Raw genomic sequence first — 144,179 nt, forward strand, 5'->3', positions numbered from 1 at the left:
TTTAAATGTGTTTATTGTAGGTCGAAACCTACCTTATTTCAATCGGCTGCGCTGCTTTCCATTTTCTGTTGTTGTATGTTGATGGTGGTAGTATTGTACTCTTAACTGTGTGTATTTTAATGTAAGTTTAAATGTGGTGTCACTGATGCATTTCTGTTCGGAGAAGTCGAAGACAAATTTCCACTAAGGTGGACAATAAAGGCTAATAAATGAATGAATAAATAGAAGGTTGTTGGTTTCAGTTAAGAGGGCAGAATCCAGGACTTAGTAATAATGTTACAACTCTACTTGGGATTGAATCAAAGATAATAGCATAATATTTTGGCTTCACAGGGACCTTAAATTTATTTAGGAATTCTGATTATGATAAAAGTAGTCCTTAATCATTAAGCAACTGATTAACAGTAAGTATTCCATACCAAGTCTGATTAAAGATAGACTTTTTTTTGCACAAGGTATCTCTATTATTTAATATAAAGTACCGTGCAGTGAAAAGTTATGTTTATAGATTTATTGCCAAGCCAGCAGTGCCTTCCTTATGGAAGTTTGCCAGTTTAATTGGGATTTTTTCAATAGCAAAATTACATTTTAAAAGAAAATTGATGCAACCCAAAGAGTTCGTCATCAGCAAACAATGATCGCCCAATGTCTCCTAGGACCTAAGAAAATACATTTTTTTATAATTTCATATTATTCCCAAGTTGTAGCCAATATCAGTCCATCCAGTTTTTCATATATAATTTCATAATAATCAAGTTTGGTCATTAATGTGATTTTGAGTGACACATTTTTGTGAAGTTAAATTTCTTTCCAATAAAAAAAAAAATTAGTTGACTTCAAAAAGCCAACATACTGAATCTGATATTCAATTTAAACTTTATTCTGCTTCTTTGTGTGTCTGTCTGAATCTGTGTGGCTACAGAAGGTGACTCCAATCCGTTGACACTGGAAATGGTGCTGCAGTTTGCTTCTGGAGCCTCGTCTGTGCCTCCTCTAGGATTCCAAAAATCTAATTTTTACTTACATTTGGTCAAGACACCAGAATATTTCCAGAGGCCAACACATGCCTTATTGTTCTCAGACTTCCAATTCACAGTACCTACGAATCGTTTAGAACGCCAACTTTTGGCACCATGTAGTACCTTGTTCATGTAAGGGTGATAAAAGAAATACTTTAAATAGTTCTCTTAACACTTATCCACCCTTATGCCATCTCAAACACACATTTTACTGTTACTGCGTTTACTGTTATTGTTGTACTGTTCTTACCTTTAATGTTTGATTTCGATTTAACTTCATTTACTTTTACTACATTTTGTATCAACATCAGTTTTAATTCCTCTAAATTTAAAAAGTACATCACAGCAAGTTGTGATTCAAAACAGTGATCCATCTGACATCTAAATGTTTCACTGCATAAATGGAACAATAAAACCTGAATAAATTTTCATTGCATTTGTCTGAATCCTTTTTTCACATTGTAAAGTAATCCTGCTAAAAACATTTTGTCAGAGCATGAAACAGACAGTGTGGTATTTACCTGAAGGCATTTAATTGATTTTTTTTTGAGGGGGGTCCCTTTGAGATGGTCAAGCATCCAGAATACATCAACATTTTTATCATTCTGATGGCGCGTTTCAAGAAAAAACACGCTGTATCATAAATTGTATCTCAGCCATCTTGTAATGTGTTTGCAATTTCTCTGCAGCATGTCTGATACTTAGCAGTAATATCTGAGATGGTCTCAATTGCCTGCATAATGTTTTGCTGCGGATGGCTCAGATTGATTCAGGATTGCTCCACAACTACAGCTGGAAAATGATCTTCGCCATCATCAGTCACAGGGAAGTTGTCTATGCCATGTTGTGCCAAATGCTCTTGTAGAGTTTGTGTGCTGTAAGGATCTTCATCAAAAACATTGCTGATGGCTCTGCAGTTTGTCTCCATGTTGGCAAGCATTCCTGCAGTCCATATTTGGACAGGTGTTTTATTGTTCTCCATTCTGATTTTGTGGTCATCCATTCCTAAATAGACCCAGTCTCTTTTGTATCTCTGGCAGGAAGACAATTTGCAGGGACATCTTGTGGACATCATCATCTGGATCAAGGACCTCAGAATCCTCAAGAGTGTAGAACAAGTTGTAGAAGTACTGGAGCACATGCAGGAAAACATCTCTCCGAAGCCGCTCTATGCGCTGATTGTGAACAGATTCTCCTGTTATGTGACTCCTCCGTTCCACCCCTTGAACAAGATTCATGAAGAGGGCGATTTGTGAATTTTCCCCTCTATGATCAGATCGCACTCGCGAAGGAAGGCCATAAAGACATGTGGCCTTCACAAACTGGGTCAGCACAGTTGAGGCACGGTTATTTGTGTTGCAGCTCAGGTAGGTTATAAGGTGAGATTTCCCATCGATGGCTCCATGTACAACAAAACCCCACCTTGTAAAAAAAAGGCTTGAGGTTTGGCTCGAGGTCATGGTGCAAAGGACCCTAGGTTGATTTAACTCCGAACCATCCCTTTAACAGACTGGCAACTCTTAATACATTTCTGAGACATGCCTCTATGGCACGTAGATGTCACTGACCACAAAAGCCATAGTGGTATGTCCTTTCAATGGCATAACATTGCCTTCCAATTTGCCTCAAAACCTCCTCTGCCATTGCCAGTTTGTTCACAGTTCATCGCAGTTCTTGAGCATGTAAAACATCACGCAAAAACATCATGCTCTTATTTGAATATTTATAAGCAGTCGTCATTACTATGCACATATCCAAAAACTAATTCTTGATGTCTGCAATAACAAATTTTACTAGTGAAAATTAAATTTTAACATGTAAGAATTAAATTACAGATATCAAGAATTAAATTACAGACATCAAGAAGTATGTTTCTTACAAGTTCTTTAGTTGTAATTTCATTTGTAATATCATAAATGTATTTCTGCGAGTGATGACGTCATTTTTGATAACAACAATCAGAGTTTCTGATATCAAGAATTGAATTGTTGATATCAAAAATTGAATTGTTGATATAAAACAATTCATATCCTACATGTTTAAATGTTAAAAGGGCGACAAAACTATTAGATATCAAAAATTGATTTCTTACTAGTTAAAATTCTGAATACACATATCAGCTTTGTATTTCTTAGTAGTAGAAAAATCATTTTTAATATAAATAATCAATAAAAAAGTGAATTCCTGATATCAAGAATTACGTGGTTAAAATGTATATTCTAGATATCAACAATTAAATTACTATAGTAAAAATGTAAATTTTTTATATAATATCTAAAATGGCTTTCTTACTAGTAACAATCACATTCATGATATCAGAAATTAACATTGTCACTAGTGAAAATGGAATTATTGATATAAAAAATGTACATTGTTACTAGTAGTAATTCAATTGTTGATATCAAGAATAGACATTTCAGCTAGTGACAATTGAATTATTGATATCAAAAATAAAGGTTTTTACTAGTAAGAATTGTATTTATGATATGTGAAATTGGAATTTCAACTTGTAAAGAAATCAATTCTTGATATCAACAATTGATTTTGAATGGCAGCCTATGGTGACAATTTTCACTAGTGAAAATACAATTACAGATATCAAGAATTATCATTTTAACTAGTGAAAATTTAATTGTGGATATCAAGAATTAGCATTGTTACTAGTGGAAATGTAATTTCTGATATCAAAAATTGCCATTGTAGTAGAAATCTAATTATTCCTGATATCAATAACTATCATTTTAACTTGTGAAAACTGAATTGTTGATATCAAGGATTCATATCCTGGAAATTAATAAAAGTTAAAACGGCTTTCCATTCAATCCAGTATTTCAACTATATTAATCATCGTTGACGTTGTCCGTTATATTTTAAATTATGACTCAAACTGTCCGATGCGCGGCGCTGCGGTCCAAATTATAACCCCTAACAAACAGCTGAGTGGAATTTATTATTATTACTTGAGATTAATACGTGACTTTTTATTGTTTTATGTGTATTAAAACCTTAAAGGCTACATGCCTTTACATGGCTTGGATGGCTTCCTTTCTATGGCGCATGCTCTGCTGCGACAACACGTCTGTCATGTCAGCTCACGTTACTTCTCTGGCTTTGTCTAGTTTTTCGTCATTTATTTGAGTTATTTGTTATTAAGTCTTTGTCAAGTGTGTATGGTTAAGTCAAGCAACGACATAATGCTGAAAGTGTTGTGGATTACCCTTGCGATTTTGTGGATTATCAAGAATGGCACCGCGCTCACGCCACTACAGCCAGATGTTACCGGAGGCGCACTACTCACCTACAGCCGGGATGAGCTTCTGCGACTCCGGTCATCTATTCTATGCAACGAAAAACCGGCTGACATCCCTCCAGAGATCCGACCGAGGAAAAGGGGCAGCCGTGGCGGTGTCCGTGCCCGGTTAAGAAGGCGTCCTTTTAGACCTCCATTACCTTCTATCATATTGGCCAATGTACGTTCCCTCCGGAAAAAGATGGATCAACTTCATGCCAAGTGTCAGGGGGAGAGACTTTTCAGGGACGCGTGTATCATCGCATTAACTGAATCCTGGCTCGATGAATCCATCTTGGATTCTGAGATCAACTTGGACAACTTCTTGACCGTCCGGGCAGACAGGACCCGTCAGTCAGGTAAGGAGAGGGGTGGAGGACTATGTGTCTTTATAAACAAGCGCTGGTGCACCAACATAAAAATACACAGTATCATATGCACACCGGACGTAGAGATATTAACACTATCGCTACGCCCTTTCTATCTTCCAAGAGAATTCCCCACGGTGGTTTTTGGGTGTGTTTACTGTCCACCTGATGCGAACATACAAGCAGCAGCAGAGCTAATAGCGGAGAATGCTAACTTAATGTTAAGTAAATACCCCCGAGCCCCGGTGTTTTATATGGGCGATTACAACAACTGCAGTCTTGACGGCGTACTGCCTTCCTTCCATCAGTATGTGCATTGTCCCACAAGGAAGGGAAATGTCTTGGATCTGTGTTACGGAAATGTTTTGGATGCATTTACTGTTCGGGCTCATCCTCCTCTGGGCTCCTCGGACCATAATGTTTTGGTCTTTCTTCCTGGTTACAGACAGGAACTGAAGCGCATCAAACCACAAGTCCACAGCGCTCCACAGTGGTCGGCGGATGCAATTGCATGTCTGCAAGGTTCTCTTGCATGCACTGACTGGACCGTTTTTAACGGTACTTTGGATGAGAGACTGTCCGTTATAACAGACTACATAAAGTTTTGTATAAGTAACTGTATATCAACAAAAACATACAAAACTTTCCCTAACTCCAGGCCTTGGATTACTCCACAGATTAAACAAAAACTGGCTGAGAAACAGAAAATATTTCAATGCAAGGATTGGCTTTCACTTAAAATACTGGACAGACAGATAAAAAATGACATTATTAAAGAAAAACTTAAATACAAAGAGAAAATAGAACATGAGTTTTCTACGATGAACACAAAACAAGCCTTCAAGAAAATAAAAATATTGACGGGACAGAATGTGAAACAAGATCATAGCACTATTTCTAACCCCACAACATTTGCAAATAGCCTTAATACCTTCTACTCCAGATTTGACATCACTGATTATTCAGCTGTCTGCAATGAGCTACTTAACGCTCTCCCTTCAGATCTACCTACAACTCCTCCGTTTACAGAGGTGGATGTTCGACAGGAGCTGAGTAGGTGTAAAATCGGCAAGGCCATGGGGCCGGACGGCATCCCTGCTAGGGTGCTCAAGCTTTGTGCAATGGAACTCTCCCCGGTTCTGTATTCTATAATGCATGAGTCATACAGTACAGCACGGTGGCCCACCCTATGGAAAAAGTCCACCATCATTCCTCTACCAAAGAAACCCCGTCCATCAGAGCTCAACCATTACAGACCGGTTGCTCTCACACCCATAGCAAGCAAATGTTATGAAAAACTGATTCTGCGCACCATCTTGTCAACTGTCAATCCACAGCTGGACAAACATCAGTTTGCCTATAAAGCCAGGCGAGGGACGGAGGATGCTGTTGTATGTCTCCTTCATTCCCTCCTTCAACACCTGGAAGTATCTGGTAACTCTGCTGCAGTTCTTTTTGTGGACTTAAGCTCAGCTTTTAATACAATTCAACGTCATCAGATGATTAAAAAACTACGTAAACTCAGCGTTGCACCTCATTACATCCATCTGATTCACAGTTTCTTGAGCAACAGGCCACAGGCTGTGAGGATAGGGTCTGTCACATCGGGCACCACCATAATCAACACTGGAGCTCCTCAAGGCTGTGTCCTCTCTCCCTTTCTTTACACACTCTACACTAATGACTGTATTAGTCCTTCATCCATCACAACATACTACAAATACTCAGACGATACTGCAATCCTGGCTCTCCTCAACGATCACACCAGCATTGCTGCTTACCATGACACGATATCACACTTTACACACTGGTGCACAGACAATTTTCTCCATCTTAATGTTGAGAAAACAAAAGAACTGGTCTTTAATGCACCCAGTCTCAGTCGGATCTCCATTCATGGCAACATAATAGAACAGGTTGAGAAATTCAAATATCTTGGACTCACCCTGGATAACAAGCTCACTTTTGACTATCACATAAAGGACATCCATAAACGCTCCCAACAGCGTCTGCATATTCTACGAAAACTAAGTTCCCTTTACATTGCCCCTCATTTTCTGTCACTACTGTACACAAGTATTATCCAGCCTATTCTGTTATACTGCTCCACCAGTTTTTACACCATGCTGTCAGTCACCAACAAAAACAAACTGAATAAAATCACACACATAGCTTCAAAAATAATACACTCCCCTACACCCAACATCTCAGAACTCAATGACAGAGCAATAGCTCGCCTTGCCCGGACAATAATAACAGACCCAGAGCACCCCCTCAACTTCCACTTCACTCTCTTGCCCTCCGGGCGAAGATACAGGACCCTAACATGGAGAAGGGCTCGTTTCAAAAAGAGCTTTGTACCATCTGCAATTTCAATCCTTAATAGGCTACAAAGTTGAACATTCACCTTTTTGTGTTTTTGTTGTTGCTGTTATATGTGTTTTGTTGTTGCTGTTACATGCCAGTTGCGTGTGCTGTATGATAATCTGTGAGAACAAATTTCCCGTTAAGGGACAATAAATTATCTATCTATCTATCTATCTACATGTTTTATAATAGAAGCAGCGCTTGCGCGAGCCGGTCAGAGCCTCCGCCTCATCTGACAGGATAGTTGGATGAACAGTCGTACTATGGCAACCGCTTGGCTGGTGAAATATTAATTAGGTAACTTCATCCTCGATCAATAGGCCTTTCTGATTGGCTGAAAGGCAGGCGTTGGTAGGCGGGCGCTGGACAGCTGACGAATAAACGAAGCTTAATACTACCTTATGAATATTAATTAGATAACGTGCCTGAAGCTCAAATGAACGTACTTGAGAAACGTCAGCGCGACCTAATTAACATTCATGAAGAGACCGTCGCAATAGTAGGAATCGTATATTCCACACAGAACAGCAGCACAATCATGAAGCGGGATGGTGGCAGCCGGTGGCTCTGTTGTGTCTTTGTCTGGCCCTGGTTACTGTCTTTAACCGAGGACTAGTTTATCACGAGAAAGACATGCGTTATGAGAGGAAAAGCGCGAACTGTGTGATCGTGCAAGCGTTCATGTATTAATATTAATTATATTCGTGTATTTTCTTGAAGGAGGAGCGGGATACATGACAGACACACAATTCCTTCAGGACATGTGAGTGTACTTACATTAGACAGCCATCTTGCGCTTTTAACATCCATTCTTGCTTTTATTTATTGCATCAACGCCAAATCCAAAGTATTATGTCATTGTGTTAATAAGGCTTTGATGCATTATTCATAAGGAGTTTATATCTATGACATGGTGTTGAGGATCACACTTGCAGTGCTTGAATTACAATGTCTTACTCCTCAGGGTTTGTTGAAAGCATAAATATAATAACTTGACCTCTCCATGCACGCGCACTTAAAGATAGCAGGTGTGTGTAACGTTGCATATAATAATATTGAGTTGTTTCTGCATCTAGCACTGCTGGTCCATCTCACTCTGAAAGCTTAATATAACCTTAATGACAGTGTGTATGCAGCATACTTGCTTTTATACCGTAGTGTATTAGCAGTGTCTGCTGAGGAGCTCCTGAGGGAATTAGATCAGCCCCTCACCTCGTCCTGTCTTAAAACAATAAGCCCTATGTAGTAAACAGTATGTGGGGGTTGAATGGCTTCAGGTCAGGCGGATAACGTTACCTGATCCATGTGCTGGTGACAGTGGAGTCATTGTGCATCTACTATAACCAGTGTTATTAGTGTCATCTCACATAGAAGACTTAACTAATGTACAGTTGAAGACAAAATTATTAGCCCCCTATGAAATATTATATTTTTATTCAAATGATTCCCAAATGCTGATTGACGGAGCAAAGTTTTTTTTTAACACAGCATTTCTAAACATAATAGTTCTTTTAGGAAACTTGGAGTGTTTATAATACAAATAGAAACAAAATTATAACCAAGAATAAAAAAGTCTACAAGTCAAAATGATTAGCCCTCTTATGTGACCCTGACAGCACCATAGAGTTGGCCCAGATCCGGTACACGTGGATTCCATGTGGGCCGGATCTGGGCCGAAACTATGTTGCTGTCTGGGTAATAGTCAATAGTGTATCCCTTTTGCTTGATAACTGCCTTTAGTCGTTTGTGTCAGTCCTGAGGACTCGCAGCCCATTTCTCCTTGGCAAATCTCTCAAGCTCCTCCAGATTTATTGGTCTCCTGGCATAGGCTCTGGTCTTCAGTGTGTCCCACAGATTTTCTACTGGATTCAAGTCTGGGCTTTGTGCAGGCCAGTCAAGGACGTTCACTTTGCTCGTTTGGAGGTAGTTCTTCACCAGAAGTGAGGTATGCTTTGGGTAGTGTTGTCAAAAGTACTGACTTCGGTACAAAGTCAATACTGAAATTCAAATAAATGTGGGCACTTACACAGATACACGCGTGAGCATTTGAAAGCAGGCGTCTATCAGCGGATCCGTCTATTAGTGGATATATAAGGGATCAACTGATAGACGTCTGCTTTCAAACATTCCGTGTGTATCTGTGCAAGCGCTCCGTGAAGACATGTTTTTGAAGCTTTTATCATTGTAGCCAATCACAGATATGTTGAGTGCGTGAACGCAATGGCCAATCAGAGGTGTTTAAGAATCCGTTCAACAGTCAAAATGCTAGAAGGAAATGCTGGTATCGTCACATTGTACCAAAGTCAGTACTTTTGACAACACTAGCTTTGGGTCGTTATCATGCTGGAAGACAAAGTTAAACAAAGATTGCCTTAGGTTGTCTTTCAAAATCTTCTAGTAGTCTTCCTTTTCCATGATTCCTTCGACCCAGACGATATTCCCAGTTCCAAACACATTGAAATCCCCACAGCATGCCATTATACTCCCACTGCCATGTTTTACTGTGGGAACGGTGTTCTTTGGGTGTCCTTCTTTCTCCAAACATATCTATGGCCAACGAGCTCTAATTTTGTCTCATCTGACCAAATTACATGTTTCCATTATGCATAATTTTTCTCCAGGTTGTCCTTGGCAAACTTCAGTCTAGCTTGGAGGTGTCTCTTCCTCAGACACAAGTTTTTCTTGGTCAGCAACCTCACAGTCCATTCCTGTGCAGGGCTCTAGTGATGGACTTCGTTGAGACATCAATCCCAGACTTGGCTAAATCATTCACTAGAGTTTTGGCAGTTGTTCTCGGGTCTTTAGAAAGTTTTCTTTCCAAAGTATTTGAAATCCTTCGGAGCAGCAAAATGTGCCGCATGGGCAACGCTGAAACTGATGCTTCACTTCTTAGAGATAAAATTGACCAGCGCTGACGCCATTCACGGTGAATTATTATTATTTTTTTTTTATGAATATATGGCTTGACCTGAAGGACAGACCAGGAAATCGCACACGCCAAGTCGATGTCTCACTGTCTGTTTAGTCTTGTTAAGTGCAAATCCCGAGCCTCTGTACAAATCACCATGATAAACACAGTCTTGTTATCATTATTAACTTATTAACATTTAAAGCACTGCTGCTACAGACACACATTTAGATGGTATTAGGTCATTGTGTCATGCTGTTTTTAAAAGAAGTCCAACTTTAATTAATGTGTCCATTCCGTTCTGTTGATTCTTGTTTTTATATAAATGTGAGGATGTGCCTCTTTGGCCGATGATCACATTCTATGACTAGTGATTTTGAGTCACTAAAATAGTAAATCAATGCAAACTGATCTCACCAACCAATCACAAATTGATGACATCAGACTTTAGTGCCATGAAATGAGCTGATGACGTGTGATGCAGAGGTATGAAAATACATACGTTGACAGGCAGGTAGGACATCGTATTGTAGCATTTGGACCTAATATTTATATACATTTAGACCACTTAACTTAGTGATTGTTATCAGGATGTGAAGGGACTTTCAACCAGCATAGCAAAAAAAAACCCAAAAATCTATTAATGAAAAATAATAAATAATTAAACTACAAGCAATGGCACAAAGAAATAAATACAACAGAACAAAGATACAAATGAAATAATCAGTGCTTTTAAGGTTTTTCAGGTAGGTCTAACAGTAGTTTTATCATCGCGATATCGATGCTAAAACCATATATCATGCAGCCCTACGTGAAATTACAGTTCTTGTCCTGGTCCCTCCTTAGCTCTGTGGGATTTTTTTCCACGTTTTATTGTCCAGTAGGAAACAATTGTCCATCTGACCTCTTAGTGAAGGATCTCCTCAAGACGAACCACAATGACCAATATTGAGCTACATAAACAGTATTGAGCTACACACTGGCAGACACACAGTCAACAGTAGTTTAGTCTCTGTCTGTGTGTCTGTCTCCTGGAGGGATACTCTCCTCTATTGTGCAGTTGGATGTAGGTGATTGTGTTCATATGACTCTGGTTACTCAAGAAGATGAACTAATACCGCCCCGTGACAATACATACAGTCTGTACTCTGCATCTTATGTTGCCATCTCACACCAAAACAGCTGAGTATGTTTCACACACACAGGGCCCTATCATATACCAAGCGCCAGGCGCAACACAAGTGTTTTTTGCTAGTTTTAGCACGACGCAGTTATCATTTTCAGGTGCATTGTTGGCGCGTTACTATTTTGAGGCAACTGAAATAGACAGTTGACCAACTGAAACCTGGTCTAAAGTCAATGGCGCAGTATTTATTTTTTGTTATTTAAAGGGCGCGTTAGTAATATGCGCCTATAGGCCGGTGCACACCGCACGTACACTCTGCTTATTACACACACAGGGACGCATAGCAGCACGCAAACATGCCAAATATTAAAAATAAAAATATTACAATGTAAAAGATTAATATTGTGTACAAGATATGGTGGAATCCGGTATGTCCTGTAGATAGTCTGCTTGCGCCTAACCTCACGCACAAGCTGATCTGTTTCCTCTCTGGAGAAGTGTTCAGTTTTTCCGCTTGCAAATTCCGGCATGTAAATAGCGAATCCGCCATGGTGTGAGCGCAACTGGCTTATAAAGGGAATGGGAGATGAGACTCTGATTGGTATTTTGCAATTTATGCCAAAAACACACCCATTACTCATTCAGAGAATAGGGAAAACCCTTTTAGACCGTGCGCCAACCATTTTTTCCGTCGTTAAACTAGCAAAAGTGGTTTCGGACACACGTGTAAGTGCACTTGCTCTGTGCGCTTTAGACCATGTGCTTAGATTGTTAAAATAGGGCCCTCAGTTGTCAATGTTAACATTACAGATTAGAATGAAAATCAAATCACGAAAGATGGATGTGAAACAGACACTGTTTGCATGATTTGTGCATGTTTCACGTTTGCTACATGTGACGGCACCAGAAGGATTGAGGGAAATCAAAGGAGGGATGCTACTAACTGACATTTATCTGATAACTTTGACCACACTTTGCTTTCCAGCGGCTGGATTCATGGAAATCTTACAAAATTTAAATTTCAAGAATTTCTAAAGGCCAATTCTTAAGGCCATTTCACACTGCTCCGACAGACACGACCAATGCTGACAGTGACCAGATTATAGTATGTCATTTCTCAAACATTCCAAGACCTGACAAATGCCAATTTAACATATTCAGTTGGCAAAAACGAGAGCCGACCAATGCCGACAGACAATGAAGGGTAACACACTGATCCGACAAAACCCATTGAAGTGTCGGTGTAATGTGTATTAGCCTTAAAGCTCTCAAATACTTTCTTAAGAAGAAAATGACATGCTTTGGTGTTGTCTGATTGTGTGGTGGTTATTGCCAAGGACTCGTTGGTTGATAAATTCAATGAAAAGCACTTTAAATGCTGTCTTTTTGGTCTGTCTGCAGATTACCGTAGTAATAATCATAAGCACACACACTATTTTCTTGACGGTTCAGAATACATAATTCACAAAAGCATGGTTGTCTTTTGTCCTGAGATCAGCTGACTGCTGACTGAACTGCTGACAGTGGTTTGGTTGCATTTATAACCTGTGGCTGGTTGCATAAACTGCTTAGACTAGTCTTAAAAGAACGATCGTAATTTTTTCTTCATGACTGGTCCTAACATTTTACGGTCCGTTACATAAAAGGTTGGAGAAAGACTAACTAAACCTGGAGAAAGACTGAAGACTAACTGAGGGGCTGTTTTCACGACACCGTTTTCAACAAAAAACGTAAAACTTTTTTATGCATGCCTGAAAACGCGGAAGTCTCCGTGTAAACAATAAAAACGTAAATCTCTGAAGAAGATGACGTCATGCACATGGGTATTACATGTTCAGTCTGTAGTGTTTCATCGCCATCCAATGGCCTGACAGCAGAATACAGCGTTTTTAGCCGTTTTCGCAGATCCGTGTGAATGGGGATCTTTTGACAATTGTCGGTGTCGTCTGCACGCGGAAAACTCAAAGGAAAAACTTCTCCGTTTTAATCATATCGTTGTCGTGTAAACGTACCCTAAACTAGTCACTGTCAAAACGCACCATAGATCTGACAATTTTGTTTACTGTTGTTGAGTAATGTTTTGGGTCAGAAGCGCACATAGTTGTGTAGAACTGACAGAATGATGAATTTCATGTGGACGGAAAAGAGGTCACATTTACAATAGATGTGACGAGCGTAATTCCTCTGTGGACTGAAGCACTCGCTTAGAAATCTAAACAACGAGCGCATTCATGTTGATCTTTTCTTGGCATAAATGAAATAAAGAAATTATGTTTTTATTGAAGAGCAGCAATAATGTTTTCTTTTTCATGACATAATAATGTCATTATTATTATAAATGTGACAGTTAGACATGATGCCTGTACTGGATCAAACGAACCCAGGTTACTCACCTTTATAGCTTCCCTGATTGATTGACATTCAGATTAATACACAACAGACTAATCAGAACACGTTTTTTATTTTCTGAATCGATTTGTTTTCTCTTTAATAAAATAAGTGGTCATAGTTTGTGTTGCTCTTATCAATCTAAAGTCATCCCAGAATGATAATGTGTGCTGATGTTGTCCAGGGTGTTTCCTGGATGTTTTAAGGGCACCATACTGGGAAACATGTTTCGGTCAAAGTTCGAATGCAATAGAGTGGTACAGGTATGATGTCAGAACCCAGAAGTCTAATTCAGCGCTGGTTCCTTCCTGATTTTCCTATGGGGTTTTATAATGAGTAATTTATGAGTAAAATAAAGCCTGTGGTAAACATAACTTGATGATACTTTGATGTTTTGCACGTACTCACACCCCAAGCTGTCTTATCTAGTTACTTATTAAAAACGTATTTTTACGTATAGTCAAGTTATGTTTACCACAGGCTTTATTTTACTCATAAATCGAAAACCGCCATTATAAAACTGCATAGGAAAATCTGGAAGGAACTCGAGTCTTCCGGGTTCTGACGTCATAACTGCACCACTCTACTGCAAATTAATTTAGTATTTGCATTGCATCCTCATTCCCAGAAGCGATCACTGTCTGATTATTAGCCAGTCCATGCAGGTATGATAGTATGAATGCAAATGTAAGCAGTGCACTGCCCTCATTGTTTGCAGTAGCTTGTGTTTAACTGTACTTCTGCTGTATTGGACTGACCGTTTGGAGCACCAGGACTTCGACGCCTGCCAGGTTTACATACAAGTGTTTTAAAACGGGAAGAAAAGTTCCAATATGAGCAATTTTTGAGAAAAGCCACAGCAAATTAAGTCATTTTGGTCTGCAAAATCAGAAAAAAGTCCCACTACTAAATCCTTATTGGACTAATCGGTGTATTACCATAGAGCGTAGCTTCTTGTGTTTGTGCAGAGCATGTGAGGCTGTTTTAGTTTCAAGAACTTTTATCATCCCATTCTAACCAATCAGGGCCCAATGTACCATACAAAAATGCCACTGTAACCAATCACAATATTAAAAACGAAGCCCTAATTTGGCACTTTTGCGGTACATTGGCACAGTTGATTGTTGTGAAGCATTTTGAAATGGTAAAAAGTCACATAATGTTTGTGTTTGTATGATCGGTTGCTGCTGTCATGTATAAGTGCTCATGGCCATACTTGTACATGGAGCGAAAAATTATCCCCTTGTAAGGTTATAAACACTCGTGCTCCAGATAGCTAGTGAATTTGTTTTTTTTTTGTTTTTTTTTCACTGGTGAAAGTAAGAGCTAGTGTAGATAAGCTGGAGCGCTTCCAGCAGCAGCAGGACTCAATATTTAATGATGAGCAGCTCTAGCCTATCAGATATCTGTTCGGTTTATTACAGCGTTCACGAGCAACACACACACACACACACTCTAATGCCTAGATGTATGCCTTCTCCACAGAATGTTTATTCATTCATGTTATATTTAGCAACAAACTTTTTGACACACTGGACTGAATTGATGTTTCTCATGATCTTACACAACTTCCCAGCTTTACTGATCTTTTCATCATGAAGTGTTCATCATTAAGTACGGTTTAAAATCGTCCCAGGATGAACCTCATGAAGTTGGCTGATGAAAGTCCAGAATCTAAAAGAAGCTCAGATATAAGAGTGTTTTCTTTACTACATCAGTAGCATTCTTCAATGTGTGTCATGGTTGTGTAGCTTATAATGTGACTTTGACTTTGACTTTATAAATAAACTTTTTTTTGTACAAACCAACCACATCATCATGTTCTCTGACACGATCAAACATTAAACTAGAAACACACCTCTGTGTTCAGTCTGGAGTCCTTTCTGCTTATAGTTGTATTATGTTATGAAAAGGATAGGTCATTTAGTAGATCATTTACTCAACCTCATGTCATTCCAAACCAGTAAGACTTTCGCTCAACTTCGAAACACACATGATGATATTTTAATGAAATATGAGAGATTTCTATCCCTCCATTGAAAGCCGATTGCAGTAATCTATATTGAGCGGTTTAATCCTAGTCTTCTAAAGAGACGCTTTATGAGAATTGATTTAATTTAGGCTTTAATTATTTTATATAAACAAACATTGACGACACACATACACAGAGCACATCAAATATGAGAAATGGAATTTCAAATGTGTTTGTTTTACTCAAGCATGTTTACTTGCATTTACTATATGTGATGTGATGTGCTTTGTGTATGTGTGTTGATCAGTGTATATATAAATGAATAAAATCCTAAATTAAATTCATATAAAGCGATCGTGTCTCTTCAGAAGACTTTGATTAAAGTGCTTAATTCATATGGATTACGATTGCAACGTCTTTATGAACTTTTTGGTGGAATGGACTTTCAGTGAAGGGACAGAAATCTAGTTTCATTAACAATATCTTCGTTTGAGTTTCGAAATATGTTCGAAAGTCTTATGGGTTTGGATCGATGTGAGGGTGAGTAAATGATTTTTTGGGTGAACTGACACTTTAATTGTGAATGTTTATTGTAATTTATAAATAATGCTCACAATTCTTCTTTTATTTCAGGGATTGACTGACCGTTCATTAATCTGTAGCTTGTGTTCTTGTTTTGTGTGTCTGTAGGTGAAATTAAATCAGGAATCAGCCGAGGTTTATGAGGAGAAAACTTTGTTCTGCTCTTCCTGCTGACTTATACTCTAAAGCTTTAAACATCATTTCATCACAATGGTACGTTCACATTTCCCTACTATCAAAATATTGTGTCCTTACAGTTTATTATCTCTTAATTTATACAACAGTTTGTTCTGGTTCTCGATTCTGATTGGCTGAGAGCCTTTTCCAGCCATGCGGTATTCTACATGTATCACCACGGGAACCGTTTCACTGTTTGTATCACTCCGCTTGCAGCATTTCTCTCACAAAGAGTGTCATGGCGGACAAGCAAAATGATTTTGTATAAATATCATAATATCAGCTAGATGCAGGTAATGCACTCGCTTAATTGATCTCTCTCATAATACTCTTCTCAACATAATACAATAAGCAATAAGGTACTCAAGGCTGTGCTGTACTGTGAATAAGTTGTTACGTTGCAAACCCTTCAGCCATAACTTATTCTAGTCTCGAGTACCTTATTGCTTTTATAAAACTGTTACCACACAGTACAAATATTAAAGCCAGAAAATAGGTTTCAATGCAACTTTCTTGAAGTAAAATCACTAAATGCCTTCCTTCTGCTGGAAAAAAATAGTCCCTGACCGTGAACAGCAACAACGTTCCTAGGTGTAATAATAAACGTTCCTAGGCGTCATCTCATGGAGTATAAAATGAATAAAAACAGACTAGGAACCGTTTTGCAAAAACACATTTATGTGACCAGGTGTAAATGGAATTGTTTTGATAAATCAGATAGCTATCCGATCTGAGAAAACGCATGAAGTGGCCAGGTGGCCTGATGTTTATACTTGTGCGCTGGTGTGTGCGTCGAGCCGGCAAGTGTGTGTGTGGGTGCTGGGGGGACTGTGTGGTAGAGCGAGGGAGAAGTGAGAGAGTGATGGCGATTAGCTTTGGAGTGAGTAGCGACTCTAGAGTCATATTGAGAGAAACAAAGTGTCTGCCCTGTTCTTTCTGACCACTGTGGGAAATCTGTAGCATGAAAAGTTCACCCTCTCCAAGCAGCGTGTATTTTTCGAGAGGTGCATGTCGGACGGGACGCATCATAAACAAAATATTGCATAATTATCGCGAGACTTTTGATATAATATCGGGCAACGTGATATCGCGATAACGATATTGAGTCGATATATCATGCACCCCTAGTTAAAATGCGGAATGAGTCTGGAATGAGTTCTCGGTTCACCTCTTTTCAGTGTAACTGCACGTCAAACCAGACTTTGTTTTCGAGTCCTTCAGGTGTGTTTGGATTAAGCGCATCGGACAGTTTTATAGTGCTGTAATCTTTAGCAGAAATCGGTGTGTGATGCTCCGTTTTATCACAAACCCTCTCTTCTCATTGTCTTTACGACTCCAGCGAAAACATTATTTGATGAGGTGAATTCGCTGTCTCTCATTAGACACCAGGACAAAGTTGGATCATTCAGAAATCTGTTCAGACCCGCACGTAACGCTACATAACTGCTGATGCCATATTTTTCACCTTTGGAGCTTCTGACAGTTCCGGAGAAGTCACTGGAGCATGACGGTTCATATTTTTAGAAGTATCTCCAAATTGTTCCTCATACCACTCATCCACTGTCATGCCACCTAGTAAATCAAAATTTACTTCAAACATTTTAGCCTTTTAATTCTTAGGTTTTTCCTCAAATAAGAAAAAAAACATGTGTTTATGTTGCTATGGGTGGTTGCTAAGGGTGTTGCGCAGTGATACCTAGAACCGTTGGGTGAAGCGGTCCAAGATAAAACACAGCTATTGACCAATCAGAATCAAGGACTGGAACTAACTGTCATAAGCTTATGAAGTGACTCAACATTTATTTGTTGCTAGTTCTATCTAAACAAAGGCTTGGGCCCAACTGTCAAACTGTCAACTTGAGATTTGAATCCGTGGCGGAAGGAAGTAGTTCTGCACAAAAGAGGGTTTTTAAAGACACTCCTTTGTTGTTTCTTATTTATTTACACTCTTGTGCTGTCAAACTGTTGTATAAACGCAATATCACACGAGTAGCCGTGCGATATGGCTGTATATCAGCACACTACTCGTATGATATTGCTTATGTAAATTATGCTAATGTTCATGTTATACTGTAATGCTTTGGCCAGCGTATATTGAACACCATTTTATTGGTAACACTGTACAATAAGGTATTTTGTTAACATTAGTTAATGCATTAACTAACATTAGCTTACAGCATTCATTAACCTTTGTTTACATTCATATTAGTTCACAGATGCAGATGCATCTTTTGACCTTAAAAATGTTTTCAGGGCTAGTTGGCTACTAGCACAGACTAGCCCGTTTTAAAAAATATGCAATTTTGCGAATCCTAATGAGATGGTTTTGGTTATTGACATTGGATTTTGCTTTGGATTATGTGGTCTAGGAATTGAACTACCTGTCCTCTTCTGATGTTTTGACAGAGTATTGTATGAAGATATTTGTGGCTATGGCCAGTGAACCGCTCGAAGGTTTCCATGAGGTGAACCTGGCGTCACCCACCACCCCAGATCTTCATGGCGTTATCGCCCCGAGTCCACCAAAGCACAACGCTCCTCCTAGCACACTGTACCGCACACACTCGCTGTCCTCCGGTCAGAACGCACCCAACGCTCTCCGAGCCGACCAGCTGCCCACCCAGCCCGTGTATTCGGCCCCGCGACACCTGGGCACAGAGGACGCCCTCAATGGCAGGTAAGACTTGAACATGGGACAGCAGGTGCAGAACCGAACACAAGAGTCTACAGCAGAAGCTCCAGTCAGTTTATTTCCTCTGCAAATTAATTTGTATATACGTTTTTTATATACAGTATGTTTGCCTAGCCTTGCATTTATTTGTACAAACATTTTTGGCTATGCTGTTAAATTTAAGAGCATTAAACATATTTAAATAATCTCAGTTAATGAGACAGTTCACACCCAAAAATTACAAATCTGTCATCATTTTGTTGTTCAAAACCTGTATGAATTCCTTTCTTCTGTGGAACATAAAAGAAGATATTTTGAGAAATGTATTTTTTCATATAATGGAAGTCAGTGGTCACCAAAATGGTTTGGTTACCAACATTCTTTAAAATATCTTCTTTTATGTTTCACAAAAGAAAGAACGTTAGGTTTGTAACGGCATGAGGGGGAGTAAATGATGACAGTAATTTTATTTTGGGGACAGTAATTATTTTTCTATATACAGATAAACTGAAATTACATGGTAACTACAGAACAAAAAAAGAATAAAAAGCTTAAAATGGCAATAATAACTAAATTAAAAATGACAAATTATAAAAACCCTTGATATTGGTGCTTGTATCCGCAGACCAAGTTATCGTCATTTTGAAATACAGTAATGCAGATTTGAATCCTGCCACCACTGTGTCCCAGTTCTTTTTCCTGTCCCTCTATATTTATCAAAAGCCAAAAATAGTACAAAAAAATAAGTATAATATTTTGTATTACTTTGAGGAGATGCCATCAAAAGCGTATAATCACAAGCTGAAGTATGCGAATATGTTGTTTGTACCTGAATGTTTTATGCATGCATGCACAACCGAAATTGAGAATTCTTTTTTTTTTAATGGAATATTGCAATATTTATTATAAATGATTTATCTGTGCACATCCTTTTTTTTAAATTCATGTGCCCTTGTAATCTTTAATTAAAATAACCTCCCTCTTGCAGTGACATCTCTGATGATGTGTTTACTGAGGTGAGGGCGGGACAACCTGTCGCTTTCATGACATCACAGCAATAACAAACCACAAACCATCCAATGAATCCCCCCATGGACAAAATCAAGTCCTGGCCCACATTTTTTCTTGTTTGAGAAGCTGTTTCACTATACATCACAATAGGGAAGAAAACAATATCACAACTTCCATTTCATGCCGACTAGGGATGTCCCGATCAGGTTTTTTTGCCCTCGAGTCAGAGTCATTTGATTTTGAGTATCTACCGATACCGAGTCCCGATCCGATACTTCTATAATACATAAAAAAAGAATAAAGAAGAGCAAAAAACAGATCCAGGATGTTCCTTATTTTTTATTTAATTCACCTTATTTTAACATTCAACAACTCTGTTAACAAACAGAGCACTTCTGTGAGGTAGCTTGAACAATCAAGTAATAAATAACATAAATTCTTCACTTTTGGACTTAAAAAAAGTCTAATATATAAACAAATAGCACCTCAACTTAAAATACCCAGCAGGCATGTAAACAAATAAAAAAATAAAGTGCCACAGTGTTTGCAAAGCCAGTAATGTGCTTTTAGGAACTGCACTCGCCGGTTTCACACTGCACGCATTAGCAGAGCGTGCAGCGCGTATTTTTTTCGGCGCCCATGTTAACAGATTAGAGCATTCACACCGCACGCAGAGGCGGCGCGGCAGCGCGTAGCAGGAGCAGAGCAGAAGCAGCAGTGCCGCGCGCTGAATTAAAGTGATATGCATTGATCATGGCCAAAATACACCGCAGTTTTATCCAAAAAGTGCATTGATGATATCTATTGTGTTTTAAACAGTCGATCAAATGACCAACATCAATTTAAAAAGAAAACAAATGTCCAAAAACAAACTTGTTGCCAGAACAATAAAAACAAAGATGAACCAAAAGTTATATTTATGAAATTATTAATAAAATAAGCTTCTTGACAAGTATTTTCTCTTAAATGTATTTGAAAACTAAATAAAGCAATGCCAACTTATCCATTATAGAGTAGGCTACTCTGTCTGTACACAACCCGCGGTTCAGCCGCGCGTGACAAACGCTGCCAGTATGAAAGCAAAACGCGCGTGTCCTCTTCCTGCTCACCATACGCACTGCTCCTGCGCTGCTTACGCTCTGCTAACGCGTGCAGTGTGAAACCGGCGTAACTCTGTGCCACCGCATAACTATAGATGTGTTAAAAAATAATGAGAATATATATACATATATATCCGAGTCCTGATCGGGAGGTAACGTCCGATTCCGATCGAGTCTGAAACCGGATCGGATCGGGACATCCCTAATGCCGACTTTAAAGTCAACATGAAATCAAAATTGATAATTCATACTTTTTAATAAAAAATAATTATGAATGACTTATTAGTGTACAACATAATTTTTTTTTTAATTAAATATATTTTAAGGCTGTAACTAACGATTATTTTGATAATTGATTAATCTGTCGATAATTTGTTTGATGAATCGGATGAGAAATCAAAAAAAAAAAAAAAAAGTCCCAAAATACACGTAGGCATATAGGCTAAATCAGCGTCTTCACAGCAAGGGAAATGTTTGGAATAACAAGACTGTGTGCGGCACAGCTTGCCCTTTATATTGTACAACAGACCAATTAAATTAGGCAGAATAACTTTTTATATGTTTGGTTGACTGTGTTTCATTTTGATAATGAACAGTCTGCGATATGAAGCAACGCCAGAACTGATACTATGTTGTGTGAGAGCGCGATGCGCCTGCGCCATCACTTGGATTTGTTCCACTGCTGTTATTTATAGTCATACAGATAATATGACATCATTTGAAACAGTAAAATGTACATTTTTATTTGTGTACATTCAAAATGACTACAAAATATCATGTCATTGAAAAATAAATAAAACAACATGATGAGCTGCTTTAGCGCGTCTCTGTCTCTTTAGATCTTTCTGGCACTCACCAAAAATGAACCAAAATACAGAGAATAGCCTTCTTGGCGCGCCTACTTTTGAAAGTCAACATTTAGATTATTTAATGTGTTTCATGATAAAACGTGACTTAGCCTATACAGTCCGGAAAATAGGCTATAGGTTATAGCAAATTCAGACCAACTGCTGGTCTACACAGAGAAAAAGCCCTTATAAGCTCTTCTGTTGTACCGAGCCATTCGTTAGTCTAGTTGTTTGATGAGAAAATTAAATGTAGCCTATAGTTGCAATACACGCGTTAAGTTTTGTAAGCTCCGTGCAACTGCTGCAGCGGTCTATTATTTCTAGAATATTAGAAATCTAATACTCAAGCTGTTTTCTCATTTTTCTACTCTTAATATTAAATAAAAAACGACTGAACGAAAGATACACGGATTCTCTTGAACCACCACCGCGTTTGCGGCAGAAAACTACTGCAGTTCAGCCAAAATGCTCTGTTCGACTTATCTGAGATCCTTTACTCTTCCCTGTGGATGACCTGTGACCTACTTTCTGTAAGATCTGAATTTTTGAACTTGAATTTTTGAACTTGAATTTTAGAAAACTGAATTTGAAGTTCCGAATTTCTTCATCTTGAAAACTTGAATCTGTATTTTTTTTAACTGAATATTTGCAGTATACGAATTCAGAACAAAAAAACTAGCTGTTTGAAAATATATGTCTATAAAATTCAGCCATAAAAACATTTCAATTTGTTAAATTTCAAATGTTCAATATTCGTTTAAAAAAAATCAAATTCAGAACTATTTAAACTACCACCTAAAATTCAATTTTGTTAGATTACACTTGCCAATAATTCAAATGTACACAATTCAAATTCAAATCGTTTTGTCATATTATGAGCTCCATATGAAAGTGGCTAACTTCTGTCAACCTCATCTACAAGCAAGGACAAAAATAAAGCAATTGAATTTGAAGTAATATCGATTCTAGAATAAAAAAATCGATTTTAGAATCTAAAAAAAATAAAAAATTGTGATAGCTAGGTGAATCGATTTATTTCTCCCAGCCCTATTATTTCACATCTTGCCCAGTGTATGGAAGAAAATGTATGACAATTTTTTATGAAAAACAAAAGCTTGTTGAATTGCATTACTTGAAAAAATATGCATTGCATTAAAAGTGCTTGCATTTTAACGCATTTTATCTTTAGGACTTTCATTTTTATGGGCTGAAATTCAAAACATTTCACACTCATTTTCATTATTAAAAATTCAATAATCCATATTCACCTTTCAAATTCCACTTCCAAAATATTCATTCTGTTTATAAATACAACCTATTATATTCGACAGGCAATTTTCGGTCCATTTTATTTTGCTTTACAAATTCGCTTCCACAAATTCAGCTGTTAAAATTTGACAGGAAATTCAACATTGCACATCTGGGAACTGCAGTAATAGCAGTAGAGTATCAATAATCTCCATCTGCTGTTAGTTTGCACACCAGCAGGTGGTGCAAGCGCGTGTTGACAAAGACCAGAGCAATGGGTAGATAGTCACTCATTCATTAAAACGGATTTGCGGAAATGGAAATTGCAGCAAGCGGTAAGTGTATGTGTGATGATTATCAGGGCCAGTATATAAGCAGGAAGATGATAAAGACACAAAAGCTGTGTTTATGTTTAATTCGACGTCTTTACGGTTACTTTCCCTGTGTAGCCTACATGTGAGCAGCGTTCTCTACCGTGAACGAGATTATAATGTTATTCCCTGATGCTGCTGTACAGATCAAACGTTAAATCTGAAGTACACATACAGTATATTTCTCTCGGTTGTTCAGTTTCCTAAACTTTATATCTTAGCGCTGCGCTGCAGTACTGGGGGTTCCTTCAATATGTCATACTCCAGGATTCCCCTCCCGTCAGGACATATAAAACGCTTAACGTAAATACAGTGATATAAAAAAAAAAAACTCACACCTTATTGGGGATGTAGGCTATACTTTATAGGCTACAGGCAAGCAGATGGACTCAGAATATGAACGTAACGTGCAAAGTTTCACACTAAGGGTTTCACAGTGATATACTAGCATAAAGTTGGCTTGATATTTGCAAATTTAGGGACCGTCTCTAAAGTTACATACGACATTGGTATACACGTTTCTAACTTCAATAGCTTTTGAAGATAATGACTTGCAGTCATAAAACTTGCTGTAAATGTTATGCGTTGAGGAAAACGTGTCAGCGGCATTAAACGGCACACGCATCTGTCAAAGCACGACAGGGCAAGACGCAGTAAACGCTTATGCTTTTGTTTGAAGCGCTTATAAATATAAAGCATACTCATGTTTCGGTCAGCTTGGATCATGTACCTTTCCCGCAGCAACTCACTCTGTGTATTCCGCTATTATCCTTATGCGAAGTTTTGAAACCAAAGTTTTGAAACCAAATTGATGTTTGTCTCCACAGTGGAAATGATCCTTCAGCCACTGTGGATGTGGTGGATGGCAATGTCCTGTTGGCTGATGGAGAGGAGGTTCTGGGCCTGAGCACAGACAGTCTGTCCCGTCTCAGAAGTCCGTCAGTTATGGAGGTCAGAGAGAAAGGCTACGAGAAGCTAAAGGAGGAGCTCACCAAAGCACAACGGGTGAGACACTTAACAAACGTCATTCACACTCACTGATCTACACTTACATTTATTAATTTAGCAGATGCATAATGCAAAATTACCTAAAAATGACTAACATCATAAGCAATTTTTCATACTCTGAAGAGATAAACTATATTGCCAAAAGTATTGGGACACCCCTCCAAATCTTTGAATTCAGGTGTTCCAATCACTTCCATGGCCACAGCTGTATAAAATCAAGCACATAGGCATGCAGACTGATTTTACAAACATTTGTGAAAGAATGGGTCGCTCTCAGGAGCTCAGTGAATTCAAGCGTGGCACTGTGATAGGTGAAAGTCCATTCGTGAACTTTCCTCACTACTAAATATTCCACGGTCAAATGATAGTGGTATTATAACAAAGTGGACGCAATTGGGAACAACAGCCACGGAGTGGTAGGCCACGTAAAATCACAGAGCGGGGTCAGTGCATGCTGAGGCGCACAGTGCGCAGTCGCCAACTTTCTGCAGAGTCAATAGCTACAGACCTCCAAACTTCGTGTGGCCTTCAGATTAGCTCAAGATCAGTGCGTAGAGAGCTTCATGGAATGGGTTTCCATGGCCGAGCCGCTGCATCGGATGCAGTGGTGTAAAGCACACCGCCACTGGACTCTAGAGCAGTGGACACGTGTTCTCTGGAGTGACGAATCACGCTTCTCTGTCTGGCAATCCAATGGACGAGTCTGGGTTTGGCAGTTGCCAGGAGAATTGTACTTTTGCCTGACTGCATTGTGCCAAGTGTAAAGTTTGGTGGAGGGGGGATTATGGTGTGTGGTTGTTTTTCAGGGGTTGGGCTTGGCCCCTTAGTTCCAGTGAAAGGAACTCTTACTGCTTCAGCATACCAAGACATTTTGGACAATTTCATGCTCCCAACTTTGTGGGAACAGTTTGAGGATGGCCCTTCCTGTTCCACATGACTGCGCACCAGTGCACAAAGCAAGGTCCATAAAGACATGGATGAGCGAGTTTGGTGTGGAGGAACTTGCACAGAGTCCTGACCTCAACCCGATAGAACACCTTCGGGATGAATTAGAGCGGAGACTGCGAGCCAAGCCTTCTCGTCCAACATCAGTGCCTGACTTCACAAATGCGCTTCTAGAAGAATGGTCAAAAATTCCCATAAACACTCCTAAACCTTGTGTAAAGCGTTCCCAGAAGAGTTGAAGCTGTTAGAGCTGCAAAGGGTGGGCCAACTCCATATTAAACCCTACGGATTAAGAATGGGATGCCATTAAAGTTCATGTGCATGTAAAGGCAGATGTCCCAAAACTTTTGGCAATATTGTGTCTGGTTAAGACGCAATGAAATTCACAGTCTTTAAAAATCTACTTCCTCTCAAACCTGGAGTCTGATTGACTAACAGTCAATCTACCTTAGTCAGTGTGCTCTGGTTAGAGTGTCCCTATTATATTTTTTTGAATATTACCTTTCATGTAGCGTGTAATAAAGCTGTTCGTGAATGTAAAAGGTCTGCAAAGTTTCAAAGATTAAAGTGCACAATAAATTGAGTTGCTAGTAATTCCAGTCTTTGTTCCTGCTCGATTCCTCATAGGTCTGTAACAAAATTTGCACAATGCCCAAATATAGTTACCTATATGTGGGCATGTTTGACCTGTCCTCAAACACTGTAGCTGTAGCTGAGGCCTGGAAGAGTTTGGTTCATGTTGTCAATTAGGGGTGTGCAATATATATCGTCTGCGATAACATCGTAATTGTTGTTTTAACGATGTGCGATTTGACATTATCGAGTATAGCCTATCCCTCACACACACCCAGAGAGTGCATGCAGTAATACTCTACGTGATGCTGTCTTGTAGATTAGACTAGTGCGGGTGCGCATTTAGAGTGCACGCTTTCACTGCGTGATTTAGTCTTTATTTATATAATTTAGTAATAAATATCACAAGAGTGCAGTTTTTCTCCAAATATCAGCATGATAACAAATGTGATATTGATTTTATACAAGTTTAATAAACAAGAAGTTAATATTAAGTGACTTACATTTTAGACACCATATTGCCTGTTTTTGCTCTATTTCGCCAACGAAAATAGTTCAAAACAAAGCCACACACGGCGGTCTTTCCTTACTGAGTGAATCAGCTTTTTTGAACGAATCAGTTGACTAGGATAGATTAAGATAGTCAAATGTTTTTTTCCTTGAATGAATCAGCTGTTTGAATGATCGGTTCAATCTCAATGATTCTCTCATTAACAGTGACTTGCTGCCACCTACTGGCGGTTTCAATTTCACATTTAAAGTATCTTTTCTTGTTTTAAATCATTTTAAATATCAGTATTCAATATTGCAAAGATGTATTTTGTTGATACTGATTTCATTTGATTGGTAACAGCCATATTGTGTCTTGTTTTTATAGTTGAATTTGATTAAATGTATGAAATTGACACAAAAGATGATGCATGCATATAATTAGGTTTAAAAATTGCTTTATAAAGGTAAAAATGCCCATATTAGGTAGAAATCAATTGAAACATATTGGAAAAAATTATTCCTGTCACTGCTGTGAACTGATCACCACACAGAGTATGAAGAATATCAAAAACTTTAGGAGTCCGCTGTCCACGACAGTCCTAAACCTGCCAAAGTACCAACACAATAAACACACTCAGCAAAATATCGTCTAATAATCGTTATCGAGAAAATCCCAGAAAATATCGAGATGTCATTTTTTGTCAATATCGCACACCCCTATTGTCAACATGTCGAGAAGATGCTGTCTCCTGTGCTGCGAAAAGCAAATCTACTTTGCATGCACTTCCAAAAAATGAGGACCAATGGCATCGTTACTGTTCTTATCACTGTGTATCAAGTGCTGAGTTCAGCGTGAGTTCTGCATGTTCACGAATCCTTTCATTATAACCAACAGAGTTTAAAAACAATGTCAATAAGAGATTCATTGCAAAGTGTAGACTGCTTCATTGATTATAGCGGGATTTTTTTTGCAAGAGTGCAGCTTTGTGTACCTCTATTGCTCGAGAGTGTTTAGAAAACATACATATAAAACCGTCATTTACAAAAAAAGCATTATGAAGTATTTACTTTCTGTTTGTGATGCAGCTGCTGTCAGATTCAACACGGTTGGCTTCTTCCTCTTTCAACAAAAGTTTTTTGCGAACTCTCCATTACACTGTGCCTCGTTTACAAAATGAAATACTCAGAACAAAAATGTAATCCGCCAATGCAATCCAGGACGCCATTAAAATAAACCATTCACTTGTTTCCGATGCTGGGATCTTTCTGAAGTCTGTACAGAGTATTTTGAATTAGCTGTTATTTTTATATTTTCAGTTTTTTATTTTAATTTTGTTTATATTTTTATAAGTTTTGTTAAGTGCTTTTTTTTTTTTTTATATATTTCTATATCACTTCAATTTATTTTTATTTTAATTTTAGTTTTAGTTTATTTTAGTTTTAGTTTATTAATAATTTCAGTTACATATGCTACTGTCAGTAAAATATTTGTTCAAAAATAAACTTTTTTTTTGTTGTTGTTTTGTAAAGAATACTGTAGCGTGTGTATATGCTGAATCATCCACCCTTTTACATTGATGTCATGGGCTAAATGAGAGAATGAGCCATACATTCCCTGTTTTTTTGTTCTGTTTATCATTTGTGTGTTCTGTTCATGTCATTGCATGTGTCTGAAGGATCTTAAGTTAAAAGACGAGGAGTGTGAGAGGCTTTCTAAAGTGAGAGACCAGCTGGGGCAGGAGCTGGAGGAACTCACTGCTAGCCTTTTTGAGGTTTGTTTGCCAAATGACGGAGCAGATCTGTGTGTGTCTGTGAGCACTTGATTGTCTGGAGTTACTCTGAACATTCAGCACTATGATGGGTCAACTCAAATGATTCAAGACAGACCTAAAACACTTATTGACGGCACATCTGTGTATCAGACTCTGTCCACACTATATATATATACTAGATATATTGCACCATTTGTAAAGTGGGTAAATTTTACATATTTAAAGTATAAAGTTAAACAGTAAGAATAAAATAATTTTTTCCACTTTGTTTTTTTATTTATAAATAAACACCTATAATAGGTATAATAGACACCTATTTAACAATTCATAGTTATAATTAGTTATACTGTATATTCCGAAATATACACTACCATTCAAAAGTTTCTGTTAATAGATGATCCTTCAGAAATCATTCTAAAATGCTGATTTGCTGCTCAAAAAACCTTTATCATTATCAATGTATAAAAAAATTGTTAAAAACAGCATTTATTTGAAATCAAAATCTTTTAGAAATAATAATCTTTACTGTCACTTTTGATCGATTTAATGCATCTTTGCTGACTAAACTTATTAATTTCTTTCAAATTGATCTTACTGACCCCAAATTTTTGACTGGTAATGTATATTTATTAAAAGTCACACGATTGTCACATGAAGACTTTCGTGAACATTTTTGAGTGTTGATCAGAGTTTTAAGCTCTGAAAAGAACAGGATTCACAAACCAGATACCTAAATCTGTTGCCATTCACACACACACACACATATATATATATATATATATATATAGCCATCAGATATAAATACCAATATATAATTCAATATATCGCCCATGTTTTAAGTGTCAAGTCAATTCACCTCAATTTATATAACGCTTTATACAATACAGATTGTTTCAAAGCAGCTTTACAGTGATAACAGGAAAATGATTCAATGATACAAACAGAGTTCAATTCTGCTGTAAAGCAGCTCTAAAAAGAGTGTCATTGTTCAGCTGAAATCAGTTCAGTGTTGATTCAGTTCCATTCAATAACTGTGTAATATGAAATATGAAAAAATATGAAATGAGTTAGATTCAGCTATAAAGCAGCTCTGGAAAAAACAGTGACGTCATTGTTCAGCTCAGTTTAGTTCTCATCCTATGGGCTACTAGGGCTGGGTAAAAAATATCGATTTCTCGATTTTAATCGATTCTCATCTTTACGAAACGATATCGATTCTTAAATCCCAAGAATCGATTAGTCATCCTGTTTTCAGTTGATGAATGAATGGAACATTGTTGCGCACATCCGATCCAATAAATCGCAATAATCTTTGTGCTTTGTTATTATTGATATGAAACAAAGTCTCAGATTTCAAATTACGTCCATTTTCTTACGAAATTCAAAAACATAAATACCGTTTTGGCGCTGTGGGTGAGATCGCTCTGGCGCAGCTCTGCTCAAGAGAAGCAGCAGCGCGGAGTGCACATGATCTTCTCTTCCGCCTTAACACCAGTTACAGCGCAAAATAAACATGAATGAGCATCTGAAAGTGTGTTAAAAGATAGAGTACAACTTATCGAAGTCCATATCATGTCACATGGAATCGCTCAATCAGTGTTTCAACCGCGGAAAGACGTTAGTAAACAATGTCATGTAACGTCACATTTACCTCAGAAAAAACATATCCAGCAGTGACCATAAACTCGTTAGTCAGCTAGAACAATTAACTCTAGAGAGGAGCATTTTGTTAAATATATGCACCATATTACATATTCATTATCATTTTTAATGTTCTTCAATATTTAATGCATGTTTGAATAAATCTGGAAAGTTTTTTGTGACAGCCACCATTTACATTTTTATATCATTTCATATAACTTTATTATTATAAAAATAAATAAAAGTGTATTTTAAGTGTTTGTATACAAATCAGTTAATTTTTACCTTCAATATTATAGTAGGCTAATGAAGCCTATAGGCTACAACGGACTCCCATAGTTTACAATAATAGTTAAGAGATTTGTTTTCCTTGAGAAAATTTGCAATGTATTGTACCTGATATCCAAAATAATCGATATTGAATCGAATCGTAATCGAAATCGAATCGAATTGCAAGCTTGTGAATCGAAATCGAATCGAATTGTGAAATTTGTGTCAATACCCAGCTCTATGGGCTACGTGCACACGCGTCGCGACGAACTTCAGCTATTGTCAGAAGTTGGCATATCAGTTTCCGGTTTACGACTGTCTTCATCGGCATCGGCTATAAACAAACAAGATGAGTGCTGCTGTTGTGCGAAATAAAGAGATACTGTGTGCGTGACAAATCTGAGTTTCTAAGAACTGTAGGTGGATCTAACGGCCGTTTCCCACATACTCCGTGTGCAGTGTGTGTGCGATGCAGGAGCAGCACGCGCTATAGTGCTTCACATATGATGCGTTTGCAGTGAATAACTGATTCACGGCTGTACCACAAACACTTACTATTTTTATTTAAAGTCCAGAAGTTACGCTGCAACTTTAATTTAAAAAAAAGTTTTGTCAGCATTGCGATTCTCTTTGTACACATATGCACTCTTTAATGGATGCATGCACGTTTAAACACAATTTAAACAACGTAGGGCTATTATTCCATGCATTACTTATATTAAGTTGCTCAAGCAAGTGGTCAAATATTTAATTGTAAATTGACAAGAACAGCCGACTCTTATGCCTTTTCTTTTCCATTTAAATTTTAATAAAATAAATCTTGCATGTCACAAAGAACTTGTTTTTCCACCTCCACGAATGAGACGAGTGTTGTTCATTATGTCGCCTTGTTGAAGTAAATTGTAGTTTACCTTGCTTTACCCCGGTCTTCTAAAAGTAAAAAGATGACTGTGAAAAATAGTAGTAGGCCTATATAATTAAATGCATTTATGGTGAGATTACTACATTTTATTTAATTAAACGCATTCATTGTGAAATTACTACATTTTCAGGTCAATCTTTGTTCATTTTGACCACGAAACATGCGCTGTCACTTTAATTCAGCGTTTGCAGCACAGCAAAAATAGACTCGGTGCGGAAATGATCTCTGCACTTCTGTATGCTGTATACTTGCCGCACCTGGAACGGATCGACGGACTGCAACCGCGTGCAGTGTGAAAGCTCTAACCTGTTAACATGGGTACGTATAAGTAGCACTGCTGTGTGCCATTTTGCTCTGCTTCAAGTCGCTAACAGCCATTTGAGCTTCAATTTCGCAGCACAAAATAGACATTTTGGGCGATGCGCAAGTAGACCGGAAACAGATATGCAGTTCGTTACTACGCTTGTGCACAGTTTCAGCTCAGTCAATTCAATAATATTGCTGAATATTAAGTGTCACCAACTAAGGAAGCCAAAAGTGCCATATTTGTGTACTGATCAACATCTTAAAATAAGTCATAAACATCATCTCCAGACAGTTGTGAACTTTTAAAAGACTAGAATAGCAAGCACCCCATAAATTACATCATCCATAAAAACACACCCATTGAATACGCCTCTGCGACGTGTGTGTGCTATCAGGGTTGTAAAGCAGTTCACATCAAATCTTTCATCAGTATTCAGCTCTTGACTAGCTTTCGTAGCAAACCCAGAAATTGACATTAAGATTGTTATCTGGCTGAAACTATTGCAACATGTTTTATTGCATCATTTGCTTTTAGGGTGCTATTAAAACTGGAGTATGGCAGATGTTAGACGACTACTTCACATTGCTTTAGCTGAATAAACAAACTCAATTATAAACATGTTTTTTATCATAAATGTACGAGGAATAATTTTGAGTAAAACTTGATTTTTCTAAATAGGATTGGGTTGAAAATATTGATTTCCCATATATAATTAGGGTTGTAACGGTACATGTATTCGTCTCGAACGGTCACGGTACGGACGTAGCGGTTTGGTGAATACAGTCAGATGATGAATATAGTCAGTCACAGGGGAGCCACACTCCAATCCAGAAGGGGGCGTGCGTGGTAATGCAACGCTGTTTGCTAACCACCACAACAGGAAAAAGCAGAAGAAGAACAGCGCATATGGGCTTGAAAACAAGTCCTCTAGATATTGTGCACGCGTCAAGTGCATTTTTCTGCACTCACGGACAAAGGATTTGACAAACTGTCATTTGCACTACTCTTCCAAACCTAGCATTGTTGATTTGTTGCTTTTTCCGGTAACTCTTTAATTTAGGGTCTAATTCTCACTATTAACTATTTGCTTATTAGAATGCATATTACTAGGATATAGGCTGTTTATTAGTATTTTTTTTAATAGTACACATTAACCCTCTGGGGTCGGCAAACGCGCCGGTGGTAATAGTGGCTGTAAACCGCAAAAAGACTGTTTAAATTTGAAACGCGATTCTGTGTGTGAATGAATGAACGGCACAAATGCGCGCTGTTGTTTACAGGCACTTGCATTAGTAAACATGTTATTTTTACATGAACACATCTACTAGTTTAGCTTTTACCAAACTATATTGCTATACTGAGATGAGTAAAAATCGACTGAAATATGTTGAAATAAAATGTCTTTATAAGCAACATATTAAACTGCAAATTAACATTTATATGCCCTAATATATCATAAAAAAATATATGTTACAGACGAAATATGAAAGACAACATTTCGTTGACTAGTTTTGGATAGATTATAAAGTTTTTACTGTAAAATAGACTACTGCCACATCAAATAAGCTTTTGTTTGCCAATTTCTGCTCATATGTTAAATATATACTATGTTTTATCAAAAATAAAGTCATCAACTAAGATGTTATTATAGTGTTTGTTCCAATGTAGGCTATATTCAAACTAATGAATCATAAACTTTGAAATACGTATAATAAAATGTATACTTTTTAAAAAGAAAGATTACACTTGAAATATTGTTAAAATTGTAATTGTTGATTTACATGTGAAAACTTTTTAATAAAATAGCAAAAAATATATTTACAAGGTAGATGTAAAAAAAATCTTAATTGGTCAATATAAGCCTTCCAATTAAATTATTTATTATTGTTTTTTATTAGTGACACATTTGGGGAGAGGATATATTCCAAAACTTTCTGAAAATACAGTATGAGAATTAACTGCACAATTACTAGAAATGTTTACCTTGGATATTATACAATTTGCATGCATACAAAATTTGTGAAAAAAGACAAATTCTTTTCAAGATGTTTCCAACTCTAACTTTGAACCAATTCTGTAGAATGGCCCATATAGCCTATTTGAACAGGATGTGTTTCCAGGTATGACTATGTACTAAAAATGTGCTTTTGACTTTCATTTATATTTGGATTATATTGTTTTATGTAAAGGATTAGGCCGGATGATTTTCAGATCATTCTGAAGCAAAAACTCTAGGCGATAACATCCATTAGTCAAAAGACTTGTGTTTTGTGGCCTTATTTCAGAAACTTGAATTTTTAGTTTTTTCAATATCCATGCATAAACATTATTCTCTCAAAAATACAAACATGTACATACATGTTGCTCACATATTATGGTAGCCCTGTTTGTGTTAAATAGAGTGTAATTACACCTTTGCCATTAATATGTTTATAAGCAACTGAAAAAAGCACAAATGTCAGGGCATGTCAAAACATCTCAAGGACCCCAAAAACACCTTAGACCCCAGAGGGTTAATGCCTTATCCTGCATGACCATATTCTAGGCCTACATCCTTTAATCCTACCTAATACCTAAACTTAACAACCTTACTAACTAATAAGCAGTGATTAGGGGTTTATTGAAGCAAAAGTCATAGTTAAAAGGTAGTTGATAGTAAGAATTTGACCCCTAAACTAAAGTGTGACCATTTTTCCTATTGTACCAAACTCGTATTGAACCATGACCCCAAAACCAAGGTACGTAGCGAACCGTGACATCTGTGTACCGTTACACCACTATATATTTCCAAATGAATTTGTTTCATATTTCCAAATTAATTTGTATCGAATCGAGATCACATTGAATTGAAAACTTGTGAATCGTAATTAAACACTGTATATTGTGATACTCAGCCTTATTTCTAAAGTTATTTGAGAATCTTACTGATTTGAACAAGTGTCCAACTCCGAACACTTTAACTGAAGTTCATCTAATTATGTGGACAGAGTCAACATATGACATGCCTACATTATGTAGGTCTTTATACCATATAAATACAGATGTGCTGAGTGATTAGGTAACCCGCTCTGAAGTCTCACTTCCTCTCCTCTGTTTTGCATTTCATACTTTCCTCATACTTTGCCTTTTTCATGTCTTTCTGTTTTCCTTTGTTTGTTTCTGCTAGTCAAAGTCCTTGAGTGTCCTCGTCCTCTAGCGCTGCTCTGCGAGGTGCCTCTGATCTGGTCTGTTGTGTTAGAGGTTTTTTTACAGATGAGTTTGAGTTCGATCTGATGTGTGACATTCTCAACAGGAGGCTCATAAGATGGTGCACGAGGCAAACCTGAAGCAGGCCACTGCGGAGAAACAGCTGAAGGAGGCGCTGGGAAAGGTGAGTTATGCTGACATGTCAACATGACTACAAATCAGTGAGCTAAATGAGAGAATACAGTGAGCTCAGAGAAGAAACGAAGCTAATCAACATCTCACTAAACTGGTAAAATTGGTCACAAGAAATGTCTCACAGTATGACTGAACTTAGGGTACATTTACACGACAACAATATGCTTAAAAACGGAGAAGTTTTTTCTTTGAGTTTCCTTGTACAGACAACACAATTGTCAAAACGATCCCCATTGACACGAATCCGCGAAAACAACTAAAAACGCTGTATTCTGCTGCCAGGCAATTAGATGGCGATGAAACACTATAGACTTAACATTATAATACGCATGTGCATGACGTTTTGTTGTTTACACGGAGACCGTTTTCAAAAACTTGCACTTTGAAACTCCTTTTCAAAAGTTTGTTTTCAGGCACCCAAAACGGTGTTTTCGTGTAAACGAATGGTCAAAACACATAAGTTTTACGTTTTTAGTATTAAAAACACCTTTAAGCATTAAAGGTGCATGACCCTGTTCTAAAAACATGGCGCTTGAGTAAAAAGAAAATGCTTTTTTCATTCCACTACCTTTTTAAATGCAAAACATGTTTTTGTGAGATGTGATATTTTGTAAATACCTGAACTTAAACCCCCCTTAAGTTTGTAATCTGAGAAGACCTTCTCTTTCTCCTGGGTTCAGATCGACGTTCTGCAGGCTGAGGTGGCTGCTCTGAAGACTCTGGTCCTGTCAACCTCTCCCACATCCCCCTGTAGGGAAATGCCCCCCGGACCCAAAGCCCCCTTTAAGAAAGGCCACGGTCGCAACAAGAGCACGAGCAGCGCCATGATGGGCAGCCAGCAGGAGGTTGCGGTAACGCAGCCCATTGTACGTGAGTGTAAAGAGGTTTGTATCTGCTTGTGTACGTTTGTGTGAGTATCCAGAGACATTTCCCATGTACCCCTGTGGTTTGTTCCGTGTCAACCACGATGTCTTATTAATCACAAGCATCAACATGTATTTTTGTCTTTCGAATTGATATGTTCTGTAGATGAATCTCATGAGAATATTTCCAATGTCCTTTCTGACTGCACACTAAACCAAACATACTGTCCAATTTATGAATTAATCGCTTAATTACATTGAGTCATTCACATTCATTTCTTTATCAAATTTCAAAAAACATTTTTCATATGCAGGGCTCCAGACTAACATTTGAGTGCAGTAGCACCGATGCCACTAATTTCTACAGATGGTGGTGCCAGCTCCTGATTTGGTATCGCTGGGGGGATTTCATAAAGTAATCATAATAGCTCATTTAATCAAAACTATTGTTATGCAGTTAGTGCAGTTACTAATAATATAACGTTGGTTAATTGGAAATTTGACAGTAAAGCACTGAGCTTGAATTGAGATGAAGATAAAATGAACTTAATAAGAGTAGCATGCATAAACCTATTTTTTTCATAGGGAACATTTAAATATTCTACTCTTATTAAATGTACCATTGTTCTTTTATAGTGTCATATTGAACTGACCGACAGCTTCAATGATTATAAAAGGAGAACTCTTTACTTGTTTTCTGTATAATTCAGTTACTTTGAAGAAAAAGTTTTTGTTTTTGTTTTTCATGAGACTGTGACTTATTTTTTCCATATAGTAGGGAGTGGAAACCACTCAAAACAAAAACAAAATTATAGTGGTTATAGTGCTATAATTTAATAAAAGTGTTTGTTCGCCACAAAGTTTTAGTTTTCCTACATCTTACATCGCAAGTCGAGTTCCGGCCTTTCCCCTCAACCAGTGTTCTGAAATGGACTATAAAAGTTGTTATAATGGTGGATATTAAATAGTATATGTGTGTGTTTGTCATTTGTTAGGTGGATTCACTGCTCTTCACAGAATTCAAAGCATGGAAAGAGGAGCCGAACCTGGAAAGAAGCTGCTCCTTCCTCGAGCGCATTTACAGAGAAGACATCTACCCATGTTTGACGTTTTCTAAAAGCGAGGTATGCTTCTGCTGTCATCCTTCTGTAAGACTTATGAGCTCCTCCTTCTACTGTTAATATTTTATGAACATTAGATTCTGTAAATGATTAGCTGTAATGAACTAAACAAATGTGGCAGCTCAGCTAATGGTTGAGAATCTGGGCTAACAACTGAGATCTTCAGCTGCTCTCTGGTGGTTGAACCTACTCATGAATTGCTGAAAACATGAATGTCAGCTATATGAAAGTGTAGTTTGCAAAGAGACATGCTGCCTGTATTGTGAAGTAATTCACTATAGACAAGCTACCTAATTAAAAAAAGTAGTGCTATATACCTAATGGAAAAGTAAATAACTGCACTTAAGCCAGGGTTGTCCAAACTTTTTTTTAAAGGGGCCAGATATGATGTTGGGATACATACACACACAGGGCTCCAGACTTACATTTGAGAGCATTGGCACTGGTGCCTCCAAAGAATAATATTAATATTGCATGTTCACATTCGCAGTACAACTTCTCAAATCTGTCACTGCAATTTCAAGTCTTCGCACCTTGACTTTTGCAACTCATTTCGCAATATATAAGATGCAAAACTAACTTGTGCACGTGCAAACTCAGTGGTGGCGAGAGAGAAAGGCGGGGCAGGGGGAGGGCGCAAAGGAGTCGTTTTATTGGTTGGCGCCTAGCCGATGAAATGGGACTTCTTTTGTAAGCAGTGATGTCAAGACATCCACCTTTTCTGCAGTGTAAGCAATGGTATCACTCTTTACAATGTCGGACACATAATGGCAATTAATATGATTAGCCTTTTGCTTGACAATGTTATCAAACAGCTGATAATGTGCTGCTAATGTTACACAAACCATGTTCCCGTTCGCCATTTCGGTGCATCAGGCTGGCAGCCTTCTAACAATCATCAGAAACGCTTTGAACAACTCAGACCTTCAGTGGAGAAAGGCATATAGTTGATCATAACATCGTAATATACATCATACATAAATCGACCCGATTTTTCATATCAACAGAAAAATATACCGGGTAACCTGGCATCTCTCGAGACTCCATTGCTAGTTTGCTATAATGATTTGCTAAAGCCCGCCGGCACGTTGACCTGATTGGTTACAAGGTCGTTTGTGACGTCAGAAACACCAGCAATTTCAAACCGCGTTTTTTGACACTGCAGTTTTAAGGAGAAAATACTCAACAATGGTGTTGTCATTTGAATTTGTACATGGTTTGCTTTAAAGCATATTAAAAACACCACATAGCCATATAAACAACATTAAAAACTTGATTTTCACCACAGGGGGTCTTTTAAAGTCTTAAATTTGTTTTTGAAAAACGAATAGATACCCTGTTTATTTGATATTCAACATTAAAAACATCATACATAACAGATAATCTTGTGTCATATATTGCTGAATAGAACAGTAAAATACAACAATTTATTTCAGTTCTAAACAAATGTACCAACACATGTAAACAGTACACACTTAGGTCTTTTTTGGTTTTCTGGTTTATTTTGGCGTTTACACATGTAAGTTGTTCTTGTGTTCAGTAAAACGCTCAAATTGCTTTTTTTACATGTTTTTTGGACTCTTTGATAAAAAGCCTTAAGTGGCGTAAGGGATTAACTTATGGTTAAAGATTCAAACTAAAAGGTGAATCATTTATAAACCAGTTTATTAAAATGGTGCGTGCAACAGTAAATTGAATCAGACTCTTCCAAATGCATTTTGAAAGAGAGAGGAAACGTTAATTTGAATAGATCTGTGCGTGGCTGATGTGTAGTTTGTGTGATCCGCAGCTTGGATCGGCGATCCTGGAGGCGGTGGAGCAGAACACACTGAGTGTGGAGCCGGTGGGATTCCAGCCGCTGCCGGTGGTCAAAGCGTCTGCCGTCGAGTGTGGAGGACCCAAGTGAGTGTCACCCACTTCACGACACGAGGACCGTCGCTACATTACTCTGTGGAGGAATTCGTTTTAGAAATCCATATCACTCCTAATATGAGCCATGTATCCTGCAAATAAACAATGAATGGGAAAATGGCATCAAATGCATTTAAGAATTAGATTAATGGTTACCTTTATTTGTAAACAAATTTATCGTGTAACACTTTGTTTTAAGGCGATGTAGTTACACATTACATGTACTTACTGTAACAGTACTATTGCAGTAAATTTTGGTAACACTTTATTTTACAGTGTCCTTGTTACATATGTCACATGTACTTACTATAGTAAAAACAGTAAATTATGCATAATTACATGCAACTAACCCTCAACCAAATCCTAATCCTACCCTAACTCTATAGTAAGTACATGTAGTTGCTTAATATTACTCTATATAACATAAACATATCACATATCAATAAATATTAGTCACTATAACAGTGACACCTTCAAATAAATTATAACCAAATTTGCATAAACTAAACTCTAAACTTAATCCTATAGTAAGTACATGTAGTTAGTAAATATTACTCCGTACACATTTGTGTAATTACACTTCAACAACGTCACCTTAATGTCGGCATGAAATGGAAGTTGCGATATTGTTTTCTTCCCTGTTGTGATGTATATTCGAGTAAAATGGCTTCTGGAACAAACAGTATCATGTGTACATTTAGTTAATTATTATTAAAATGTAAAAAAAGTCCCTACTACATTAATTTACATTTAATCAAACCGTTATTATTAGATATGTATCTGAAGTTTGTCAGATCCAGTTTGTTATTTTTATTTCATGTCTGTCTGCATGACTTTCATTCGTCATTCTTTTTTTCTGTTCTTTTGTTGGTTTTGTTCTTATTCTGATGGGCTCTTCCTGTGGCAGGATGGCACAGACTCTTGTGTAAGTGAATCGTGATTAGACCCTCGGTCCCCCTGATCTGGCCCGTGCCGGCCTGTGTCTGTGTTTCAGGGAGTTGTGCTTCATTTAGTTCCCAGGTGTTATAGTCGTAAATCCCTCCTCAGATGTCCATCAAGTTTGTGGTATAATATATTTCTAATTGCTTTCAATCTCTTTCCCGCTGTGTAGGAAATGTGCCCTGTGTGGTCAAACCAAAACCTGCAAGCACAGAATCAAGTTTGGTGATTCCAGCAGCTATTATTACGTGTCTCCGTTCTGCCGCTATCGGGTGAGTGTCACATTTTTGGCTTATTATTCGATACACATTCTATTTACAAATGGCCGCGCACAGTCTTGCGTTAAACAAATGTGGATAGGCTTCACAACATCTTTGTTTAGTGAAATATGGATGCTTGGGTTGATAGATCTTCAGAAAATATTTTTTATTTATTTTTGTTTGTGTTGCATATTCAAATGAGAGCAGCATAATTATGTGTATAGAATTAATGTGTTGAATATCAAATGTTGAAAATCAAATGTATTTGACTTAAGACCATCCTGCCAAATTGAGCAAGTGGATAAAAAGAGCAGATGCAAAGAATTGACCGTGAAACCTACATTCGCTTCAGCAGATTCGGCCTCTTGAGAAGATGACTAGATTAAAGACTCTATTGAGGAAGTCTCACCTGGAGACTGAGACAGGCCAAAGACAAAACCTCAGAGATAAAATAGAGACTACCGTTAAAGTCCCCCTCAAGTTTTTTACGTTGTTTATATGTCTATGTGGTGTTTTTAATATGCTATAAGACAAACCATGTGCAAAATCATAAGTCAACTCCATGACGTCACAAACTACCTTGTAACCAATCACGTCAACGTAGGGGCGGGCTTTAGCATATTATTAAATATTCTCTGAAGCAGGGGAGTCTAAGAGAAGCCAGGTTATATCGGTATATTTTTCTGTTGATGAGAAAAATCGGATATATTTAGCAATAAAGTAGGTGAATTATGTATATTATGTATATTACTATGTTATGATGAATTATGTCTTTTGCCACTGACATTCAAAGTTGTTCAAAGCGTTTCTACGGATGCTGATTTTTAGAAGGCAGGCGACTCTGAGATGGCGAACGGGAACATGGTCTGTGTAACATTAGTAACACATTATTAGCTGATTGATAACGTAGTCAAGCAAAAGGCTAATCATATTAATTACCGTTATGTGTCCGACGTTGTAAAGAGCGATACCATTGTTTACTACAGTAAAGTTGACCCGACCGAGTTGATCTCTGAGTTGGTGCGAGTGAGTGGAGGCCGTGGATAATTTGCATATTTCATCCTTGTTTGGAAAATGTTTATGTAAATTTTACAAGTTCGCCTCCCCATCCAGTATTGATAAATATTGTCAATTAATTTGGCTTGCTATATGCTTGTGATTGTCAGGAGTGAATGATTAGGGTCAATTACCATAAACATTATTAGTCAAATCCTTCTAGTTTTGATTGTGTTGGTACTGTCATAAGCTGTTTCCATCCAAAGTTGAGAATTTAACTTATGCGCGAAATTGGAATATTGCATAAAGCAGTTGTGAATAAAGCACTGTTTCCATCCAGTGAGTCGAAGAGAACAACATTGTCACTTCCTGGTAAACTGAAAAAAGAAAAATTGAAATTTTTCATACCTACTCCTCTCAGCGCGCAGACCAAACTCTATTAACACGGTCATGTTAACTTGCTTTCGGAGGCGGATGCCTGCTGTTTGGTAAGAGAGCAGTTGTGTAAGAGAGTTCTTGGAGGGAATTAAACAGAACCACTTTGACGACAGACTTTGCATTTCAGAACGACTAAAAGAGCATTTCAGATGCTCTGCAACGTGTTCGGCCCACTGGTTAGTCAAGTCATCCCGTTCCATCGCAAAGTCACGTCTTTTTTTATGCGCATCAAGGAATTTATTCTGTAAATGTGTTTCCATCGTAGTTTATGTGCATGTTTTCTTATCAGATAAAAAACGTATTTGACTCAGTTGAGCGCATACGTATTTTTTACGTGCATTTTTAGAATTTATGCGCGCATCTTAGCATTTCCATCCAGCATTTTTTTATATGCAATATCCCAAAATGCAAATAAAAATAGGTGGATGGAAAAATAGTTATAGTAAAGATATTTCACACTTATATCAAAATAATTAAATAAATATATAAGTATATCTTTCATAAATCTGAAAAATAATAGATATCTGTGAAGAAAATTAAGCCTGTTATGCCATAATAAAACTTGATTAAAATCAGCATGAACTGAATTCCATACATCTAACTGACACACTTTTCTTCTCTACCTACCTCAGATTACGTCCGTCTGCAACTTCTTCACCTACATCCGTTACATCCTCCAAGGACTAGTCAAACAACAAGATGGTAAGCTAATAACTTATAATAATATTTAATATATAATCATTTATGGTTTTACAGTATGAAATTATCATATATTCATCTGAACATGAATATGCGCAAGTTCTTTACCAAAATATATTTTGATAAAAGCTTTATTCAAAATTCAAGTATATTAAAAGATTACAATTTTTAATTTGACAAATTTGTAATATTGTGGAATTGAGGCACGGATCAGGGTCAACTGTGTAAGTATGTTCTATATAGTATGAATGTGTCGCCATGTTGTCATTATCATGTGACCTACCAGTGTCATTTGTGTCACTTCACCTCCATTCATAAATCCTCTCCCGTGGGCTCATGGGATAGTAAAGTGTCCATCGTATGCACACTTCAGAATCTCGCCAGAAGTTGTAGTAGGTCAGGGCTATTCAATTAGCTTCATTCGAGGGCCGGATTATCAAATCGAAAAGTTGAGGTGGGCCGGTGGGTTGGTTTGGGGGTTTAGCTTATTTATTGAAACATAACAGTTTCAATAAATAAGTTAAAGTAACCCTAAAAAAGTATAGTATTTACTTGGAAATGTACCCAACAGTATGCAGATATATAAAACCATAATAAATAAAAACTTGATAATTTACAGCTGTGTACAACTATTTTTCTTGGAACAAATAAATTAATTATACAAACTCGTAGCTGTTGGTGAGAAATAATAATTATTTTATTTATAATTGTTATGCTTAAATGAAAATATTCTGACAGTGAGACTTGATAACCACAGGCTACTCACTCCCACTGTATAAAAAATGCCTAAACACAAGTTAAAAACTATACACACCTTTACAAAGAAACTGACATAATTTCATAACAAACATTAATTATATATTACTCTACCCACCTAATAAATCTAATGCAATATAAATCACTATATTTATTTATTTATTACTACATAGTATTCAATATAAATATTGCACATTTCTGCCCAACCATGGTAAATTACTACAGTACATTCATGGTAAATGTTTGTAAGGGTGATTAGGGGATTTAAAGTGTTCTAATTTCGTTCATGCCACAATGTTTCTTCTGCTTTCCTCATCAGACTTGTTGGGAATGTTGAGGCTGTTTCATCCGATTTAATACTAGTTAAATCATCGAGTGATTTGTGGTTTGTAACAGAGAGGTTTCTGTCGAACTGAAACGCTTCCCACTGGTTGTCGCAACGCTGTTTAATAATAGTGTCCGGGACCGGAAGTAAACGCAACTATTTGTTGTTACTGTACTGACCGAGAAACCGCTTCAGATGATTCAGCGACGGAGCGGTCCAAATGAATCCGAATACTTTTAGACCGTTACTGACCGGCCACTTTGCCGCTCTCGCCGGCAGCGGTGTGAACGCACATGCAAGCGCGTTTAGAAAGAATTGAACCAAAAGAATGATTCATTCCGAATGATTGGTATCGCTGGTTCAGTCGACATAAATTCGGGACACATATAATAACTGCTTAAATATTCGCACGTAAAACGTTTCTCGGGTTAATCGGAGCGAGTATCAAACTAAATTAGCAGCACCGCCAGGAAAAGAGGAGGAGGGAGGTTGGTGCCGTCGGGCCGGATGGAGGTGATTGGCGGGCCGCATTTGGCCCGCGGGCCACCAATTGAATAGCCCGGTAGTAGGTCATCCGGGGACTTTTCGCCTACTGTTTTTCGAATACTATGTATTCGCACATACTACTATGTATTCGGTTAGTGTACTATTGTTAGTGCGGTTCATTTGAATAAGTGTGAACGCTGCCATCCGAATCCTGGCGCGCACCAAACAAGCGGACCAAGACCCTGTGTGACGGAGGGATTCCTGCCGCTGTTTTAACATTTTATAAGCTCTTCACAAGTTCTCAGATCCATCATATACAGTTGGTACTCAACCAGAAAAATCGGCAGCATTTGTGTTTTAGGATTAATTAAGAATTAAATAGGCTTACTGTAGGTTGTTATGATTAGCATCATTTTCTTAAATAATGAAAACATTTCAACATAAACATTGCAATAGAAAAATGTCACATCAATGAGGCTGTGTAAGCATAAGACGTTAAGCTGATGCCCATAAGACGTTCAGGCGATAGCTCTGTGGTCAACGCTTCAACATGCCTCGCTGTGCTTAAAGTGTTCTGAGTTCGAATCTCAGCTCTACCATCTTCAGAATTTTGTTTTTAGTTTAACAGGCTATGTCAAAAATAAAAACTTGTGAAATGTTCATTTATTGATTTGAAACACTTTTCGGAGCTTTGTTATTCATTGTCTGTAATTTTTATTAATAGGCATTTAGACGATAACATTGTAGCCTACTTGCTGTTAACCGATGTTGGCCGACAGCGTTTATGTTTTACCGTTCTTGATGCTTAAATAGGGAACAGATTATTAAAGTCAATTGTTTTGTTTAATTAATAATAGCACATTTCAATATAAATTTGCTACATTCCAGTTGAGCCTCTGTTGTGCTGCACAGACGACAAAACCTGAAGGTGCTGTAGAAGGAGATTATCAGCCAATCGCACCAGAAAATCACAATGGCCTCAGGGTATCCGCGGGGTCTTGAAAAGTATTAAAAGGTGATAAATCAATTTTGGGAAAATTAAGACCCTTAAAAAGTATTAAAAAGTCTTATCACGGCTTTATAAAGTCTTAAATTTTGTAAGTATTTTTTCTGAATTAGCTGTCCGACAGTTTAAGGCGGGCGGAAGTTCAAAAGCACAATGTACGCTTACGTACATTACGTATTACAACGCACCGAAATGTTTTAAGAGAAGGTTGGTGAACGCATGAACAGAATGCAATAATATCTGTCTGCAGAGCCGCAGAGCCACAGTTTTACCCCAGCAGTTTTACCCCACGCATGCGCAGTTTCATCACAACAGTTTTACCCGCAGAGTCCGTTTACCGTTACATTAACCCATACAATTTGTATTATGCATTTCCTTTACATGTACTTGCTAATCAAACACTTTATATGAACAAACTACTAATCTATAAAACACAATCGGTCTTCCGACCTTTTACTATTGTGTTGATATGTGCGAGGGAGAGAGAGCAATACAGCGCTCGTGTTGTTTGAAGGCGGTGAGAGTGCGCGCGCGCGGCCGGGTCTCTCTCTCTCTGTTTGTTCTTGCGCCCTGTCCACTGATCTAAATAATTAGTTGTCACGACGACTTATTTGTTCCCTCGTTTTAATAAATCGTGGACACGTTGAACTAATTCCCTCCCTCATTTTGATTTAACGAATTACAACGTGGCCAAAAACAGTTTGATACTATTAATTAGTGAATGCTAAAGACCTATTTTTGTGAATTGGTGAATATTCAGGTGAATTATTTCGTGGCCACGAATTAATAATAATTCTTAAACTGTTTTTCTTACCTGTGAAGATAGCTCTTCAGTGAAGGCCGACAATTCTCGTACAGCTTTTTATTCCTTTTTTGTGAATTGGTGAATATTCAGGTGAATTGTTTCGTGGCCACAAATTAATAATACCTCAGCACGTTTTACAAATTTACAACGTGGCCACAATATAGTAAAACGAGGGAACAAATTAGTATAACCTGCTGAGGTATTATTAATTCGTGGCCACGAAACAATATTACAACAGGCAGAGGGGAAATCTGGGACATTAATGGCACAACTGATCACGAAGTCCAACATCCTCAGAAGACGTAGTTTAAGAAAAACGGAACGAATTGGTCCAAATTGAGAAGCTGCTGGGAACAAAATCAGAAGAACTGAGACACATGTCAGCATGATTGTTGTTGAGGGTGGAGCAAAGTTTTGTTTTGTTTTTTAATAAACTTTGCTTTGATTTACTTTCCCAGCCTATTTGATTTTTTTGTATCAGAGTGGTCTATAGTCTTTATCACAAACTAAAACTGTTAAGTTAAAAGTATCACTGATGTAAATGGTTACAGCTTGAAGTGGCGGTGAGGTATTAAAAAATATTGAGAAGGTCTTGAAAAAGTCTTGAAAAGGTATTAAAATTAACTTCAAGATTCCTGCATATACCCTGGGCCTGAAGATGATGAAGATCGTCTTTAATCTGCTAAATTATTGTTTTGTGAATCAATCACAAAATTGAGACGATTGACAGTCATACCCGGCCATAACAACGAAAGAAAATTTTCAAAACAGATCCATACATTGAACAAATCAGAAAAAAGACTGATTTTGTTGACTTGGCTACGAAAAATAAGACTAACTAAATAGTATTGCTTTCAATATAAAAACCAATGAAAATGTAAAAGAACACTAAAATTAATTCAGTTTAAAACCCCATCGCACATTTCAAGCTTTAAATAAATAGTCGAGACAGTTTATTTATTTAAAACAAGTCGAGTTTAGCGTTTGCTATGCAAAATGAGAAATAGAGAATCTTATTCTTGCAACATTTAAAATTTGTATTGACAAAGAAATTGCAGCTTTCTTGTGTACAATTAAAACAGTACAAAATGAAAATAGTAGCCTACAAAGCAACATAAATTAAGAACAGGCGTTTTTCTTTGCCTCTCTCTCGCGCTGGATCTCTTTTTGGCAAGTTTTTTTTTTGTCTCCCTCACTGCGCGTGCCAGGTCTCTCTCGAAATGAAACATTTCAGGGTAGAAACACATCATACAGCTGATAATACTGTATATTTTGCTGCGTGTCATCGAAACCAATTACAAAAAACAACTGTAACAAATAACAAAAAAGAATGCCTTGTTAAAAATAATTCAGCAGAAGCAGGAATATTTAGACCAAGTGGAAATTTGGTCTAAAAACTCTTTCTGTATTGGGAAACCCCATAAAGTGATTTTTTTTTTTTTTTTTTTTTTTTTTACAGAACTGCTTTTGAAATTACTATTGGAATTATTATACAAATGTAAATCCAGTCATTCTGTTGGATAATATTTGTTACTTAGTGTAAAATAGAAATGCATGGTCATTTTATTTTAACAATATAAGCAAAAAAAAAAAAAAAAAACGATATGGTGTAACAGAGTTTTAGAACTAGACAAATCTCTCTCCATTAATAATAATAAAAATTTTTACAGTAGCCCATGTTTGTTCAGGATTTGAACGAATGTCATCTAAATTATTGAAACCTAAGTTATACCACTCGACCACGAATTTACTAGAAAGCCCAAAAGTTCGGTTGTCCATCAGTCAGTGTGTGTGCGCACACGAGAGAGAAGAGCTCTTCAGTCGTCTCAATCCTCAATAGAATAGTAAAAATAATCAGTAAAAATAGACTGCGAGATAGGCCTATAATGGTCTTTTGGTGTATTTTTTGTTTGTGTGTTATCGCACTGTTCCCATGAGGAATAGGCTTCTGTTGCCCACCGACGTCTACAATATGAAATATAGGCTATATTGTAGTTGTCTCTATTTTTAACTTTTGATTCTATTTTTCTGTTCTAAAAGTTGGTTCTGTTCTGTTTAAAATGTACTTTTACATATTCATTTTTTGCTTTCGTTAAATTTAACCAATTCTGTTGTAGCCTAATAGGCATATTTAAAAAAAGCATTATTTTTTTTGTTCTAAAAGTTTGTTCTATTCTGTTTTGTTTGTTTATTTTTTTTTTTTTTTTACATATGTAATCATTCTCTTTTTTGTTGAAATAATGAAAAAAATTTTTTTACAAGACCTTGTGCTGTGTTTTTTTAAACAGATAACCTACAAACAGAGATATATTATAGTTCACTGTTCGTTCAAATAATAGTCTATATTTATGTATCGTTTGTTTAAACAACATTAACCAAATTTTCTTTCTTTATTTAATAATAAAATGATTACTTCATAACATGCAGTTTCAACTCCACCAAATCTTAGGTTGTTTCATTATTGTACAGCAAATGTCAGTAGCTCTTTTTTTTTATTTTTCATGTTTGTTGTAGGCAATAGGGGTTATGCGCAACATACTTCCGGGTTCTACAAAACAGATATAACTACTTCCGGTCGTCAGCTACTGAGGTAAACACAGCGTAGGAATGGCGACCTTTTATAGCCGGTGTTTACAGGAGCTACCCATTCTATCCATTTCAGATGTACATCGTATTGCTAAACGGACTTCCAGAGCCCCGAGTACTCCGTTAGATAAAGGATTTAAGTTTTTACGCCTCCTCATTTATTCATGATTATGAAGGTATGTAAGTTAGTATATGTAGCTTTTGCTAATGGCACCCGATGTAGAGTTAGCTAACTATCAGTAAGTTAGTTTAGACTTGTATGCTATCATAGTAGTTTAACCTTTTATATTTGCTTGCATACAATTAAAACAATCAAATGAAGACTGCATTTTATTTTTTTATAAAAAAATTTTTTTTCTGATACTTAAGCATTCGTGACATTTTAACTAAAACAGAAATAAGAATTGTATTCTAAAAAAAGCGCCAAATAAGTTACCTCAGAGATCACCAACCGCTGCAGATGCGTACGGTAATGCAAACCGGAAATGTTTATACCTGTTTTCCGGTTCGAACGTTGGGCGTTCCGCATAACCCCTATTGCTGCTGTTTTGCACCTGGCGGTCATTTCACGAACGACTTTGAAATGCGACTGGTTTATATTTGGACTGGGCATTCTGGTTGACTACCAACTGTACCATCATATGTACGCACATACAGCGAGTGCAAAATATATGTCATAAAAGTCGGGGTTTTTTTAGGTTCTGTGTTAAAAATGACAGTGAACGTAAAGCGAACCAGCATTAAATGTATAATTTTCTTTTTTTGTCCGGACCAAAAGAACCAAGAGAACCGAACTACAAGTGTGAACACCCTAATGTCCAAACAGATCAAATCCTGATTAAACGGATTAGAAAAGGTTTAAACCACCATAATCTAAATGAAATTTAAATCGGATTTGGCCAGTTCAGTCCGGTTGACATGGTTACATGTGACTTTTTTTTATTCCGACTGTGCTGCTAGTCCAATTATAATCAGATTATTAGGGTCTATGTAAACACAGCGAGTGGTAAAAATAAACATGCATAAGCAGATGTTTGTTCTTATGAAGGTTTCCCCTCTAAAATTGACATAATGCTGTGTTTTTCCAAGCAGAGCAGATGTTCTGGGAGGTCTTGCTGCTACGGAAGGAGATGTCCAACGCCAAGTTGGGCTACTACAAAGACGAACTGTGAACAGAGCCATAACAGTCTTGGGAACGTCATTGTCTTAACCTGGCCACTCCTTTGACATGATGGAGTTTACCTGTCCTGTCAGAGTGGCTTCACAGGGACCACCGCACCTCATCATATTTATTGAAGCAGAAGGACGAGAAGACACTAAAGCATGAACTGTAGCTGGAGGTTGTGTTCTCTCTGAAGAAACTTTACAATGAAGGATGAAACACATTCAAATAAACGTGTCTCAACCTCTCTTAGATTGAAATGTTCAGTGCTATAGCTTGCTGTGTGCTGTTGTGTTGTGTATCTGGAATGTTCTGTTTGTATCCTCTCAGACCACGTGTGTATTTCCTCATGAGTCTCATCTAGCCTCCTTCATTTTGATTTTAGTGCCTTTCTGGAAGCCTGAATAAAGTTCTGCACCTCCAGAGGAGTATAAACGCTGGTTTTTGTCCTCATAAAGTCAGGGCTCTCAAGTTTTGAAGACAGGCAAGAGTGACACACTTGAGAGCCCTGTAAAGTGAAAATGCAATATATCAAAAGAAAGAACAGACCATCTGCTTTTAAACAAAAAATCGCATTTTATTCTAGCTTAATGCATTATTTTTTCAATAACGCTTGAATGTGGGTAAGTTTTATATTAAAATGCAACATTTTGAGCAAAAAGCTGAGGAAATCATGTAATCAAAGACTACATCCAGATCGGATTCAAAGAGATGCACAAAACAGATGGAGTAGATCGAGTCCATCAACACCTCCAAAGCTTGGACAGTCCTATACCTCGTCCTGGGTCGACATTACATTCAGTAACATTAGGCAGTTTTGATTTATTGATGATCACGATATTTTACGTATGCATCTTCTTACATATGCTATCACTTGTTTCTGCTTCTTCTTTGCCTGTGTTTTGATCAGGAGCAGTGTTGCCCGATTGAGTCGATGATTTCCTGCCCAAAAGCTCACCAAAACCCACCCAGTCCAAGAAAAACCCACCCAAAACTTTAACTGCCAAAATAATGTGATATCATTTTATTGCCATGTCAATCAGTGTTGATAAGCACAATTTGTATCTCCTTAAAACAAAAAAAATATGACAAAATAAAAATAAATTAATTTCCCAGGAAAACAGATCAAAACAGGGAAAATACATTAAAGAGAATGACTAAAATGTCCAGGAAACTGTCAAAACGGCAATCAAGAAATTAACCAATGACTTTGACCCTCAAAAACACATGCATCATTTTCTGTCAACAGTAAGAATAAGGCAATTTAAATGCAAAAAGTGCCCAATATAAGTGATCGGAATAAGCAACGTAATTAGCAGACATTTCACACACATTAATGCACACACCACAGCCAAAATGTGGCATTCATTGATACATACTGTACGATAAAATAACAAGAATGAGCTAACCTTTGTGTCCCATATTTGATCTTAGAGTTGGTTATATTTGCTTTGAGTCATCTCCCACCACACATGTTTTGAGAGTTGGGTCACTCTCCCACTCTTTACTGTAGATACAACTTACTGTATATTTATGCCACTTTGGCATAGTGAACATTTGAATATACAGCTACAAGTTATCACGCTAAAAAAACATCAGTCATGAATGATCACGTCTGCCGGCTGATCAGCAACTCTGTAGTGGGCCTGTGTGTTTAGGAACGTCATGATGACTGATTTTATGGAGTACATGTACACTTGCATTTTGTTTATTAACCAATTAGACTATAACATTTAGATGTTTGAAAACCGCCGAACTGACCCCAAACCAGCCCAAGTTGTCCACTTGCCCAAATCCTTTTTTACCCACACAATCAAATTCAAAACCTAACAATCTGGCAACACTGATCAGGAGATTTAGTACCCTTTCATAAGACACATAATAGCACCCCCTACCGTATAACATTAAAAACACAGAAAGCCGTTTCCATAAATTGCAGGGAAAGAGTCTGCTGAATCAAACTCGTGATGTGACCACATATCTATATAAATGACTGGATTGCTCATTGCATTGCAATCGGCGTGTCTTCTGCACACTGGTGGCACAGGTAACAACTCACTAAAAATAAAGAAATCTATGTAATTATGCAGGAAATATTAAGCATGAACATATTTCTGGGATTATTAGCAGAAATGTATTCGAATAGACATTAAATATTACAATACATACAATCCCCTATTTCTAAATTACACAATATTATTATTAAAAAGGTTTACAATGAATCATCTTGCTCAGAGCAACAATGCTAGGAAATAAAGCTTCATGTCACGAATGTGTAAATGAGTAGACAAGGAAGTGGATCTAAACGCAGGAATACTTTAATAAAACACATAGGGAAACACTTGGAACAAGTACACTTGGAACAGCGAGCCAAGCTCCGCAGCCGTCTGAGCTTGGACCGTATAGTGTATACTGGACCAATATACTGAGGGTCCAGCCGGTATAATCCTCCGGCATCAGTTGAGCGATGTTGTCATCCAGCCCGCTCCAAAAATAGTCCAGAAGCCGGGCGTCATCAAATGGCGCTAGATGGCAGCAAGGTGAAAGCCCATCTAGATCGGTCCAAAGGCGGCATCCAATAGAACGGGTGAAGGTCTCTGTATGTTACAGTTTTACCACATGGCAAATTAATTTAATTCTATTTAAGCTTTTATCTGACTCCATTTTATATCTGACTCCATTTTATCATGACCTCGAATTTAAGTTAGATTGCCAATTGGTTATTGGTCAATTATATAATCATCATCATCATCATTTCTCTTCATCCCCTATGGGACATAAGGCTTCAATGAGCACTCTCCATTGTATTCGGTCCCTGGCAGCATCCCCCCATGACAGGTTCATCTGTTCCAGCTCTTGATATTATTCAATTATATAATAGTTTAGCAATACATTTGATTGTTCTATTTAACTCTTTACTTATATTTTACCCGTTCATATTAGGAAGCTTTGTTGCTCAGAGGTCCTTATGCCTTGTTTAACGTGGGTCTCACGATCACAAGCTCGCCAGCTTCGGTTACCAAACAGAGGTAATTTCTATATACCCGCATTCACGCTTACACAATCAAATATACTTTGGTATAGCCACCATGGAATTGCATACACTTGAATTTAACGTAACGTTTACTTCAGTAGAGGTACGGCCACTACTACAGATATTTCAACCAACTTTACTTCTCTTATAATAGCTTTGGATTGGCCATGCCGTGGTTTCCCACGGACACTTATCTAAAGTAACATTAAATTAAAACAGAGGTAAGACATACCCAGATTTAGGTTGGTCAAGCAGCACTTTTGCTGCCCTAAACGAAAATTCACTTCTTGTCTTTGCAAAACCAAGTACACTTGAATTAGTGCCAAATGTTAGTAGTCACTAATCTGATGCAAAACTTGCAGTAACATACGAATCCGTTTAATATACTTGGGAAAACAATTTCAAAGTCAGTCGGAATAAAATCAAATGTAACTATTTATTATGTCAGGTAAATGTATCATGCCAATTTCATAATCAGTTCAAAGATAATAAATACAAAACATCAGATGCTCTGGAATAAAGAGAGAAGATGCGAACCTGACATTCTAAAATACATGAGGAGGAGTGCCTGCATACACTCTGCATAACAGGTTAATTTGAGTTACAAATCGCCCTGAGCCTCTTGTTGTATTTCTTTACATAGAAACTTTCACATGGACACATTTGCTAACAATGGGAATTTGCATTCAGAGTTTACACCTTTTTGGAAGCAGAATGCCATTTGCCTGGAGGAACCACCCCTTCTCTATGTGCAAGTTATCTCTAAACTCTTAAAAACTTTATTACCTTTTGGTTTACTTTTTTGGGAATGAGACATTTGTACCAGTCGCACTGAGACATTTCAAATGATACCAAACATGTATAATACTGTATGATAATTAGTCACACTAAACCATATAGATTTTTGGGTGAATATCTGGTGATCTCAGCGTGAGAGAGAGACAACATGGGGAGGTGATTGACTCGGGGATGCTAGTTTCTCAAGAGAGAGTCAAATGTTAATTTCCAGGAAGGTCCTTTGTCTTCTCTGGAGTGGTCGTTCCTCAACCATTCTGGTTGCATTTCTCAATTTTTACAAAGCCAAGAACTCCTCTACGTAATTTTCGATGGATCGGCCGCCCTTAAAAAATAGAGCAAAGCACCCTCACAGGGTCCTGGTTACTTTCTGCTAGATCCATTATTTGGTTAGTCTTTCTGTCACAAATGTGTAAATGAGCAGACAAGGAAGTGGATCTAAACGCAGGAATACTTTGATAAAACACATAGGGAAACACTTGGAACAAGTACACATGACGAAACACCACACATAACACCTACAATGACTAACAAAACAAGTGTAAAACAAGCACTGTATATACACAGGGAAGACTAACTTAACAAGATAACAAGGGGTCATGGTAAATGGGAAACACCTAGTGAAACTAATCAACATGAAAAACTACAAAGAACTACAAAACATGGCACAAGACGGGAAATAACAAAAGAGTCCACAAGCACACAAGGAATACATGACACTTCATGACTTTAAGTCCATAAGCTCTCAGTTGATTTCAGTTAATTCAGGCTGGGAAATGTCATGGATCTGTCAATGGATCTGTCAATGCCAGTCTGTTCGTGGATTTGTGTTCTTCCCCTAAGGAAGACCCCTGTAAATGCCCGATTAGCTCTGTGCTTTCCTTCCTGCAGGAGAGGTTGGAGACTGTTTATTTTGTTGACGAATAATTTTCTGCATTATTATCGTCTACATTTTTTCACATGACAAAAACTATGATGAAAATCTATTGACATTTTCATCAACAAATAAAAAGTAGACGAAAATGTTAGGGAAGGACGATTTGGAAAGAGATACAGTCTGAAATTATGTCCTGCGTGTGTGGTTGAAGCACACATTTTAATTGTAACATGCTGATCTACCCAGCGGGACATGAGTTGGCATGCTCTTGATGCATGTCTTATAAAACTATTCAAAATGTAAACATCTGGGAGAAAGAGAAGAGCAGACATATGGATAGATCTGAATAACCATGATGTAGGACTGAAAAGATATTTGCAACGAACAAAGACATTTGCTTTACTGTTTTCCACCCCCTTTTTCTACCACAATAACCATTTGGAGTTCACAAAGGCACAGAGGGGTTACATGCTGGGTCTGATAGTGATCAAGGCCTGTAGGCCAAGATGTGTGTATTTTGGGGGTCTATGAATTGTCACACCTTTAGTGAGGTGGGGGAAGTTGTAATTATCTGATAGGTCAGTTTGAATGTCTCACAATTGGGTTTTAATCACATGGTCACGGAAGGGATAAAAGAAGATTGTAACTGATGCTCTGTCTTTTTGGTGGTCTGACTCTTTTATTATTTCTTATTCTCTTGGTCCCTTTCTTGGGGCTCCCTCTCTCTCTCTCTCTCTCTCTCTCTCTCTCTCTCTCTCTCTCTCTCTCTCTCTCTCTCTCTATTTTGTAACTATTTTAAGTGTAACCATAACCATATTTTGTCATTAAAACTTTTCAATTACAAATAATGTGCTAACTAGTTTTGATTTGGTATTGCCTTGAAGTGCTACATATTGCAATACAATATTGTCACTCTCTATAGCAACGCTCTCCCACATATTAAGCTATTGTAACTGCTTATTTTCGTCGTTGGTATAAGTAGCAGTGGGTGGTAATAGACAAGAAATGTACAGTTTTCTACCATCTTGCTAATAGCATTTCTTTAGTCATTAGGCAGTCTTGCAGCTTGAACCCCTGCAGGAAATCCACCCTTACAATGACAACTTGAAAGAGAGCTCTATTCGGTATGGTTTTGTGCACACACACCTGAAGCACACAGCAAGAAGCTACCTCTTACAGTGTGCAAGAACTGAATTGAGCTCTCTTTCACGTCTGAACGGACAAATACACACAACATTATGTCAAAATGTCAGTTTTCTTCTGTATGTAGTACTGCCCCAATGGTCAGTCCATATGTGTTTTTTCCACATGTTACCTCCCTACGGGCAGGATGTGGCCTCCGTAGCATCCCTTTACATCTGGACTAGGCACGCTTCCCCAGTGTTATCCAACCAGTCGTGGCTGAATAGGGTAAAGCAGAAAGGAACAGCAGCTATCGACTTTCCGCTTGGAAAGTTCTGTCCTTCCATCCAACCAGGTACGGAGGTCTGTTCGACTTACATGGGTCGCTGGGAATCGTCAGTGGTTGTGGTGCTTTCCATAGGGACCCCATAACGTTAATGTTGTTGTCCCCAAAAGGGAACGTCTCGGTTACTCTTGTGAGCCTAGTTCCCTGAAGGAGGGAACAGAGACATTACGTCCCTCCTGCCACAACCCTGTACTACCTGCTAAATGCCGGAATCCCATCTCGGCTCCTCAGTACAAACCTGAATGAGTGAGTTGCCGGCCATCTTATATACCTGTATGTCCAGGGGAGTGGCCTGGGATGCAAATTTAACTCACCAATCTTTATTGGCCTGTTTTCTTACTATATGAAGGTGATTGGACTCCCAAGTGAGACCCCATAACGTCAGTGTCGACGTAACATCTCTGTTCCCTCCTTCAGGGAACGAGGGTTACAAGAGTAACCGAGACGTTGCATATGGTAAAATCACTGAAATGCACAACCTCTTGTGGTTTATTGCTTAATTAAATTGTAAAAGCATCACTTTGAAGATTTAATTACATATTTTAAAAAAGCCTAACGCCATATTTATAACGTCCCCAAGCAGCTATTTCCAGTCATGCAATTACAGCTCCGAAATCTCTGTAACTGTTTGTTGAAAATACATGTCAACAACTTATTCAAACTCAGAAAACATCATCATGGGATCATATTGTGTTTATTAAGCTAAGTTTAGTCTAAACTAATAAGCTATTGGCTCTTTTATCTGTAAGGCAGAACTGTATTTGGTTGTTACATTTTCTCCAATTCGTGTACTGACAAATTAATCCTACTGCTGTTTTATTATTTACCAAACCACTGAAATACTTTGAATACATAATAAGCTGTAAAGAAATATCTTCTGGTGATAAAACATCATAACAACAGTAATGACAACCAGTGGCAGATCCCGGCATAACCAATATAGGCAGACGTCTAGGGTGGCATGGGGCACTGCCTGGACATTGCGCACACAGCTTTCAGACACGACTTTCTTCCCTTCTTTATAGTTAATTTGAGGCAGTTTCCTAGGCGTTATTTTAATGACAAATGTCGAGAATGCATCTATGTAGTGCACAAGCGTGAATCTCTCCATTTGCAGGCCAATTTGCTTCGAGTTTGCTCTTGCTCAAAACTGGACGATCCCTCTCAAATATACAGTGTTCTCTTATAAATTGGCTCTGCTCTCCCCCAGATATTTGTGTGTGCATACTCAAACTTTCCTGTTCACTCGTGAATCTCTATCTAGCTTATTTTTAACATAAGAAATTTTGAAACTATAAGTACATAAGAAACCATAAGTCTGTTAGCTTGATAATCCAAATGTATTTGTTATCATATTATGTTATTATTATCAGAATTATAAACACACTGGTTTGTAGTGCAAATAGTTTTACCACTTATACTGCCCTTTGTTATTCTTCCAGTTATTTACCTATAGTGGCTAATGAATCAGAAGTCTGGAAAATTCAAAGAAAATAGCTTACTTCTGCATTACAAATTAATCAGAATAGACTTCCATGATTGGCATGTCTGATTTCGCATTGGGCACCAAATAAGCCAGAACCGCTTGAACGATATGATAAACTATATAACTATGAGGATTCTGTCTTGAATATAGTCCATATACAATAACTCAGTATATTTGTTTCTCTCATCGTAATATTAATGCTTTTGCTCCATTTTTTGCTCCTGTCAAATCCACAGTGTCCAGGATATCATTGATCTATTTGCACAGAAACACACCCATCAATCCCTTCAGCTCTCGCAGCATGTCTGTGTGCGATTACCTCATAAAGCAAAGCTTCCTTTATGGCCTCCTACAGGTGTTTGCTCGAATGTGGGTGGATTTTGTCTCTCGGGTCAGTGAACAAAGTACATGCGAGACTGCGCAACAGCTGCCATTTTCAATGAATAAGAACTTCTTTTTCTCTTTCTATATACATTATTATTTATTTTAATGTAGGAATATATAGGGGCCTTCACTAGAGACCATCTATCTGTGGTGTATCTGGAGTTACTGATGGATTACACTTTAGCTGCTCACTTAAATGGGTCGAAACCAAAAGAACCGACATCTAAATTCTGGAGGAAAAGGTAGAATCTATTTTTGTATAAACCGAAAAAAAAATTTGAAATGTATTTTTGTTGTCGTCATATATATTATATTAGCAGCTAGTAGTGATGACATTAGATTTTTGTTTTTTGATTTACACCTACATTACATTAAGAAGCTAGTATAAGTACAGGATTCTCTTAAGTGGCCATTTCTGTTGCTCAGATGTGTATGTGTAGTTTGCGCACAGTCAGATCACCAAAACTGGCTGCCGCCATTCCAGGCCATTATCACTGTGAGCCTGTTAACAGGGCGTATATTTTCAGTTTTGTTCTATTTTGAATTTAAAATGGTCAACATTAGTTGACGCTATCAATGATTACAACAATATTATTGAAGTGGATCAGTCTAAACTGAACGTACTTTGTGTGAGATCATACAGTTGTGTTTGTCACATTACATAAGAGGCACAACGAAAAGGAAATTAATGCTGTCATGTGCTTGACACGAACAAGCTGTCGATCTTTCTCAGTTTCTCTGAATTTGGGAAAGGTAAAGCGATAAGTATTTGAGTAAGTTCATGCAATCTCTCCATGTCTAAGATACAACCTGTCCTGTGTCTTTCACATAGGGAATTTACAGCAGTTGGTTTAAAATAAGCAGCACTAAAAGAAATTCAGTAGACCCGGAGCTGATCCAATGGATGTTCTTGGGGAAAATGAGGCACTGCAGCAATTTTTTAATGGTAAGACACCATTCAACATTCACCTGTTTTACTTCGGACCATATTTTCATGTTTTCTTTATCTTTTAGTTAAACCATAAATAAATGAACATAATAATAATGATATATATTAATGTATAATTCATATTCTTACATAGTGTAAATGATACAAATACAGTAATACAGTACATTTCTAAATTTCTTCAATGTAAAAATATTCTTTTGAAATAATCTTTTGGGTTTGCAAAATATAAGAAAAAATCCATCTATGAGGTCAGTAAATTAAATATTACTGTGCTATGTAATTGAATAATTTGGAAACTGTAACTGTTTGCTTCTTTAAATGTATGTCAGTGTATAAAAAAGTGTTAATCAGCCATTATCTCTGAAATCTGGTTACAAACCAGGAATTTGTTATGTATTTATTATTTTTTTATATCTGCAAACAACCTACTGTAGATTAAGAACTATATATGTTAGTATTTCATGGAGGTTGTGTTTTACATGGTCTTCATGCATTTATAAGCATAACAATCATATAATGTAGGTGGCTGTAATCTATACAGTATGAAGGTACAGTTTACTATATAGTTCAAGGTCATGGATCTATAAAACAAGTCAGAAGAGCAAACAGATCAAGGCCCATTATGTGAATACACACGTTTACTGTCTCCTTGCTGCTTCTATACAGTATATTATATCTAGAATTTTAGGATTTAAATGCATTTTATCATTGTACAGGTGAAATGAATAACATTGTTTCATTACAGTGGCACCTATAAAGGGGTGGGATATATTAGGCAGCAACAGTCAGTTCTTGAATTCTTGAGTTATTTGGCAGGTGGTTTTAATGTTGTGGCTGCTCAGTTTCCGCCTGCTGTGAAGCTCTCTCAATCTGGTACTGATTGTTTGTGTCTGTACCATCATCATCAGTGCTTTCCTTCAGTCAGTTTAAGCCAATCTATGATGATTGTGCGTTCAGCTTGTTTTGCCATTCTCGTTAACCTTTAGAGTGTTTTTTGTCTAAAATTTGTTTCTCAGTCCATAATCGGGGACATTTGTCTGAAGTGTCAGTCGATACTTTAGTTATCTGGAATGGTGGCCTTTGGAAGTGGTCTCTGGATCAGATCGTCTGTGTATTGTGAGAGGTTCTTCTCTTTCCTTTTTTGACATTATTGTGATGTCCAGGTATTTGATGATTGGTGAGACATGTTTGTGGATCTTTTGAAATTTGTGACCCTGGACCATAAAACCAGTCACATGGGTACATTTTTTGACATTGAGATTTATACATAGCCTGAAATCTGAATAAATAAGCTTTCCATTGGTGTATGGTCTGTTAGGATATGACAATATTTGGCCGAGATACAACTATGAAAATTTGGAATCTGAGGGTGCAAAAAAAATACAAAATAAAAATAATCGAAACATTGAGAAAATCGGCATAAAGTTGTCCATTTATGTTTGCAATTGTGCTGCATTCACTGACAAAAATAAATGTTTTACAAATTTACGGTAGTAAATTTACAAAATATCTTCATGGAACATGATCTTTACTTAATATCCTAATGATTTTTGGCATAAAATAAAAATCGATAATTTTGACCCATACAATGTTTTGTTGGCTATTGCCACAAATATACCCGTGCGACTTGTGACTGGTTTGGTGATCCAGGGTCACATTTCTCATAAGTGTCTAAGCCAGGAATTCTGTACTTCATTTTGTCTACAGAGGTAGATGGTTGCAATGTTAGGAGTCTTGACCTTAGAACTATACAACTTATGAGTGTAAGCCCTGGATTCAATTATGCGCAGTTAATTATAGTTGAGACGCCATTCACATACTGTAGCTATGGTTACAAACTTGAATATAGTAATAATCAAGAAATGAATTGCTCATGACATCATAATTAAAGCCACCATGCCATCTGATTTCAATGCGCAAACATTACTTAGCGAGTCAGTGTTCTCATATTTGAAGTATCTCCCTGTACATCAACACAAATGTCATTTTAATGGTTGAATAACCTAGCCTGACATCGTCATACTTTCTAGTCAGAATATGAATCTGATACTGCTCCATTGGGCTGTAATTAAGGGGCGTGTTTCAACCAAACCAGGAAAGAAAATAGGCTTGTTTGAGATGCGCCTTGCCTCGCCTGAAATGTATGCGAGAGTAGGCGGCTGCAGTGAGGGGAGGAGTGAAAAAAGTGCAGGCAAGACGGACAGTTCTCTCTTCTCGCCGTGGATCTGACACATGTGAGATCGAAGGCAGATGTCGCGGGATTCACGCTCATGCACGGTGTTGGTAATAAAATGGATGTAATTGAAGTGCTGTTGCTTTTATATGAAAATCTACACATCTTAGTCATCTTTGTTGTAAACGAATTCAACCCAAGCGCTCTTTGGTGACATGGATGATTACGTTACTGTTGATCATCTGAACATCATCGTATAAAGCCCGCCCTGACAATTTGATTGGTCCGAACAGCTCTGGTCCAGACCGAACTTCCCGACCTCAAATGCTGTGGGCGGGGCTAAGTTCGGCTAGCATCCAGGCTATTGAGAATGAAGAGATGTCGTCACGACAGAGTGCCCCGCCCCCAGAGACCACGTCATCCTCCCCTTTCCGCCATTTTGGGAGGATACCTGCCAGCACCGTTCATTGTTTGTATTGGTAATAGAGGAGGTTGTCGCACTATTTTAGAATGCCTGGAAAACACTGCTGTTTAAAAAACTGCTCCAGTGTCTCACACAATTGTCGTGGAAACCGTAGGAACCATGTGTTGCAGTTTTTTCATATTTAAAAATTTTAAATGTAAAAAGAAATATCATTTTTGTTTGGCATTGGTGGTAAGTTTCTCCCTGTAAGGACCCTTTTCTTTTGCCGCATTCTTCTCCATTTCTTCTTAATTTTCTCGTAATTTCTATTAGAATTCCTTGAGCCATCTTTCCTGCTCCGTCTCTGTATTGCTCTTACACTGTTGCCCCTGGCAACCGATAGCGTAGGATCACAAAATGGTGGACGGGCTCAATTTGTTACGTGACAGCAAGCTACCGTGACGTATGTCCTCATTCTCAATAAATAACCATTAAAAGCATGTAAATGGTTATTTATTTAAAATTGGGAATTTCCCCTGCCTATTAAAAGTGTGAGCAAACTACATATTGGCTTCAGCAAATGTTAAAAGTGCTCATTCTGAAATCTGAATACAGGTTTATGCTTTTTTTAAGGTATGTGCATACAACTTAATTTGCCATTGCCGCCAACTACAACTTGCATTCACTGCAATTATGTAATTATGTGTTAGTACAGTATTGTTTTTATAAGTACAGTAACTTAATTTAAATTATTCGAAAGTGGTTTGGTCAACAGCAGATATTTCAAAGCAGATTGTCTAGTATTGTCCATGTAACCTCTGTTGTTACTTCATATCACATACTCCTCCATTCCGGCTTCTGAGGTGAACGCTGCCGCTATTAGCTGCCGATGCTCTGGGGGAATTTTATTTTAGTTGTTTTATTGCTATTTTAAAAGCTATCATCTATCTGTCATCCACCTGTGCATTTACGCTGACTACAGTGAGTTTGGACCATTACATCGGTCGCTACTATCGGTGCTACTATCTGTGCAATGCTTTTTGCGGCTGCTGGTTTGTCTGCCGGTTACTGACCTCAGATTTTCCACTTGAGGTGCCTCTGGCGCGGGAAACAACTATGAAGATCATCGAGCTGTTAGAACGGATTAATTACATCTGGGTCATCCTTTCTGCTACATACCACCCTGTGGTGTTGATAAGTATATGATAAGTTGGATAAGTTGAACTTATCCAGCTCCGCTCCAATCTTTTTGAACTTCCGTCAGCTTTACATCCTCACCCAGATATTGTATCAACCACGTCGGAAATATAACCACCGTGGGTCTCGGTGGAGCTATACCATCGATGTATATACCACAGATATATACTCATGCTCAATATGGTCATTCTGGTCGTCTAATCCACGTCCAGCAAGGAGGTTCGCACAAACTGCCAATCATGGTGTACTAACCAACCTGGCCAGAATGGTTAGCAACGATACTGGTAAAAACAATCTCTCCTATGGATTACTCAATGTATGATCACCCTCCAATAAAGGACCTCTGGTGCATAATTTGCTGTCTGACTCTAAGTTTGATTTCCTCTGTTTAACTGAGACTTGGCAGAAACGTGATGATTTCCTTCATCTTAACCAGTCTGTTCCTCTGAGGTATGTTTTTGCATACAGGGACCCGCAGGGACAGGGAGGGGGTTTAGCAATACTTCATAAAGAAAAATGGAAAGTAGCTCAGCTAACTGTGCCTACATACTCTTCATTTGAATCCATTTTCCTAAAAATCAATGGGGCTATTCCTACTATTCTCATGACTATTTACCACCCCCCAAAGTACAATACTATCTTCTTAACTGAACTTTCTGAGTTTCTGACTTATCCATGTTCCATGTCTTCAAATGTAATCATGCTGGGTGATTTTAACATGCATATAGATAATGTCAGTAATGCAAGTACAAGGGAATTTTTATCTTGTCTGGAGAGTTTTGGTATGCAGAAATTTACTAGCTTGCCCGCTCATTCAAACGGGCACATCCTCAATCTCATTTGTTGTTCTGGCATAAATCCTTATTATGTTACCCTTTCTGATTTGGCCATGTCAGATCATCTGCTGGTGTCTTTTTGCGCCCAACTGACAGTCTTCCAGATAAACCTGTGTTGCTCTCTCACATTTCAGAACATTTAGGACCTTGATGTGTCTACTTTTGCTGATGCCATGTTTGCCATGTTTTCCAGTAAAGCTGATCTTTCTACTGCTGATGCGCTTATTTCCTATTATAATAATGGACTAACTGTGATTTTGGATGTTTTTGCACCTGTGAAAACCTGGACTGTTTCTTTTAGTCATTCTGCTCCCTGGTTTAACCCTGAACTTTGTGAACTTAAAACTAAAGGCCGTAGGTTAGAGCGTCTGCATGCCAAATCTGGTCTTACTGAACACAAACAAATGCTTGCTGACTATATCCAACATTATATGGATGCTTTGTCTAAATCTAAATCTGAGTATTATTCTAATATAATTGGAGCTAGTGAAGGGAACTCTAGATCTCTCTTTTCTATGGTAAAAATTATTTTACGACCACCTGACTCTTTGCCATCAGATATGTATTCTACTCCACTACGTGACAGTTTTATGACTTTTTTTTTTTTAGTCTAAGGTTAAAAATATTCGCCAACAATTACTTGCAAGTAACTCGGGTTATGACTTCCATTATCCAGTCTTCCATGTGCCCCCACACTCTGCTTTCTCTGCTTTTTCTTTACCAACTGCTGTGGGGATACTGTGTCTGATCGGAAATCTAAATCTACTACCTGTTGGTTTGACCCTTTACCAACTCGCTTAGTTAAAGCCCGTTTACCATCTTTATCTCCATTGATTACTAAAATTATTCACTTTTCACTTTGTAACCATCCAACTGAGAACTCTCAGAAGGGCACATCACACATCAATTTATAAGGGAGGACTCTATTGACTATAATGGCTTTAACCAGACTCAGAAACACTCAAACCATAAGTCCAAACACAGAAGTAGATGCAGAAGTGTTTATATCAAATATTCCACACAAAACCATCAAAACAGACAGTCAACATATGAAGATAGTTGCATGTATGTTTTCTTTGTTGACATGGTGAATAAAGATTAGAAACCAAGAAACCATTGTCCAAGAAATGGCTTTCCTTTAGAGGTCTTTGAGAATGGTGCAGGTGAAGATAGGGGTTTGTTAAAGAAGAAAGGAGCAAACAGTCCAGTAGATATTCTAGCTTCAATCAATTCAGGCTTCAGTTTATAATACGTAGCAATAGCGGTGTCCTTGCAGCACTCAAACATCCCTGTTATCAGTTGACATCATTTTTTCCAATGATGATATTGGCATAACTCAGTAAAATCCCCACAAAAAACAGTATAGCATAGGGTGGAAGATGTCTCAACCCAGTAGAATAAGAAAGATAAACATTGTGGATGAGGGATGTACGAGAAGTCCTTCTAAATAGAAACATACAGGCTAACATTAGCACTAAACATAATCACATGAAATTACAAAAATAAGACGTAACCCACCAAATACAATGTTAACAACACAAAACGAACAAAACACTTACTTGGATGAGCTTAAAACAACAGTTTCTCAACCCGGACTCTACACATAAGGTTAGCACAAGAGGAGGCCATGCTTCTCTCCAATCAAACATGCTCCTCTCCAACCAAACATGCTCCAACTCTACTTCTCCCTGTTACAACATCCGTAGAGTTACAACTCTACAGGCCGTTACAACTTGTTTCTGGTTCTGTACCCTCCTCTCTTAAATCTACTATTATTACTCCCATACTTAAAGTGCCCCTATTATGGTTTTTCAAATATTCCCTTTCATGCAGTGTGTGATATAGCTGTTTGTGAATGTAAACGTTCTGCAAAGTTGTAAAGTCGAAAGTGCACGATAAATAAAGTTATTGTCTCCCAAAAGAAAGAATCGACTCTGAACCACCTTTACGAGTCGTTTTTCGTTCGAATCCTACTGCTTTACGGTTCTACGTCACTAGAAGATACATTTGCATAATGCCCACCTATATTGTACGTTGTCCGCCCGCGAACAAATTGACCAGCTCTCAAACGTCATTTTACTGACAATTACTTCTCAAATCTCGGAGTTCAACGCGGGATTCGCAAAACGCTTGCTCTTGAAAGATGGGTCAGTACCCAGTTTATTTGGACCAGCTTGCTCCTTTGAATCACAACCTGTAACTATGAATAATTATTGATGTATATATTTTCTACCGGGTGTTCAAAAAACACTATAGAACATGGGAGCACAGACAAATAACCAATTAGGGATATATTTACACAGACTAAAGGAGAAACTAGAGATGACAGACCAAGGCAGAGTCGGAGGAACAAGGCAGCCTGGTGGAGCTAGAGGGATGATGGACAATGGTTGAGTTGAGGGATCAATGAGCCACGGTGGAGCCACAGGATTGGAGGGCCAAGGCAGAGTCATGGTTTCGGAAGACCGAAGTGGAGATGGAGGGTTGGAGCTTTTCGGCTCAAACTCAGAAGACCATAGTGGAAGTGGCTAGCCAGGAGACCATAGTCATGACAGTGGACAGGAGTTATGTCCTGATGACTGCACAAAACCAATGGAGGAGGAAGGATGAGGGAACTGGATGAAACAAGAGAATCATCCGTGCTGGAAGGGACCAGTGGAAGAGGAAGGTCTAGGGCCCCGGGTGGAACCAGGGAATCTAGGCAGTCAGACGGGACCAGCTGAGTGGAAAGAAGTTGGAATACCGGTTGAGGACAGCCACTGAATAAGTTCAATCAGCCAAAGATGGACTTTGGACACTAGCTTCAGGACAGTTTATTCTGCCCATTGAGTCCCACATAATAAAAAACACAGGGATTTGTCAGGGTAGTGCACAATGTGAGACAGTTCTAGAAACTCATGTGTATGGTGCTTGAGGGAATGGTCCCTACTAAGTAAGGATGAGGATTTGTACTGCTGCTAGATCCATTTTGGTTCTGTTCTTCTGTCACAGTATGGTTGCAAAGGAGAAGAGTTGAGGCGAAGATCTACCTGGGAATGGTGTATTAATTAAACAACTCTGGAACACAACACAGCACAATAAAAACACTGGGGCAAAGAAAACCAAATCATACACTGATGAAGGCAACCAAGGAAGCAGGACCTAAACAATAGGAAATAAGAAAACGAAATGTATATCAAATAAGAGTCCCTGAACAAATACTGTCCCTCTTACCAAGATGATGCAGTATATGATTTCTGCAAATCCAGATATGTGTCCATATTTAATATTTCCTGCATAATTACATAAAGATGTATATACTTTGTGTTAGGTTAATTTCTTGTATTGGCCTTGTTCAGTAGGCACCCCCATCTTAACAATTGCTATATACAGCAGTGTTTCCCCTACCATTGTTTTGGGAGGGTGGCCCGCCCTGTCAAAACGACCCCCCCCCCCCCCACTTTAGCGGCTATGATTTTCGCGATATAGCAGTTCAGTACACTTGAAATCAAATCGTGATAGACTAGTGTGTGAATATTAAACCGCAAAAAGACTATTTAAATCCGAATCCTGCATGTTCTGTGTGAATGAATGGTGCCGACGACGCGCAGTTTAATTTACCTCACACACACTCTGAGGCATGTGTGACGCTCGAGCTGTTTTTTTGCCTATATGAGGACACGAATGCATGAACTTCATCTCCAGACTCTAGATCTGCTCTGAAAGTTACTTCGTGAGCATTTAACCACTTCATTTGAGAAAAACTATTGCCATGTCATAAACACAGAAATTCCAACGCATTCTCATCCTTGGACGTCACATACTGACCCTTGTGACATTTCGTCTACATCGAACGCACATGGCACCCTTTAGCGTCAATATGACACGCACAGGATATGGGTAGGTTTAGTTCTGGGGTAGGTTTAGGGTTAGACCGCTAGGAGGCGCCTTCTGGCTCATATCTATCTGCGTCTCATATTGACGATAAAGGGTGCCATGTGCGTTTGATGCAGACGAAATGTCAACAGCGTCAGTACTATGACGCCTTGGGATGAGAACGGGCTGGAAATTCAAAGGTCTTCACGGCAACCTGTCAAAATAAAGTTCAGTTTAACTTGACAGAAATATATTACTGTTGTATGGTAGAATTTAGATACGTCTCAATGTTATAATAATACTAACACTAACAGGGCTGCCAACTCTCACGCATTGAGCGTGAGACTCACGCAATTGACACTTTTCACACGCTCTCACGCCACACATCCATTTTCTCACGCACAGAAAAATTGCGGAGCAAAGAGGTACTTTTGATATTAAACTAATTCTCAGCTCTTAGATTCCGTCAATTTTATTACGAAATTCAGACAAAAATTCGTTTGGCGCTTGTAAATGTGACGTGACAGATCGCTGAGCGCCTCAGTTCGAGTGCACGTGAACCGATCACCTGTTACTTTTTTATTTAAAGATGCAGTACAACTTACCGAAAGTATACATAATATCGACCAATTAGTGTTTTTCAACCTGGTCAGTATAACAGCAGGAGAACAATTATGTCACATAACGTTACATTTACCTCAGGAAAGCCATTTAATGACCATATGTTAATTGAATAGAAGAAAATAGCTAGAGAGGAGATTTTGCTGAGCATTATATTACATTTTTAGTATATTTTTACTTATGTCATTAAATAATTGTTATTATAACAAAAACTGCATTATATTTAATTTAATTTGTTATTTTTAACCTTTAAAAATACCAGCAGATTGGGCCCTCTATGTTTAACAGCATTAGGTGAGATTTTTTTTTAAAATAAAATTTAAAATAAACATGTATCCAAATTAGTCAATATTGAATAAAAATCGGAATCAAATCACAAGAATGGAATTGAAATCTTGAAATTTTTGTCAAGCAATAATAAAAACTATCCTACCAGTCATTGTACAATGTAAACATTGTAACATGTTGTCACTAAACTGCATAAAATTCTATTTAGTTACCAAATGTTTTGACAATCACAATTACACTTATTGTGATGCAATATTTGTTTTTACATACACCCCCCCAAACCCCCCCCCCCCCCCAAAAAAAAAAACTCACTCCAAGCTAAACTCAAAAGTTGGCAGCCCTGCACTAATACAAATAAATTATGATCAAATCTTAATTTTTTAAGGAACAATCACAATTTTTCTTCCATGTTTTAATTTTAACAGTAAAGCTCATTGTGCAGCACGTTGTTTGACAAAAAAGTTTGTTTAATTTCATATGATTAAAAAAAAAAAAATTATTGTTTTATGTCTTCATTTGATTACCAGAAAAAACAACACCGAATTTGTGTGGAAAAAAAACATTTCATAATTTTTTTTTTAAATATTGTATAAGTTTAATAATTGTTTATAATAAAAGTTTCATGATTTCAATTAATTAGACATGATTTTTTATTAGTAAAAATTTTACACCACATATCCGTAACATGCCCGCTCTGCGACACTAGTTTTGGGGGATCTACCACCCCCCCTGAAAAAATAGGCTATGGGATATACTGAGTGAATGTTCACTGTTCAATGATATACGGCGCATGTTCTAAAAGGGTTTTCCCTATTCTCTTAATGAGTAATGGGTGTGTTTTGGGCATAACGTGCAATAAACCAATCAGAGTCTCATCTCCCATTCCCTTTAAAAGCCAGTTGCGCTCGCGCCATGGTGGATTCACTATTTACATGGAAGAATTTGCAAGTGGAAAAACTGACCGCTTCTCTAGCGAGGAAATGGATTTGCTCGTGCACGAGCAGACCATCTATGGGACAAGCCGGATTCCACCAAAGCTCCCTGAGGAAGCGTGGGAGGAGGTAGCAGTGATTGTGTCCTCGTCTTCTGGCATCACAAGAACGGCTGTACAATGCCGAAAACGGTACAATGATGTCAAGGTTGAGAGGCAAAGGCGACCAAGAGCACGACGCGGGAACATCAGCCAAGAGGACCACCCATTCCTGGCACTCCAGCAGGCCGGCTTCAACATGCTGGAGAGGGAATTGAGTATGCGGAATCAGAGTGTGCGGCGCATGAACACCCGCTTGAGCCGCTTGGAGATATTGCTGATGCCCCTCGGACGCATCGCAGACAGTGTCCAAAGGGTCGCTGAAGCAGTTGAGTGCATAATACCTGCAACATCTCCTGCAACACCTCCTCCATCCACCGGATCTTCTCCGTCCACCCGATCCATGACCACACTACGCTTTGATGCTCCTGGACCCGTCTCAATGTTATAATAATACTAACTGTTTAGTTTAGTTTAGGTTAACTGTTTAATAATACTAACTGTTAGAGACGGGTCCAGGAGCATCAAAGCGTAGTGTGGTCATGGATCGGGTGGACGGAGAAGATCCGGTGGATGGAGGAGGTGTTGCAGGAGATGTTGCAGGTATTATGCACTCAACTGCTTCAGCGACCCTTTGGACACTGTCTGCGATGCGTCCGAGGGGCATCAGCAATCAGACCCCTGCTGATTTTACTTATTACTCCATGACTGAAAAAAAAAAAAAACTACTTTAAAAGAGAACCAAAGCTTTAATTACAAAAAAATAACCATTTCAATAAATAAATAAAAAATCAACACTTTTTTTTTTTTTTTTTTTTTTTACAACAATCTTCTTCCTCCTCGGGTTCGCAGGCGGGAAGCACCACGCTTGGATACATGATCACTGTAATCTCAAAAATATTAAAAGTATTTTTAAAAGAATAATTTACAAATATGCAAAAAAGGTTTGCACTCTAAAAGAACTTTATTTGTAAGAAACAGGCGAAAGAATTTACTAACTTTTCGAGACCGTTTCAGCACCTGGAGAGCTCTGTGAGTGTTTTAATGAAAGTGAGTTTAGAGTGAGTGCATAAAAGTATTATTTAAAAATGGTTCTCATCATATCCAGAGGTACAAAGTCATCATACACATTGTATCCATGGGGTACCATTTCAAAATAAATGCAATATTATTATTTTTTTAAATCAAACAATTCAGCTTACTTACCAGGCTACAGGTGAAGCAGGTCTTCTGCCAGCTGATATCTCCTCGCCTGTGCTGCTGCTGCTTGCGTATTTGGGTTAATTGGCATCGGCACATGCAGTTCAGCTTCACGCCTTCTAAAGTCCTGTAATATGTCCTCATTTATGTCCAAGAGACATCCATGGCATATGGGAATGTTATGCAACACACAACATGCCACAAAGAATGCTCCGACCTTCTGAGGGCTGTACTCTAATGTTCCCCCTGACTTGTCCAAACACCTGAAGCTCAATTTCAGTATGCCAAACGTTCTCTCAATGACAGGTCGTGCTTTTGATTAAAAAACACTTCACTCATTGTTGTAGGCATGATATCCAGTGTAATCAGCCATGTCTTTAATGGATAGCCATTTTCCCCTAACAGCCACCCGTCCAGGGGTGAGTCACCCTGGAAGACTGCAGGAATGACAGAGTTGGCCAGAATAAAGGAGTCATGGCTTGATCCAGAAAAATTTGTGTGTAAGCTTACACGTTGCACCGCAACCTGGATATTGATGGAATGGGTTCCCTTACAATTAATGTATATCAAAGTGTTCTCTGAAGGGGCACGTAGTTGCATGTGCGTGCAATCTATCGCACTCACAACCCCAGGGAACCCAAAGGTAGCCCAAAATTTTGGCTACTGCATGTATGGCCGAACTTATGACATACAAATAAAATGTAGTGCAGCAGTTACTTTAACAGCAACAGGGAGTGCATATGAGCAGTATGCATTTGTCTCTGGGTCATCTGCCAGGAGATGATAGAGGTCTGTTACAGCCTGCCGGAATAGGCGTAGCATCTGGCGACACTCCACCTCAGACAGGGACAGATATGTGTACCTTGGCTGGTAGACCCTCTGCCTCCTCCGTCTCCCAATTCTTTGGTCCATCAGGTACTCCATTTGGCTGAACAATTCAAAAATACATAACTGATCAAATACACTGACATTAGACTGAGGAGTTTAACGAGTGATGTTTTGCTCAAATTACATGTTTAGTAGTCAGTCAGTCGTCCGCGTTGGATCCAGGCTTTGATATGGCTTTACTGGTTGTTGATAGACACCCTCAACCTGACGAGGCAGTTTAAATACATGTGTATTGGTACGATTGGTCAAATAATTAGCCAATTTCATTCATCATTACTGCAAATAGGTAGGCTAATTCTGATACATGCAATGACTATCCATTATGACATGTAGGCATTTTTATATTAATGTACACAATAATAATAATCTTTTACATTTTAATCCTTTAATTTTTCAGATTTAAAAAAGTTTGTGTGCTGCTGCGCGTCCCTGTGTGTGTAATAAGCAAAGTGTGCGTGCGTTGTGGACCGGCCAATAGGCGCAAATTACTAACACGCACTTTAAATAACAAAAAATAAATAAATATTACATTGACTTTAGACCAGGTTTTTGTTGGTCAATGGCGCAGTCCATTTCAGTTGCCTCAAAATAGCAACACGCCAACAATGCACCTGAACACACCTCGTTTTCAGACCAGCATGACCATGGGCGAACAGATTGGGGCGAGTGCATTTACTATTTAAACAACGTGGCGCAGGACATGAAAATGATAACTGCATCAGGCTGAAACTAGCAAAAAACACTTGTGCCTGATGCCGCATTGCGCTGGGTGTATGATAGGGCCCCTAGTCTCAGATGTAGAACTGCCTAAATTGTGCAACAGGTACACAGGACTTAAGGTGCATTTTACGGTGTAACCGGCCCATGGTGCCAGCCACTACCAGTTATTTTAGATATACAAGTTACAACAGTCTGTAAGGTTTCTTGATGTTGAAAATATTAATTATGGTTAACTGAAGCTCATATGTGCTTACTTGACTCTAGAGAACCAATGAATAAAATTAATTCTGTTCATCGTTTAAAGCAATCCTGTCTCTTCAGAAGACTTGTATTAAACCACTGGATTAATATGAATTATGTTTGCTATCTCTTTATATTTTGATGATGAACAAAATTGCATCAGTATCAAGAAAGAATGTAAATCCAACAGCAGAATGGTAGCATAACCCCAGAGCTCACTGCAGCATGAAATCCGGTCCTGAGCTGCTATAGCCCCTCATTCATCAAATTTATCACATTCAACAGGGGGAAAAAAGTATTTTTTACTCTTCTTTTTTTCATCAGGACAAGATGTGAGTGGGGTGTTGGAGAGTGCCGTGGTAGACACCAGTATTCTGGAGCAGTATTTGAGCAATGAGACAGATCCCACTTTGTGAGTTCTTTCAGATATTTTAATTAAAATATTTTCAAATAAAGTCCACTTAACCTCCTCTAAATGACAATTTGACATTTTTATTTGTTCATCTTAGTACACGTTTTTCTTATTTCTTAGCATGTTACCCGAGTCACCACCAGATTCAGGATCAGAACGTAGTTCTCCACCACAAATACAAGGTGACTCTTCTCCTATCTAAAATCCCAACCTCAAAGTGATTAACTCTCTCCCCGCCCGTGTTTTTGAAAAAGTTGCCAGCCATTTTCACAAAAGTTTCATGGCCCCCAGAATATTTAGTTGTATGAATATCTGAACATGCAATTGATCCAAAACAGACCCTTTGCTGCTTCCTCTTTTTTTCTTCTTTACAAACAAACAAACTGGTTTTATTCTTGCTTCATGCATTCTTTTTTTAAAGCACACTTGAATGTGTGTAGGTTTATTAAAAAAAAGCAACATTTTGAGCAAAAAGCTAAGAAAATCGCATTTTTGTCAAAGACTAAGTCTGGATCGGATTCAAAAGGATGATCAAAATATAGATGGAGTAGATCGAGTCCATCAACACCCCCAAAGCTTGCACAGTCCTATACTTCATCCTGGTTCAACATTTGATCAGTAAAGTTGGGCAGTTTTGATGTTGAGTTTTGAGTTTTTACATAATATGCATCTGGTAACATATCCCATCGCTTGTTTCTGATTCTTCTTCGACCTGTGTTTTGATCGGGAGATTCTGTACTCTTTCAGAAGATGTGTAATAGTGTCCCCTACCGTCAAAACATGGAAATCCGGAAAAAATCTGTCAAAATTCCGGGGAAAGCACTGTTTAATTTTCGTCAATGACGGGGAAAGAGTTAAAACACATTTGTTATCCACCTTATTTCTGACGAGCTTACTGCATTTTGAATTATGGGTGGCACTTCCGGTTTGGGGATCTTCCATTCAAAAAAGACCGAAACGAATCATTTCAAATCATAAGGTTGCCCTACAAATAAAGCTTATCCATCAGTTTGACTGAATGAACTGTCAATTTTCCTTCATGTTTTATTTTTCAACTTCATGAGAAAAATACGTCACACTTGGTATTTTAATGTGACATGATGTACCTTTTTGATGCTTTTACACTTTTAAATTGTTAATGTTCGATAGTTGAAGGGTGAGTAGAATAATGTCATCTCATTGTACCCAGTTTTCGTAAAAAAAGAAAAAAGAAAAACATATTATTGCATTTATAGAGTGAGCCTTTCACTGATTGTTCACAGCTTAGTGGAGGTTACACCCATAATTCGCACAAAGCGCCATGGGGCGTACGAATAAGGTGGATAGTCATTAAACTTTCTGTCTTTTCACCAGATTCCAGATGGTCTACTGAACAAAGCAGCCGGGACACATATAGCCAATCAGAAGACTCCTTCCCTCCATCTTGTCCCTTTAAAGACATAAAACCAGAGCGCTGTGGTGGTGCAGGACTCATGTATGATGTTGGCAGAACCCATGGGAACATCAAAGCTAATTCACCTGCTTTGGTACCTCAGTACAGTCTCAACACAGCTGATAGTTACATACAGGCAACCATGTCCCATAATGCACCCATCCATGGTATCCTGCAGTATACTCAGTGCTCACCGATGGGTCTTTCAGCGAGACATATGCCAGCTAATGCTGCTGCGGATTCTTCCTGTGTGCCCCATGCTATGCAACCAGAGACTGTGTACCCTTATATGCCCCCAAAACACGACCAACATGTAGGGTAAGACACGTTTGCTGCATGTGCTGTTCTGCTTTGTTATGCACTTTATTCAGTATATTCACAGTCTGCAGTTCTTGCTTTAACAGAAATTTCTTACAAAAAAATAAGAAAAGAAGACGGTCAAACTCTTTTGAGGAGCACACAGAGCAGCACAAGGGCACCGACCCAGTTTGGGCCAAACCGTCATTCTGTAAGTATTACATCATATGCAGAATATTTGAGTCCAATCTTAGGTGTTCATGGTCTATTTGCCAGTCTATACATGTTACTTTGTGGCATTACATCTTGCAATATATTGGTCAGATCCAATTTAAAATGCTATAAAGTGTACATAAGGGTGCTTTCACACTAGCACTTTTGGTGTGTACCTGGGTTCGTTTAACATCACACTTCGGTTTGTTTGGATGATATGAATACTATTTTCTGAAGTAGATGTATACACGCAAAGTCTGCTTGTAAAATGGTGGTCTGGTTCATGTGAACAGTGCAGTTTGGTGCTTATATAAACATGATCATAATAAATTGCGGAACTGCCATTGATGACGTATGATTCGATAAAACTGTGTTTATTTGTGTTGTCACTCACTTTTCTGACAACTGGTACTGATATACTGCAAGCAGAGAGAATGTATAGGCCTAACTCATGCCTGTTTGCCTTCAGAATATTCAATATACAGTAGCATTCCTGCTGCTCACACAGCAGAGCATAGCGCTAGCAACACCAAGGTTATTGATTCCATTATTACACATTCCATTTTCAATGTTGTTAAAAATGATGTGTTATATAAATCAGTAAAATAGTTTGTAATGATAGAAAAAAAAGAGATTAAAAGACAAACCAATATCTTTATTGTGTCTCAATCACAGTGTTCTGCAATGGTGACAGTGTAAAAACATTCCAATGAAAACGTTCCTGTTAAGGCTACACTACACGACTTGAATACGACGCTTGCAGAATTTGTAAATGTTACATGTTACAGTTAAAAACTGGGCATTATGCACTAAACCAGACTTCGTTGTTCAAAACACAACAGTCTCACACAGAAACACGGCCTCGTTTCTCGGAGACATACGACAAATAATGTGTTCCAAAGTTATTGGGTCATTCTGTAATTTATAGAATAAAACTAGAATGATATATGTAAAAATAATAAACATGTTTTATATCCATCGACTGGATGAAATATGAGTCTGTGCCCATCATACACTATGAGATTTTCTGTTAAATCTGTCAACTCAGACTGTGCAAAATTTGCACATTGTCTCTGACTCTCGGCAGCTAGCATAGACTTGTCCAGACTGCAATTAAGTCACGTAGTATATACCAGCCTATACATATCATTTTGTGAATTTCTTTGCTTAATGTCTGTGTTGTCTTCAGGTCCAGAGAGTGGATCATATGAAGCACAGTCTTATGACAGCGATGCTACTGGTGGAAGTCCAGCAAGCAGTGTGCACCAGCTGCTCACATGGGACCAGTATCAGCCCAGTCAGTGGTGCTCGCTCCACAACAGCAGATCTGAAACGTTGTGAGTAGCTACCAAGACTTCCTAACCTGACGATTAATCGAGTAATATGATCTATGTTTTTCCTTTAAAATTACTTAAAATACATATAACAACGAGGCAATAATAATTGGTTCAAATAAAATATTAAAAGCATGTAATCCTTTGGTTTTATTGAACAACACTGTTAAAATACATAATGTAACATACATAACATAAACATAATTCAATTTATGCACAACGTTATGTATTATAACAAATGCCTGGTGATTGTTGTTGTTACACTTTACAGCAGATCAAATCCTTGTTCAATATTGACCAAAAATTTAAATAGTAACAGTGCAACACTTTGCTATGAAACACAAAGCACATAAAGACTTTATATGCATTCTCAAATGCACATTATTGGAAACCCAAACAAACAGCAATTTCAGATACTGAGTTTGTGTGGAGACACATTTACTGTGAACGGAGCCGCTCTGAGATGCTGTAGCCTAACCTGCGTTAATTCTGTGCAGTGGTTAGGTCACAGCAGGGAAAGAAATTAACTTTTTTATTAAGGGGACATATAAGAGATTTCCTGTATCATAAATCGATGAACTTTTGGTTAAAAACAATGAAAAAGGCCTTAATTCATCTAAGGTCACCCAAAATAATATATATATATATATATATATATATTTATTTTTACCCATACTTTTATTAAATCAGTAAGAAAAATGCATCATCAAATCATTCACAAAACCAATCAACACAGAATTTTTTTTTTAACATTAATTCCCCCTCAAACACAGTACAAAAAAACTCATTAAAACAAATCAAATCAAATCAAATCAAATCAAGTATATTTGTATAGCGCTTTTCACAATACAGATTGTATCAAAGCAGCTTCACAGTATTAAAATAAAATAATACAACAAAGTTTGTTTCTAGTGGAATTTATTGATTGATAGAATAAAATTAAATATCCCCAAAATATCCCCAACTGAGCAAGCCAAAGGCAACAGTGGCAAGGAACCGAAAAACTCCATCAAGTGACCTAATGGTGTCCTAAAACTCCATCAGGTGACCTAATGGAGAAAAAAAAACCTTGGGAGAACCCAGGCTCAGTCGGGGGCCAGTTCTCCTCTGGCATTTATGAACTAGAGGCCGGATTGTAGTTTGAAACTGTGAGATTAACAATATTATATGAATGCCTGGCTGAAAAGATGCGTCTTTAATCTAGTTTTAAACTGGGAGAGTGAGTCCGAGCAACGAACAGTATCAGGAAGGCTATTCCAGAGTTTTGGAGCCAAATGTGAAAATGCTCTCCCTCCTTTGGTTGATCTGGATATCCTAGGTATGACCAAAAGCCTTGAATTTATTGATCTTAAAGAGCGCGATGGATTATAGGGTGATAGAAGATCCGTTAAATAGACTGGAGCTAAGCCGTTTAGGGCTTTATAAGTCAGTAGCAATACCTTATAATTAATACGGAACTTTATAGGTAGCCAATGTAGTGATGATAAAATCGGTGTTATATGATCATATTTTCTTGATCTAGTAAGAACTCTAGCAGCGGCATTTTGGGCTAACTGTAGCTTGTTTATTGAGGATGCAGGACAACCGGCTAATAAAGCATTACAGTAATCTAGTCTCGAGGTCATGAATGCATGAACTAACTTTTCTGCATCAGAAACTGATAGCATATTACGTAGCTTAGCAATGTTTCTAAGGTGGAAAAAGGCTGTTTTTGTAACATACGAAATATGATTTTCAAAAGACAGGTTACAATCGAGTATAACACCCAGGTCTTTTACTGTAGAGGATAAAGTAACAGGACATCCTACGATGTCAAAGTTGTATTGTGAGAGGTTCTGTGGGCGGTTTTTTGAACCGATAAGTATTACCTCTGTCTTGTCTGGATTTAATAAAAGAAAATTACGCGTCATCCAATCTTTTATATCTTTAACACACTCTGTCAATTTGGATAATTTAGCGTTTTCATCCGGCCGTGATGAAATATATATTTGAGTGTCATCAGCATAACAATGGAAACTAATTCCATGTTTCCTTATAATATTTCCAAGTGGTATCATATATATTGAGAATAACAGAGGGCCCAACACAGATCCCTGCGGCACTCCATAGTTTACTGGAATTATGATCGATTTTTCTCCATTTAAATAGACAAAATGGTAGCGGTCTGATAAGTATGATCTAAACCAGCTTAATGCTTGTCCTTGAACACCAGTATAATTTTGTAGTCGATCTAAGAGTATTGTATGATCTATAGTATCGAACGCAGCACTTAGATCAAGTAAAACTAGTATTGAGATGCAGCCTTGGTCAGAAGCTAAGAGTAAATCATTTGTGATTTTAACGAGCGCAGTTTCAGTGCTATGATGCGGTCTGAATCCTGACTGAAACTTTTCATAGATATCATTTTCTTGCAAGAAAGAGCCCAGTTGAGTGGACACAACTTTTTCTAGTATTTTAGACATAAAAGGTAGATTTGAAATGGGTCTATAATTTGCTAGATTATTATGATCTAATTGTGGTTTCTTAATGAGAGGTTTTATAACTGCCAGTTTAAATGTTCTTGGAACATGACCTAAAGATAAAGACGAGTTAATAATATTGAGGAGAGGCTCTTCCACTACAGGTAACACTTCCTTCAGTAGTTTAGTTGGTATAGGATCTAATAAACTTGTTGTTGTTTTAGATGAAGTGATAAGTTTATTTAACTCTTTTTGTTCTATAGTTGTAAAGCACTGTAATTGTTCTTGCGGGGGGATAATTGAGGCTGAATTATAAGGTGCGATTGAGGATTGAACGTTTACAATTGTGGTTCTGATGTTTTCTATTTTCTCAGTGAAGAAGTTCATGAAATCATTACTACTAAACTGTAACGGGATATTTTGTTCGGGTGACGTCTGTTTATTTGTTAGTCTAGCCACGGTGTTAAATAAAAACCTAGGATTGTTTTGGTTGTTTTCTATTAGTTTGCGGAGGTGCTCAGCCCTGGCCGCTTTTAGGGCCTTTTTATAACGTGACATACTGTCTTTCCACGCGATTCTAAAGACCTCTAAATTAGTTTGTTTCCATTTACGCTCTAAATTACGGGTTTCTCTCTTTAGAACATGCGTAGTATTATTGTACCATGGTGCTTTAATTTTCTCTCTGACCTTTTTTAATCTAATGGGTGCAACAACATCCAATGTTCTAGAGAGAATGGTGCTCATAGTGCTAGTTAGTTCTTCTAGTTCATCTGTTTGTTTGGGTTCAGGCAGCAGCTGAGACAGATTAGATAAGCAATTTGAGAAATTATCTATGGTGGATGGAAGGATTGTTCTGCCTGGTCGATAACGCGGCGCCGCATGACATATTACAGCAGTACGTAATATGCAAGTTACCAAGTAATGGTCAGTGACATCATCACTTTGTGGAATGATATCTATATCGGTTGGATCGGTTCCATATGATATAATTAAATCGAGTGTGTGATTAAGACGATGAGTTGGTCCGGTGACGTTTTGCTTGACCCCAAATGAATTTAATAAATCTATAAACGCAGCCCCTAACGCATCATTTGAATTATCTACGTGTATGTTAAAATCTCCAACAATTAATGCTTTATCTACATTGACCAATAGATCTGAGAGAAAATCTGCAAACTCTTTTAGGAAATCAGCGTAAGGCCCAGGCGGTCTATATACGGTAGCCAAGGCTAGAGATAATATGGATTTTTTTCTAACATCTAAGAGCGTAACATTTAGTACAAGTATTTCAAACGAAATAAACTTATAACCCGTTTTCTGAGTAACATTGAGAATATCTCTATAGACCGCTGCAACACCGCCGCCACGACCAATCAGACGGGGTTCGTGCTTATAGGAGTATCCTGATGGAGTAGACTCATTTAGACCGAAATAATCATTAGGTTTAAGCCAAGTTTCAGTAAGGCAAAGTACATCGAAGCTATTATCTGTGACTATTTCATTTACAATAACTGCCTTAGGTGTGAGTGATCTAATGTTTAGAAGACCTAGCTTTAGAAATTGTTTTTGATTACTAATAGCAACATTTTCTGGTTTAATAACAATTAGATTTTTTCTAGATCCTGCAGTAGATTTATTATTTGATCTCACTAAACGAGGAATAGACACAGTTTCTATGCAATGTTCTACACTATTTATATCAGTTAATTTGGTGCAGCAGAGACTATGATTTGGACTTTTGGTTACTAGTCAAAAGGTATTTAACATTTTGGAGATGTTATCTGACAGAAGATCCGATCCGAATCTGCTTGGGTGTAAGCCATCAGCACGGTAAAGCCTAGGACGCTCCCAAAACAGATTCCAATTATTTACAAAGAGCAGTTTCTGCTCATTGCACCATGATATTAACCATTCATTTAGCGCGAATAATCTACTAAACTTTTCATGACCTAGTCGGTACGTGGGAAGCGGTCCTGACACAATGATCGTTATATCAGGCGATGTGCTGCGTACCGTATCGATCAGATTCCTGAAGTCTTTCTTCAGAACCTCTGTCTGTCGCAGCCTGATGTCGGCCCCTCCCGCGTGCAGGACCACAGTTCCGACGCGCTCGTTCAGAATCTCGGGAACGTGAGCAGCGATTTCAGAAACACGAGCACCAGGAAAGCAGTGACTATGCACCTTACTTTTATTTAACGTAGCGTGTACGTGTCGAACGATGGAATCACCGATGATCACAGCATCGCGTTCTGTTTCGCGAAGAGGGGAGAAGCGGTTTTGTGTGGATATCTCGAAAACCGGGAGGGTCGGAGAGAGTTTTCTTGGTCTAGACCTGACTCGCGTCTTCCGCTGCGGAAATATCCAGGCTTCGTGGTGGCATGTTGGAGCCGGCGTAAACGAGACCATAGCTGATCGCGGCCTCAACGCTCGTGACCGATGCTGAGTAACGCACGGAGTAGACGAGGTCGGAGTCAGCGGGTTAGTAACGTTAATCACTGATTTGTGTGCATCGGCGCGTGATGTTTCAAGAGCTAACCGCCGATCTATCAGCTCGGCCTGTCTCACTAAAAGGTCGTGGATCTGTTTCTCAACAGCTTCCAGCTCAGACTGTACCGCGTGTAGCTCAAATGTGTCCTCACCTGCACCAAAAGGTAGATTACTTACATCTGATATATTCGCCATTTTAACAGATGGACAGTAAGTTAAGTTAGCAACGACGCTACCAGTGATGCTATCAATATTAATACTAATTTATGGCTTAAGTCTTGGATATAATCCGTCTTTTTAGTGGTACGGGTGTGGAGTAGACGCACGATAGGCGAAAAAAAATGTTTGTTTATAAATGAGTGCGGAGAAGACGCGTTCAGCCGTGATCCACGGACGTAACCTGTAAGAGTATCCAGCGTTGGATCACTAGGCTTGAGACACGTCTGCTCAACAGTCCGCGTTGTAACTATGAGGTGAGGAAAAATAGAAAATGTTCGTTGTAAGTGAGTTTAAAGAGAAATCAAGAATTATAAATCAATCGATGGAGCTCCAAAGACAACAACGCGTTCAGACGCGACGCATGCGCATTCGAAACAGTGTTATGGGCAACAACAACTCTAAAACAACTCTTTGTACTAAAACACCACTGTAGTACAAAGGTTTCCATATCCTGCATCTCTTTATAGTACTTAAACTCAACTGAGATCCTAGACCTGATAAATGCCTTAAACAACAACACACTATCTTGGCCATGTATATTTGTAATCTTGTTTTTTCTTGAGATATATATGGTCATGTTTACTTGGCCGACCATAAAATGAATCAACTGCCATTTAAATATTTGATTGCGGTTATATCCTGCCCCATAAATGAAAGCCTTAGATGTTGAACTTTCCTTAAAAACTACAAACATTTTTTCTAGTAATACAAAAAGTGGTTTTAGTCAGATACATTCCAGAAAACAATGAACAATCGTTTCTCTGAAACCACAAAAAACACAACCTTCATTGACATTGGGATTAATTACACAAAAGCATTAACAACAACAGTCCCCTTCAGCAAATTCCCTTCCTCATATCTTTGAAGAAGTGACAACTCCTCACTGCCAGTCGCACCGCATCCAGTGTAGTATCACTGACTATAATACTGCTGCTGCCGTCGTCTTCAAGCAAGTTGCTGGCAAAATGGCAGGGACCCTACACCATCCTCCGGATGATGGGACCGGTCACATACCAATTTCACCACCCAGACAAAGGGAAGGAAAGCCAAGTCTACCATGTCAACCTCATCAACGAATGGCATGAGAAAGTGCCTGAGGGGAAGAGGGCTTTGATAGCATGCAAGGTAACCCCAGAAGATGAGGGAGATGACGACCAAGTGGATGACGAGGCTGTGAAGCGTCCTCCATCAGTGGTGAGTGTGGACCATCTGGAGAGTGACCAAAGGGAGAAGCTTGAGGAGGTTATTGCTGACTACCCTGAACTTTTCCGACTTGAGCCTGGGAGAACCAAGGTGCTGGTGCTATCTATCTAACTGACTCTACTCCTATTCGGCAGAGGCCGTACTGTGTACCCGAGAGCCTTGTCACCCCATTGAAAAAGGAGATTCAATTGATGAGAGACCTGGGGGTAATAGAACCATCAGCCAGTGCATGGAGTAGTCCGATTGTCTTGGTCCCTAAGAAAGATGGTTCACTAAGGCTGTGCCTGGAATTCAGAAAACTCAATTCTGTTTCTAAGTTTGATGCATATCCAATGTCCAGAATTGATGAGCTGGTGGAGAGGATTGGAAGAGCCAGGTACATCACCACCTTAGATCGCTGTAAGGGATATTGGCAGGTTCCGCTGGAGAAGTCCAGGGAATACACTGCGTTCAGGACACCTATAGGACTCTTCCAGTTTACAACGATGCCGTTTGGGTTACACAGGGCTCCGGCGACATTTCAACAGCTTATGGACCATACTCTTCAAGAGTGTGAGGGCTGCTGTGCTGCTTACTTGGATCATGTGGTCATCTATAGTAACACCTGGGATGATCACCTCCAACATTTGCACCACTTCCTGAGTAAGATCAGCAGGTCTGACACTAAATGTATCTAAGTGTGAGCTGGCAAGGCAAGAAACCCAATACCTGGGATTCCAGCTAGGAAATGGTGAAGTGAGACCTCAGGTGGACAAAGTTGAAGCCATACGCAACTGCCCTAGACCCCGTATAAAGAAGGAGGTGCTTTCTTTTCTGGGACTAGTTGGTTGGTATCGGCGCTTCATACCACGGTTCTCCAGCCTAGCTGTACCCCTGACTGTTTAGGTGGATGCCTCCGCAAAGGGGATTGGGGCAGTGCTGGCTCAGGGAGAGGTTGGTCGAGAACAACCCATTCTGTACCTCAGCCGAAAACTCCTACCCAGAGAAACCCGTTACTCAACCATTGAAAAGGAGGGCTTAGCTATCAAGTGGGCCCTAGACAGCCTTTGTTATTATCTTTTGGGTAGAGAATTTGACCTCGAGACCGACCACAGAGCACTTACCTGGATACATACCATGAAAGACCAGAACTCCGAGGTAACTCGCTGGTACCTGTCCTTGCAGCCATTCCAGATTAAGGTCCGTTACAAAGCAGGGAGGTGTAACGTTACCGCAGATTTTCTGTCCCAATTGCCGAGCCTCGTCAATCCAGGAGAGGAGGGAGGTAATGTGACAGAGCTCTCTGTCACCGGTTGGGACAGCACTTGCACTCCCATCCCCATCTAATACTACACATTATGTTACACATTTTCAGCTTTCCTTCAGGTGCACACTTGGGTTTGTGCTACCGATAGTTTTGCATACATGCACACACAGCCATTATACATCAAATATTCCCACTATCATATCATATTTAAAAAAATCACACACACCAGACAAGTTCTATTATAACATCTTTACTTACTTATATGCATATTTGTTAGTAGGTGTCTTTGTTCGTGCTGTGAAGTGTCTTGCGTGTGGTGTCTTCCTGGTTGATCTGCCGTGAGCACGGCAAGTGAAAAAGGTCAAAACGCCGGCGGCGATTCATAAACGCTTAAATCATAGCTTGCCGTAGCATGCTGCGCATGCGTGAGTTGTCTGTCGGCTGTACGGTTTTTAGTGTTTACGTGTGGGGATGGGGGAAAATGTCCTTAATAATTTATTTATTAACTATGTATATTTCATATTATTACTGAAGTATAATGAATACATATTATTACACAATACATATATAAAGGTGTGTATAACCAGTTTACCTTTTTGGAGAAGGTTGGAAAATGGATACTTACCTGGTACTTACCATAATGGTTTCACCCAAATGGGTGGGGCCTTTAAAATATAAAGGGCAGCTCTCTCACTCAAAGAGAGGGAAGTGTGGACGTTAAGGAGTGCAATTTGAGACTACTGAAATCCTTTTTAGTAGAAGGAAATTCAGCCAAGAGCTCAGTGTAAATATATATATATATATATATATATATATTAGTTTTTTTGTACACTTTGGGACTGTTTGGACTAAAAATAAAGAACCCTTTCACTGAAGTGCTATTGTGGCTGAGCCATCATTCTTGTGCCGAGAGCCTTCTACCAACACGCCTCTTCACACCTAGACTGACCTTTTATCAGCAACTCATCCTTAATGAAGGGTGGAACATTAGAGAGGATTATTCTTTTCGCTGGTTGAATTAACAGTACTGCAGAAACCAACGTATCTCCACTCTGAACAACACTATTCACTTTTTCTATGGCATCCAAGAAAATAACTACAGCGCCATTCATTCGGAAAGCGGACACAATACTATCATAACCGACAGCCTTCCCAACAGCCAAAGCACAATCCTCCACCGAACAAATAAAAGCAGGCAGTACTTTAATGCCATGCCTGCGTGAAATTTGGTCAAAACTTTGACCAGGCGCCGCCATAGCCGCGACACACGCAGCCAACGCCGGCCTACGGCGTTCTCTTAATTATACTTCACACACTAATTATTTTCCTCTACAATTTTATACCAATACTTAAAAACAAGCAACACTACACGCTTGTGAAAGAACAGTTTGGGAAAAAAAAGGAATAGAGAGAAAAGCTCACTCTCACCACAGCACACACTCCTCGCAACACTTACTCCGTACATGGACGAGAGAGAGAGAGAGAGAGAGAGATTCCATGAGAGATGGTCACACTTGAATTGAGCTCCTAATAAATGATGAAAAAATAAGAATAATTTTACCAAAAAATGAAAGAAAAGTAGAAGATTTAACATTAAACAAAGTCTAGACAAAGTTTTTGTTGAATTGGGACAGTTTTATTTATTTTATTTTATTTTTATTTTATTTTTGTCACACCTGAATCTGAGGAAAGTTCAAGAGAAGATCATCACAGGATTACCCTCTACAGAAGAGGATATTCATAATGAAAAGGATAACATTAAGCAACATAAACAACATAACAACTAAGAAGAAAACTTACAAGAAAAAAGAGAGGTAAAGACATTTTGAACAGACAGTGCCATTTCATATCTCTCTGAGTTTTTGCATAGAAGAACAGCACAAAGAGACATTTTGGACAGAACTGAAAACTTGAACTTTAAAGAAATATTTTTTCCCCTCACAAAATCAGTGAAAGTCATATTTTGCCTGCTTTTTTGGCTTTTTTATTAATTTTTATCCCCTTATATCGTCACTGAGAGAAAATAAACAAAAAACTGGCAGTTATTTCAGTTGATTGTTGACATTCTAAATCAACCAGTGCATCCTCCTGGCCCCGCCCCCAGAAGAGTTCTGAACACTCCAGCCACAGCGCCAGGCCTAAACTACCCCCATATGTGGAGGCCATCCCACTGCACTATCCTAAAGATGTCACAAATGAATCAGCACGGAAAGTCTACAAAAACAAAAGACTGACAGACAACCCAGAAACACTTTTTGCAGACCTACATAAAGATGGCAGCATAAGTAACCTGATATTCTATACCAACAAGCCCTATGCATGGCACAAGGCCATCATTGCACACTACCCCTCTGCTGAGAGAAAAGGCATATGCGGGGGTTTCCAGCTAAAAATTAGAAATGAGGAAGACACAACAACCACCAATGTAAATATCTACAAAACAACGGGTATAGTGGTGGTAAAAAGCATCAATGGGCTCTTCGAACAAGACTTCCTCTGCATCAAAGACAGAGCACAGAAAGAGACCACTACCAGCGACCAACTAATCACCCCTGAGGAGTCAGTCTCCCACACAGATGAGGATCAGACAGAACACAGAGACCCTTCAAGCACAGAAGAGACCAAAGACCCCCATCCACACTGCTATTGCACTGACATGAGGGAGAGATTCACAGAGCTAGAGGGAGAAATGGTCCAGCTCAAGGAGATGATCTTCTCCCTGCAAACAGTTCAGACAACAGACCAGACCAGCAACAGCCCCACAGCCAAGCACAGAGAAGAAGACAGCCTCAGGAGAGAGCTGTCTACACTGCAGAGTGAGGTGAAGGAGCTCCAGCAGGAGAGAGAGGGCTTCAGGGCTCAGCTGGAGACACTGGAAACACAGTTCTTACAACAGACTGAGTTACAAAAGGCACAACTAACAGCAATGAGGATAGAAATAAGTGAACTGAGGCAGAACAGAGGAGCACAGCACAGTGAGTTCAGCTCATCAGAGGAACCGATGGAGCAGGAAACTCTTCACCCTGATCACAACTCTCAAACAACAGAGATCCAGCACAGCCAGAATCCTACTCTCCCATCAGACCCTTTTCTCACCTCACGACCAGCCTCACACTCAGACGATCCCTCCACACCAACAGAAGGAACACTACGACCGGAAGTCGCTCTTTTAATAGATTTGAACGGGAAATTTATTGATGAAAAGAAGCTTTTTCCCAAACACAGAGTGGCCAAACTCTGGTGTCCTAACACTCAGAGCGCACTCAAATGGCTAAGTGTTGACAAACTGGGATCCCCAAGCCATGTAATAATCCACACCGGCACCAACGATCTGAGAGCCCAACAGGAGAGAGCGGCTACATCACTACAAACAGTGATTGAAAAGGCCTCAACCACCTTCCCAAATGCTAAAATTATCATCTCCACACTGCTGCCCCGAAAAGACTTCCACCCTGACACTATCCAGCGGGTGAATGCCCACCTCTCCCGCTCCTGTGCACTTAAACCCAATGTGCACCTGGCACACCACCCCACCCTGGACCCCTCATGCCTCTACGACCATGTCCATCTGTACAAGACAGCTGTTCCTGTCTTCGCCAGGACCTTAAAAGATGTGGCCCTGAGTCGGAACCACAACAGCACCAGGAGCAACAGAGTCCAACAACCTCCACCCAGACCTGTAAGAAAGCACAGTATACCCCCAGAGAGAACATCCAGAAGACTTCCGTCAAGACAACAACACTCTCACATGCTGAGACCATCCCAACCAGCACTTGAGCATCTCCTCCCAGCCTTCACACCCTCACATCCAGCACATCAGGCCAGGCCAAAGCCACTCCTGCCGACCCCCTGCCCTCCTCATACCCCACAGGCCCCGGGCAGACACAGCTACGCTCAGATAGTGAGCAGAACATCCACAACAGCACCAGTGCAAGCCACATCAACAGAGCTAAGAGACATCTGTCAGATGCTCAACCTCATCTGCTCACACCTACTGTCATAGGTCAAATCTTATCACCAAAACTAAAACCCCATGGACAACAAAGCATTTATTATAGCATGTTGGAATATTCAAGGCCTGAGATCATCTACCTTTGGCCTCAAAAGCAGAAACCAAGATTTCAACTCAGAAATCAAAAATTCAGACATCATCATCCTGCAGGAGACATGGAGCAGAGGAGACAGACCCACCGGCTGCCCCAAAGGCTACAGAGAACTCATCATCCCATCCATTAAACTGCCTGGAGTGACACAAGGAAGAGACTCGGGAGGCATGCTTATTTGGTACAAATCAAATCTTGCCCATGCCATCAAAGTAGCTAAAACAGGACAATTCTACACATGGTTAGAAATTAATAAGACAGTCACCGCAACAGAGAAAAACATCTTCCTGTGTGCCACTTATATCCCTCCAGCAGAGTCTCCCTATTTTAATGAAGACAGTTTCTCCATTCTTGAAGTAGACATTAATTACTTCCAGTCACAGGGAAGTGTGCTGCTCTGTGGAGACCTGAATGCCAGAACAGGTGAAGAACTGGACACACTTAACTCTCAGGGGGACAAACACCTGCCTGGAGGAGATGTCCTCCCCACACCTATACACACACAGAGACACAATTATGATAAAACAACAAACAAAAGTGGAACACATCTTCTTCATCTGTGTCACACACTAGGTCTGTTCCTAGTCAACGGCAGGAGATTCCTATGGTAGATACACCTACAGCTCATCCTTCGGTAACAGTACAGTCGACTATTTTCTGACAGACCTTAACCCAAACTCCCTTAGAGCGTTCACAGTCAGCCCACTAAACCCTCTATCAGACCACAGTAAAATAACCCTCTACTTAAACAGAGCAATGCCCAACCAAGAAGCATCTAAACAAACCCAGCTCCGCTCACTTAGAAACATGTATAGATGGAAACAAAACAGTAAAGATACATATCTAAGTACAATTAAACAACCGAAAATTCAAGCCCTATTAGATCAATTCCTTGACACTCCTTTCCCGCACAATAGTGAAGGTACAAACCTAGCAGTAGACAAGCTGAACAGAATATTTGAGGTATCAGCAACATTATCCAACTTGAAAACCACAAAAAGAAAACCAAAAAGACCACATGCCACTGAGAAATGGTTTGACAACGACTGTAAAAAACTTAGGAAAGAATTAAGAATCCTATCCAACCAGAAACACAGAGATGCTGACAATAAGAACATCCGTCATCTCTATCATGAAAAACTTAAACAATATAGGAATATTTTAAGAAAGAAAAAAGAACAAAACACAAAAAGTCAACTCAGGGAAATTGAAGAATCCTTAGAATCCAACCACTTCTGGAAACACTGGAACACACTAAACAAAACTTACCATCAAGAACTAGCCACCCAGAATGAAGATGTTTGGATAAACCACTTCTCCAACCTCTTTAGTGATATAAACAAAAATCAGGAACAAAATGCCCTGTATGACAAACTAAGAGTTTTAGAATCAACCATCAAAGACTACCAGAACCCCTTAGACTCTCCAATGACACTAGCTGAACTATTAGACAAGATACAAACCCTGAAACTGCAAAAAGCCTGTGGTGTCGATGGCATCCTAAATGAAATGATTAAATACACAGACCACAAATTCAAATTAGCCATTCTCAAGCTCTTCAATATCATCCTGAGTTTAGGTATATTCCCCAACATCTGGAACAAAGGTCTTATTACCCCAATCCATAAAAACGGAGACAGATTTGACCCTAATAATTACCGTGGTATATGTGTAAACAGCAACCTAGGCAAACTCTTCTGCAACATCCTAAACGGCAGACTAGCCCATTTCCTCAGAGACAGAAATGTCCTGAGCAAATGTCAAATTGGCTTCCAACCTAAATATCGCACATCAGACCATATATACACTCTCCATACCTTAATCGACAAGCAAATCAACCAAAACATAAGTAAAATTTTCTCATGCTTTGTTGACTTCAAAAAAGCTTTTGACTCCATTTGGCATGAAGGTCTTTTCCTTCAATTAATCCAGTGCGGCATCAGAGGAAAAACATATGACATCATCAAATCAATGTATACAAACAACAAATTTGCAGTTAAAATTGGTAACAAACACACAGAATTCCTCCCTCAGAGTCGTGGAGTGAGACAGGGCTGCAGCTTAAGTCCCACGCTGTTCAATATATACATAAATGAGCTAGCGAGAACTCTGGATCAGTCTGCAGCACCTGGCCTTACTCTACTGGACACTGAGGTCAAGTGCCTTCTGTTTGCTGATGATCTGGTGATGCTGTCTCCCACTAGAGAGGGTCTACAGCAGCATCTAGACCTCCTGCACAACTTCTGTCAGTCATGGGCCCTGGCAGTTAACCCCAAAAAATAATGATTTTCCGAAAAAGACCCAGCCGCCAAGACCAACATCATAGTTTTACATTGGACAACATGCTCCTCGAACACACGCAGGACTACACTTACCTTGGCATAAATATTAGCAACACAGGAAATTTCAAAAAAGCTGTTAATGACTTGAGAGACAAGGCACGGAGAGCTTTTTACGCTATTAAGAGAAATATCCAAATTGACATCCCAATCAGAATCTGGCTAAAAATAATCAAAACAGTAATCGAGCCCATCGCGCTGTACGGGTGTGAAGTCTGGGGTCCACTCACAGACCAAGAGTTCACTAAATGGGACAAACACCCAATAAAGACTCTGCAAACCGAGCTGTGCAAAATCTTGCTATGAGTTCAGCGTAAAACCCCAAATAATGCCTGTAGAGCAGAAATAGGATTATACCCCCTTGTGATAACCATTCAAAAAAGAGCCATTAAATTCCATGCCCACTTAAAAAATAGCGATGAACAGACCCTCCATCACAAAGCCCTGAGCCACCAAGAGCTGAAGCCAGAGAGAAACGCCCTCGGCCGATTGGTCTTAGAGCTGACGTCACAAACTGACAATAAAAACATAGCCAGACCAAACCAAATAATTAAAACACAAAAAGAAAAATACCTCAAACATTGGACAGACGCAACAGACAAACAGAGTAAACTGGAATGCTATTTGGCCCTAAACAGAAGATATGAATTGGCAGGATACCTGAGTGAAGTGAGCGACCCTAAACTGAGGAAAGTCCTGAGCATGTACAGACTCAGTGAACACAGTCTGAGCATAGAGACGGGCAGACACAGACAGAGCTGGCTGCCGAGGGAAGAGCGACTGTGCCCTCACTGCTCAGAGAATCAAGTGGAAACAGAGCTACACTTTTTGACTTCCTGCCCCAATTATACAGACATTAGGGACACTTTCTATCCCCTTTTCACAACCCACCAGAAAGACTTCCATCAGAAATCAAATATGGACAAACTCCCACTCCTGCTTGGAGAAAGCCCAGCGAGCTCAACCCTGGCTGCCCGGTACGTGAGGTCCTGTCACGACCAAAGAGCCTCCAGCAGGACAGAGCTACCAACTGTATAAATATTAGAAGATTAGACATTTTTATTGCTATGTTTATTTTCATGTAATTTTTATTTTCTTTTTATTATTATTTATTTATTTATTTTTATTGTATAGTGTTATGAATGCTTTGGCAATGTAAAGATTTCTTTCACCATGCCAATAAAGCTATTTGAATCTTGAATCTCTTGAGAGAGAGAGAGAGAGAGAGAGACAGAGAGAGAGAGAGAGAGAGAGAGAGAGAGACATCATATGAAAGCTGGATAAATAAGTATATGTACTCCAATGTATATGTACTTATAACTTAATAATGTATATGTATACATCATATGAAAGCTGGATAAATAAGCTTTCAATTGATGTGTGGTTTGTTAGAATATGACAATATTTGGCCAAGATGCAACAATTTGAAAATCTGGAATCTGAGGGTGCAAAAATATCGAAACATTGGGAAAATCGCCTTTAAAATTGTCCATTTATGTTCGCGATTATGCTGCATTCACTCACAAAAATACATGTTTTATATATTTACAGTAGGAAATACAAAATATCCTCATGGAACATGATCTTTACTTAATAGCATAATGGTTAATATAATTTTGACCCATGCAATGTATTGATAATGTTTTATAGATCTAATTAAATGTTAAAAGTAAAAGTAGATCCCAGCTTCAGAGCATTATTCATTTAGAGTCAAAGATTACAGGCTCTGTACAGCTGGGTTTGTCTGCTCTGTGTGAGAGGAATGTTCTTAGGAAGTCTTTGACTATCTTGGATGATACATCTCACATTTTGTTTTCAGAATTTGAACTGCTTCCCTCAGGTAGGCGATATAGAGTGCCCAAGTGGAGGACTGTTAAAGCTTCTAGGTCTTTTGTTTCAAATGCAGTTATGAGTGTAAATACTTAATTGAAACAAAGATAAAGATACTGTGAATTTTAATAGTAGCTATATGAAGAATTATTGTAAATGCCCGGGGTTTGTGATGTTTGTGATGTCCGTGATGTTTTCTGTTTTATAAAAATTTGTATGTTTGTGAGGTTGAAGCTTCTTAAATTGCCCTGTAAAGGGACAAATAAAGATTTTACTACTACTTACTACTACTATTGTTGGCTATTGCCACAAATATACCCGTGCGACTTATGACTGGTTTTGTGATCCAGGGTCACATATGCATTGTTCGTTCTACAAAAAAATTGTTTTAGAAAATTCCGGAAAGTTTTAGTAAGTGCTACTTACTAATAAGCAGTAACGTTTGTTATGGTTGTGAATTTTGCTTTGTCTGGGGTGACCCTTTTTTAAACTTTAAAGGAATTAAGGCCTTTTTCATTGTTTTCAAGCAAAAGTTCATTGATTTATGATACAGGAAATCTTTTATTTGAAAAAGAGTCAAAAAGTTATAACCCTAGTGCTCACTACTTCTTAATCATTAACTTGACATCTTATACTGTCCCCTTTTTTGTGTAGACCACCTCCAGGTTACCATGTGGACACTGATAAGGGCTTCAGCTACTCCACAGCTGATGAAGCCTTTGTGTGTCAGAAGAAGAACCACTTTCAGGTTACGGTTCACATTGGGATGGTTGGAGATCCCAGATTTGTCAGAACCCCAGCAGGTCTCATGCCCGTGGAGAGCTTCTACGTGAAGGTGTTTGGGGTCAAGGTAGTGACAACATGGCTGAAAACCTTACAGAAACATTTATGTTCTGAATGCAGATGGTTTGTTTGACGCTTGAACCCTTTTGTAGTTTGAAGCACAGAACCATTTCATCACCATCGAGCAGTCTCAGTCGGATCGCAGCAAGAAGCCTTTCCTGCCGGTCAGGTGAGTGTCAGGATACTTAAAATGAAGCATGTGAAAAAACATATTTATAATGTGTAATTTATCCTGTTTTTCTGGTATAACATCTCTTTTAGAGTAAATCTGCCAGGAGACACAATCACCAAGGTGACATTAGGACGCTTACACTTCTGTGAAACGACGGCGAATAACATGAGGAAAAAGGGCAAACCCAATCCTGATCAGAGGTTAGTTACAAACAAATTTGCTTGTTCTTTTGAAGGTCTAACCTTTGGACATACAGAGTTTACCATTTTAACAGTTAGAAACAACAGGTTACCTACAATGATCCAGGTAAAGCACTTTCGTGTACAGTTTTATTAGATTCGCCACATTCGCTTGTTCAGGCCAAACCTTAATATTTCATGATTTCTGGTCAGGTGTTTGGTTCAGTTATCTGTTGTGATTCTTAGATGGTTTAAGGAGAATAATCTTCCAAACATAACTTTTAAAAATATTTCTTGATGAGTTTATCTATAGACTAATGAAACAAAGGTATATTTGACTGAATATTTAAGGATGCAATATTCTTACTTTTCTATAAAATTCACCATTTTGGATCCAAAATGGGTCATGATTCTGTTTTCAGTGTCACAGAGTAGCTTGATCAGTTTACCATAAATGCTGCTCCAAGTGAACTCAGATGCTATATGTTTGAGTCGCTTAAACACAAATGCCAACATTTTTTATGAAACCTGAGAGAAAATTTCACTCTTCCAAAAGTCAATAAAAACATCATAAAAGTGGTTATGATTTCAAGCATTTTAATCCAGGTCTTCTGCACAGGCGAACAAATTTAATTTAGGTTTTTATTCACATATAAACATTGATCAACGCAAAAACAAATGTCCATGGTATATATATATATATATATATATATATATATATATATATATATATATATATATATATATATATATATATATAGTTTGTCCATGTTTTGCCCCTAGTTTTGTCCGTGATGATCTAAGATTATTTAGAGATTATAAAAAAGAAAAGCGATTTCTGCCATGCCATATCACACATACAGTATAACAGTGGTTTTAAACGTAGACACTTTAAAGGAGTAGTTTACTTTAAAATGAAGATTACCCTACGATTTACTCACCCTCAAGCCATCCTAGGTGTATAACTTTCTTCTTTCAGATGAATACAATCCAGAGTTATATTAAAAAATAGCCTGGCTCTTCCAGGCTTGATAATGGCAGTGAATTGCAACCAACAATTCAAAGCTCAAAAAAGTAAATCCATCCATCATAAAAGTGCTCCACATGGCTCCGGGGGGTTAATAAAGAGTTTGTGTAAGGAAAATATTCATATTTAAAGGAGCATTTCACCTGTGGGAACATTAATCTTTATTGAAAGTGGGTCATATATGTATTCGAAATGTAACATAAATTTCGAATTTGGTGCCTTCTTGACCGAGGAAAGACAGAAAGTAACTTTAGGGCGCATTTGTATGGAAGACAACAACTCCCACAATGCACCACATTGCACAGCTCCGCAAAAGCCACTCCCACTAATCCAGAACACTTCCTATGAGCTATCCGTCTATCAGAGAAATCACTCTTCCGTCTACAAGGCTAGCTACCACCAGAGCTTGAAATTCATTTCACACAAAATGTCTAGTTAGTTGGCGAACTCATTAGTGAATTACTCCTCGTTTGTATTTCTATGGTGAATTATTGCATGGTACCGGGATGTTCAGTCCGCGTCCGCGACAGGCAGGTCTTCTGCCTTGGGTGCAGAAGCCGCAGCAGCCGCCTCCTGTTCCTCCATCAGCCTCAGCTGCTCTTCGCTATATTGCGGCTCGTAAAGGTAGCCACGAACATCTGATTTGAGCATCAGACTTTCGAAATCCTCTTCTTCCATATCATATTGAGTACCTTCCGCCATTGTCGTAACTTCACATCTGGCTCCACAGCACCTGTTAGCCTAGCTTCCAAACAAGATGCCGGATATTGCTTTTAGTTTCTGCTAGTGAAGTCCCACCCACTGATCTGTTATAGGTCTGTAGTGTGAGTGGGTCCCACCCCCTGGAAAAATGAGGAACGAGTGTTTGTAGTCTCAACCCCTCTACAAAGAAATGGGACTTCCTGCTTAGAATGACGCAAAATGACGATTTTTACATCCTTATAAGCAGGAACTGCAACACTGAAATCCGTATTTCTTCCGTCTCAGGGGAAAATGAGTGAATAAAGCACGACCATTCAAAAATATGACTGGGTTTCTAACGATACAAAGCTTAATGCAAATGGGTGAAGTGTCCCTTTAACATGTTACAAAGTAAAATTCTAGCTTCCGGCCAAACGAACATACTCAGTCTACTTGGGCCTAAAGCGCAACTTATGCAACTTATGACGTCAGAAGTAGCATAGTGTGTCCTGGTGTAGTGTAAATATCAGCAGTACGTCGCATTACTCGCATAAGTTACTTAAGCTGAATCTGTATGTTCGTTTGGCGGGAAGCTAGTTATTTTACTTTAAAGTTTTAAATATGAATATTTTTCTTACACAAATTCATCGCTTCGCCTCAGAAGGCCTTTATTAACCCCCCAGAGCCGTGTGGAGTTATTTTATGATGAATGTATTCACTTTTTTGAGCTTCAATCTGTTGGTTGCAATCCACTGCCATTATAAAGCTTGGAAGAGCAAGGATATTTTTTTGTATAACTCCGTCTGAAAGAGGAAAGTCATATACACCTAGGATGGCTTGAGGGTAAGTAAATCATGCTGTAATTTTAATTTTAAAGTGAACTACTTGAATAACAAATAATTTACAAACAATATAGATTGTTTCAAAGCAGCTTTACAGTGATAATGGGAAATTAAAGGTGCTATAAGCGATCTCGGTTGGCGTAACCTCTTGTTGATGTTTGAATTATTATCAAACAAAACGGAGGCTAGCTAGACCCTCCCTCCTCCTCATCCGCGCACTAACCCCCCGAACCCCACCCCCACATCATTCTTGTCGGTTATTGGCTGGAACAGTTTGTTATGTTTGTGCTGCGGGTCGCTCTGTTTGTTGCTCAGTTTGTTTTTGCTGCAGTTTGTGGAGCGTGGGCTGTCTGCAGAGACCGTGTTTTTTTACAGTGTGTTCAGGGGACAGGCAGCTAGCGGATAGTGAGGAGATGTTTGCGGTATGTGAAAAAAAATGTTTTGGCCTAAAAAACGCGTGAGATCGCTTATAGCACCTTTAAAGTAACAGAGATTGTTTTGGCTTTACAGCAGCTCTAGAATAAAGTTATTGTCCAGCTAAAGTTAGTTTTGATTGATTCACTTCCGTCGCAACGATCATTAGTTATTACCTTAGGGGCTGCTAACATGACACCGTTCTAACAGAGAACCCTTAAGATCTCTCTGCGCAAACTTTAAAAACGCGAACCTGTGAGAACACTGATGGCGTGCACATGCGTATTACGTGTTTAGTCTATAGGTATGCACGTTTGAATATATATGTGTGCAGGAGTGTAGTCCTTCTTTACAAACCAACCCTCAACAAACTACTTGTCTGGCCTTAAAATTTATAATACAGAATTTTAATCGCTTCCACGTAGCCACGTGAACCGGAATTATCCCAACAACATTTTATCTGTACAGAGGTAAAGGGAATGGAAGGAGGCCTTCACAGGGGAGAGACTAGTTGACACTTCAGGACTGCATTTTCGTTGCGTCCAGGCGCATGTCCTTCATCAGATCTGGATACAGCCTGGATCCGGCGGACTGCAGTAAACCTCGGGATAAACAGAGACTAATATTAGTGTAGACGCCATCCTTCTTATGATGCAACGAGTACATCAGGATTTATGAGAAGTGTTACCGGTTCTGGCTGACCTAATATATGCAGCCTAACATTGAATTATAGAAGACTATAATGTGTTATGTGTATGCTAGGTCAAAGAGATGTGTTTTTAGTCTAGATTTGAACTGACAGAGTGTCTCTGCTTCCCGGACAATGTTATGAGGACTGTTCCAAAGTTTTGGTGCTAAATAGGAAAAGGATCTACCACCAGCAGTCGATTTAGATATTCTAGGTATTATCAACTGGCCGGAATTTTGAGATTGCAATAGACGTGAAGGACTATAATGCGTTAAGAGCTTGCTCAAGTACTGCGGAGCTAAACCATTTAGTGCTTTGTAAGTATTCAGCAATATTTTAAAATTTATACGATGTTTAATAAGTATCATCAGCATAACAGTGAAAACTAATGCCATGCTTCCTAATGATATCTCCTAAGGGTAGCATGTACAGAGTGAACAGCAACGGTCCTAGTACTGAGCCTTGTGGTACGCCATACTGAACTTTTGATCAATAAGACATCTCTTCATTCACTGCTACAAACTGATAATGGTCAGATAAGTATGATTTAAACCATGTTTATGCAATTCCAATAATGCCAACATAATTTTTGAGTCTATTTAAAAGAATGTTGTGGTCAATAGTATCAAATGCAACACTAAGATCGAGTAACACTAATAGCGAGATACAACCACAAATCATTTGTGACTCTAATAAGAGCTGTCTCAGTACTATGGTACGGTCTAAATCCTGACTGAAAATCATCGCAGATACCATTTTTTTTCTAAAAAGGAAAATAGCTGTGAGGATACTGCCTTTTCTAGTATCCTTGACAGAAAAGGTAGATTTGAGATCAACCTGTAATTGACTAATTCTGTAGGATCAAGTTGCGTTTTTTTAACAAGCGGTTTAATCATAGCCAGCTTAAAGGTTTTTGGTACGTATCCTAATAACAAAGATGAATTAATGATATTAAGAAGAGGATCTATGACCTCTGGAAGCATCTCTTTCAGTAGCTTAGTCGGTATAGGGTCTAACATACATGTTGTCAATTAAGATGATTTAACAAGTTTAGAAAATTCTTCCTCTCCTATAGCAATGAATGAATCGAATTTTTCCTCAGGGAGACTACAATGCACTGTCTGATGCAATACTGTAGTAGACGGTTGCATAGTTATAATTTTCTCCCTGATATTATCAATCTTGTAAGTAAAGAAGTTCATAAAGTCATTACTGCTGTGCTGCTTGGAAACGTCTGGGGTTGAAGCTTTATTTTTCATTAATTTAGCCACCGTTTCAAATAAATACCTAGGTTTTTGTTTATTTTCTTCTAATAGGGTTGAAAAATAAGCAGATCTAGTTTTGTTTTCTTCCAGTTGCGCTCCATTTTTCTGGCTGCTCTCTTAAGGGCCTGAGTGTGCTCGTTGTACCACGGTGTTTGACTATTTTCTTTAATCTTCTTTAAGCGCAAAGGAGCAACTGTGTCTCTAAGGTGCTGGAAAAGAGAGAGTCAAACGTTTCTGTCGCAGTATTGAGTTCTTCTAAGCTTTATGGGATGCTGAGGAGATGAAACTGATCAGGAATATTATTAATAAAGCAATCTTTAGTGGCAGAAGTGATAGGTCTAACATATTTGTAACACAGAGGATTTGGGTTTCCCGACAGTTATATGTACCTGATTTCGACGCTAGGGCAATACATAAAACAAAGCCTGTGAATGCATTATGTTAGACAACAATATAAATACAATATAGGTATATCTAAATCCAGATGGCTTCTATCATTGTTATATCGTCATATTGTCCTGCCATAAAACTTGTTAAAGCACCAAGGCATTATAGACATAACAATTTATGTAAAGCCGCTTGAAAATGATGTGTATATTGATGCGCTAATAAATTTGACTTGACACTTGGTCATACTTCAAGATGCAAGAAGAAATTGAGATAATAGTGTTTTGGACTGCTTTTTACAGAAAAGTTGTGGGGGAAAAAAGAAAAGGATTTGGATGCAATCGATGAGATTATGCTTCCACCTTTCATCAGCTCACTTTCTAATTGGGTATCGTTTCATTCCATGTGACAATCTACAGAGTGTGTTTGTCCCCGGGGTTCCCCACACACAACAGGATTTCTGATCGTAAATATTCAACACTGTGGCAACACGTGCTTGAAATGGCAGAATTCACATACAGTGCTTGTTAGGTTTCACCTTTAAGAATGTTGCCTGCTGTGTGAGTTTCCCCTTTAAGGGATTGACGTTTGCTTTTGAGTGGTTTTGGATTATTAAAGCGTTAGCCAGTTCATGGCTTTTCATCCAGTTTTGATGTCGTCTCTGTTCATTTAATCAGATGAACACCTACAATACATTGGATATTTACAATTTGAGATCTGCGTGGCCCTGACCTTCTACCGAGCAGATTCAATCACTCTTAACACACCTCATAACACAGGAAAATCTGATAAAATAATCTGTACAACCATCAAGATAATCAGGACTTTACCTAGGATTGTCAGCTTGTAAACAACGTCACGTAACGTTAGATTTACTTCAGAAAAAACATTGAATGACCGTAAACTTGAAAAAAGAAAACTAGAAAAATTAACTCTGGAGAGGAGCATAAGCAAAAAAATGTAAATGTAAAATATTACTTATTCATTATAATTTTACTCATATCATTAAAACATTTTTATTAAAATGTTATTATTATAAAAACTAGCTTATATGCATTTGTAAACGAATCAGTTGTTATTTTTGCCCTTTAATAATTACTTACCAGCTGTTCCATGTATAGTTTACAGCAGTAGTTGAGTTTTTTTATTGAGAAAAATTAACGTTCTTAATTGTTATTGCATCGAATTGGATCAAGATCAGAATTGAATAGCAAGCTTATGAATCGAAATCATGAAATCAAGCCCTAATAAAAACACAGTTCCAATACCAATCATTGAACCATGCAAACATTGTAATATGTCAGTAAACCTAATAAATTCTGTTCAGTTATCAAATGTTTTTTTTTACAAAAAAACTCCACCCATTAACCTCCACCTCCGCCAGACCTCGATCAATGAAAATTACACTGAACAAAATTATAAACGCAACACTTTTGTTTTTGCCCCCATTTTTCATGAGCTGACCTCAAAGATCTAAGACTTTTTCTATGTACAAAAAAGGCCTATTTCTCTCAGATATTGTTCACAAATCTGTCTAAATCTGTGTTAGTGAGCACTTCTCCTTTGCTGAGATAATCCATCCACCTCACAGGTGTGGCATATCAAGATGCTGATTAGACGGCATGATTATTGCACAGGTGTGCCTTAGGCTGGTCACAATAAAAGGCACTTTCATTAGGATTTATTTTTCTCATAACAGCTAAAAGAACTTAATATACTCCACCATTTTTTGGTCATACAGATAAGAGTACATAATTCAAAACTGTAAACATTTATTCATGTACACTCACAATAGGCTAACAACAAAAGTTTGTCTGTCGTCTCTGTCTCCAGGAACTGCGCGTCATAAAAATGAACCGAAAGCCACTTGCCTCAGCTCAGTCACGATAAGAAATATGTCTAAAGCTTTAAATGTCTAAATATTTAATAAATGTTGTCTGATTATGTAATCCATATGAAACCGAGAGGCACAGAGGATATACTCAAACATGTTTATCATGTGTATGAGCGCATCTCAATGAGGAAAGGACAAGGTAAGAGTGAAAATCTTGCTCTAATTAAACGTAAATCGCCCTGAATTAAAATGTAAAAACAGATCAAATTATTTATTTGCCGAAATGTTGCGATATTGTTTATTTTAAGTTCATAGTTATTCTATAAATGTTATTTAGTTTAACAGCAGCACGAAATACCCACTGTGGTTCGAGATTTATTTGACTAAATAAAAATAACCGCCTCTGCTTAATTCACAAATCGCACCCTGGTTTTAAGGATCCAAAGATCCAGCCCGACTGAAAGATCCCTGAGGAATTTAACATTGAGTTGAAACTAATATTTTTCATGACAACAAATGAGCATGAGTTTGAAGTTTGTATTTCGTTTTGCTTGGAAAAAGCTGGCCTAAACCGAAGTAGCGTTTTACTTCTTCAATTAGCCAATTGAAATATTTAGTTAATAAACTCTTTTTATGACAGAAATATAACTACATGTAGCCTAAATGATTTAATTCCTTCATTATCAACACTTTAATAATGCTAATGTCTAAGTGTGAATTGCGACTTCTCTGTCTCGGGGGCGGGGGGGGCAGTTCAGTGGCTTTATCGTGGGGGTGCAGGACAAGGTGTTAATGTCCCGACTTTCATATAGAGAGTGTTGGATAGCCAGCCTGATTGATACAGTACAGGCAAAGGCAAGGCAAGGCAAGGCAAGTTTATTTATATAGCACATTTCATACACAATGGCAATTCAAAGTGCTTTACATAGAAGAAATTAAAATAATAAAAAGAAATAAGAATAATTAAAACAGTTTAGAAAAATAAAAAATAAAATACAGTACAGTACAAACAGTCGGACGAACAGCGGCACAGTGCTCATTCATTAAATGCATAGCTAAACAGATGTGTTTTGAGTCTGGATTTGAAAGTGACTACAGTAGGAGCACATCTGATCTCCTCTGGAAGCTGGTTCCAGCTGCGGCTGGCATAATAGCTGAAAGCGGACTCGCCATGCTTAGAGTGAACCCTTGGTATTTCTAGCTGATATGATCCTAATGATCTGAGTGATCTGTTGGGTTTATATTCAGTGAGCATATCTGCAATGTATTGAGGTCCTAGGCCATTGAATGATTTATATACCAGTAATAATACTTTAAAATCAATCCCAAATTTAACTGGGAGCCAGTGTAAAGACCTGAGGACTGGTGTGATATGTTCATATTTTCTGGTTCTGCTCAGAATCCTGGCGGCAGCGTTCTGTATGAGCTTCAACTGTCTTATGGTCTTTTTGGGAAGGCCAGTGAGGAGTCCATTACAATAATCCACCCTGCTGGTGATGAAAGCATGAACAAGTTTCTCTAAGTCTTGTCTGGAAACAAAGCATCTAATTCTTGCAATATTTTTCAGATGATAGTATGCTGATTTAGTTATTGCTTTGACATGACTACTGAAACTAAGGTCTGACTCTAGTGTCACACCAAGATTCCTGACTTGATTTTTAGTTGTTTGACCCCTAGAGTGAAGGTATGCGTTCACCTTGAGAACTTCATCTTTGCTTCCAAAAGCAATGACTTCAGTTTTGTCTTTGTTTAACTGAAGAAAGTTTTGACACATCCAACTGTTGACTTCATCGATGCATTGGCACAGGGAGTCAATGGGGCTGTAATCGTTAGGCGATAGGGCTAAGTAGATCTGTGTGTCGTCTGCATAGCTGTGGTAAGCAATTTGGTTCTTTCTCATTATTTGGCTCATTGGGAGCATATACAGGTTGAACAGGAGTGGCGCAAGAATTGAGCCTTGAGGGACTCCGCATGTCATGGATGTCCACTCAGACTTATGGTCTCCTATACTCACATAATAACCTCTCCCATCTAAGTATGACCTGAACCATTTTAGGACTATCCCAGAAAGCCCCACCCAGTTTTCCAGCCTGTCAAGAAGTATGTTATGATCGACAGTGTCAAATGCAGCACTGAGGTCGAGTAGTACCAGCACTGATAATTTGCCTGAATCAGTATTTAAGCGAATATCGTTTATTATCTTTATGAGTGCTGTCTCTGTGCTGTGGTGCGGTCGGAAACCAGATTGAAAATTGTCAAAGTATCCATTCGAAGGTAAAATAAATCTCTCGATGTGTCCACATAGGCCCCTATCTTAATTATAAATATTGGAGCTAATGTATTTAAAGGTTTTTCATTAAAAAATCTATTGAAGTGTTCAATCCAGTTGTTTCAACTGTTTTGTAGAGTTTTAGAATGTTTGAGAAGTTTGTATGATTGTCAGCGATCTGGCATTATCTAAACATGAACTGTTGACAAAACGCGTTCATGCCAACTAAACGATACAGAGTGCTTTAATTTGCGAAAGGCTAAATCATTTGTTACAGTTGTTTTTTGTAATTGGTGTGGATGACACGCAGCGAAATATACAGTATTATTAGCTGTATGATGTGTTTCTACCCTGAAACATTTAATTTTAATAAAGACCCGGTGTGCACAGTGAGGGAGACAAAAGAAACTTGCTAAAAAAGAGATCCAGCTCTCCTGCGAGAGATAGGCAAAGAAAAACGCCCAATCTTAATTTATGTGGCTTTGTACTATTTTCATTTTGTACTGTTTTAATTGTACACACCAAAGCTGCAATTTCTTTGGCAATACAAATTAAAAAATGTCGCAAGAATAAGATTCTGCATTTTGCATCACATATGGAAACGCTAAATTTGACTTGTTTTAAATAAATAGCCTAAACTGTCCAGACTCTTTATTTAAACCTTGAAATGTGCAAGGGTTTTAAACTGAATTAATTTTTATTTTATTTTAAATTAATTTAGTTTTCTTTTACATTTTCATTGGTTTTTATATTGAAAGCAATACTATTTAGTTAGTCTGTTATTTTTTGTAGAAGTCAACCAAGTCTTTTTTGAATTTCATCGATGTGCCATTTTTCTTTTGCAATGTTATATGTTGAAATGTTTTCATTATTTATTAAAGAAAATTATTCTAATCACCACAACCTACTGTACGCCTATTTACTCCACTATTCCACCAAGGCATTTGCAATTTCTCAAATATGTCTGGGGGGAGAAATTGTTACATGTGGTTTGGCAATAGGGGATCAGTTTGCATCTGTGAAATGTATTGTCTGAAAGCTGCAATGCTACCTAAAGATTTGACCATTTAATTATAACTAGCTGTACTGTATTTTACCGTTTATGCTTGATAGGTACTTTATGATGGCGGTTGGTCTGTATGCTACTGTGAAAGAAGACAGTTTCCTGCTGGTTGCTAAAGTTTCTGAAAAAATCATCGTCAGGGTAAGTGTTTTTGCTGTTTTACCATAACCCTGGGCTGGACTGCAGTCCTTAAGAATTAAAAGGCAACTAAATTCTGTATCTAGCAATAAATCTTCACATTTACTGATATAATATACAGTATAGCACAAACATAGCCCGCTATGAACTCCAGGTTTGCACACATTATCCTCAAAGATTGCTGCTTTAGTGGTGGAAGCCTTCTGTTGGCTTTGACAGTGGGTGCATCTCAATCAGCTCCCTAGTTTAGTAGTCGGGGCACTGATAAGGGAGTCTGCAATTTTAAGGGCTGTCTCAATTGCAAAATTCTACCAGTGCACTGAAAGGTTGGCTCCCTAAAAAGTCCCACAATGCACCGTGAAAACCAGGGAGCATCGATGCTCACTATGTTTCATTAACGGAAGTTCTGAAGCACAGAACATAAATCACAAGGGCCAACTCACTACTCATAATGAAACGCAATAGATGTTTTTTTTTTAAATACAAACCATTTTTTAATTATATTTCAGCGTAAATATACAACGCTAGACAGGTAATGAACAGTCTAGCTAACATAATTTATTTATAATGTTGCACATAACAAGCAAAGTATTAATCATAATATACTTTAATTGTCATGTCGCCGGAAATAGAGTCATCAATCCCCCGATTTGTAGTCAGGGTCCTTACTGTCCTTACCATTGCCTGAATTTGTGTACATGATATACTGATTCACAACTTAGGAAGCTACGGAGCTGAATGAGACGCACCCAATGTGTCTTGACGGTGTACGAAAGTGGTTCTCAAACTTTTATCATCTCTCCATCTATAGGCCTCCAATCCAGGTCAGTTTGAGAATGATAGTGACGTGCTCTGGCAAAGAGGACAGATCCCAGAGTCTGTGGTGTGTCACGGGAGGATTGGCATCAACACAGACAGCCCTGATGAGGCTTTGGTGGTTTGTGGGAATGCCAAGATAATGGGAAACGTCATGCATCCCTCAGACAGAAGGGCCAAACAAAACATTCAGGAAGTGAGTGTGTCTCTCTGATAGTTATTACAAAGACAAACTAAACAAGATGACATTCAATTAAGGTTAAGACAGCAGTATTAATGGCTTTTCCAAATGGATTGCCTCCCAAAAGTGATTTGATCTGGTATAAACCTCAGTCTCGAGAGATCCGATTAGAGACCCCTTGATCCCAGGATACATATTTGAGACACATGATATTAGCAGGTCTAACTGGGTCCTTATATATAAGTAGTAACATACATCACACTTTAAACCCATTAAATCATCTTAGTAGTACTATAATACTGCAGTTACTGTAGAACTCAATAGTAATTGCAGAGAAGCAGCACTGATGAATCTAGCAGATTTACATAGAAAAGCAGTGATAAACAGCTTAAGCAATAAATTGGCTTAAAAGCATGCTTCTTACATCAGTGCGTTCAGACCTCGTACATGCTCATACTGGTAATCCTATTCTTTGTTCACAAATATCATTATACCGGTAATTTACTGGTAATGTTACAACTTCTCATACTTGAAAACTGATTTACCACTATTTTTGAAAAGGTCCTGTTCACACATGATCTCTAAATGGTTTACTAGTAAAGACAATATGTGTGAAAGGAATTATATCTTGTTCCTTGCGATGTTGTAGGTGGACTCAACAGAGCAACTTAAGAGGATAGCTCAGATGAGAATTGTGGAATATGATTATAAACCGGAGTTTGCCTCAAGGATGGGAATTGACCAGCATCATGAAACAGGTACAACCTAAATTAGTGTATACACTTCGCTTTATATAAAACTATGTTCTGAAGACAGACACTCACCATCATCCGTCTCACCTTGATTAGGAATCATAGCGCAGGAAGTCCGAGAACTCCTGCCTTCGGCTGTGAGAGAGATGGGTGATGTCACTTGCATGAACGGGGAGAAGATCGATAATTTTCTTATGGTGGACAAAGTGAGTCTGTCAGATATTTGTTATTAATTGTAGTAAATATTTCTAGACATGGACAGTATGTAAAATAATTTTGGTTGGTTTGTCTTAAAGGAGCAGATTTTTATGGAGAACGTGGGTGCTGTGAAGCAGTTGTGTAAACTCACAGATAACCTTGAGACTCGTATTCAAGAGCTTGAGGTCTTGAACACTAACCTGGCCAAATTGAAGACGCTAGGTAGCATGCGCTCCAACAGTGGCTCTCCTGCTAAAGGGTATGGAATTTCTTAAGTTCTCCACACAGTATTTCTCTCTTTCAGATGCTCTTTCCCCAGGTTTCTTTCCCATTTTCTCAACACACATGGAGGTCAATGCTTTAGTGTTTCCTGGAGTCCACACATTATCTAAGGGTGTGTTCACACTTGTAGTTCAGTTCTCTTGATTATTTTGGTCCGGACAAAAAAAAAGAAAACAATACATGTAACGTTGGTTCGCTTAGCGTTCACTCTGTAATTTTTTAAAGACTGAACCTAAAGAAAAAAAAAAGTGTGTTGTGCAACCGAACTTAACCAAACATCCAAAATAATGCTGTGTTCTAGGCTAAATGCGCTCATTGTATGTGCATACTTATGATGGTATTTTGACCAGCTGAGAACTTGTGAAGAGCTTATAAAATGTGTAAAGTCAAAACCGCAGCAGGAATCCCTCCCGGCTGAAGTGGGTTCTGTAGTTCTGTAGTGGACTCATTGGCTGGAGCGGGCTCTGGAGCAGACACCTGGGCTGAAGAACAGTTTGCAGCCCAAACACACAAAATGGCCACTGCCATTACAGGAAGTGGAGCCGCAGGCAGTGAACCCTCTAAGGCGACCAGACTAAGAACAACTGAGCTCTGAAGTGTTGAGACCACTGGGATGCCAGCCGCTCTCACCAACATTAGCAGTGGATCTGCCAAGCTGGATGCCAGTCTCACTAGCATAGGGACCACATTAATGGCTTCATGTGCAACATTCATGACGACCGGAAACCTTGGTGTGGTGTCCATGATAGCTGAAGACTGGTGTGGCGGAAATGACGGCTGGAGACTCTGGTGTGGTGGAAGATACTCTGGCATGGCGGCCATGTTGTGGCCACCAGACTGGAAGGCGCTGAAAGCACGGGACTAGCGACCATCAGAACTGGACATGCTGGTGACTGTGGACTGTGGCTAAGCTCTGTGGCCATCGGAGCTTGGTGGATACTGCCCCCCACAAAAAATCTTTAGGGGGAGCATCCTCCTCAACCTAACCAACAGTGAAGGAGGACCTTATTAGCTGGAGGGTACAGTCCAGGAACTTGCTCAGCAATCCTCGAGGACCATACCGGATCAGCGTTGACTGTAAGGGGTTCATAACAAAAGAAATCAATGAGGGCAAAGTCTAAAAGGTCAGTGAAATTAGGAATACTTATGAAGTCCTGGATAAGGACCTCAAGAGTGAGTTCCTTGACGAAGGCAGGCACGACGACGTGCTGCTGGATCCATGCTGACGAAGTCTTGTTACGAAACTGCTCGGAGATGCAAAGGTTGAGGATCCGAATGCAGTTTTTTATATTTTTTTATATTTTATTTTTAGCTTTTTTTTTATTATTATGCCTGACAACAGAAGTAGAGGTAGCCTACAATTACCTTACATTGGAGTGAATATTGTCTTGGACAATGGTGATCTTGGAGTCAAAAAGGATGAGAACCACTGCAGTAAAGCTAATTTATAATAAAACACATTTGCTATTCATTTTTCACTTACATAAATGTGTGCTTCACTATGTAGGTCTATACCTGCTATATCATATGCCTACAAACATCTACACACAGTTTATAGCAATTCAGATTCATTATGATTTCCGGATTGTGTGTCAAACAAATGGTTTTTGTAATTTAATGTAATTATAAATCAGCACAAAGGAAATAATACAGAACAATGAACATGTGGGGATACAGAGAAAAGGAAAATAAATAATAATAATAATAAATAAAACATTTTTACAATTTATATAAAACTTATTCTATAATACAGGATGTTTTCAAAGCTTTTTTATTGGAGGGGATTTTTTGAAGTGATGACAATAATAATTGTAAATCAGAATAAATTCTCGAATCATGTTGTACTTTAAAAATCTTGAATTAATGATATCTGCAATACATTCATGTTTGTTCTGTTCTGTTTACCATAAGGGGGGTTATTGCTGCTCTCCCTGCTCTTATTCATGCTAGTTCTTGCCCAGAACAGAACCATACCGCCAATACAAACTGTGCTAATTGTCAATCATATTCAACAATAGTGGTCCTGACAGAAATACCATGTATAAAAAACCTAAACTAAAAATAATTTTGTGACTATTTTTGTAGTATGAAAATGTATTTTAGTGCCAGTTTTTTATTTGAGTTAATGAAAATATTTTCATTTAGTATTATTTATCATTAATAATAATATCACTGGTCTCTCAGATGCTTCCAGACTTGGGAAACAATGAACTGTAATGCTAAGTTTCGCAAATTATGTAAATATCTCAACTGTCAGTATTCAATTACTGGTAATCATAACACAGTCACAAGAGAGCTGTAAACAGCAGTTTGAGGTCCTGGGAGTCATAATGGCAATTCAGAACACAGTTCCTTTAGTCAATCAAACTCCATAGGAACATGTTTTACAAGCATATTGTGGTGATATAATATTGACTGGTGATATTCCAGTTTAAATGGAAACTTGTACTCGCACTGTTGCTTAAAGGAGCCGTATGTAAGATTGTGGCCAAAACTGGTACTGCAATCACTTTCAAATTGGTGTATCCCCTTCCCTCTCCCCCCTGACTCGAGGTTGCCAGATAGGCTGCAGGATCCAGCAGGAACGTAGGCTGCTACGTAGCTGTGGTAACTAGAGCAGAGCTGGCAACCCGGATGCCGAAACACTACTGACTTCGTGATTGCTAGATATGTGGAGGGTGGCGCTTCAGGCCAAAACACAAGATGACAACATCAACATCAGTTGAGGGCTGCAACTTCACTTTTTAAATGACAATATCCTGGCCATACTACTGTTGTCAGTGATATAAGTATTTGAAATGAACATGATTTCTTAATGTTTAGTGACATATCAGGGCCATTTTATGATTAATTGAAATACATTTCTTACATACAGCTCCTTTAACATTTGTTGCAGTTTTCATGAATATGTGTGATTTGTAATGTATGTGCTCTCATGTAATCATCATGCAATCTGTAGTTCTATTGAAATTTTTGTGTCACAGGAAAATCAACATGAAAAACACACCTCATTCAAAACTTCCAACACCAAAGTCACCGCCACTGCAGTCTAGCAAAGTACGTGAAAATCAAGTTTCTTATAATTTTCTACAATGAATGTGACAAATACGACTGCATATTATATTTTTCTTTCAGAACTACTTCTGTGGGAAATATCATCACTGTCTTCAACACAGAGTATTCCAAGCAAGCATCATCATGCTAGTTACAACCATGGCTATGTGGTGAGCTGGTCTTCTTAAATACACACCTTAAGATATTTTGGACACAAATTAAGAATCTGTTCCCACAACTTATCAATTCATGGCCATGTTTAATTAAGGCAAGACAATAACAAAAAAACACGTCTTTTATTTATTTATCTATTTTTTACAGGCACTAGTCAATTTTGGGATTGTGGGCTATTTTGTTTCCATAACTTGTAATCTTTCAGACTAGTGGAAAGAAAACATTCAAATACACTTTTAATTGTTTATTTTATTGCACTTTATCTATTTACAACTGTAGATTTCAATAACAAGACATTTTTTTTTTTTAAAGTTCTCTCAGAACGACTTGGGTAGCATTTTATATAAATGTTTATTTCTGATTTATGGAGTAATAAAAATAAATATCCAAGAAATATCTCCTCTGTTAAAACATTCAACTCTAATTTAGTAACACAGTGAAACGAGAATTTAGGACCTGGCTTCATCCAATGTTCAAATTTCTGTATATTTGATCAGATAAAGTCTCATTAGCATAATGAAACAAAACATTTCAGAAAGCTTCTTATAAAAACAATTGTTTTAATGCACTGTTTAATTAACTGGGGAAAGTATGGTGATATCTATTAGTTAAAGTGGTGATTTTTTTATTATTTTAATATTTTCCTTGAGGTTCACTTCTAATGTTAATAAAGTTCTTTTTTTTCTTTTCTTTTTTTTTGCGCAAAAGGATAAAAAACAAATATATATGCAGAAAAAGGATTATTTTCAACCCATTCTGACCCCTGTCTGAAATGATCCATTTTTAAGGGGCAGCTCCTTTAAGGCTTGTCAGTAAATGGCCACTGATTGGCTAATTATTAGCAATTGTCAATGCATGGAAACAGTATAATTGAAAACATTATCCATATAAAACCGTCATTTACAGACAAAGCATTATGAAATCATTTACTTACGTTTTGTGAGGCAGTTGCTGTCAGATTCAATACGGTTGGCTGCTTCATCTTTTAACAAAAGTTTATTTGCGAACTCTCCATTACATAAACATTTAATCCTCTGAGGCAATCCGTGACATCATTAAAATAAACCATCCACTTGTTTCAGACACTGGGATCCTTCTAAAGTCTGTACAGAGGTGTAAACGACCTTATTAAACAGGCCATATAAACACAAACGCTTCATTCGTCCTGTTGTCGAGAGACACAAGCGCGTGGAGCATGTCAGAAAATGAACACTGTATGCTGTAACTATTCTTTGATATTCTTGCTCTGGAGGCAGGCATATGCAAATGTGACTATGAAACTTTCAGGATGTTTTAATGGTACAAATACCTTTTATATTCAAAAGATCAAGGCAAATTTGATTTATCATGTCATGACCCCTTTTAGTTAAAATTATTGCCTTATTTAGTCTGTGGCCACGCTGTACTAATTCATTCCCTCATTTTAATGTAGTTACATCATGGCTATGATTTACCTAAAATCAGGGAACAGATTAATAAATTGTGGGAACAAATTCTTATTTTGTGTCAATAATATCTTGTTTTTTCTCTCTGAATGTTATGTGCGGGACTTACAAGTAAAATAAATACTCCCAGTTAAATATCAATGCTCACCTGATGATTGCCACAAAAAAGAATCAATTGATCCCTCAATGTGTAACACTGAACAAAAACTGTGTATGTCTAGAAATGTATTCTCACATCAAATTAACAATTTAGAGACTAAACAGCTCAAATAACAAACACTGTTGTATTTAACCTGTAATGTTTCTTTAAATGAAGGTCTTGAGGACAGTTTGAGACCAAATTAAATTCTACTTGATCTTGACAGAATATTTCACAAAACATGACAAGATCCTGGCCTGCGTGTGACTTTATTTTGTCCTGTTATTTTGCAGTGTCATTTGTATTATTGCACTCCATTTGTTAACATTACAAGAGGACATGGACTTCAATAACAGGTACAAATGTCATCATCAGTGATGTCATCATTACAAACCAATGTGTTTGGTGCACATTGATTCAGTTAAATTACATTACTTGCCATGCTTGTTGCGTCACTGTCAGCGCAACTTAATCGACTGTTATTTTGTGTTCTTGTCATACAGTCTCAACCACACGAATGTTATACCGCCTTACACTACACCAACAGCACTGACCACAGGTACTGTATGTAGATATTTAGAGATACTGTATAGGGCTTTTCACACTTGAAATAGTTTACCCTGGGTCTTCCTAAACCCCAGGAAAATTGAATCCTGGGTTATCTTGCTTCACGTTTTACACTGCTCATAATTTACCTAGGATTTTCCAATTACAATTATTCCTGGGTATTCACAAGCTGACGTGGCACATTGTACATTCCTAAACCCTGGGTTAACCTTCATATTTACGGTGTCACTGATTAGATAAATGAAGCACGCAACCTGTTTACAGAAATACTCTAGCATTGTGCATTCTCATATTATATATTGCCCACTGTAATATACTTTTTTTTTTTTCCTGAATAGACTCTCCATACTATTAAAAAAATGGTTTGGAAACATGTTTTCCATCACCATTTGACATTTTCACCCTCAAACACTGAAACTAATGTTTATACAGCACGTGCTGTTTCAGTGACTGTCCAAAGCATGTGAATTTAAAGGCAGTGGCTCCCACCCCTGGTCCTGGAGCGCCCCCAACTGCACACATTTTGGAAGTCTTTCTAATCTGACACAACTATTTCAGGTCTTGAAGACTCTACTAATGAGCTGATGAGTTGAATCAGGTGTGTTTGATTAGGGAGACATACAAAGGGCCCTATTTTAACGAGCACGGCGCAAGTGCGCTTAGGGCGTGCCCAACTCCACTTTTGCTAGTTTAACGATGGTAAAAATGGTTGGCACGCCCGGCGCATGGTCTTAAAGGGTTGTCCCTATTCTCTTAATGAGTAATGGGTGTGTTTTAGGCGTAACATGCAAAAAAACAATCAGAGTCTTATCACCTATTCCCTTTAATAGCCAGTTGCGCTCGCGCCATGGCGGATTTGCTATTTACAAGGCGGAATTTGTAAGCAGAAAGACTGAATGCGTCTCCAGAGAGGAAACATATCAGCTCGTGCATGAGGTTAAAGCACGCAAGCAGACCATCTATGGGACAAAGTGTTCGCGCATTGTGGATCTGCCTATAGGCTCACTTTACTAACACGCCCTTTAAAACCCATTACCAGACAGACCCAATTTGGGCATGTGGGACATACATGACATACCCAAAATAAAAAGGTTGCTGCTCATAAGTCATTCTGGATAGACACATAACCAACATATATTTAGAAAGTCAACCTTGAGAGTTTACAGTTCAAGACTCCGAATTAATCAGACTGTTATTAATATTGAGATATATAAGCTCAAACATAAAAACAAAATATAGCTGCAAGCAGCGATACGGGGCCAAGCCCCTGAAGCAGCTGCAACAGCGGTGCAGCAGTGCAAACAGCAGAAATTGAACATACAACGAAAAACAGCTGGTTCAGAAGTATAGGTGAAAATGAGCTCAAAATGAACAGAAGTTCAGATGAGAATGAACACAGAATGAACAAAAACATACTTAATTCTAATCCAAGAGAAAGAAAGATTAGTACAATGCTTGAATAATAAAAGAATCGAAATGACACAATGTTCCACACAATTTTTCTAAAGTCATCCCACGCGGGTCTCGAACCCATTATCTCTAGATCAGATGCCTGTCACTTATCTTGTTACGCCAAGCATCTTTGCACCACTTCTGCCCACAGTACCTATTGCGGTCTGGGCATGTGCCACACAGGATTCGAACTAACGACCTGAATGGTTCGGGGCTCATGGCACGTGGTTTAGCAGTTTGCCCCACTCAGTTGACGCTGACTTACCAAACTACTGAGGAGAGGCTTCAGTGTAAGCATACAAAAGCATGTTAACCATATTAGCATGCTAAGCTATCTTAATGCTAATGTAGCTTATGGTTAACCTAATAGCTGAAGAGCCACAATGCATTCGTAAAGTGTAGCATTTAATATCATGATATTATATTGTAATTAATGGCAATGTCCTTGTTTTGTTCAAGTGCACCAAGTGGTGCAATTCCACCGCTTTTTTATGTGTTCTCAGAGTGAGACCATACATGTGTGTGTCAAATTTGGTGAAAATATCTCATTTTGTTTTAGAGTTATATACATTTATATGTATGAGAGCATAAAAAATGACCCATGGGCAACTTTGAATGGATTTTTTTTTGCCACTTACAATCAAAATTTTGACATTTGGGCATTAGCATGTGGCCAACGACCTATGTTTCCAAACTTCCTATGGTCGTTTCGTCTCGATCGGTCTAATGGTTTCGAAGATATTGGCAAATGTTTTTCTAAGCGCTAAATCACAACACTACACAAACAGTAAGGCGAAACCTAGCATGTTTGGTATCGTTGGACTCGGCAAGGATTCGGGAACCTAAGGAGCTAACTCACGTGAAAATAAGTCAACCACACCTAGAGTTATAAGCATTTGAAAAATACATTTTACCACTAGGTGGCGCTGGTTTGAAACTTCTCAGGCTCCTTCAGGGCATTGTATTGATGACCCATACTGAGTTTCGTAACGATACGTTCATGCGTTCATAAAATACAGCATTTTAGTACAAAATTCTAAATGGCTGACGTCCAAAATGGCCGATATGGAAAAAGTATATATTAGTTGACTCGGCATGATGCCCTGAATCTAACAAGACCACTTTTATGATTTTTGGACAAATCGTTCAGAAGTTATAAGCAAAAATAGCCATTTTTTTAAATCTCCGAAATGATTAAAACAACTTATAACCACAACTAAAGTGTAGCCACAAGTGTGGTCATGGTTCATTTCAAATCTGAGGATGATATCTCTAAAGTTATCCATGCTGTGAAGACTTAAGTAAGAGTATGTCAGGGGAGGTTTTTTTTTTTTTAGAAAAAGCTGATAAGATGCTTATCAAATATTTTATCGCCATGTAAACACTCTTTTACAGTCTTTGACTAATGTCTGGCGAGGAGAACTGGCCCATTCATGCTTATTGTAGTCAATCGACGAACCTTTCACACCTTTGCCGGTATGAGACTTAATCTTCATTATTCTTTTATCCTTATTCTTTTGTTTGAATTCAGCCATTATAGCCTTTATAATGGCATTATGGCTTGGTCATCTACACCTCTTTAATCCCACTATACATGAATAATCCACCTATTATCTTAAGTCTTGTTAGAAAAAAAAAGAAAACCATTGGACTAAGAGCCCTGACAGATGCTGTATTTTGCATGTATGAGAACACAAATAAACCGGAAAAATGTGATTGAATGCCTTATGAGTGATAAATCCTATTCAAAATATTGAATGTTACAGATTAATAATTTTGCACTCCTGGCATAAATTAAGAAATTAATGTCACTGCAAACCAGATTTATCATAAACAGTGGTCAAATATCGAAGCTGGAGTCTTAAATCTTTCTAATAATGCTCTACCCTGGAAATCCAGAGTTCTCGCAAGAGCACAAATTGAATTTGCTCAGCGAGTTACTCTGGCGTCGAGTAATGATGCTCATTAAATATCCCCTTGTATCCGAGCTGCACCAATCACATTGGGTTATCTAATATAGGCGGGCCAGAGGCGAGCTAAACAGATGACGACAGCGCTGTGACGTCGAAGTCATTAGTAAACATTGCAAGATGGCTATGGATGAACACCAGTTGTTTGAAACGGCTTTGGCCGCTACAATGAACAAGTTAGACTTGGCTTTTTATCTAAAAGAGGAACAGAAGATGGCGCTCGAATCCTTCCTTTGCAAGAAGGACGTTTTTGCTGTTTTGCCAAACGGATATGGCAAGAGTCTAATCTACCAGTTAGCTCTGCTGGTAGCTAAGCGTATGGGGATTATTGTTGTGATTGGTCGTAGTTTAAATAAAAAAAAAAAATACTATATACTATACTTCAGTTGCCTCAAAAGCAACGTGCCAACAATGCGCCTGAACATGGGCACACAAATACATTTGCTATTTAAACAACGAGGCGCAGGATGTGAAAATGATAACTGCGTCAGGCTGTAAGCAAAAAACACTTTGGCCTGGCACCGCATTCTGCTGGGTGTGTAATAGGGCCCATAATGTTAAGAGTTGGGGTTACTCTAGGGTTGGGAGTATTGGGTACTCCAGGACCAGGGTTGGGATCCACTGATATAAGGCACTCAATTGAGTGTCCGTTGCTAAGCATCTTGTCATAACATTCAGACGCCGCATAGTTTCACAGAATTCACACTGTACACTGCAGTGTTAACACCACAAAAAGCAGCGCTTACCCCGGGTAAAAAAGCAGTGCTAACCCTGCTTTTAAATTACAAGTCTGAAATGTTCCCCTACCCGGGGTTAAAGTTTAGACGATAACCCAGGGTTACACAGTGTAAGAAGCCCTTATGCGAGTTGGTTGGTCTGTATATTTTGATCATTGTTTATCTTATATGGTGAATTTAATCTTGACTGTTTGCAGTGTTCTCCACCACACATCCTGTTCCCTGGCCTCCAGACATCGATTTCTCCAATGTGTTTTATTCAGATGAGGTCTACTGCTGTCCTTCAACTTTAGTTCATAATCATAACACCCAACTGACAGACACAACCATCCCCTTTGACTTTCTTTCAAAAACACTAAAAGGTCAGAGGCACAGTAGCAGCGTTCAGTCATCAAATATACTATAATATATATTTTTGGTTGACTTCATGTCATTTTTTTTATTTGTTCACTTTCAGAGAAGTGGTTAGAACAACAGCAAGGGAAATTCAAAAATTCTACTGATTGTAAGTTGACCGATTAAAAGCCTGTTTATGCCAAGATTATCAGATAAACAACAAATTTCATTTTAAAATAAAACAACATATCCTTACTACTGTAACTCCTTTACACTGAGACTGAAATACTGTAATATGGAACATCATTGTTTTATTTAGAGGCTTTTTTCATTACTCCCTGGTTTTTCTCAGCTATATAAACTTTTATTTAAAAAAAAATGCCCTTAGTGTGGATAGATTTGGTGCAAAAATAATAGTTTGTGAATGTCTCCCTAGGATAAATCCATTTTGTCAAAACATTTCTTATTCCAAATAACAGAATGAATTAGAGCTGTGGCCACAATAAAGATTCACACCTTTACGTCTTTGTTCATGTCTTCTTCACAGGGACAAACACAACTATACAGTCCATCCACATAACACAAAATCAACAAGTTATAGACCAGCAGTACTGTCAGCAAGAGGACTGTGGGTAGGTAGCAAACTTGCATCTTCAATATACACAGGAAGTTCACTTTTAGTATAACACTCGCCATGGTGTGACCAGTCATATGTTTCCCTTTATGAAATCCATAACTAGCTATTTCTGAAGATCATATTCACATCAGGGTCCTGATCCTGAAAGTGGTGTGGTTGGAACGACAGCTCTTGACCTGTGCTTAGAAGCATAGGTTCTTGTTTTTATGACGTGGACTTAAAAAAACATTATTTTGTTCAAAATAAGCAAGCTTACATTTATTATAATCTATATATTTTATTTTGATTATTTACTAATTTAATTTACGTGTTTTAGTTTGTCAAGAGATTCAAGAGAGTGTGCATGTGCGAACATGGAAATAAAGCAAAATAACTGAGGAAAAAAAGAGAATTAGTCCCCAGATGCCACTTCCGTAATTTATAGCAAAAAAAATCTTGCATTAATTCTATCTCAAACGGATTAATTAAAATAAGTTGTTATCCACCACCTGCATTACATCAATTAACGTGGTTGAACGACAAATTTGCAACAATACGGTTTCAGGAAATGGTTAGTTGATTTCTTCAACGATGCATCGAACTATGGTAGTTAAGCAGCAAGTTGCGTCGCTCCCCTGGTCTATGCTGCACTATACAACAGTGTTTATAGCACATGGGGATTTCTTGACTGACTTTTACTAAAGTTACCAAAGAATGTTCTATAGTAATGCATTTGCATTTTTCCCATTGATCTATGTTTTGTAGGAAGGGAAACTACACGTACCTCATTCCCCTCAGTAAACACATCCCACCCAACATGCCCATAACCCTCCAAATGAGGTGAGTACACTGTTCATACTGCACACAGTCTTCATTATACTGCCCTCTTTTTTATTTAAACAGGTTATTTTAATTATTTAATTTTTCTTTGTTTTTCATTAAAAGTTTCTATTTGTTTGTTATCTGGCATGAATTTTCTTTAAAAAAAATAAAAAATGTTACATCTCAAAAAGCTGTCATTTTAACAAGGGTGTTCAAATGTTTTATATCAGCTGTATAATGTTCAAAGTAAAAATCACTGGACATGTTCATGTTAATATAAAGAACTGCGGCCTCATGCTGGTCAAGTGGATGAATCGGAGCCACATCGCACTCCTGCTTATGTAATATTTTTAGACAGACAGTATATTATGATAGAAAAACAGTGTCTGCATATGTGAATCACATTCTCATTGATATGAATGAGGGTTTTTGTTCCCCCACTTGATCAGCACAAATGAATTGCTGGTGATCCACTTGTGTTCACATGATGAAAGCGAACAGTGCTCTTCAGTACTCGACTACAACAGCCCAGAGTCAAACACTGCCCTCAACACACAGGTACTTCAGCATTTATACACTCAAAGCAACATGCATTAGAAAAACATTTCATTATAAATGTAATAATAATATTATACAATCATAATAGTTTAAATGCATAATAAATGTAGAGTAATTCTATAATAATTATTTGATAATAACGTTTATTTGTTTATTTGTTGCACCCTCAGAATTGATTTGATTATGTTAATGAAAAATTATGGATAATGCAAATCATTAGCACATAAAAAAATTAGATCCAACTTTATTTAATTTCCTGTAAAATGTTTATTGGTTTCATGCATTTGTTAAAAGTCTTTCTTTTCCATAGGGCTACATACATAAGTGGACATTGGCGGTGGCGAATCACCATCGCTCCTCTTACCATTTCCGCTCTTCAGTTGCTGTGAGTTTCTGTGCATCTTTATGTGTTTGTGTGTTCATCTCTGAATGTACGCTGTCTTTATTTAAAGACTTTAACCATATTTAATATGGCGTGAATGAAAATGACACTGTAAGGGACAGAAGTACAGTCTGTTCAGTGGACTAATATACAAGGCTTGTGAAAATCAGATGTGAGCTTAACAGATGAAATATTGAACAGACTGTACTTCTGTCTATGTTAGTGTCTAATTAAATATAAAGTCTATTTACATACAGGCAATGTAGATTGTGTGACTAGCAGCATGACTTCAATCTTTTGGCTGTATTTTGTCAATATTGACATGTTTCTTTCACACAGGGTTTGGCTGATTGTAGCACTGATCCCAACTATGCAGAAGTTTTATTTACTGACTACCACTTCCAGTTCTACCGTCGCTGTGACTGATCAACACCAGATGATCCTGCTGTCACAACAGCCCTTCAAAAGCAACATCCGGTGATTTGACAGCATTAGTAGGCAATAAAAACTGCAGGTTGTACATTATATAGAAAGAACATCTTTCATGGGCTGATATTTTGTTGCTGAAAAAAAAAAGCAAATATGTTTCATTTTAGTTTATTCTTATTTTACTGGTGTTTTGGAATCAGAAGGAAAAGAGTAAAGTAGGTCTTCAGTTATGATTTGACATGCATATTTAAACAATAAAGAGATGATGTTTTTGTACTGAACTATGCAATCAGATAATCTTTTACTCTAATAGACTCACACTGTGTTCCTGTATTGAACTAGTTCATATGTAAACCTGTAGACCAAACAATTAATTATTCAACTACAGAAACTGTACTATTAAATAATGTCTAGCTGTATGACATCTGATTATTTTAGAAGTGGGGACAAATGGGGACATTTAATATTCAACAATAATATTGATCTGCCTGCATTGACAACATTATATGAGAACTGAACTGAGCTGGACGATGACATCACTGGTTTCCCCAGAGCGGCTATATATATATATAATATATAATATAATATATATATATATATATATATATATATATATATATATATAAAAATGAACTAAATTAATAACTTTTTTTACAACAAAAATGAAACATCACTGAACTTACTTAAACTGGACTATGACACTATTTTCTTCTAGATCTGCTGTACAGCAGAAACAAACTTTGTTGCATTATTTTCCTGTTTTCACTGTAAAGCTGCTTTGAAACAATCTGTATTGTAAAAAGCGCTATATAAATAAAGGTGACTTGACTAGAAGTCAAATTCTTTTTGTAGCTAAAGACTTTTATGAAGTTTTCACTGAATATCAAACAATATACAATAAGGCAGTTTTTTTTTTTCAGCCCACAATCACACTTTGTACTTATTATTATAAAAGGATAGCATTTACTAGATCAATTACTAGATTTTAGCAGTACTAAATTAAGTCTGAAAATTATGTTACAGAAATTAATTGTGTGGTGTAAAGTTTGTGAGAGGAATTGCGAGCTACGAGCAGCTTACTGTAGTGTTTTGAATGTGAAAAGTAGAAAAGTATCCTGGTATAACCAGTTTGTGTAATGCTACTAAGTGTCGGTCAATTGCAAGCAAGAATGTGATTAGATTCTAAAAATAATGTGTATGTGTTAAAAAAAGAGCATGCGCAACAGGATCTGTGTGCTGTGCAGGTGAAGGTGCTACTACAATGTGTTTTTAAGTTCTAGATTAATGTGTTAAGAAGCTTGTAGACAACACTTATAAGATTTTTACACGTTGAAAAAATGTGGGGAATTGGCTTGAATTTGTCCTATAGGCTCTCCCTATTCCCAAACCATACAGGACCACTTCACATAGGCTACTCTAGGCATGCTTTTAACTTTGGATAATTTAGAAATTTAATCAGGTCTAGTGGAAATATAGAGTTTTCCGAGATCACCTAGGCCATGTGTCCACCAAAGCGTTTTTAGCCAGCTGAAAACGCTAGGCGCTCTGCTGAAAACGCCTAGCTGTGGGCGCTTGAGAGCGTTTTGGCAGCATTGCGGGTTTTTTTCAGTTGAGACACTTTGCTTGTTATAATACAGAATATCCGCGAAAGTGTTACTAGTATCTCATTTCACACATATTTTGTTTCTGTGTTGATTCTATATTAAAATGTCGATACAATGTAACGTATTTTCTCTGGCTCTTGTTTTAAATTATTTTGTTCCGTTATTATGCTTGTTTTTATCATCTGTTGATGTTGTACAAGCAGAATGTGGCGGTTGTTCGGTGTGGTATTAGTCCCGCCCCTCCTCCACTGTGATTGGACAGTTGGGTAAAAAGTGACAGTGATGTGATTTGTGACTGTGATTTGCATTTTACCCAAAGTTGAACATTCTTCAACTCTCAGCGACCTGTAAAAAACGCCAAGTGCTCAGCGCTTCAGCGTGAAAAAAAAAAAACGCTCAGCGCATCGTTACGCTCATGGCGTTTAAAAAACGCTGCGCTCCCATTGAAAAACAATTGGAAGAATACACCAGCCGCGTGTAAAAACGCTTTGGTGGACACACGGCCTTAATGCAGATCCTTGTGGCACTCCATACTTGTGTTAGAGTTGACTACTCCTCACGGACACAAACAAAATGGTAATGATCAGTCAGACAGGACCTGAACCAGCTTTATGCCTCTCTGTGAATACATAATTCACCAATCTGTTTAAGAGTGTGTTATGCTTGATTAGTATCAACAGACCACTGTAAGATCTAGTAATGCTAGGAGCGAGATGCAACCAGAGGCGTCGATAGACACTTTTTACTGAGGCATGAGCCCCAGTAAAGTTTTGCTGTGCCCCAGTAGATAGATTTTGAATTAGATAGATACATCTGGAAAAAAAGGCTTTCCTATTCATTTAATGTTATCATTTTCATAATTGGAATTATTTAAAACTTGAGGGCTGATTGTAACGCCTGCTGAAATGAAAATATCCAGCAGATCCGCTTTAATCATACGCCTAGGACCCGCCCCCTCGCTGGGTGGGAACTTTAGAGACACAGGAGACTTCGAGCTGGGCGGGACATGCGGGGACAGGAGATTCAGCAGAATGTCCATATTCCATTTTAAATATTAAGAGTTACAGTGTCCAAAACACTACAGAACATATGTCTGTCTAGGAGGTCTTGAGTCTGTCAATTTTTGGGTCTCTGTTTCCTGTCAGCATCTAACATCCATTATGCTATTCTTACAGACCAGATGGTGTGTGGCCAAACTTGAGAAATAAAACGCATGAGAATTATTGGCTTCACTCTGCCTATTACTTCCTAGTATCTATTTTTTTCAGTACTTCACAGAGGGTTTCAGGCAGATATACTGACAGAAAATCAGAATATGAAAATGAATTCAGTTCAATAACTTATTGACTTAACTTATGTTTCTATAGATATTTTAAAACTGAAATTGTCTGCGCATTCAGACTTAATAGTTAATGTTAAAAGAAACTTGGCTTGCTTTCCTCTAAGGAAGCCCCCTATAACATTATTGCGCAGAGAAAGAATAAGATAAATAGAGGAGATGGGGAGGAGGAGGGATGCCAGAAGAATTGTAGCCCGGACGGCGCAGAGACTGCTGCTTATTTACACTCATAATGATGATTGACAGGACTGAATGTTTAGGCTCCTCCCGAACCTACGTTTGGGACTCCATTACGACAGCTTTGCAGTGCTTGGTATCTAACAAGAATGACTGCAAATGTAGTTTTGTAATCTGTCTGTTACACTACCTCACTACCTTCACTGATGTCCAGAATCCCCTTGCTTCCTTCATTCTACTTGATGTTCAAACCATTCATGATGTAGGAGCTGCTCTAGATTCAGTCGCAGGGCTGGTTCAAGGGTCAAACACTGGCAAATCACCCTACGACATTCTGTACAAGTTTTCAGAGAGATTGTTGGTTAGTCATAGAAACACACTAATGTTGATTGTACAGTATGAAAAGCTTCTGGGATTAATCTAAGGTAAAGTAAATATTCTTTAGTGAAATGTGTAGAGTAATGAACCTGTTTTGCCATGTAAAATTTAATTATTTGCTTATATAAAAGTCTGTGATCACATACATTTAAAATCATTTGTAATTGATAGATTTAACATCCTCTAATAACTTTTAGCCCTTTAAATTTTAGTGTCACTGAGACTGAGATTGTGCAGGTGTTCTTTAATGCTTTAGTCTCACATGTCTATTGATATAGTTTTAATATCATACATTTAAGGCAATTGTTAGGGTTGTTTGTTATTGTTATTGTTGTGTTTGTGTTTTCTTCATTTTTAATATTTTTTGTATATATTTTGGAACTATTTAGTAACTTTATATATATATATAGATAAAAATGGTTAACATGTTTATTTTTACATTCTCTCTTTTTGCATTTGTATTTTTTTTTTTGACCCCTTAACAGATCTTGTATCAATTAAGTAACTTTAGATTTGATAAAAAGGGGTAGTTCTTTTAAAACTATTTACATCAACTAAAACAAACTTGTTACAAACTAAAAATGTTAATTTTATCTGAAATGCTGTTTTTCTTAAGAACTATTCTCACGTCTGTTAATATAGTATAACATTACAGATTTTTGGCCATTGTTATTTTGTACATTTTTATTTTTACAATCTTATGTAGTTGTCAAGTGTTGTAGCTTTCCTGCACAATTTCCCACACTTGAAAAGGAAAACCTCGCCTCTGAATATAAAAAGAACAGGATTCCACTCAGCAAAGTCCTTTTGGATCCATTTGGTCCGTTTATTTTGACTTTTCTTTCTTTTTAAAGTAGCAGGTGAAAAACCTTCAAATAGAAAAAGGAGAAACCACCAGTGTACAAAAAAAACATGACATTTAAAATAAAACCCATTATTATCCACACTTGTACAAAAAGTCACATATTCAATGCAAACATTCTAAATCATCATTATACAAAACCTATATATAAATACTATAAACAGTTAGGGCTCGCGCCACCCACATAAACAGTTACCGTAGCAATGTAGCGTTCTCTTTAAAACAAACACCGCTTCAGAACAGCATTGGCTTTAACGGCAGGAGTCTATGAGTCAGGTAAGCAGATTAGTTTTCTTACCGGCAGTCTTCCAGAGTTTTGCGGGTTTGTTGTTTTGTGCAGTGCAACCTGTAGAGTTTCCAAACTGTTTGTGGGGCTCGTTTGCCCTTACTGAACACTGACAGCACAAACCAGGAAGAAGCCGTTGCACGCGTTCAGCTGATTACAGATCAATCTCACCTGAGCGCCTGTGAAAATGCATACTACCGCCAGCGGGCGGCGATGAACGGCAGTCAACGCAACACCTCCCACTCAAGCTTTTTGTGCACACAGAACGGAAAAGGTTGTGAACCACACGTCACTTAGGAGAGGCTACCTGCTCCTCAGCAGGCAAAAGAACGACTAGCCCCCGGACATCTCTCCGCAACACGATACCGGGACTTCCTTTCCTGTCACAGGATGCTGAGGACTGTGGTGCTGGCTTTGGTTGAGGCACTCGAGCACAATAGCCAGTGACCTCAGCATCCCGTACAACACCCTTTTGGTCTGGAGCCACCGCGACAACTCTTCCCAGCCGGAATTGGCCTCTCAAAGCATTCTGGTCGCAAAGCCAGACCACGTCCCCTACAGCAACATTCATGGGTGTGCCACTTAGGTCGAATAAAGAGATTTGGGCCGGCGAGCTGACTCCAGGCCCTCCAAAAGTCGTTGACCTGGGTTTGAATGTCTTGAAGGCGCTTGTAGGGGTAGTTGGCAAAATCAAACGTCCTGACGTCACCATCTTGCGATGCTCGTCCCAGAAGAAGAGCATTTGGCGTCACGTATTGAACCCGGCCTTCTCTACTCTGCACCCTTGCGTCAATAGGTTGCTCATTTGCCAGATTTGCAGCCAACTGAAGTGCTGTGAGGAACTCACTAAATGTAAGAGTTGTCGACTTGCCCAAACTTTGCAGAGCTCTTTTAGCGATGCGAACGGCAGCTTCAGCAGCCCCATTCCGATGCGGTGAGTCAGCAGGAAGCACGTTCCACACCCAGCTCGTCCCATTTCTTGCAGCAAGGCCTTCCAGACCAGTCAGGTCTTGACTCTGTAGGAATGCATTTAGATCTTTCAGCACCGACTTTGCTCCAATAAAGTTGGTTCCTGGGTCTGACCAGATTTTGAGGGGGTGGCCTCGGATGGCAGCAAACCTCTGGTAGGCCCTCAGGAAGGTCTCTGTGGACAGACTACTGGCTAATTCAATGTGGATGGCTCTGCTTGCCATACAGCAAAATACTACACCCCAGGCCTTCATGGATGTTCTCCTCTTGATATCATCCCTCACCAAGTATGGGCCAAACAAGTCAATGGAGGTAAACTGAAATGGCAAAGCAGGCCTTGATCTTTCCACAGGTAGAGCGCCCATGACTTGCTGGCATGTCCGAGCCTTGGCCTTCTTGCAGGGGACACACTGGTTGACCACCTTTTCAGCCAATCTCCTTCCTTGCACGACCCAAGCCCTCTGCCGCATCCTCAGCATTGTTCCAGCGATCCCTTCATGCCCTTCCTGATGACCTTGATATGCCAGCAAAGTCCCTAGCCAACTACTGAAGGGAAGTAGCGGAACAGCCAAGCAATCCTCTTTAAAGTACTGGGTCCTCCCTCCGCACAACATCAGCCCGCTCGTTGCATCCTTAAACACAACCAGCCGATCCGTCGTGGTGGTGGGGAAGTTTGCTCCTTCTTGGGCAGCCAGGCAGAGATCTCTGAAGGCATCCTCTCTCTCTGTTGCAGTGACAATGCCAGATGATGGTATAGCCTCCCACTTTGCCCTCCCCATGGCTCTGGTGCGCAGGAACTGTTTAGCTGCCCTCCAGGTCACTGCAAGTGTCTTTAGTAGGCATGATAGGTTGCTGAACCTCTTGACGTCCAGCAGTTTGGAAGATGCAGCCCCATCAGGTGGTCTGTGTGAACACTTCGGGATCAGAGGGGGGCTCTTATCAAGCTTTTCCTTCCCACCAGAGCGGGTGAGAACAGTGCTAAAAGCCTTCTTCTGCATACGCATGATATTCTCTCTTGCTTGAACAGCGACATCCTTTGCAGACTTTACTGGCCACTCACACTCGGGGAGACTCAAGAACTCATGACCTAGCTGCCACTTTGAGCCTCCGTCCAAGTCCCTGGGGTCTGCACCTCTGGAGATGATGTCCGCTATGTTAACAGATCCCGGAATCCACCACCAGTCTTGGACATTCGTGCTGCCTTGGATTTCCCCAATCCTATTGGTGAAAAAGGTCTGGTAACCATAGCTTTCTCTTTGGATTGCACTCAGGACGGTCTGGCTATCAACCAGGTGATACCATCTCCCCACACGAATTCTGCAGTACTTCTGGAAATACTTTTTCAGGCGAGCAGCGTACACAGCTCCACAGACTTCGGCCTTTACAGCGTCCCCTTTGTGGTCTGATGGTGTCAGCTTGGCTTTGGCTTCAACCAGCCGTATGGTCACTCCTTGGAGGCATTTCCACCGCAGGTATAAGATGGCACCATAGGAGCTCTCGCTGCCGTCAGAGAATGTAATGCCACAGGGCTCGTCATCTGGGTCAGGTGGTGTAAGGCCTCTGATGAACCTCAACTGGTTGAGTTCAGCATAGTCCTCTAGCAGGTGAATGGCATCTTCCCGAAGATCATCAGATAAAGGCATGTCCCAGGTACCTTCTGAGTCATTGTGTTTTGTTTTTGATTGATTTGTGAAGGCCGGACCAGTTCATGGATGGGAACCTCAGGAAATATTTTCTGCAGTTTCTTGGGTGACACATGACGACTCACCTCCGCAATACTATCAAGCCCATAACAGACAAGCTGATGAGATCTCAGGGTGCCCTTTGAGGTTGCGACCCGGATCTTTAAGAGGTATCGCTTTGTTTCAACGGTGACCTGCATACCACCGACACCATGGACTGTGAGTGTCACCCCTTCGCTTCTCAGGTTTAGCTCGTCTGCAGCCTGATGGGTAATGTAGTTTGTGTCGGAAGCAAGGTCTATCAAGGTTCCAATTTTTTGCCCAGCATTTGCTGTGACCTCCAGAATCATCATTATGACCGGGAACTCATTGAGCCCGCTCTCTGCCAACACACTGCGCTCTGGCGCAGCTGAGCTGAAGGTCTTTGAGACTGAGTTACAGAAGACATTTCTGCACTGCTGAGCTAATTCGGGAGGCAACTTGGTCAGGAAGTCTTCCTGGGCGTCAGTGTATTTTTTCACTCCGCCTCTTGCTGGACTAAGCCTTGAGCTCTTCTGCCCGCTTCCCTTGCTTACAAAGTTAGGACAGAGGCAGTAATGATGCGCCAAGCTCTGAGTGTCCTTGCATGCTTCATTTCTGCACAGGAAGTCGGTTTTGCATTCTCCATCATCACCATGAACCTCTAGACATTTCCCACAGGCACCGAGCCGTCTTGCTGCTTCTTTCTTTTCTGCCAACTTGAGTGTTTTAAACTTCTTGCAGTAGAAGAGCTTCCTTCTATGGCCATTTTCCCCACAGACACCACAGGCTGTTGAAAGGCTAGCAGTTTTGGTGGCCTTTGTCCGGGCATGCTTCTGTGGGATTTTTTCCTCCTCCTACCCGGACTCATCATCTCTTAATTGCTCCAGCTGTTCATAAATCTTTTCCTGGCTCCTGAGAAATTTGAGCAGCATGTCAAACCTGTCGTCCAACGATGCATTCTCTTCTTCCGCCACGTAAATCAGCCACTCCTTTTTCAGGCCCTCTGGCAACTTGCTTTCCAGGGACATTGTCACAAGTGGGTTCTTCAAGGCGCCTATGTTTCCCAACACACTGAGGTCATGCAAGGCCTTTTCAATGACTTGAATTAAGTCCACAATCTTTCTTGGTTGGTGACTTTTCGCTGGGGGCAGTGCCTGCAATTCTTCCACAATCTCTAAAGCGATAGCAGTCTTGTTTCCAAAGCGGTTTTCCAGGACGCGAAAGATTTCGTCCGCTGTTCCATAAGTTGACAGGCGGAGGTCCCTTGCCACCCTTTCCTCGAGACTGTCCAGCAGCTGGAACTTTCTCACCTCCTTGGAACCTGTGGGTTCTCCTTGTTTCTGGAGCGCTTCCCAATCCTTTTTCCAGAGATAGAAGTTCCGCTTTCTTCCATCAAATTTTGGTAGTGTTGTCGGCCTCAATTTAATGGCAGGGGCTTGTAAACTGGTAATTTCTTGGAATGCCCGTTGGGGTTCTACTTTTGCCTGTATAAACAGGGTTTTCCCTGACACTCGCTCTAGCAGGCAGGCTTCGACATTTCTCACCCGCTGCTGAAAGTCTTTCCGCTCCTCATCTGGGATCCAGCGATTCCACTGGCAGGTCGCTTCTTTTGCTGCCTTGATCAGCCCATCGAGATTTTTGAGCATAAATTCATACGCCTCCAACTTCAAGTCAGCCCGAACTGAAGAAAAACGCTCACACTCCTTTTCAGCTGAAATCATTGCTAAAGAGAGTTCAGAGTTGCCAAAGTTATTCCATAGGACCTTCTGAATGATCCCTTCAACTTCCTCTAGTTTCCCTTCACATTCCTCTCCTGTCCTTTTGATGTCTGCAACCACCTCGTCCTTGGAAGCAACTTTCTCCTCTTCCTCCCCTTCTTCCTCATAAGCGGCTTCCAACTCGTCATTAGCTTCCATTACTTTGTCAGCATCCTGTGAGACCTTACAGAAGGCGTCCATGATCTCCTTTGCAGACATTTTCCTGCATGACTTGACGAGAGAATTTGCTGACCGGGAGAAACGCTGTTTGGCAACAGTCCTCTCTTTCTTTAGCTGCTGCAAAGGTTTCAGATCGGCCATGTTTAGCTGGGATTGCTGAGCTGGAATGTCAGACTGGAGCGTCGGTCCTGGGACTACAGCAGGGGGCTGGAGCTTTGGCGTTGAGCTGGGCTGGGGCTGGAGTGCAGCGCGAGAGTTTTGGTCCTCCTGGGCTGGGCGGGAGCTTTGCTCTGAACCAGGCTGGGCCGGGATTTGACGCTGGGTGTTAACTTCAACCACTTGCACGTTTTTTCACTGTCAAGTGTTGTAGCTTTCCTGCACAATTTCCCACACTTGAAAAGGAAAACCTCGCCTCTGAATATAAAAAGAACAGGATTCCACTCAGCAAAGTCCTTTTGGATCCATTTGGTCCGTTTATTTTGACTTTTCTTTCTTTTTAAAGTAGCAGGTGAAAAACCTTCAAATAGAAAAAGGAGAAATCACCAGTGTACAAAAAAAACATGACATTTAAAATAAAAAAAATAAAAACTTTTTTTTTTTTTTTTTAAACCCATTATTATCCACACTTGTACAAAAAGTCACATATTCAATGCAAACATTCTAAATCATCATTATACAAAACCTATATATAAATACTATAAACAGTTAGGGCTCGCGCCACCCACATAAACAGTTACCGTAGCAATGTAGCGTTCTCTTTAAAACAAACACCGCTTCAGAACAGCATTGGCTTTAACGGCAGGAGTCTATGAGTCAGGTAAGCAGATTAGTTTTCTTACCGGCAGTCTTCCAGAGTTTTGCGGGTTTGTTGTTTTGTGCAGTGCAACCTGTAGAGTTTCCAAACTGTTTGTGGGGCTCGTTTGCCCTTACTGAACACTGACAGCACATACCAGGAAGAAGCCGTTGCACGCGCTCAGCTGATTACAGATCAATCTCACCTGAGCGCCTGTGAAAATGCATACTACCGCCAGCGGGCGGCGATGAACGGCAGTCAACGCAACAGTAGTCCTATATTTATTTATTTATTTTTATTTATTTTTTTTATCACACAATAGATCTTGTATCAGTTTAGTAACTTTAGATTTGAGGAGAACAGGGCAGGTCTTGAAAAAGATCTACTTATATCACTATAATATTTACAGCATTAGCTTTCTACTCATTTTAGAGAATTCTGTTACAAACTCATCCATGTCCAGTTCATGTGTTATTGCTTTTTCATGAGCTAAAAGCACAAGGTTTTTTTTCCTCTCATGAAGCATTGTTCGGCGGAATGGTGTCAAAATTCTTTCCAGAGTAGAGAATGAGCTCTCACATTAAGCAGTAGAGACACCCATGACCATAGCAGATATATACAATTTATGAAGACCTGCAAATGCATCTTTGTATTCCTGCAAGAGTTTGCAAACAGCAGAACATTCAGAATCAGATGGAAGTTTTTTGGACAGCATTGGTCTGGCAACAAGAATTTCATTCTGGAGTTAATTTTTTGCAACCCCTGCAAGACTACAGAGAGGTTCAATCAACTGGATGTCAAGAAATTTGTTGGATTTTGGCATTAAACCTGAGAGGGCTTGGATCAGCTGTAAATTCTTTGTGGAAAACCTGTTTTCTATCTCTGATACAGCTGTATCTAGTATGTTCAACATCTGTCGTTTTAGAGCTGCAGTGGCACATTCAGAACCTGACTGCCCTTCTTGCCCTAAAGGTGAAAAAATGACAGAGTCACCATAGGAGGGATTCACAGTCCTTAGACATTTTGGTGAGGGCTCAACAGTAGACATGTAGTCATTTTCTCTGAGATTTTTCAGTGCACCAAGACATCCCTGCACAACTTCAGCTGCACTGCACAAATCAACATGCTGAGACTGTAGGATGGCATTTGCTGGTTTTAAAATGGCGAGAAGATGTATCAGAAATTTGCCATATTAAAAAAAAAATGGCATCGCTTCAGCTGAGAGAGAAGCCCGGAGGCTTCTTTTTGCAAGGTCAACTGATGCATTGTCATCATTGGAAACCTTAAAAAGAATGTTAAGAATGACTTCCTCATTATCCACCACACATTTTGTGACTTCATAATGACTTGTCCAGTGGATTTCCAACAGTCTCTTGAGATACGGGCAATTGTATCTCTGAGACACAAAATGATGCCTGAAAAAAAAGAGTGCAGGGAGCCTGACAAGTCAAAGAATCTTTTAGCACAAGGTTCACTTTGAATCGCATGTATGACAGTGAGGTGAAGCTGGTGGTTATAGCAGTGGATGTAGGGGATATGCCTGCCCAACCTTTGTTGTAATAAAGCCTGAACACCACCTCGCACCCCACTCATCACTGATGCAACATCATAACACTGGCTCATTATATTATCAGCACTGTATCCTGTTTCAGACAAGTGTTGTAATATTTCAGTAGTGATATAATCTGCATCAAGCTGCTGGAGTTCTAACAAGCCAATGAGATGTTCCTCTGGCACACCATTGCACACAAAACAAATTATAACGGACAAATTTTCAGTGTTGCACCGATCCCTTGTGCCATCAATTTTCAAACAGAATGCAGCTGAATCAGCAGTGTCATATTTCTGTTTTATTTTTTTCAGAACCATGGATGCCAAAATTTCAATCACTTCATTCTGGATGGTTTTGGAAGTGTACTTTGCATTTTGTGGGATACCTGATGTAATGTCAGCCAGGTATTTATCTTTTTCCAACGTGTATTTAAACAACTTGGCAAAAAGCCCCGCAGCTATGCAATCTTCCTCACTGTCACATGTTTCACAATCCCCGCGTAGTGGAAGCTCATTGACTGCTAAAAACTTCACAACACCTGCCATGCTTTTTATGTAATAGCGATTCTTTTCTATCTGTTGGGGGCCAAGCAAACATGCTACGGTCTCCCCCGACACCTGTCGGCGGCAAAACTCTGTCCATGAGGTCGAGGCTTGTAAGTGAGCTTGGATGAACGCATGTTTTTGAAGACCACGGTCACGTTCTAATGCTGCTTTCCAGTTTCGAAAACCTGTCGAAACGAATGTGTCATTTTCAGAGAAAACAACACCGAACACTCGACACGGAAAACAAAAGCATGCATTGCGATCTACAGAATATTCAAGCCACGGCCGTGACTGATACCAAGCGGCCGAAAAGCATCTCTCTCTCCCTCCAAAAAGAGTTTGGGGGTATGATTTCAGAACCGGCTGGTAAGGATTTGCCCTGTTTAAATCATTACGAAGGGGGAAAAAAGAGGGGGTTGGGCAGAAATTAGAAAATAACGTATCTCGAGCTGAATTGAATATCGCACCAATTTTGTGATTGGATGTTATGTGGTGTGGGGCCAGGGTGGGCCAAGCCTCTGATTGCCCCCCCCCCGTGGAGCCGGGCCTGCTCCATAATGAGTGCAAAGCTATGGAGGTCCTCAAACCAGTCATATAGTTGGATGACATTGGGACTTATGGGAGGTTCACTCAACTTAAGCAAGCATTATAGCCACTTCAGCAAGCAGAGGTTTAGGATGACCAAGCTAGAGAAAAAGAAAAAAAACTTTGTATTTAGATGTAATAAAGTCTATTTGTCTATTTCAGTTTAGCTTCATGTTAGCTAAATCTTTTAATTACGATAATCTGCAATTAAACATCTAAAGTTTTGCCAACTTACAATGACAAGATAACGGTCATCATAAGACTTGGGTATATCGTTAGCCTCATAGCATAATTGCCTAAGCATAATTGCCTTTAAATATAACTTAGGCAATTATGCCTCATAGCATAATTGCCTAAGCATAATTGCCTTTAAATATAACTTAGGCAATTATGCTATGAGGCTAACAATATGCTTGATGGCAACCTGTAAATGGAAAAACAGTTAATTTTTTCCGACCCACACCCATCTACAAACTGTGTTTTAATCTGACATGTTTTGATAGAGACCGTGGACACAGATCTGTACATCTCAAGGAAATGTTTGTTGAATTCTGTAAGAGTGCTCTACCTTTTCCCTATTGGATATGCTGGTCCCCTCATAAACCATGCCAAAACATCCGTTTCTCTTCAAATGTTCCACTTTATAGTCAGACACAACAGACCCTGAAAAACACACACAAAAAATAATATGATATATACAAGGTTCCAAGGTCCTTTGAATGTTTTATATTAAGTTCAATAGCAGTGCTAAAAAACAGATCATCATCCTGTTAATATTTATAATTAATTTAATGCCTTATGGTTTGCACTAAGCAGTTTAGGGTTGGAAAATAGGACAGTCTCTCCCTCTATATATATCCTATATAGAGAGAGACCACAAACATGACAATAAAAAAATCATAGATTTAACCGTTTTGTTCCTCTAAGTGTCTGGAGTGCTGCAATGTGACCAGGAAAGCACACCATGCACTAACAGATTCTTTTCACAGACAACCAGAGTCCCACCTGTGAACACGGGAAATCTCGCAAAAATCTCTCGCATTAACCAAGACTTTAAAGTAAACAAACATGGCGGACGACCGGCAAAAAGAAATGGCACTTATAGTGTATGGACTGCTTTTTACAGAAATTTTCATCTTCCGTCAGCTCGCTTTATGATTGGGTATTATTTAGTTTCATGTGATAATTTCCAGAGCGTGCCTCGGGATTCCCCCCATACAACAGGATTTGTGATCGTAAATATTCAACCGATTCGAGAATGGCTCCAACATTCTTCAGAGCAGATTCAGTTACTCTTAACACACCTCAAACCACTGGAAAATCTGATAAGATAATCTGTTGAGCCATCAAGATAATCGGGACTTTACCGAGGATTGTCGGAAGGGGAGAAATCGGCCCAAATGTCTTGTACCCAGCATAAGCAGATTCATTTAGAAGTTTAAGACATCTCAATTCAGAATTACTATTTAAATAAAGTAAATAGAGAATAACATAAATAACACAAACAAGTAATAATGACTCGCCATAAGTCATTTTGAGATGGGTGGGACTTGGCACAGACACTTGCTTGGCATCACCTAGATCTGTGTCAGGCGTTTGCTTGATCACAGAGGTACCTGGGACAGACAACGAGTCAAGGTCAACAAGTTAAGTTTATAACCTTTTGGTGTGATGAAAAACCTACTCCAGTCAGAATTACCAAACAGGGCAGAAATAAAACAGGGCAGAAAATAACAAGTTGAAGTAATAATGACTTACCGTAATTCATTTTGAAATGGGTAGAACCTGGGACAAACACCGGCTTGGGAACAGCTGGATCTATGTCAGGTTTTTGCTTCATCCCAGACGGACCTGGCACACATGATGGGTCGGGATCAGCAGGATCTACATCAGCGATTTGCTTGTTTACAGAGGGACCAGACGACGGCTCAGGATCAGCTGAATCTCCTTCAGGTGTTTGTTGGATCCCAGAGGGACCTGGGCAGGGGCGGCTGGCCAATAGAGGGCGTTATGGCGCTGCCCCCCCATGAGCCAGGCCACAGTTTATGAGCCACATGCAATAAATAAGTAAATACATAAATCATGTATACAAATAGTCAATATTTGTATGTTTGAGATATTAAATGCACCCAGTATATGTGAAAAATAAACTAGAAATTCAAAATGTCTGATTTTACTACACGTCCCGTACTTGTGTGCACGTCTCATCAGCTCTGGGGCGCTGGAGAAATCGCCCCCAGGAAGGCGGGTCCGTGGAGCAGCTTAGCCAATTGCTGATTTAAGATATAATTGTTTGTTAACTGTAGCCAATCAGCGAGCTCAAATCTAGTCAGCTATGGGCGATTCTTTTAGTGCCCCATGCGCGCCACTACTAAAGTCAGGACGAGTCTTAGGGCGCCATTTTTATTGTATGACAATGGCAAACAAAATGACTACCAACTCTAACTCGGTACAATCTCTCCTCCAAGATCCATTTGAGAGGCGAATTTTGGCAAATAAACCCATTGTGAAAGAGCTGGGCCCAGATCAACCTGATATCTCGATCAGACAGCAGGCTAGTGATAAAGGGAAGCAGTACGTGCGAGGCTTCTCTCGTTGCTGGTATACTAGAAAGGCCTGGCTGGCTGGATGTGGTCACGCTAATGCCTTATTTTGCTTTCCATAGTTACTTTTTAAAACTACGGGGACAGATCCATCATGGACAGTTACCAGAGTGAGAGATGTATATGAAGATGAAGCACCTGTCTGAGAAGGTAACGAAACACGAGAACACCAAGGTACATATGGATAATTCCATTAAGCTAGCTATACTGGGAAGAGTTAACATCGCTACACAGCTTGACGAAGGCCACAGGGTTGCGGTGAGGAAACACAACGAGGAGGTGGATAAAAACCGGCACATCTTGTCCAAAATAATTGACTGTGTGAAGTTTTGTGGGGCTTTTGAGCTGGCCTTGCGTGGGCATGATGAGACTGACACCTCAAACAATCCCAGCATTTTCAGGGGACTGGTGGACTTCGTTGCCTCACTCAACAGCATGCTGGAGGCAGAGGCGGCCTTAGGGGCCGCTCACATATCGCGCATAAAAACGCGTCGAAAACGCTAGGCGCGCCGCGTTCTCCTTTTTTCCAAAGCGCTCGGGTGGTTGCGCTCCGGAGGCGTCTGTCGTTGCTAAGCAACTATCAGCTGCGCTCTCCGTTACAGCAAGGAAATTTCAGCAATGGATTTCCACCACAGAAAAACCCTTGCAGTAACTCTGTTACAAGATTTATTTACTAAGAAAAGTAAAAAACACTGCAGTGTTTGGGTGCATCCCATACTACAGAAACGCAAAAACCATGGGGAATTTCACCAGCTGATTCAGGAGCTCCGCCTGGACAATGGGAGGTTCAAAACCTATTTCAGAGTGGACAAGGACCAGTTCGATTATATTTTAAGAAAAGTTGGCCCAAGCATTAGTAAACAGAGCTTCTGCCGTGAAACTATCTCTCCTGCGCAACGGCTCTGCATTTGTCTGAGGTTAGACTATAACTGAAGTGGTCATAAAACACCAGAAATAGCAAACACATACACATTTATGTATAGAATATAGAACAATTCTGTATAAACAATGATGTATTTAACAAGGAATCAGTTGTGAGCATTAATATTTTTAGTAAAAATATTTTTTTACGAGTTACTAATGCAGCAGTTTACAGTGTTGAAGATGTAATTAACTGATAGAAATTACTTATAGAGTAACTTACTCAACACTGCTTGTACTGAAATTAAAGACAATACTTCTTCCACCACTGTGATGTCATGCTTTGACATAGGCATTAGGTCTACAAGTATTTGTAAATGACTTTATATATGAATAACTTAATTGTGGTCTTTTATAGGCTACATACGTTACACACACTAAATATATAAATGTACATTTGTTACAGATATCTTGCAACTGGGGATTCGTTTAAGACCATCGCCTTCAGTTATCGCGTGGGTCACTCTACAGTTGTAGGCATCATAAAAGATGTGTGTGAAGCCATATGGGACAACCTTGTGGAAGAATACATGCCACCACCTAACAGGGAACGCTGGCGAGAAATCGCAGCTGATTTCCAGCAGATGTGGAATTTCCCTAACTGTGTTGGGGCAGTAGATGGCAAGCACATAGTGATCCAGGCTCCTGCCTCCAGCGGTTCCCTTTACTTTAACTACAAAGGCTCCTTCTCAGTTATTCTCCTTGCTGTTGTTGATGCTCGGTATCGCTTCCAGGTGGTGGATGTTGGGGCTTATGGCCGAAGTAGTGATGGTGGTACATTGGCTGTTTCAGCATTTGGAAGAGCTCTCTGTCAGGGCAGCCTTGGCATACCAGAGGACAAACCTCTCCCTGGTGCAGAACATCTGGGGCCTATGCCACATGTGTTCGTTGCGGATGAAGCCTTTCCCCTCAGACGCCACATGATGCGTCCACATCCTGGCCAGAACATTGGGAGAGAGAAAAGGCTGTACAACTACAGGCTTTCCCGGGCCAGGCGAATGGTGGAATGCTCATTTGGAATACTAGCGACACAATGGCGGCTGTACAGAAGAGTGCTAGGAGTGACCCCAGAAATGGCAGAGAAAGCTGTTAAGGCTACCTGCATCCTCCACAACCTTCTGAGGGTAGATCAGGCAGAGGATCATCCACAAGCACCGTCATCAGAACCTGACTCCACTGCAAGGGCAATGGGAGATCTCCACAGGATGAGCAGCAACAACTCCTCTCGCGAAGCTATAACCATCAGAGAGAAATTTACCCAGTATTTCTCATCTACCGAGGGTGCAGTCCCATGGCAGGAGAACATTATTTGATGTTACATGATATGAATAACCAAAGAATAAACTAATCTGTAATATACTACTTAATAAACTATTTATATTTTGATACAACTTGCCTCATTGCCTTATTTTCGAATAATTTATTGATCAGTTCAATTGTTTTAGAAACATTCACATTTATTAATCAACATTGTAAAAATACACTTTTTAATTAAAAAATTAACAAAAAAAGTAAATAAAAAATAACAGTAACACAATAATGATTAGACTAAGGATATGAGTTAGACAATCACATAACCCCCCCCCCCCCGACCACCACACCTCACTCAAACTCAGCTTCATAAAGAACTTGCTCGATTTTCATTCGCACTTCGGCTTTTTTCTGCAGAGGAAGTCTCTTAAATGTTCCAACGAGACTCATGAAATAGAGTTCATCGTAGTCTTGAGGTTTACTCAGGTTACTTAGAATGCTCTTCTGGAATTCAGAGAGGTCTGGCTCTGCACTTCTCCTCCTCTTTCCCATTGAGGGACATCTAGAGACCTGGGTGACAGGTGTAGGACACATAGACTGGGTGTTTGTTGGCTGACTGCTGCTGCTGGTCGATGCCAGGGGCTCTGGCTCTACAGGAAGTAGGGTCAAGGTAATGAGGCCCTCACTTTGACTGTCCTAGGAGAATAAAAGAAAGTTATTTTAGCAGAAAAACAAATCATGACTTAAGATTGATAAAGTATGTTATTATGTATTAGCTTTTACTCCAGTAAATACTGCATATTTCAATTATCCAAATACTGACAGCTACCCGTACTTTCTATATAGTATCCAAACTTCTGACTTCAAACTTCTATAGAAAGCTACCTCATTACATTCAGAGCCTAGCTGATCTGAGGCCTGTGGGATGTTGGATGACGTTGGCCTCTCCTTCACAAATCGCTCCAGAAAGCTGAGAGCATTCGTGAACTTCCATTTCCTCTGACTTCCTCCCTCAGAGCCACTTCTCTTCTCCCTTTCTGCTTTCCTCTCCTTTAAATACTTATCCCTCAAATATTTCCACTTCTTTCTGCCCTCATCCTCTGAATAAACATAATGATTAGCAACAATTGTCATTGACTGACAGAGCATTATTCTCCACCATTTACATGGTAAAATGTAAACCATATATAATACTTATAGGAAATACTATTGATGAGAAAAAAGTGCATTTTGCATGACACTGAAAAATGTTATCTTAGCATAAGGAAAAGTAACGGCTAGCATGACTGACATACCAGTTAATAGCCTAAACATTAATGTAAAACAGTACCATGCTTACCAGTTATTCCAAGCTCCAAGCCTATGCGTCTCCATGCATTATTCCTCTTATTTGTGTCAAAATAATGAGGGCTGGACAAGTCATACAGCTCAGGAAATCCCTGGACCGCGATGATGAGCTGCTCCTCCATTTTTCTGCTGAGGAGAAAAGGTAAGCAAGCCGATTGGTTGGTTCTTGTCACGTGACCTGCGGTGCGCTTGCGGCATTCTGAAAAGTTGAGATGTTTTTATCTCGATGCGGCGCGGACGCGCTTGGAAAAAACGAGCGCGTCGCTTCCATTATGAGCGCGCATACCGCGCGGCTACATTTGAAATAACGAACTTGCGCGCGCAAAAGACGCGATATGTGAGCGGCCCCTTACCTATGTTTCACCCGTTTCAATTGAAACGGGCCCCGCCCTCCAAGGGGGCCCCCAACAGAACAGAAAATCCCATTCATTTTCTCCCTAGGATATTTATTTTCAGACATAATGTCTAAAGTGGTCTCCAACACGTCGCTCGCGAGAGTAGCTCGTGGCCTGATTGGAGGTAGCTCGCCAAGGGCCGTTCACATATCGCGTCTTTTGCGCGCTCAAGTTCGTTATTTCAAATAATTGAAGCGACGCGCTCATTTTTTTCCAGGCGCAACGAGTCAATATGAAGGATGGGGGTGCACCCAAACTACGGGTGTTTTTTTCTTCTCCGTAAATAAATATTCTAGCAGAGCTACAGCAAGCGTTTATCGGTAGTGGAAATCCATTAGATATTAAAACTTCTCTGTCGTTGTGGAGAGCGCATGGTAGGCTATAGCAACGACAGACGCCACGGGAAAATCGGACCGAATTTTACTATTAATAATAAAAGATAAGCTAATGTGCATTGTAAATGTCAGTATTTTGTCTTTTTTGAATCATTCTTTTTATAAAAATGATTTAAAGGCTGAAATATGCGAGGTTTATCTTTTTATAAAAACTTTTTTGCCAAAACTTTATTTGAACTTGTACATGTTAGTAGATAACATGTTGCAAGACACTCCTTTCAAATTTGGCCATCATTTTTAATGTTTATGTAAACAAAAAGTGCATATTGATGGTAAGTTTATTTGTTATTTGCTGGTTTTCGACATAAAACTTGGTGAATTGATTTTATTGTGTAGTATTAGTACTTTTTGAACAGGATTATGTGATAACCATGCTCATTTTGGTCACTATAATCATGAAATTACATTTTCATACCATTTCATCTCTAGTTATGATGCACTATAAAATCAACAATAATTATGTGTTTTTACAGTATAATAATTTTTTTTTATAGTTGTTAATATGAGAGTTATGAGACATTATTTAAGAGATTTAATTATTGCATATATCTCTCGGCCACTTTCATTTTTAAAAAGTAGCTAAAAAAGGTTGGAGACCCCTAAACCATCCATGTTTGATTGACCACGAGCTACGAGGTTGTGAAACGAAAGTTTCTGCTCCTATAAAAGCCACAAAGTATAAAAATCAACCTTGTTATTTGCGATCTTCTGGAGAAATACTACACTACCCATAATTCTAAGCAAAACACTGACGTCTCTGATTGGTCGAGTCGCGCCGCGGTTACCATGGCGATGTTTACCGCCTCCGCGAACGGTGATCTGAAGTAAATAAATACCGGTAGTTTGTGTTTATACTTTGCCTTTTTTCCGTAAGGTTAAAACGTTGTTTTTTTTGAGCAGGGAAATAATTTGAATAGGAAATGAAACGTACATATGCCAGTGGTGCCTGTTCATGAAGCTGAAAGTGCGCGTAATAAAATAATATGATGCAAACCAACAAGAATCCTTGCTTTTTCTGCTCATGTTTACATTTTATGTGGGCAGGGCCCCATATTAGTTATTGAAACGGGCCCCCAGATGCTTAAGGCCGCCCCTGGCTGGAGGAGCACCTTAAGACAGCCACCGTTTTTAAAGGTACGTCAAAGACCATACAAAACGAGTTATTAGACTGCATGCTGTCAGTGCTGAAGGATTACATTCTGGAGGAAGTAAAGCGCGCAGATTTCATCGCCATACAAGCCGATGAGACGACTGACATTTCCACCCACTGCCAGCTGGTGACAACAACAACCAAGAGAGGTTTTTCGAGTTCATTACTATCCAGAATGCCACGGCAGACACCATCGCTACAGCGCTTCTGGAGAGGCTAAACATCATACTTCCAGATCGACAAAAAGCCAAACTTATCGGCCAAGCTTATGACGGTGCTAATGTAATGAGGGGAGCCACCGGCGGAGTGCAGCGCAAGGTGATGGATGTCCATGAAAATGCTCACTACGTCCACTGTTATGCGAATCACTGTTAACGTCACACATCGCCAAAATCTGCACTTTTTTCCGATCTTGCAGGATTTTCTTTCTTCTCCAGGTCACCCAAGTGTTTACAGCGTGACAGCTCGACTGCGCGACTGGCACCAAGTGGTTGCCCATAGACTTCCCAGAGCCTCTACAACACGGTGGAACTTCCACAGTCGCGCTGTAAACACAGTGTACAAACACAGGGATGACCTCCTAAAGTGTTTTCAGACCATCAGAGACAATGGCAACTTTGATCCCCTAACTGTCCGAGAGGCTGGGGGCTTTGTGAGGATGCTTGAAGATGAGGTTTTCTGTTTTTTTTCTGGCACTGTTCCACAAAAAGAAGTATACTTCAAGTTCATCTTATGAAGTATACTTAAAGGGGGTGGTTGAATATGATTTCACTTTTTTAACTTTAGTTTGTGTGTAATGTTGCTGTTTGAGCATAAACAACATCTGCAATGTTAAAATGCTCAAAGTTCAAAGCAAAAGGAGATATTTGCTTTTAAAGAAATCGCTTTTTAAGGACTACAACAAATGGCTGGTAGGGACTACACGAGCTTCCTCCCGGGTTAGTGACATCACTAACCCTAAAATTTACATAAACCCCGCCCCCTGAAAACGATTTATAGATTATCAAGACAGAATATGCTAATCAATGACTAGAAGATAACTACACATCAGCTATATAAATTCATCAACTAACCATTCAGAAATGTCCTGTTGCTTCTACATGTTGTCACTTCTTCTTGAGTCTCTCCATCAGAATAGAATAGAATAGAATAGAATAGCCTTTATTGTCATTGCACTGTGGAGGTACAACGAAATTTAGGGTTCACTCACAGAGCTACCCTTGCACCATACACAAAAAAGTAACAAAAACTACAAGGAACAATAAACGACATACATCAGGACAAAGGACAAATAGGCTAAACGAACGATGTACTCTCATTTAAATGTAAAATGTAAAAGAAACAATATACATATATATTACGCATGTACATATATTTAAACGTTAAAATCTTAAAGTGTCTGTAATTATTACAGAGTGCAGGTAGGAGGAGGTGGGCTAATTGTCTGCTCTTCATGGGGTATGGGGTGATTGAGGGGGGGGGGCAGGCTTATGTGTGTAAGTGTCCATAGGTGTTAGCAGTTCGTATGGCCCAGGGGAAAAAGCTGTTCGTCAGCCTGCTGGTATGGGATTTGGTTGACCTGTAGCATCTCCCCGAGGGCAACAGATCAAACAGGGGGTAGGCAGGGTGTGAGGGGTCTGTTGTGATAGCCTTGGTTCTCCTGAGGCAGCAGGATGTGGAGATGTTTTCCAGGCTGGGTAGCGGGCAGCCGATGATCTTTTGGGCGGTGTTTATGACCCTCTGCACAGCCTTCATGTCCTCAGCTGTGGAGCCTGCATACCACACACTTAAACAGTGTGTTAGTACACTCACCACAGAGGAGTGATAGAAAGCCAGCAGCAGCTTTGTGTCCAGATTATTCTTCCTGAGGACACGCAAGAAGTGTAGCCGCTGCTGAGCCTTCTTGACCAGGGCCCTGATGTTGTAGGTCCATGAGTGGTCAGCAGAGATGTGTGTGCCCAGAAACCTGAATGTGGTGACGATTTCCACTCGTTCTCCATTTATGAGGAGGGGGGTGTGGTCATGTCTGTGCTTCCTAAAATCCATAATTAGTTCTTTTGTTTTAAGGATATTTAGGGTCAGGTTATTATCTGAGCACCAGCGCGACAGATCCTTCACCTCGGCCCTGTATGCTGTCTCGTCTCCATTGAAGATACATCCAACCACTGTGGTGTCATCCGCATATTTTATAATGTGGTTGTTTGGATGAGTTGCAGAGCAGTCGTAAGTGTACAGGGCGTACAGCAGGGGGCTCAGAACACAGCCTTGAGGGGAACCAGTGCTGAGTGTGAGTGTAGAGGAGTGGTGGAAGCCGAGTCTCACGGATTGTGGGCGGCTTGACAGGAAGTTTTTAATCCAGATGCAGGTGGGGAGGGGGATCTGTAACTGTATCAGTTTACTGTAAAGAATGTCCGGAATGATTGTGTTAAACGCCGAGCTATAGTCGACGAAGAGTATCCTCACATAGCTCTTCTTGTTTTCCAGGTGGCTCAGCGCAGTGTGGAGTGTGAGGGCGATGGCATCCTCCGTGGACCGGTTTGCCCTGTAGGCAAACTGGTAAGGGTCGAAGGAGGGAGGGAGGCAGTCTCTGATGTGCTGAGAGACTGATCGCTCCAGGCACTTCATGATTATAGACGTCAGAGCGATGGGTCTGTAATCGTTCAAGCTGTCTATGGCAGTTTTTTTGGGAATGGCATTGATTATTGCAGAGAGATGTTCCTGATCCAGCTGAATACCCTGTGATGTCACCATGTGTCCTAAAAACTTCAAGCTCTGCTTTCTGAATTGACATTTAGACTCATTCAACACCAACCCAGCATCTTTGAGACGTTGCAGCACATTCTCTAGCACTTGATCATGCTCCTGTAGCGAGCGTCCCCACACGATAATGTCGTCTAGATAGTTTGCAACATTCTGGAGTCCTTTTAGAATGACAACCATCATCTTTTGGAATGCAGATGGAGCAGATGCCAAACCATAAGGTACCCTGCGGAACCTGAAGAGGCCCTCGTGTGTAATGAATGCAGTTAGGTCCCGGCTGTCGTCATGAAGAGGTACCTGATGATATGCACTTTCTAAGTCTATAGTTGAAAATACAGTTGCACCTTGCAGTAATGTCATCATCTCCTCCATGTGTGGCAATGGGTAGCTGTCTACTATAACTGCCTTGTTGGGCCCTCGCAGATCCACACAAGTAAGTGACTAAACGGGCAGATGGAGCTTGTAACGGCACAGTGCGAAAGTGCTGCTCATACAATTGTTTTGGCAGAATGGACACTGATGAACCAGAGTCAACTGTGAGTTGAAGAGACACAGGTGTAACAGCAGACGTAGCATTTATAGTCACATCACACATCAAACGATCAGATGTTCCAGGTAGATAGAGAATACAGACCTCTGGTAATTCAACTGAATGCACTGAACGAGTAGGAGCAGAACGGCAGACTCGTGCAAAATGTCCAGTCTTATTACAATTTTTACATTTAGCAGATGCAGCAGGGCAGTTCTGTGCATTTGCAAGATGTCCAGTGGAGCCACAGCGGAAGCATGTCCGAGCTGAAGAAGCAGAATGAGGTTTTGATGAGGTACGTGTTTTGAATTTGGCCTTAGGATGCTGTCGTCCAGTCGCAGGAGTGGCATGTACGGCTTGTACTGGAGCAGAACTGCTTGTAGCCATTGATTTTGCCTGTGCATCAGCGGCCTCTAGCTGCGTGGAAATTGTAATTGCAGTCTCTAGTGTCAATTTAGATTCCACTAATAATCTTTCACGAATGCGAGGGTTAGCAATATTTTCTACAAGCTGGTCACGCAGCATATCATCAAGATTGTCATTAAATTCGCAAGTAGTTGCCAAATCTCTCAATGCAGCAATATATTGCAGTACCGTTTCATCTGTCCTCTGCACTCGTTTCCTGAAGGCATGTCTTTCCACGACCACATTTCGTTTTGGAATGAAATGCTCCTCCAAAGCTTTAACAGCAGCTGCAAGATTGTCATCGGTATCGGGCAATGTATAAAATAGTCTCTGACCTTCAGTTCCGAGGCAGTGAAGAAGTAAAGCCCGTTTTCTGGCTTCTGGCCAGGAATCTCCAGTGGCATTGATGACGAGCATGTAATTCTCAAACATTCTCAGCCATGTTACAAGCGGTATAGCGGGCTCGCCGGGACAAGGCAAAAATGGACTGGGAAACGGAGCACTTACTGATGCCATCCTCAGGAAATCTTGTGAAAAAAATCGTCCTCGTCGACAAATTTGTTACGTCTTCATGACAAGAAGCACAAGCAAGTAGAATTCTCTTAGGAAACTCTTAAATAACTTATGCACAAGCAGGATAACATGCAAGCACATGTTCAGCATTTACTCTCACTCTTCTCTCTCCTACTTCACATGTATATTTCACCTAAGGAACTTGAGTGCCATCTAGTGGAGTATTAATGTAAGAACATCACAAAGTCGAACTGAATCATTACACCATTGTTCGGTTCACCGGCATAGATGCCGCCTCTGCCTTAGTTGAGCATATAATACACAATATAATACACATTCATTCATGAATATGATGTAACAATGGTGTAATGATTCAGTTCGACTCCCAAGACAAGACGATGCTCACCCGACTGGCCAATAGGAACGTGGCCCCGCCCATGACACAATTTTCACAGCAAAAGCAAAATCCTGACACGAGAGCAAGAAATTGCATCGAGAGCAAAGAAAAGCGTTTTGAGAGAAACGCTTTTTTTTTTTGAGAAAATGTTTTCACACTGATAGCAAAAATATATATTTGAGAGTTTTTTTCAAAGTATTTTGAGAGAGTTTTTTTTTCCTCAGAAATAATAAAAAAAAATTCAAATTTATATTTTTTTATGTTCTATGAGAAAATACTTTCTCTCAAAACTTTTTTTAGTCTCAAATATTATTATTTTTTGCTATTGGTATGAAAACTTTTTCTCTCAAATATTCTTTTTTCTCTCATGAAATGCTTTTTTGCTATCAGTGTGATAACTTTTTCTCTCAAACTTTTTTTTTTCTCTCAGATCATTTATTTTCTCACATGTAATAAAGACACAATTCTAGCTCCATAGCTACTCAATCAAAAGAGTTAACACAGCTACAAGCCAAGTATACTTTGAATACTTAAAATACTTAATTATACTTTAAGTATATCTCGATCAAAAGATTGAGTAAAAGTACAGGCCAAATATATTTGGACTTTTCTCTCAGTATAAGTCAAGTACACTTAAGTGTAATTTTAAGTATATTTCTGAGAAGTACATAAGGTATATTTTTGAGAAGTATATAAAATGTAGACTGAAAGTATACTTTCTTATTTTTAGTTTAAATGAAGTATACTAATAGAACACTTGAATAAACTTCTTTTTCATAAGGGCAGTGGATGTGCACGTGTGGGAGTTAACAAGTCTGATGACAGGTTAGCAACTTAAACTTTATTTTTGGACCAGAGCCTCTATTCCCTCTCTGTGTGGGGACGGTGCATCGGACCAGCATCAGCCTATAAAGCGACGGAGGATACTGGGAACAGGAGAACAA

General features: G+C 39.0%; 2 protein-coding genes across 17 annotated transcripts; both read left to right on the forward strand.

The window, feature by feature from the left end:
- The first annotated feature begins 7,559 nt into the window (after window positions 1-7,559).
- On the forward strand, window positions 7,560-49,532 carry rab3ip (RAB3A interacting protein (rabin3)). Of its 14 annotated transcripts, none has more exons than XM_084111085.1 (13): window positions 7,561-7,806; window positions 16,128-16,232; window positions 18,603-18,873; window positions 24,273-24,450; window positions 28,140-28,235; window positions 34,668-34,745; window positions 35,437-35,640; window positions 36,615-36,743; window positions 38,530-38,642; window positions 39,559-39,576; window positions 39,763-39,862; window positions 41,917-41,986; window positions 49,040-49,532. In XM_084111085.1, the coding sequence occupies exons 3-13, from the start codon at window positions 18,611-18,613 to the stop codon at window positions 49,117-49,119; spliced, it is 1,329 nt and encodes a 442-aa protein (XP_083967211.1). In that variant the 5' UTR covers window positions 7,561-7,806; window positions 16,128-16,232; window positions 18,603-18,610; the 3' UTR covers window positions 49,120-49,532. The 14 variants fall into 14 exon arrangements, with proteins under 14 accessions (XP_083967215.1, XP_083967211.1, XP_083967217.1 ...); XM_084111091.1 differs by having other exon boundaries at window positions 35,437-35,622; XM_084111079.1 differs by having other exon boundaries at window positions 49,037-49,261.
- Window positions 49,533-57,153: 7,621 nt separating this feature from the next.
- myrfl (myelin regulatory factor like) lies at window positions 57,154-118,257 on the forward strand. Of its 3 annotated transcripts, none has more exons than XM_084111719.1 (26): window positions 57,154-57,395; window positions 57,986-58,099; window positions 71,878-71,965; window positions 72,086-72,147; window positions 73,319-73,715; window positions 73,802-73,905; window positions 75,097-75,244; window positions 91,782-91,977; window positions 92,063-92,139; window positions 92,232-92,342; window positions 102,842-102,932; window positions 103,741-103,941; window positions 104,576-104,684; window positions 104,775-104,884; window positions 104,975-105,135; window positions 108,143-108,215; window positions 108,294-108,382; window positions 110,264-110,326; window positions 110,474-110,529; window positions 114,894-115,058; window positions 115,154-115,201; window positions 115,580-115,664; window positions 116,414-116,488; window positions 116,920-117,028; window positions 117,339-117,413; window positions 117,750-118,257. In XM_084111719.1, exons 2-26 carry the CDS (start codon window positions 58,054-58,056, stop codon window positions 117,834-117,836), a joined length of 2,826 nt encoding a protein of 941 aa, XP_083967845.1. In that variant the 5' UTR covers window positions 57,154-57,395; window positions 57,986-58,053; the 3' UTR covers window positions 117,837-118,257. The 3 variants fall into 3 exon arrangements, with proteins under 3 accessions (XP_083967845.1, XP_083967847.1, XP_083967846.1); XM_084111720.1 differs by having other exon boundaries at window positions 57,327-57,395; window positions 57,997-58,099; XM_084111721.1 differs by lacking the exons at window positions 71,878-71,965; window positions 72,086-72,147 and having other exon boundaries at window positions 57,164-57,395.
- Window positions 118,258-144,179: the final 25,922 nt, after the last annotated feature.

The sequence above is a fragment of the Abramis brama genome, assembly GCF_963993115.1.
Source record: "Abramis brama genome assembly, chromosome: 4".
NCBI classification, from domain to species: domain Eukaryota; kingdom Metazoa; phylum Chordata; class Actinopteri; order Cypriniformes; family Leuciscidae; genus Abramis; species Abramis brama.

What these genes read in the sequence shown, in the direction of transcription:
- rab3ip (XM_084111079.1), top strand. Translation starts at nt 18,611, where the DNA reads ATGAAGATATTTGTGGCTATGGCCAGTGAACCGCTCGAAGGTTTCCAT. An exon ending in AGCTCACCAAAGCACAACGG is followed by an intron (nt 24,451 to 28,139) that starts GTGAGACACTTA and finishes ATGTGTCTGAAG; the next exon opens with GATCTTAAGTTAAAAGACGA. An exon ending in CTCCGTTCTGCCGCTATCGG is followed by an intron (nt 39,863 to 41,916) that starts GTGAGTGTCACA and finishes TACCTACCTCAG; the next exon opens with ATTACGTCCGTCTGCAACTT.
- myrfl (XM_084111719.1), top strand. Translation starts at nt 58,054, where the DNA reads ATGGATGTTCTTGGGGAAAATGAGGCACTGCAGCAATTTTTTAATG. An exon ending in TCTTTCAAAAACACTAAAAG is followed by an intron (nt 115,059 to 115,153) that starts GTCAGAGGCACA and finishes GTTCACTTTCAG; the next exon opens with AGAAGTGGTTAGAACAACAG. An exon ending in ATTTCCGCTCTTCAGTTGCT is followed by an intron (nt 117,414 to 117,749) that starts GTGAGTTTCTGT and finishes TCTTTCACACAG; the next exon opens with GGTTTGGCTGATTGTAGCAC.